General features: G+C 58.6%; 7 protein-coding genes and 1 long non-coding RNA gene across 21 annotated transcripts in view; 4 read left to right on the top strand and 4 right to left on the bottom strand.

Moving 5' to 3' along the window:
- Window positions 1-3,246: 3,246 nt before the first annotated feature.
- On the bottom strand, window positions 3,247-9,828 carry LOC124527512 (uncharacterized). Its single transcript, XR_006965911.1, has 3 exons — window positions 9,037-9,828; window positions 8,180-8,366; window positions 3,247-5,371 (listed from the first exon to the last, which is right to left on the bottom strand). It is a non-coding gene; the product is annotated as an uncharacterized LOC124527512 (long non-coding RNA).
- A 23,050-nt stretch (window positions 9,829-32,878) lies between these two features.
- RNH1 (ribonuclease/angiogenin inhibitor 1) lies at window positions 32,879-43,845 on the top strand. 8 transcript variants are annotated; one of them, XM_047100543.1, is made up of 10 exons: window positions 32,879-32,973; window positions 38,758-38,863; window positions 39,719-39,889; window positions 40,355-40,525; window positions 41,049-41,219; window positions 41,306-41,476; window positions 41,601-41,771; window positions 42,012-42,182; window positions 43,377-43,547; window positions 43,641-43,845. In XM_047100543.1, the coding sequence occupies exons 2-10, from the start codon at window positions 38,778-38,780 to the stop codon at window positions 43,726-43,728; spliced, it is 1,371 nt and encodes a 456-aa protein (XP_046956499.1). In that variant the 5' UTR covers window positions 32,879-32,973; window positions 38,758-38,777; the 3' UTR covers window positions 43,729-43,845. The 8 variants fall into 8 exon arrangements, with proteins under 8 accessions (XP_046956499.1, XP_046956500.1, XP_046956494.1 ...); XM_047100544.1 differs by lacking the exon at window positions 32,879-32,973 and adding an exon at window positions 36,434-36,529; XM_047100538.1 differs by lacking the exon at window positions 32,879-32,973 and adding an exon at window positions 36,590-36,777 and having other exon boundaries at window positions 38,761-38,863.
- On the bottom strand, window positions 43,807-65,172 carry PTDSS2 (phosphatidylserine synthase 2). 2 transcript variants are annotated; one of them, XM_047100546.1, is made up of 13 exons: window positions 64,859-65,172; window positions 57,971-58,072; window positions 53,159-53,241; window positions 48,990-49,057; window positions 48,462-48,470; window positions 47,013-47,186; window positions 46,556-46,606; window positions 46,142-46,255; window positions 45,934-46,052; window positions 45,582-45,696; window positions 45,363-45,508; window positions 45,086-45,271; window positions 43,807-44,908 (listed from the first exon to the last, which is right to left on the bottom strand). In XM_047100546.1, exons 1-13 carry the CDS (start codon window positions 65,038-65,040, stop codon window positions 44,749-44,751), a joined length of 1,509 nt encoding a protein of 502 aa, XP_046956502.1. In that variant the 5' UTR covers window positions 65,041-65,172; the 3' UTR covers window positions 43,807-44,748. The 2 variants fall into 2 exon arrangements, with proteins under 2 accessions (XP_046956502.1, XP_046956501.1); XM_047100545.1 differs by lacking the exon at window positions 48,462-48,470 and having other exon boundaries at window positions 47,013-47,147; window positions 64,859-65,171.
- Window positions 65,173-65,863: 691 nt separating this feature from the next.
- ANO9 (anoctamin 9) lies at window positions 65,864-95,940 on the top strand. The gene is made up of 25 exons (XM_047100574.1): window positions 65,864-65,933; window positions 79,311-79,414; window positions 86,689-86,772; window positions 86,855-86,982; window positions 87,163-87,306; window positions 88,139-88,185; window positions 88,313-88,371; window positions 88,455-88,528; window positions 88,781-88,915; window positions 89,024-89,120; window positions 89,310-89,370; window positions 89,480-89,562; window positions 89,683-89,787; window positions 89,861-90,022; window positions 90,111-90,147; window positions 90,365-90,476; window positions 92,974-93,031; window positions 93,146-93,243; window positions 93,396-93,535; window positions 93,677-93,829; window positions 94,584-94,731; window positions 95,301-95,402; window positions 95,484-95,577; window positions 95,694-95,806; window positions 95,913-95,940. Exons 1-25 carry the CDS (start codon window positions 65,864-65,866, stop codon window positions 95,938-95,940), a joined length of 2,436 nt encoding a protein of 811 aa, XP_046956530.1.
- Window positions 95,941-98,519: 2,579 nt separating this feature from the next.
- SIGIRR (single Ig and TIR domain containing) lies at window positions 98,520-105,446 on the top strand. Of its 6 annotated transcripts, none has more exons than XR_006965914.1 (10): window positions 98,520-99,503; window positions 101,108-101,260; window positions 102,174-102,372; window positions 102,776-102,909; window positions 103,031-103,171; window positions 103,524-103,667; window positions 104,038-104,140; window positions 104,213-104,363; window positions 104,615-105,030; window positions 105,121-105,210. XR_006965914.1 is itself a non-coding variant. In XM_047100610.1 (10 exons), the coding sequence occupies exons 2-10, from the start codon at window positions 101,254-101,256 to the stop codon at window positions 105,282-105,284; spliced, it is 1,197 nt and encodes a 398-aa protein (XP_046956566.1). In that variant the 5' UTR covers window positions 98,523-99,503; window positions 101,108-101,253; the 3' UTR covers window positions 105,285-105,446. The 6 variants fall into 6 exon arrangements, 5 of the variants coding, with proteins under 5 accessions (XP_046956566.1, XP_046956563.1, XP_046956561.1 ...); XM_047100610.1 differs by having other exon boundaries at window positions 98,523-99,503; window positions 102,812-102,909; window positions 104,615-104,804; window positions 105,121-105,446; XM_047100607.1 differs by having other exon boundaries at window positions 98,524-99,503; window positions 101,111-101,260; window positions 104,615-104,804; window positions 105,121-105,446.
- A 1,007-nt stretch (window positions 105,447-106,453) lies between these two features.
- PKP3 (plakophilin 3) lies at window positions 106,454-116,187 on the bottom strand. The gene is made up of 14 exons (XM_047100573.1): window positions 116,063-116,187; window positions 114,261-114,456; window positions 112,075-112,154; window positions 111,310-111,935; window positions 111,093-111,216; window positions 110,482-110,686; window positions 109,968-110,142; window positions 109,414-109,531; window positions 109,172-109,342; window positions 108,910-109,095; window positions 107,284-107,437; window positions 106,883-107,075; window positions 106,718-106,805; window positions 106,454-106,489 (listed from the first exon to the last, which is right to left on the bottom strand). The coding sequence occupies exons 1-14, from the start codon at window positions 116,141-116,143 to the stop codon at window positions 106,454-106,456; spliced, it is 2,433 nt and encodes an 810-aa protein (XP_046956529.1). The 5' UTR covers window positions 116,144-116,187.
- LOC124527542 (proline-rich protein 36-like) lies at window positions 107,370-109,240 on the top strand. Its single transcript, XM_047100611.1, has 2 exons — window positions 107,370-107,458; window positions 107,582-109,240. Exon 2 carries the CDS (start codon window positions 107,633-107,635, stop codon window positions 108,836-108,838), a length of 1,206 nt encoding a protein of 401 aa, XP_046956567.1. The 5' UTR covers window positions 107,370-107,458; window positions 107,582-107,632; the 3' UTR covers window positions 108,839-109,240.
- A 7,196-nt stretch (window positions 116,188-123,383) lies between the features above and the next one.
- The window catches only part of B4GALNT4 (beta-1,4-N-acetyl-galactosaminyltransferase 4), a 12,967-nt gene continuing 2,776 nt past the window's right edge, over window positions 123,384-133,574 (bottom strand). Inside the window, exons 2-20 of the mRNA XM_047100572.1 lie at window positions 133,050-133,153; window positions 132,571-132,666; window positions 132,388-132,483; window positions 132,208-132,298; window positions 132,025-132,125; window positions 131,777-131,844; window positions 131,485-131,563; window positions 130,334-130,400; window positions 130,056-130,190; window positions 129,870-129,979; window positions 129,689-129,789; window positions 129,501-129,601; window positions 128,419-129,313; window positions 125,638-125,927; window positions 125,339-125,492; window positions 125,111-125,183; window positions 124,845-124,998; window positions 124,378-124,504; window positions 123,384-123,969 (exon numbers count right to left, since the gene is read on the bottom strand). Of these exons, the coding sequence (XP_046956528.1) occupies window positions 123,846-123,969; window positions 124,378-124,504; window positions 124,845-124,998; window positions 125,111-125,183; window positions 125,339-125,492; window positions 125,638-125,927; window positions 128,419-129,313; window positions 129,501-129,601; window positions 129,689-129,789; window positions 129,870-129,979; window positions 130,056-130,190; window positions 130,334-130,400; window positions 131,485-131,563; window positions 131,777-131,844; window positions 132,025-132,125; window positions 132,208-132,298; window positions 132,388-132,483; window positions 132,571-132,666; window positions 133,050-133,153 (2,966 nt within the window). The 3' untranslated portion in view covers window positions 123,384-123,845. The remainder of the gene's footprint in view (window positions 123,970-124,377; window positions 124,505-124,844; window positions 124,999-125,110; window positions 125,184-125,338; window positions 125,493-125,637; window positions 125,928-128,418; window positions 129,314-129,500; window positions 129,602-129,688; window positions 129,790-129,869; window positions 129,980-130,055; window positions 130,191-130,333; window positions 130,401-131,484; window positions 131,564-131,776; window positions 131,845-132,024; window positions 132,126-132,207; window positions 132,299-132,387; window positions 132,484-132,570; window positions 132,667-133,049; window positions 133,154-133,574) is intronic.

The raw sequence follows: 133,574 nt of genomic DNA, 5'->3' as shown, positions 1-133,574 counted from the left end.
GCGCGTGCACGCACACGCACGCACGCACACACTGCATCCATGCGCATCTGTGTGTCTGTAGCTTCTTCGTGGAAGTGTCTGCTCAGATCTCGAGCCCATTCTGCGCCTGGTCGTTTCTCAGATCACTGAGCTGGCTGGTCTCAGTCTGCGGGGGCCCTTCTACGCGCGCGACTTGGCATCTGTCTCCTGCTCCGCCACTTTCCTTCCTGCTGTCTGAATGGTGCCTTTTGCAGAGCGAACATTTTTTAGATAAACTCCAATTTGTCAATGACTTCCTGTCCTCCCTCGGCGGACCAGCCTCTTCCTCGGCATCCACGGCCCTGCTCTCTTCTGGCGTTCTGGTTTTCTCATGCCCCAAATGAGTTACCCTCACCCTGCAACACGGCCGGGGGCTTAAAAGGCAGTCACAGATGGGAACGCAGCTGGGCCCCTGAGTTCACATACGGAACAGGCTGCTTTTGTGGATGGCGGCACATTGGCCCCGAGTCGAAAATGCCTCCCACCTGACCCTCGCAGAACGCCTCACCGATTCTGTGCCGGCGGGCAGGGTTTGCTCCCCAGATCTGGGCCCGTCTCTGCGAGGCGCACAGAGTGGTGGCCGTGGGGCGGTGGGTGTTTGGGTGGTGGCTAGGGGCTTCGGGGGTTGGTGGAGGCTGGTCACAGGTTGGCAGCGACACGGCCGCACTCCGGGGGCCACCCAGGTACAGGGGGCACGTGGCACGCCCCCCGGTGGACCAGGAGACGTATGTCCTATTACAGATTTGGCTTTTGATGTGCTATGTACCAACTCTTGGCCTAACTTCAGGTGAGTACGATTTTCTTCCTTTTTAAAAAAAGTTTATTGGCACCTGGGTGGCTCAGTCGGCTAAGCGTCCGCCCCTTGATTTCGGCTCAGGTCGTGATCTCAGGGTCGCGGGATGGAACCCTGTGTGGGGCCCCGTGCTGGGTGTGGAGCCTGCATGGGGTTCTCTCCCTCCCTCCGTCGGCTCCTCCCCTGCTCATGCTCTTTCTCTCTCTCTCCAAAATAGAAATAAGATGAAGTTTGTTTGTTTGTTTATATAGTCTCTGTACCCAACGTGGGGCTTGAACTCACAACCCTGAAATCAAGAGTCGCATATTCCTGACTGAACCAGCCAGGTGCCCCTGTTTTTATTCAAAAAGTTTATATTTTTATATATAGATCTATGACTGATTTCGAGTTAATCTTTGCGTAAGTTATGCAATTAAGACCACGATTCATTTTTTTTTTGCATATATATTTCCAGTTGTCCCAACACTATTTGTTGAAAAACTACCCTTTCTCTGGTGAACTGCCTTTCTACCTTTGTAAAAAAATCAATTACCCTTATTTGTCTGGTTCTATTCTGGGCTCTGGATTCTGTTCCATGATCTACACGTCTATCCTTCACCAACCGACACCATACTGGCTCCACTGCCACAACTTGAGAGTCAGTTTTGAAATCAGGTAACGTAGGGGCACCCGGGTGGCTCAGTCAGTTAAGCGTCCAACTTCGGCTCAAGTCACGATCTCACGGTTCGCGGGTTCGAGCCCTGCGTCAGGCTCATTCTGTGTCTCTCTCTCTCTCCGTCCCTCCCCTGCTCATGCTGTCTCTCTCTCTCAAAAGTAAACAAACATTAAAAAAAAATCAGGTAACGTAACGCTCATACCTTTATTCTTTTTCAAAATTCTTTTTTTTTTAATTTTTTTTTATTTAAAAAAAAAATTTTTTTTTCAACGTTTATTTATTTTTGGGACAGAGAGAGACAGAGCATGAACGGGGGAGGGGCAGAGAGAGAGGGAGACACAGAATCGGAAACAGGCTCCAGGCTCTGAGCCATCAGCCCAGAGACTGACATGGGGCTCGAACTCACGGACCGCGAGATCGTGACCTGGCTGAAGTCGGACGCTTAACCGACTGTGCCACCCAGGCGCCCCTTTTTCAAAATTCTTTAAACTATTCTAGGTTTTCCAACTTTGCATGTAAGAATCAGCTTGCCTATATCAGCAAATCTTGTGGGGTTTGGGGAATGCAGTTAATCCACACATCATTTAAAGAGAACTGGTGTCTTTATTCTGTCAAATCTTAAAATCCCTGAACATGGTATGTCTCTCCATTTTTTTAAGTCTTTAGAGATGTCTTTCTTTAAAACTTTGTATTTTTTAACACACAGACCCAGTGCATGTTTTCTGTGGAGTGTACCTGAGTATTTATGGGGCTTTTTTGGAGCTACCGTAGATAGTATTTTCTAAATTTATGGTTTCTAAGTTTGATTTTTCTGTTGCAATCTTCCATCCCACGACCTCACCAAACTTACATATTTGTTCTACAAGTTTTTCTTACAGGTTATTTGGGACAGTTTTATTTCTTTTTTTTCCCCCATATGTGTACATTTATTAAACTTTCCTTAGAGTGGTTACGACTTCCGGTATGGTGTTGAATGAGACTCCTAAGAGTAGGTTTCTCTGTCTTACTCCTAGTTTCAGGGAGAACATCTAGTGTTTCACCATGAAATGTGATGTAAGCTGCTGTTTTTGTAGATGCCCCTTATCTGGTTGAGGAAGTTCCCGGCTACCCCTTTTTTTGCTGGAAGGTTTGTTTGTTGGTTTTAAGAAAGCACACAAGCCGGGGGAGGGGCAGAGAGAGAAGAGAGAGAGAATCCCAAGCAGGTTCCACACTGTCAGTGCAGAGCCTGACTCGGGATTTGATCTCACAAACCCTGAGATCACAACTTGAGCTGAAATCAAGAGTTGGATGCCGAACCCACTGAGCCTCCCAGGCGCCCTTTGAGGGAAGTTTTCTCATGAGTGGGTGCTGGGTTTGGTCAAATGTTCTTTCTGCACCAACTGATACGATGTGTGATCTTTTTCCTTTAGATGATTAACATGACAAATGATAGTGATACGTCTTCAACTGATGAACCAACCTTGCATTTTCATGATAAATGCCACTTGGTTGTGGTGTATTCTTCTTTTTATATAACATTTGATTTGACTATATTTTGATTGAGGATTTTCATTTGGCTCATAGGAGTATTTGTCTGTAGTTCTCCCTTCCTCCCTCCCTCCCCCTTCCTCCCTCCTTCCCTTTCCTTCCTTCCTTCCTTCCTTCCTTCCTTCCTTCCTTCCTTCCTTCCTTCCTTCCATCTCTCCCTCTCTCCCACCCTCCCTTCCTTTTACTTTCTTTTGTACTCTTAGGTATGAATATCAGGGTAATGCTGTCCTCATAAGTTGGGACATATTCCCTCCTGTTTTATTTTTCTGGAAGAGAATGAATGTAATTGGTGTTATTTCTTTAAGTGTCTGGTGGAATTTGTCATTGAAGCCATCGGGGCCTGGAGGTTTTTCAGGAGGGGTAACTACAGATTCAATTTTTTAGATGGTTATGGGACTATGACACTGTGCTTTACAGCAAATATGTATTTTGGTCTTCATCCAGGATCCTGGCGCTCACAGCTCATAAAACTCTTGGAGTCTCTAAGAGAAAAGGGAACATCTTTTGTTACAACAGTTGGTCTCCCGTCCTCAGTTCCTGAAGTCCCTTCGGAGCCATGAGGGTGAAGTGGGTGTCTTGTTCCGCATAAACAGCCCCTTTACACCACAACTGGGTTTGTGTCCATGAGGAGACTTTTGGAAGAGCCCTAAGGATGGGCGCTGGGTGCCAGGAGGAGCCAACTATGATTAGAGGGTTTGGAGCCTCCATAAAAACGCAAAAGGAGGGGGTCCTGAGGGCTTCCAGGTTGGTGAATCACGTGCAGAAGGGTCCAGGGACCCTTGCACACCTCACCCCATGTATCTCTACATCTGGCCGTTCATTCATATCCTTTAATATTCTTTGTAATAGACCTGCAATCTAGTAAGTCAACTTGTCTTCCAAGTTCTGTGAGCTGCCCTAGCAAATTAACAGAACCAGAGGAGGGGGTCATGGAAACCAAATAATAGCTGGTGAGTCAGAAGCACAGGAGACAACCTGGATTGGCGTCTGAACTGGGGGCGGGCTTGTGGGACTGAGTCCTTCACCTGTGGTGCTTTCTTCAGGCAGGTAGAGTCAGAACTGAGTTACTTTGGTGGGACACCTGGTCACTGTCTGTGAGAATGGAGTTAATTCCTGGGTGATGTGGAAAAACACACACACATTGTGAGGACTATCCCAGTTACCTAACTCATCTTGAGTGAGTTTTGCAAGCGTGTGGTTTTGAAGAATTGCTTCATTTCATCTAAGTTGTCAAATTAATGTGTGTGCAGTCGTTTGTAGTTTCCCTTTTTATGTTTCTGTGGATGGTAGTGATATGCTCTCTTTCCTAATATTGGTGAATTATGTCTTCTTTTATTCTTTCTGTCTGCAAGAGATTTATCAACATACTGATGTTTTCAAAGAACTAGTTTTTGGTTTCACTGATTTTTCTCTGTTCTCAATTTTTCTGATACCTGTTCTTATCTTTATCATTTCCTTCCTTCTGCTTGCTTTGGGTTTATTTGTTGGGGTTTTTTGGTTTTGCTTTTGTTTGTTTTAGTAGGCTTCATGCCCAACATGGGGCTTGAACTCATGAGCTATGAGTTCCCTTCCCCGTGGAGCGTCTTAAGGTGGACACTTGGTTAATGGATTTGGGACCTGTCTTCTTCTGTAATGTCACCATTTAGTGCTATGAATTTCCCTCTAAGTACTGCTTTATATGCATCCCATAAATTGGACACTTTTAGTTCAAAATATGCTCTAATCTCCCTTGACTCTTCCTCTTTGATGTATGAACTATTTAGAAGTGGACTGGTTAACTTCTAAGTGTGGGAGAATTTCATGTTATCTTTCTGTTAACAATGCCTGGCTTAATACCATTATGTCATTCAATTACTTTCAATGACTTTAGAGTGTATCTTGGTAAATGTGTCGTGTGCACTTGAAGGGTTGTGTTCTACTGTGTTGGGTGAAGATATAAAAATATCTCATGCATATATATGCTTGTGTGTGTGTGTGTGTGTGTGTGTGTGTACACCTATATGTGTGCATGTTCTGTGCGTGTGGACACCTGTATGTGTACACGTTCATGTCGATGCTGTTCTCCTCTTCATATCCTTGCTCATTTTCTACCAGTTTGGTCAATTCCCAAGACAGGAGCATTGGAACCTCCGAGTGTAACTGGAGTTTGTCAAATTCCCCTTGAAATCCTGCCAGTGTTTTCTTTCTGTACTTTGCAGACCCTGTGTTAGGTGCCCACACATTGAGGCTTGTTGGGTCTTCTTGTCATGTCCCTCTTGGTCTCTGCATTTTCCTTGCTCTGCAGTTGACTTTGTCTGGCGCTCCTCTGTTTCCGTTTGCCAGTGTGTCCTCTGCCATTTCTTCAAGCCGTCTTGTAAGCTCACATTTGAAGCGAGTTTCTTGGGGACAGAAGATAGTTGTTATTTCTTGTAAGTGCTCTGACAGTCTCTGTCTATAGGGATTTTCTACACACACACACTGTGGTAAGAGCAGCAGACCCTTTCTGACAGCATGCTGACCGTCGGTCTTTAATGTGCTTAGGCCATTTTCAGCTCATGGAAGAACTGATGCGTTTGGACTTAAGTCTTATCATTTTTTACGTGTTTTCTATTTGTGCCTTGTTTCTCTGTTTGCCATTTTCTGCCTTCTTTTGGCTTCTGCAAACTCCTTTTGGTATTTCACTTCAATTACGTTTTTATGGTATGTCTTTGTGTAAATATCTCAGTGGTGGCCACAGGGACTATGATATTGTATCTCTACTTCAGGTCATACCTTCTTCCAATCAAATCTAGGTGGGTTTACACCCTCACTGTGAAAAGCACACCTTAAAAATGTTTAGAAGACAATATCTTTGGGGCGCCTGGGTGGCGCAGTCGGTTAAGCGTCCGACTTCAGCCAGGTCACGATCTCGCGGTCTGTGAGTTCGAGCCCCGCATCAGGCTCTGGGCTGATGGCTCAGAGCCTGGAGCCTGTTTCCGATTCTGTGTCTCCTTCTCTCTCTGCCCCTCCCCCGTTCATGCTCTGTCTCTCTCTGTCCCAAAAATAAATAAACGTTGAAAAAAAAAAAAAAAGACAATATCTTTATGACCCTGGGTGAGGAAGGATTTCCTACGTTAATAGATATGCACAGAGCATGAACAGGCAAGTCAGAGAAAATATGCACGGCCAAGGAACATATGAAAGTGCACTCAACCTCGCCAATGCTGGGGAAACGCCAATCAAAAGGGCAATGAGACACAATTTCTCACTCTTACGACTCAGGTTGGGGGACTGACATTGTCCAGGGGATTCCTGGTGGGGACCTGGAGCGACAGGGAAAGCTTCCGTTTTGCTGGTGGCAGTGCAAGTGGTCACCACCACGCTGGAGGGCAACTCCACGAGACCCGAGCAAGTACCTCTCATGGTGTACAGGTCCACAACGTGTGAATACCCCGAAGTGCATTTTCAGCGCAAGACATCAGAAACAAGAGGGTGTGAACAGATGAATCTGGGCATATTCACGCCATGGAATCCTCTGCTTCAGTTAAAATGAACAAACTACATTGTATCTACAATGTTACTGAATGGAAAAAAGCGATCTGCAGAAGGATATACGCTGTACTATTTATACACGGTTTACCACAGGCAGAACGCAGAACGGGAGTTTACATTTTTTGGAATGCACACTTACGTGACAGTAGAAATCTGTGGGAATAACTAAATTCAGGTTGGTAGTTACCTTCAGGGCAACGATGCAGGGTGGGATCAGAGAAGGTGTTCAAGGGGCTCTGATCACGTTTTTAAGATAGGGTCAGTAGAGGGTGTTCGTGTTTTGAAAATGATTGTACGTATGAAAGATTCAATAATAAAACACATAAGTAGGGGCGCCTGGGCGGCTCAGTCGGTTAAGCGTCTGTCAATTTTGGCTCAGGTCATGATCTCACGGTTAGTGAATCCCAGCCTGGTATCAGGCTCCGTGCTGACGGTGTGCAGCCTACTGGGGCTTCTCTGCCTCCCTCTTTCTGTCCCTCCCCTGCTTGCTCTCTTTCTCTCTCAAAATAAGTAAACAGTAAAAAATAAAACACATATGGGGGTGCCTGGGTGGCTCAGCGGGTTAAGTGTCCGACTTCGGCTCAGGTCATGATCTTGCCGTCCGTGAGTTCGAGCCCCGCGTCGGGCTCTGTGCTGACAGCTCGGACCCTGGAGCCTGTTTCAGATTCTGTGTCTCCCTCTCTCTCTCTGCCCCTCCCTTACACTCTCGGTCTCTCAAAAATGAATAAACGTTAAAAACAAAACAAAACACAACACACATGTCTATGTTTCACATATACACGGAAACACCAAAATCTTAGGAGTGTTTGCTACTGATCAGTAATTGGATTGTGGGTGACTTACTTTTGTTTTTTATACTTATATGTGTTTTCTAAGCATTTTTTTCTGGAAAGTGTATTATTCTTATTACCTTAGAGATGTTTTTTGGGGGCGCCTGGGTGGCTCAGTTGGTTAAGCATCTGACTTCGGCTCAGGTCACCATCTCGCGGTTCCTGAGTTCAAACCCTGCATCAGGCTCTGTGCTGACGGCAGAGGCTGCCTGGGATTCTCTCTCTCTCTCTCTCTCTCTCTCTCTCTCTCTCATTCTCTGTCCCTTCCTCACTCGCGCTCTCCCTCTCTCTGTTTCTAAGCACATTTTTTAATGTTTTTTGGTTACAGGGATGTCCTGTCCCAAGCAGACCCCACCTTTCCACTTCCCAGCACTTCACACTCTTACACCCGAAGCCCGGACACAAGTTGTCACCCAGGACGAAGCAGTGGCTGACCCAGTTTATAAAAGAGCTCTCTCCCCGCCATGCACCACTGGCCTTTGGGCCGTGGAGAATATAGTGTCACTGGCGGCTCCCGCCGTTTCCAGGATCAGAGAAACTTGGGAAAATGTTCCGTGGGTTCCCTGACTCGCTGAGCGGAGCCTGGGGCCTCCTGGGGGTGGGCACACGAGGAGGCGCCCAGCTTCTGTGCCGTGGCGAGGCCTGAGGCCGGGCCAGCGGTGCTCACCCCCTGCAGAAGAGAAGCCCAGGCTCCGCCTCACGGCTTTTGCAGCCACAACAGGGGGCGCCTCATCTCGTCTCTGGATCGCCCCCGTTACGTGTGTTTGTGGGTGTCTATTTCCCCTCAGTTATGAGACCAGAACCCTAAATTTACACACACACACACAGGAAATGTTCCCACCGTACCGTCCCCCTCGTGTGGCTTTGAGCACCTGGCGTGGCTCACGTGGCACCTCCACTGGCGGCAGCAGCCGGGCTCGGAAGAACGTGAGTAACGGTGGCCAAGGTGCCCGCGGGGCTCCCTTCACGTCGTACTGGGGCTACCAGTTTCCTTCTCTGTATTTTCAGTTACTCTGCGAGGAGCTCACACCCCCTAGAAGACAAAATTGATGGAAACCGTGTCCAACGACTCGAGAAGAGGGTTCCGCGAGCACAGCGCCGGAAGGCTGGGCCCAGGCGGCCGGGTGAGGGGGCCCCGGGCGGTGGGGCCTCCACAGCCAGTCCTCCTCCGACGCGGGGGCTGAACCGCTCACACCGCTGCCAGTTCAAGCTTCTTGAGCCTCACCACCTGCCACCGCGACGGGCTGTGACTCATGGGAGCGTCCTTGTCAAATTTCTTTCACGCCCGAGCGGTGGTCTCGGGCCTCTGGGTTTCCTCGGGGCCGGGCCCCCCCAGTCCGCACACCCGAGGTCCGCACGGCACCCCCCTCCCCCGGTGCTGCACGTTCCGCTGTCAGGGCAGGTCGGCGAGAAACGTGTCCCCGGCCCGCTCATGCCCACACGACCTGCTCCTCGTTCCCTGGGCCAGCGAACGTCGTGAGTCCACTCACTGCCGCCACTGGAGCTCGGTCTCCTCCTCTTAACACCTTCCCTTCTGATGAGAGCGGAAGGATTTTGTAACAAGTCACTTACCGATGACGGGATGACTTCTACTGATTCCGTCACTTACCTCCACTGCTTTTGTTTCATGTTTGATGGGTTTTTTAATCTGAACCTCTCACCGTTCTTAAATAAATACACGTAAATATAGCCAAGGAAGGTACCTTCATGCTTGTCCAAAGCGGGAGTGTGTGATACGTATCCTAACTCAGTGAAACACTCCAAAGACATCTTTCCGATGGCGACTGAAAGTGGGTTTTCCCAGGTCGCTTTCCCGGCTGCGCAACTGTGGCGGCTCGGATAGCACCGGGCCCTGGGGGGAGCGGATCCCGGAGGAGTAAAATGACAGCGGGCTTCACGGGTCACGTCTCTTCAAACTTGACCGAAACGTGGCCATCAGGCTTTCTGCTCCTGATCAAGACAGGGTAACAGGGACTGTATCCCTCTCCCACCAGAAACAACTACGAAAACCTGAAAGGATATATGAAGGCATGGGACACCCAGGGACAAAGGACCCTGCTGGACTGCAAGCGCACGAGGTGAGGCACAGGACGGTCCCCGCTCCTGCCTGGAGGAGGTTTCCGGCCCACGGCAGAGGTTAGAAAACCCACGCGGATCCCAGAGGCCTTCTTGGTTAAGGCGACAGAGCCTGGAGGCTGGGAGGCCAAGGAGGCTAGCATCTGTGGTGTCAGACAGCAAGCGTCTGCACAAGGGAAGGACTCGAGGCCCCCAGGGCCCCCTGAGCGTTCAGCAGCGCGCTAGTCAGCACATGCACGTGAGGAAACTGCCCGACTGGCGGAGAGAATCCAAAGGAATTGGAGGGAACGGTCCCCAGGGAACCCTCACGAGTTGCTGGGAATACTGCCTGTTCCCCACAGCTAGATGGGGCCTCGCCATTCATGGGGCATCAGCGAGAACGTTCAGAAAGGTGTTCCCCTGATGGTGGGGAAGAATGAATCCGACTAAAGAATGCCCCAGCTCTACCTAACGAAGTATAAAAGGAACACGTGAAAGAGTCAAACTGTTTTCAGGTCACTGAATTAAATCTTAGAACAAAGAAAGCTGGGACAGAATGCAGAGCCCGGAAATAAGCCTGCACACATATGGTCACGTAAATTACGGTGAAGGAGGCAAGAATACACATGGTGGAGGACAGTGTCTTCAACAAACGGTGCTGGGAACACGGCACAGCCACCGGCAAAAGAACGAAACTGGACCCTACGTCACATCATACACAAAACCAACTCAGAACGGACAACCTCAAACCATAAAACTCCTGGAAGAAAACACAGGCTTAAGCTCCTTAGCACTGGTCTTGGCGACGATTACTGGATTGGACACCAAAAGCAAAGGCAACAGAAGCAAAACTAAACAAGCGGGACCACACAAACCAGAAAGCTTCTGCGGAGCCAAGGAAACCGTCAACAAAATGAACGGACAACCTACTGAGTGGGAGAAGATGTTTGCAAATCATAGATGTGACAAGGAGCTAATATTAAAAGGTATAAAGAATTCATATAACACAATAGCAAAAAAAAAAACAAAAACAGATTAAAAATGGGCAGAAGACATGAACAGACATTTTTTCAAAGAAGACACAGGTGACCGGCAAACACATGAAAAGATGCTCAACATCTTTCATCATCAGGGAAATGCAAATTAAAGCCACAGTGAAATAGGACCTCACACCTGCCGGAAAGGCTAGGCCCAAGGACAAGCCGTATCAGGTGCTGGCGAGGATGTGGAGAAGGGAGCCTCGAGCACTGCTGGTGGAAGTAAAAGTTGGTGCAGCCGCTCTGGGAAGCAGTATGGAGCTTCCTCCAAAAATTAAAGACAGTGAGAAAACAGAGCGGAACTACCAGATGATCCAGCAATCCCATTTCTGGGAATTTATCCAAAGGAAATGAAAACACTAACTTGAGAAGATGTACGCGTTCCACGTTCACTGCAGCACTACTGGTAACAGCCTGGACGTGGAAAGAGCCCAAATGTCCGTCGAGTGAGGACCGGATAAAGAAGTGGCACATACACACGATGGGATATTACTCAGCCATAAAAACAACGAAATCCTGCCGTTTGCCATGACGTGGATGGGCCTGCAGGGCTTCACGTTTACGCGGACACACACGCACACGTCGGCCCTACTGCGCATGACTATGCGCTCAGAGACACAAGACAGCGGAGCGGTGGTCGCCGGCTGCGAGGGGGCGGGGTGTGGGCAGACGGGATGAAAGGGGTCCGTTGGGACAAACCTCAGTTCCAGAATAAACGAGTCCCGGGGAATGTGCCACGCAGCATGGTGACTCTAGCTAATAATCACATACTGTGCGTTGGAAAGTTGCAAAGGCAGATAGTAGATTAAAAGTTCTCATCAGAAGAAAACAGTTTTTGTGACCAGGGGAGGTGATGGATGTTACCTAAATCTGTTGTGGTGATCGTTTCCCCATTTCCCCATTTCCACAAATGTCGAATTGTTACGATGCACACCTGACACCCACTGTTTTATGTTAATTATATTTCTGTAAAAAATGTACATAGCATACCCATTATTTTGTTGTGTGCCTGTCACTCAATTAAAAATGTGAAATTTATGTTAATACATGCACTAATTATTTTTCACAAATCAATTCTATGAGTGTGTCACAATTTATATATTGCTTCATTAACTGATGGAAATAAATACTGTTTTTACTTTTTTATAGTTACCACAGAATTCTCCAAGAAACAGCAATGCTATTAAAAGAAAAGAAAGCAAAATGAATTCTACTGAGAGGGCAACTTGTATCATCTCCAGAAACCGTCTCTATATTGAACATAGCAAATTAAATTGCTCCACATTACAGGGGAGAAAAAAGCTGAATATACAAACATCTCCGGTTCTAGAACTGAGCCCCCATATGTACAGAAACGAACCTCGATGCAGCTCCTAACTCTTATACAACATTTAATTCAAAATAAATTATAAGCCACAGTAATATGAAAAATGTATTTTGAATTTACCTAAATGTACAACACAAAACTGTAAAACTTCTACAGTAAAACAAAAGTGACCTTGCGTGTCGACGCATCACCAAAGCACAGTCCCTGAAAGAAAAATTTTGCAAGTTAGGCTCCATTAAAATTAAACATTTTTGCTCTGGGAATGGCAACATCAAAAAACTTTTTTGATGTTTATTTATTTTTGAGAGCGACAGAGAGAGAGAGCGAGTGGGGAAAGGGGAGAGAGAGAGGGAGACACCGAATCTGAAGCAGGCTCCAGGCTCTGAGCTGGACGTGGGGCTCGAACCCACGAGCCACAAGATCATGACCTGAGCCGAAGTCGGATGTTTAACCGACAGAGCCACCCAGGCGCCCCGGGAAGGGCAGCATTTAAAGAATAGAAAATCACAATACAAAAATACACACAAGTCACATTATCAGATAAAGGACTTGTTATCCAAAATGTACAAATAACCCTTAAAGCTCAAGTATAATAAAACAAACCACCCAGTAAAAGTCAGGCAAAAGATCTGACCGTGCATCTCCCCTCAAAGACATGCACACACAAGTCAGAGCACGAAAAGATGCTCACCACCGTGTGTCATCGGGGAGTTTCAAATCAAAAGGCCACCGGAGATGCCCCGACACAACTCTCTATCAGAATGGCTGAAATGGAAGGAACCCACAACACCGGCTGCCGGGAGGACAAGAGCGGGGCCTCTCTCACGGCAGGCGGGGGTGCAGAATGGTGCGGCCGCTGGAACTGAGTTTGGCGGTTTCTTACAAAACCACACATCCTCTTACCGTACAACCCAGCAATCACCCTCTTAGTTATTTACCCAACTAACTTGAAAGCTTCTGTCCACACAAAACCTGCACTGAACGTTGATAACAGCTCATTTATAATCGCCAAGAACTGCAAGTAATCGCGGTATTTTCAACAGGCGGATCGATAAACAAACCGTGGTCCATGCGGACAATGGACTGCTATTCGGGGATAAAAAGGAATGAGCTCTGAGGCCGCACGGACACTGGAGGAAGCCCACGTGCACGTTACTAAGCGAAGAGGCAAAGCTACAGAGATGCCAAACGGACCGCGGCAGCCAGAGGTCTGGGAGGCGGCAGAGCTGAACAGGTAGGGGGATTTCTAGAGCAGTGAAACTGTTCTGCAAATACTTTCCTTCAGATATAGGGCACCGCACATTTCTCAAAACCCACAGAACTTTAACGTTCGCGGATGAAGGAAAGATAATTTCGGACGTCGGGGACCCAGGAAGGGATGCAGACGGTGGCCAGACTCTCGGGGTGTCACAAACGCGTGAAACCCCCTCACTGAAGGGGCGGGAGTCCGTAAGACTCAAGGCAGGGCACCCGCCCGCGAGCGCCGGGCTCTAGTTGACAAAGTTGTTCCCGGCGGAGTCAGGTGACCAGTTCTGATCCTGCGGCCCGCGTCCTGGAGTGAACAACTGAGTACGAGGCCGGCGGCCGGTGGGAGCCCCGTGCGGTCTCACCGCTGAGTGGGAGGTTACAGGGGATCGGGGGGAGGATGGGCCCTGGGGTAACGGGTGGTGGTCGGAGACGGAGTAAGAACTCGTGTTTAGCTTAACGTAGGTACAGCTGGTTGCGCAGAGAAACATTTCTCATTTGTGTGTTTGCACGGTTTGTACACACACATATACAGTTGCCCCTTGAGAATGCACAGGTCAAGGGGTACCGATGCCCCCCACCCCTGTGCAGTTGAAGGTCTGCATATAACCTTTGACTTCCCAGAAACTTGCTAACAGCTACCGCTGACTGGAAGTCTTGCTGGTAACATAAACAGTGCATTACCATGTACTTTGTGTGCTGTATACAGTACCTGCTAAGTCCTTACAATAAACTAAGCTAGAGAATCAAATGTCATTAGGAAAGTTAGGAGAGCGACGTTTGCAGCACTGTGCTGTGGTCACTGGAAACAACCCACGTACACGTGGCCTGTGCAGCTCACACCTGCGTTGTTCATGGGCCAACCATATCTCCTTACCCTAAAAGCAAAGAAACCCCAATAGTGAGCACACCCGGCCAGGTGGTCATGACATAAACTCACGTGTGAGTGAGAAGGACGCCCCTGTGACTCAAAACTCAAGGGTTTCGAGTCTCCACCCCAGAAAGCCGGGACAAAGACCAGTCAAGTTCTTTAGTATTCAGCGGGCACAGAGGCACGAAGGGATCAAATGCTATTGGAAAAGTGGTGCCACAGCCTTGCTCGACACAAGGTCACCATGAGCCTTCCGTTTGTAAGCACCGCAGTATCTGTGACGTGACGCAGGGTGAGGGAACGTGTGACACCGGGAGGTAATGCCTATACCACACGTGCAGTGCTGACATCCCAGAAGGAGAGGACAAAGATGGGGGAGTAAAAAATTGCTGGGGCGCCTGGGGGCTCCGTCAGTTAGGTGTCCACTTCGCCTCAGGTCATGATCTCCGGGTCCATGAGTTCAAGCCCCGCGTCGGGCTCTGTGCTGACAGCGCGGAGCCTGGAGCCTGCTTCCGATTCTGGGTCTCCCTCTCTCTCTGCCCCTCCCCCGGCCACACTCTGTCTCTCAAAAACAAATAAACGTTTAAAAAATTATTGAAGAGGGGCGCCTGGGTGGCGCAGTCGGTTAAGCGTCCGACTTCAGCCAGGTCACGATCTCCCGGTCCGTGAGTTCGAGCCCCGCGTCAGGCTCTGGGCTGATGGCTCAGAGCCTGGAGCCTGTTTCCGATTCTGTGTCTCCCTCTCTCTCTGCCCCTCCCCCATTCATGCTCTGTCTCTCTCTGTCCCAAAAATAAAATAAACGTTGAAAAAAAAATTAAAAAAAAAATTGTTGAAGAAATAAGGGCTAAATATTGTGATGAAGCCCAGTAACCTCCAGCAGCGCGAGGAGAGAGCGCCACACGGGGGCACGTCTTACCCAACCTGCCAACAGCCACGGGCACAGGAGAGTTCTGGAAGCGGCCACCGGAAAGAAGCACAGGGAGAGGAACCTGCAGGGACCTCGGGCCGCGGGCCAGCGCCACCGGCTCCCACCTCTGTCCGGGAGCAGGGCAGTGACCTGGCCTCCCACACCCCGTGGAGACACCCTTCAGCGACGAGGATGAAATGCGAACATTTTCAGAGGTCAAGGCTGAGAAGGTGTCTCCGGGAGGCCTACGTTCCAGGACATGCTTGGGGAAGATCTGCGGGAGATCGGCAGCGGACGCGGCGTGCGTGGGGTGTGCGCGGGGCATGTCCGGAGTGTGCAGAAGGACGTGAGCAGCACGTGCGTGGTGTGTGGAAGGGCGTGCACCTGCGGACGGGGAGCCCCCGAGCAGCCGGCTGTGGACCGAGGGCTTCCGCTGGGCGGCTGTGAACACGAAACCAGCCTCTGCTCCTCCAGCAACAGCCGCACTGCCCGCCTCTCCGGGACCACAGCGGAGGCTGCATCTCAGTAAGCCTATGGAACCTTCCAGAACTCGCAACGGCCTGGGGTTCTCGCTCAGCCGTCTCCCAGAAAGCCTCGGGACGACCGGGCTGTGCCTCCGCCCGCAGACCACCCGGTGACGGTGACGACAGGGCCTACTGGGCTCCAGGCTTCTCGTCCATCCCTGAGAACAGCCCCAAACCTGCTGGCGCTCTCCTGCTCGTCCCAGGCCACGGCCTTGTCCTCAGCAACACAGAAGCCGAAGGACCCAACTTCTGGGCCACCGGAGCAGTGGCCGCGGCTGGCTGGCCCTGTGACCTACCCAAGTCACAGGACGCCGGCGGTCTGCGGCCCCTCAGATGCCCACGGAGCAAGGAAACGAGAACAGAGTCACAGCATTCAGGGGTCAGGAGTGGGTGTTCCTGGCATTAGACGGATTTCTGTGACAAAGGGCACAGGACAGACCCAGGGCTGTCCTGAGGGCGACTGCTTACAACTGGACCACGACGCAGCGCTCTGTCTGAGCCTCGGGGCGCCTGGAGCCCAGACACTCTCGCCGGCAGGGGTCTGCACCCAGCTCACCCCAGAAGTCCCCAGCCCCCCAGGCCCCCCCAGCCCGCCTGCCCCCTGCCCACAGTGCAGAAAGCAGACGAGAGCCAGCCAGGGGGATTTCGGGTTTTCCTGTTGGTCCTATTTCCTGTCACTATGGACTGGAGCTCTCGGACTCTCCGCTGAGGTCCAGACGGTAATATTTGGGGCTTTTGGGACCACACGGGCCCTGCTGCGTGTTCTCCAGCTTTTTGTCTTGTTTTTCTGCAGCCTTTACAGTGTGAAACCCATCCTGGATCTTGGGTTGTGCAAAGATGGCCCACGGTGGGCTTGGCTCCCCTGCAGGAGGCCCCCACATCCCCCCTCGGGAGGGGTCCTGTGTGAGGTCCCCAGCAGCCACGGAGCTGGGGTGGGGATCACGTGGGAGGAAGGGCAGCTGGCAGCCAGAAAGGACCTTGGGGGCGCCGCACACATCGGACGCCTACGCTGACTTCAGCAAGGCGGCGCACGTCCTGACCCTCTCCTCCGTCGCTCTGTGAAACCTGTGTGAGCTGCCGACGCTTCGCGGGGCTGGGTCTCCTCCGAGGACGCGGTGGAGCCGAGTCCTTCCCGGCGAGGACAGCCCGCGGACAGGGCTGTGCAGACGGCCTTGGCCACCGCGGCCACGGGAGTACACTAGGCCATCGGAATCACAGAGGGGGACTTCCCGCCTGTGGCTGGCGCGCCTCAGTGCCAGTGCGGGTCCAGGCCGGTTGCCCCTGCAAGATCGGACGGGATGCCAGCCGTCCCTGGACTCCCAGGGTCTGCTCTGGCTGGCAGGCTGTGAGACCGGGTTTTACCCCCTGCCCGTGCCTCTCCGCCGCCGGAGTGAGCAGGTCAAGGGCCCGCCCTCGTCGGAATCCGCGGCAACGTGGGCGTGTGGAGAAAAAGGGGACGGTCGCGCACTGGTGGCGGAGCGCAAGCCCGTGCGGCTGCTGTGGACGACAGTGTGGCGGTTCCTCCGACACTAAAACGTGGACTTGCTGCAGGAGCCAGTGAGTCCGCTTGCGGGTATCGACCCAAGGAAACAAACACCCTAACTGGGAAGGACGTGCGTCCCCAAGTCTGTTGTAGCAGACCTTACAGCTGCAAGTGGTGGCAGCGGCCCAGTGCCCGTGCGCGGACGAATGGGTAAGACGAGTGGGAGACGGAGCCGACGCAAGATTACTCAGCCATAGAAAGGAAGGAAATCCGGCCATCTGCAACAACACGGATGGCCCCCGAGGGCATTATGCTAAGTGAAATAAGTCGGACCGAGAAACACACACACTGTATGCTTTCACTCGTGTGGAATCTAAAGAATCAAAACAAATGAACGAAGAAAAAAGACTTAAATGCAGAAAATAAATGGGTGGGGCCAGAGGGGAGGTTGGGGGAGGGGGATGGGCAAAACAGGGGAGGGGATGAGGCCGCGCAAATGCCCAGCTATAAAAGAAATGCAGCACAGGGGATACGGTCGACGATACTGTAAAAACTCTGTACAGGGACAGATGGTGATCACACACCTATCCTGTACACAATTGTGGAATCACTATGTTGTCCTCCTGGAACTGTGTAACATTGTGTGTCCACGTAACTTCAATAAGAGAAAGAAAGAAAGAATCCCCAACAGCGGGAAGCTTCTGTCTCTCCAGAAGAAGGAACTGAGACGCAGGGAGGGGGCAGGGGCACCAAACTGCTGGGCAAAAATGGAATCGATTTTTTTCTGATTGTAAAAACAACAAATAGCAGACAACTCACATATGGGCTCGAATGGAGACAGAGGTCAAAAGGACGGCCCAGGGAGGTCCCTTGGTGTGTCTGTCAATTGTGTGTGAGACCGGAGTAGACAAGCTGAACATGAATGAGGGTGGACACTTCGGCCTATTAAAGGAGTCGGATTTCAGGTAAGGAAAGGAAGAAATAAAACGAAAGAGGCTCAGGAAAACGAGCTTCACCATGAAGGGAGACAAAGTCAGACGAGAGAAACGGTAACCCCTGCCACAGATAACCAGGCTAGTCTGAGGCACAGGCTTCAGCGCGTCTGCACATACGTGTGACCTTGAGGCTGCGTGTGGGGGACACAGCGGATACGCAGCAACCCCTTGGAGGTTCTCTGCACAGACACACGGGCCCTGCAGAGGGAGGGGCAGCAGGCACACTGCTAACGGGCTGTAAACACACTTCGTATTTCCTGGAAATTATTCCATATCAGGACGGGCAAACCAACTTCATTCATTTTTTTTTATGTTTATTTATTTTTGAGAGATAGGAAGACAGAGAATCCCACGCAGGCTCCACACGGTCAGCACACAGCCCGATGCGGAGCTCAAACCCACAAACCACGAGATCGTGACCTGAGCCAAAATCAGAGTCAGACGCTCAACCGACTGAGCCACCCAGGCGCCCCGTGAATTGTTTCGTAAAGCCAAATGATCTTCAGATTTACTCGACTGATGTTGATGAAAGCAAATCTCCCAACAAAGAGTCCAGGGCCAGATGGCTTCCCAGGGGAATTCTACCAGACATTTAAAGAAGAATCAATATCTATTCTCAAGTTGTTCCAAAGGATAGAAATGGAAGGAGAACTTCAAACTCCTCCAAGGCCAGCACTACCTTGATTCCAAAACCAGACAGAGACCCCACTCAAAAGGAGAGTTACAGGCTAGTATCCTTGATGAGCATGCATGCAAAAATTCTCAACGAGATACTACCAAATCGAGCCCAATAGTACATTAAAAGAATCATTCACCATGATCAAATGAGATTTATTCCTGGGCTTCGGGGGTTGTTCAATATTCACAAATCAATTAATTTCTTTTATTTATAATTTGTTTTATTAATGTCATACACATTAATAAAAGAAAGGATAAGAACCATATGATCCTCTCAATAGGTGGAGAAAAAGCACGTGACAAAATACAGTATCCATTCTCAATAAAAACACTCAACGAAGTAGGATTAGATGGAACATACCTCAAGATCATAAAGGCCAGGGGCGCCTGGGTGGCGCAGTCGGTTAAGCGTCCGACTTCAGCCAGGTCACGATCTCGCGGTCCATGAGTTCGAGCCCCGCGTCAGGCTCTGGGCTGATGGCTCAGAGCCTGGAGCCTGTTTCCGATTCTGTGTCTCCCTCTCTCTCTGCCCCTCCCCCGTTCATGCTCTGTCTCTCTCTGTCCCAAAAATAAATAAACATTGAAAAAAAAAATTAAAAAAAAAAAAAGATCATAAAGGCCATATAAAGACCAACAGCTAATATCATCCTCAATGGGGAAAAACTGAAAGCTTTCCTCCTAAGGTCAGGAACAAGACGGGATGTCCACTCCTGCCACTGCTGTTCAACATAATACTGAAGTCTTAGCCTCAGCAATCAGATAGCAAAAAGAAATAAAAGTATCCAAACGGGCAAGGAAGAAGTCAAACTTTCACTATTCCCAGACAACATGACACTCTAAGTAGAAAATCCAAAAAGTTCCACCGAAAAATTGCTATAGCTAACACATGAATTCAGCAAAGTTGCAGGATATAAAAGCAAGGTAGAGAAATTGGTTGCATTTCTATACACCAATAATGAAGTGGCAGAAAAAGAAATCAAGGAATTGATCCCATTTGCAACTGCACCCAAACCCACAAGATACCTAGGAATAAATCTAACCAAAGATGTAAAAGATCTGTATGCTGAAAACTACAGAAAGCTTATGAAAGAAACTGAAGACACAAAGAAATGGAAAAACATTCCATGCTCGTGGATTGGAAGAACAAATATTGTTAAAACGTTGATACTACCCAAAGCAATCGACACATTCGGTGCAATCCCTATCAAAATAACACCAGCATTCTTCACACAGCTAGAACAAACAATCCTAAAATTTGTATGGAACCAGAAAAGACCCCGAATAGCCAAAGCAATCTTGAAAAAGAAAACCAAAGCAGGAGGCATCACAATCCCGGACTTCAAGCTGTATCACAAAGCTGTCATCATCAAGACAGTATGGCCCTGCACAAGAACAGACACCCAGATAATGGAACAGAATACAGAACCCAGAAACGGACTCACAGACGAATGGCCAACTGATCTTTGACAAAGCAGGAAAGAATATCCGATGGAATGAAGGCAGTGTCTTCAGCAAGGGGTGCTGGGAAAACTGGACAGCGACGTGCAGAAGAATGAACCTGGACCGCTTTCTCACACCGCACACAAAAATAAACTCAAAATGGATGAAAGACCTCAATGTAAGACAGGAAGCCATCAGAATCCTCGAGGAGAAAGCAGGCAAAAACCTCTTTGATCTCGGCCGCAGCAACTTCTTACTCAGCACATCTCCAGAGGCAAGGGAAACAAAAGCAAAAATGAACTACTGGGACCTCATCAAAATAAAAAGCTTCTGCACAGCAAAGGAAACAATCAGCAAAACTAAAAGGCAACCGACAGAATGGGAGAAGATATTTGCAAATGACAGATAAAGGGTTAGTATCCAAAATCTATGAAGAACTTATCAAACTCAACACCCAAAACACAAATAATCCAGTGAAGAAATGGGTAGAAGACATGAATAGACATTTTTCCAAAGAAGACATCCGGATGGCCAACAGACACATGAAAAGATGCTCAACATCACTGATCATCAGAGAAATACAAATCAAAACCACAATGAGATACCACCTCACACCTGTCAGAATGGCTAACATTAACACTTCAGGCAACAACAGATGTTGGCGAGGATGCGGAGAGAGAGGAACCTCTTACACTCTTGTTGAGAATGCAAACTGGTGCAGCCACCGTGGAGAACAGTATGGAGGTTCCTCAAAAACTAAAAATAGAACTACCCTATGACACAGCAATTGCACTACTAGGTATTTACCCAAAGAATACGAAAATACAGATTTGAAAGAACACATGCACCCCGATGTTTACAATTACTCCTGATTTATGGAAAGAGCCAAAACGTCCATTGACTGATGAATGGAGAAAGATGTGGTTTATATACAGAACAGAGCATTACTTGGCCATCAACAAGAACACAATCTTGCCATTTGCAATGATGTGCATGAAGCTAGAGGGTATTATGCTAAGTGACATAAGTCAGAGAAACACAAATACCATATGATTTCGGTCATATGTGGAATTTAAGAAGCAGAACAGATGAACATACGGGAAGGCAGGGGAAAAGAGGGAAGGAAACAAACCGGAAGAGGCTCTTAATGATAGAGAACTGAGGGCTGATGGAGGGAGGTGGGGGGGCTACATGGGTGATGGGTATCAGGAAGGCACTTGTGATGAGCACTGGGTGTTGTGTGTAAGTGATGAATCACTGAATTCTACTCCTGAAATCAATACTGCACTCTGTGTTAACTCACTACAAATTAAATAAAAAACTGAAAAGGAGAAAAGCAAAAAAACAAAAAACCCCTCAAAATAAAAGTTCCTAATCTGAAACAATGTTCTACCCACAGCAACTCATACAAATTCACTGAGTCCTTAGTATCTTTCATATCTTTTTTTTTTTACTTTTTACTTTTTAATGTTTACTTATTTAATTTTTTTAAATGTTTATTTACTTTTGAAAGAGAGAGACGGAGCTCAAGAGGGGAAGGGTCAGAGAGAGAGGGAGACACAGAATCCGAAGCAGGCTCCAGGCTCTGAAATGTCAGCACAGAGCCCGGTGTGGGGCTCAAACTCACGAACCGCAAGATCAGATCATGACCTGAGCCGAAGTCAGATGCTTGACCGACTGAGCCACCCAGGCACCCCTTTGTTTATTTATTTTTGCGAGAGAGAGAGAGCATGAGCAGGGGCAGGACAGAGAGACAGAGAGGGAGACACAGCATCTGAAGCAGGCTCCAGGCTCTGAGCTGTCAGCACAAAGCCCCACACGAGGCTCGAACACGCAGAGCGTGAGATCATGACCTGAGCTGAAGTGAGACGCTCAACCGACTGAGCCACCCAGGCACCCGTTTCATGTCTGTTTAAAAAACGTTTTCAGGGGCGCCTGGGTGGCGCAGTCGGTTAAGCGTCCGACTTCGGCTCAGGTCACGATCTCGCGGTCCGTGAGTTCGAGCCCCGCGTCAGGCTCTGGGCTGATGGCTCAGAGCCTGGAGCCTGTTTCCGATTCTGTGTCTCCCTCTCTCTCTGCCCCTCCCCCGTTCATGCTCTGTCTCTCTCTGTCCCAAAAAAAAATAAATAAACGCTGAAAAAAAAAATTAAAAAACGTTTTCATGTTTTATTTTTGTATTTTTAAAAATTGCAGTAATAAATTAACATAGTGTCATTGTTAAATATTCACACAACCCGAGTAAAATAATACCACCCTCAAAGATTGCCTCCGCGCCTGCGCTCCGTCCTTCCCCGGCCCCACACTGGTCTTGGAAGCAGGTGCCGTGGGAACGGCGGCTGCGGGCCCGGAGCGCACGCCCGCCACCAGCCCCGTGCCCCTCCCTGATGCTTACGCACGTGCGTGTGTCTACACGCACACGTGCAGGCACCGCCTTCCTGTACAGACCACGACCCCGGTCCTGTCCCGTGACGTGGCTTCTTCACTTCCCGTGTGCTGCGGGACGGTGTTCCTCATCCGTAATTGGCACCCGGGACTCCCTGTTACAGGGTTGCCTTGACCTCATCAGCGGGGCCAGCCTTCTGTTGGCTCCTGGCTCCTCTGGTGCTCACCTCGGAGTCCCAGGCAAGAAGGCGACAAACCGTGTCTCCCCGACTCCCCGACCTTCAGCTTCTGGTTGGCCTCTGCCAGGGAGGCACCAGCAGGAGCTACGAGGCGGAAGGAAGGGAGGAGCCGCGGGTCCCGCTCCTGGCCGGGCTCTCAGCCAGAGGGCAACAGGCCTGCCGGTGACGGGCCCCCAGCACGGGGCCTCCTCCTGCAGACCCGCAGCGCCCGAGGGGTGCTGGTGCTGGGTGCCGCTCAGCTCTGGGTAGCGCCTCTGCCTCCCTTTCTCTCCTCCAGCCGGTCCAGCCTCTTTGTAACCAAGGCCATCACGCGATCCTCCTGTGCTCGCTAAGTAACACCTGAAGGGGCTCTCCTTCTCAACGCCGGGTGCTGGCACACCGACCACCCTCCTGCCTCTGGGCATCAAAGCTGTTCCCAACTCTTCTCTGGTACCGGCAGTGAGGTGACGAACAGCCTTCCGTGTCCTTCCTTAGGACAGACCCCCCGCCCCCCGCCAAACCGAATTGCTTATAAAAGTACACAGGAGTTGTGGATTTTGACGGACGCTGCCGAGCTGTCCCGTTCGGGCCGGTTAAGCGTGGACTCCCACCTCATCCAGGGCCCGACAACGGCAGCTCCCCAGCCTCTCAACCCCAAACAGCGACAGCCTTTGAAATTTTAGCTGATGAGCAAAAGGTCATGTGTTACTGTGGTTTTAATTTGCATTCTGAGCACCAGTAGAGGCGAGGGCCTTGCAAAGTCTCTCGGCCAATCACATCTCTTTTGTGCACCGTGGCTTAGGTCTCGTTGTCCTTTTTACATGGTTTTGTCGTACTGCTTTATAGCTCTTGGTTGGTACTCTGGAGACCAACAGTTTGCTGTTACACATGTTGCAAGTATTTCATTCTGACTGGTCGTGGGTTTTTAATTTTTTACTAGGCGGCATCAAAGATTTTAACTTTTACTTGGGCAAATCTGTCCTCTTGCCCTCTACTGCTTCAGGCTTTGTATCTTGCTTGAGAATACCTTCCAAACCCCACAGTATAAAAACATTACCCTGTCTCGTCTTCTAACTCTTTTTAGTCTCGCTCTCCTGCTGCCGTGCTGGCGTGAGGAAGGGTACTATTTCTTCCCGAGGCGGCTCCCCCGTTGCCCGTCACTGTTCGAGTGTCCAGCCTTCCCTCGTGCGGAAGGCCTTTAGCATGACCCAAATTCCCGATACACAGAGACCTGCTAGATCCTCTGGTTCCGTGACACATTTCTTCCCAAGGTGCTCATTTTATTCTCCTGTCTCCATTAATTGAATCGTGCAACAATCCAAGGGCATATTCATTACTTCTTTTTAATATTTTTATTTCTGAGAGAGAGTGAGACAGAGCACGAGCAGGGGAGGGGCAGAGGGAGAGGGAGACACAGAATCCGAAGCAGGCTCCAGGCTCCGAGCTGTCAGCACAGAGCCCGACGCGGGGCTCGAACTCACAGACGGCGAGATCGTGACCTGAGCCGAAGTCGGATGCCCAACCGACTGAGCCACCCGGGTGCCTCTGTCCAAATGCACTTTAGACGGCATATTCCTGACTTGGCTTTCCTGGCCAGAGGGGGAGCGTAACAGAGGAGATGCCGGAGTGGAAAGAGGCCCATCAAAATGCTTTAATTCGACAAAGTTCACAACATGTGACAACAGAGCCATTCTGGGTCTATTCTGGGGCCCCGGGGGCACTAAGCGAGTGAGGGGTACCGAGCCCCACTGGCTTCAGGCCAAACCGACACTCTCGCCCGGCCTCCCTGAGCCACGAGCAACTGGCCCGGCCCCCATGATGAGCTTTCCCTTCTGGCTGACAGTGAAGGACAGGCCCGTCCAGGAGTCCGCTCTGGGCCTGCTCCCCACAGGGTTAAATACGCACCAGGTCGTGGTCAGTCTCTACCCAGCTGTCTCAAAGGCCAGTCGGCTAAATCTCTGGGTGTCTCGTGGGCATCCCCAAATCACCACGCCTGAAGTAACTCTACCCCACCTCAAGGTGGCTTTGCTTGGCCCTCCCACTCGGTAAACGGCCCGACAACGCTCTCAGCTACCACGGCTGACACCCGGAGTGCCCCTTCCTCTCGCCCTGACTGCCAGCCCTTCACCACTGCCACTCACCCGTGCCTCCAAAAGCCCACTGGACATCCCGGTCCAGACCACCATGACCTTTACTCCGGAGGGGTCCCCTGCTCTCAGACAGAGCCAAGCTGGGCTGTGTGTCAGGGGCTGAGAGGCAGTCTGTACAACTTGCAGGCCCGACTGTCCCACTTCTACCCTTACTGGACCCTGGGGGCTCCCAGGGGACAGGTTACTTTGGGGGAACTGGGGGGCTCCAGAGGGATAGGGGGTTCCTAGGGGGATGAGGTGGGGCTCCAGAAGGACAGGGGGCTCCCAGAGGGAGGAGTAGCTCCTGGGGAACAAGCAGGGCTCTGGGGGGGATAGGATGGCTCCCAGGGGATGAGGGGGGGCCCAGGGAAGTGGGGGGATTTGAAGGGATGGTAGGGGTTCCAAGAGGATGGGGCTGTGCCCCAGAAGCCCACCAGGGCACCAAGGGGAAGCCAGTGGAGAGTGCCACAGGCTCCAACCCAACCAGGCACCCAACCAGGGGGCCGCACTTGTCTCCGCCTCCATTTCCTCTTTCCCATCCTGAGTTGGGGGGATCCATGGCTTCATGAGGTCCCCTGACCGACCACCACAGTGATGCTGCACCGAAACTGGAGTGGTCCACCTGTGCAGAGCACCTGCACCCTGGCAAGTGGCAGCTCGGAGCAGATCTGATTTTAGTTGGGACAGTAAATCAATGTAATGTTTCTTACATGTCGGTGTCATTAACATCTTCAGTAACTCCTTGTGTCCTGAACGGAAAATTTAATCCCCTTTCTGGTCTCCTTTCCAACCTAAGAAGTTGGGTATGAGCCAACTCCAGCCTAGATACCTGGGGTCTACTCTGAGTTGCTAACCCTAAATCAATAACTCCCAAAGGTATAAATGATGTGAGTCATATCTATTTCTCAGAAATACCTATTTCTGGGTCTCCCAAGGACTTAGAGTACAATCCCAAGTACAGGTTGCATTTTGTAATCTTGAAATGAGGAAGGTGGTCCCATAACCTGAGATGGTGAGTAGAGGCTCAGATAAGCCCCTGAGAATTAGAGCTAGGCACTGGATTAAGACAAAATACACAAACCTATTAACCTGCTACCAAGTCAGTGAGGAACTGTGAGGGTAAGAACCAGAAGAAGGCTCAGCCCAAGAGATAAATCACCAGAAGCATCTGCTGATTCAGAAGACAACAGCCAGCAGGCTGACTGGAACTTTCTACAGAGTCCCAGGGATGTGAGAAAAGAGTGGATTTCAGGAACCGTGCTGAGGAAGATGGGCCCCACTACATTCTCCAGGCTTTGGGTTGGGTCCTGGAAGGGCTACACCCCAGATCGAGAGTAAGCAGAAAAGGGACCGGCCACGGTATGAACTGGAGCTCAACTTCCAAGTGACCCCAACTCACCACCAGGATTAGGATGACCCAGGGATCACGGGCACTCCTGGCCTAACGGTCTGCCCTGACAGAAGACAGGTTATCTGATGCATCAGCCGATCATCGGATTCTCTAGGATTTCTTAAGTAGGAAATATACAACACTCGATCAAAAGTAATTTGGCATACCAGGACATAAGATGTGATGAAAAGGAACAGGCAACAGAAATGACCCAAGAGAGACGTAGATGCTGGCATTATCAGATAAGGACTTTAAACAACTGTACTTAACGTACTCAATCAAGTACATTGTCAAAAGACAAGATTAATTTGGTTAAGGGGAGACCTGGAAACAAAACCAAAAAAGTAAGTGGAAACTCTGAAAGAGAAAAACAGAATAACTAGATTTAAGGACGCAATGGATGGGGTTGACAACAGATTTGATACAGAGAAAGAGAGAATTCGTGATTTAGAAGGCAGGTGAAAAGAAATTACCTAGACTGAAACAGAGAGTCAAAAGGATACATACTCTAGTAAAGAGTGCAAGAAACATGTGGGACAGAGTGAAAGGTTGGTCACACATGTGATCAGAAAGAGAAGGGGCATCCAAAATATCTAAAGAAATAAGAAATCTGAGAATTTCCCCACACTGATGAAGGGTATCAAGCCGTACATTCTGGAAGCACTATGAGCATCAAGATGGACAACACACACTGAGGCACAGTACAACAAAACCTCTACTGAAAATAGAGGGATTCTTCCAAACACCTGTGAAGACACACTATCTTCAAAGGAGTGACAATAAAACGGACAGAAAGTATAAAAGCCAGAAGACAATGAAGTCACATTTTGAGATCGCTGACAGAACCGCCAAGCTATAATTCTATACTCAGCAAAAATATCCTTCAAAAAGAGAGGACATACAAAGAAATTTTCAGAAAAGCAAAAACTCTGGCAGAATCCATCACCGGTAAACTCACGTCAAATGAAATACTAGGGGTTCTCCAGGCAGAAAAAAAAAAAGTAACCCCAGACGGAAGTAGGAAGATGCCAAGATTGAAGAGCAACAAAATTCTAAATGAATACTGACTGCATGAGTTAATAATAATTAATTATTATTCACACATAGAGACAAACATGCCCTAAGGTTCCTGTATTGTCCAGGAAGTGCTGAAGTATATACTTCTATTAAGCTTTAATAAGTCACAGACGTACATATAATCTCTCGGGTGACTACTAAAATAATACTAAAAGAATGCAAAACTACCGAACCAGAGAAAATAATTTAAAAAATCCAGAAAAAGGCAAAAGAAAAAAAGAGAGAGAGAAACAGAAACAGAATAGGCAGATACAACAGAAAGCCCAAAATATATCAGTGATTACATGTAAACAGTCTAAATTTTCCAATGAAAAGAGAGATCATCAGACTGGGAAACCCCACCAAATGTCAAGTACACTGTGCTTACAAGGAACACCTTAAATGAAAGAATCTAGAAATGTTAAAAGTAAGAGAATGGGAAGGAGCATACCGTGTAAGCACCATCCCAAAAAATGCTGGCATGGCTGAATTATCCAACAGAATCAACTCTGGGACAAGCCTCACAAGAGAGAAATGTCACCGCTGGATCATAGCCGCAAAGTCAGGAGATGCACAGGGGAAGCTCAGGTGCACAGCCACGGTCACAACCACCCCAGACAGCTGGCTGGAAAAATGGAAGGCACAGTCCTTCCAGGTTTGCCAATACTGTTGCCGACCACACTTGGCTAAACTCATAGCAAGAGAAGCCAGTAACTCAAGGGACGAGGGGTCAGAAAAGAGACAGGGAGGGGAGGGCGCTTGTTGGGATGAGTACTGGGTGTTGTATGGAAGCCAATCTGACAATAAATTATATTAGAAAAATAAATAAATAGGTAAAGTCAAAAAAAAAAAAAGAAAAAGAAAAGAAAAGAAAAGCGAGAGGGAGAGATTTATTTTGGGTGCTGGCCGTGAGGGGAGGGGCGGCTCAGGCCTTACCAACCAACCTCTCTGCCAGCAAGATGGACACCTCCAGTTTCACAGGGAAAGGTTCAGGGCAGGCAGGGAGCGCACCATCAGGGCAGGGTCGGTATGTGTTCAGTGTGTGGTCACGGCTTGGGGAGGGGACACGTGAGGTGTGGTCTTCTAGGCATTCCATTGACATCAGGGCTTTTCTAGCCTGGCGGTTGGAATGTTCCAGTCACTGCAGAACATCCTCATCAATGCCTCAACAGAGTGCAAAAAGAAATCAGAAAAATGGGTTTCAGTCCGAGCATGAGTTAAGTGGTTTTGCCTGTGTGTGGTTTTCACTGCTGCGGTTGGTCTGTTGTTGAGCAGGAGGGCTTGCTAACAGAGAGGGAGCATCTCCAAGGAGAAGGAATCTCTTTGCTGGGATGCTAAGATGACTTCAAACATGGCGCTCGTAACACAGTCTGGAGACAGAAGAGCACAAACCTAACAGAACTGAAAAGAGACACACGATCGTGGCCAGAGGGCCAACACTCCTCTCTTAGCAACTACTCGACGAGACAAAAGAATCCACGAAAGGTGTAGATGAACGACAACAACAACAAAAAGATTAACAAACCTGACACGGCTGACAGTTATCTTACAAAAACCATCCCAGGAAGAAACAGAAAAGTCTAGGTAGTTCTAGAACTACTAAAGAAAGAGCATCCACGATGTAAAAACTTCCTACAAAGAAATAAAAGAATTCGCTAACAGATTCTATCAAACATTTAAGGAATAATTAACACCAATATTACACAAATGCTTTGAAAAGACAGAAAAGGGGAAACATTTCCCAACTAACTTTGAGAGGCCACCACAACCTTGGTACCGAAACTACAGTCCCCTCCCACTCAACAGAAACGCTCACATACATTCAGCAAACGGCACGTACATTCACAGCAATGCGAAAACCTACTGGTTTGGAAAGAGTCGTACACCAAGAAGGAACGGGTAGGTAGAGTGTGGTTTGTCCACGCGGTAGAAAACAATACAGTGTGGACCACAGACCACTGCCGCTCACAACGAAATGATGGCGGTTACTCACACAGCTGTTCAGCAAAGAAAAGATATTATGCAATATATAATTTATTTTTATTAATTTTTTGGTATTTATTTTCGAGAGAGAGAGAGAGAGAGAGAGAGAGACAGCATGTGAGTGGGGGAGGGGCAGACAGAGAGGGAGACAGAATCCAAACCAGGTGCTGGGCTCTGAGCCATCAGCACAGAGCCTGATGTGGGGCTTGAACCCATGAACTGTGAGATCATGACCCGAGCTGAAGTCGGACGCTTAACTGACTGAGCCACCCAGGCACCCCAAATTCCATTTATATAAATCTCAAAAACAGGCAGAATGAGATCAGAAGAGAGGTTATTTGAAACCCCCGTGCCTTTGCATACGCTTTGCTCCGTACCACGTTAGGTATGGAGGCATCAAATACCTCCTGTCCGAAGCCGCCTGCCTGGCCTCACCACGGTAACTGACCAAGGCCTTTGGTGCCCACCACTGCACAGCTGTCCCACCAGCTCCTGTGGGCAGGCTCTTGTTTTTAATGTTGTTCGGTTCTCAGAGGCTGGCTCAGGGTCTGACCCTATAGGAATGTCTAATCCTTGTAGTGTTTACGTGCAGGAAGGAGGAGGTCACTCCTGCGCCCACACCACCCTGCCAGCACGGAACGCAGGACTCTCGGAGTGCGCACTGCCCCCCGTGACTGGCCTGCTTCCTTACTACAGGACTGAAATCAGCTCCCTAAAGCCCAAATCTTCTCCCTCAGGGCAAGGAGCTGACCAGGGTATGCAAAGGCTCCCCTACCCCTGCTTCAACGTGAACTTCCTCCCGCCAAATGACAGAACTCAGATCAGAGGGTACTCTACGGAAAGTGGAGAACACAACCCGGCCGGCCCTCTCTAGCGTAAGGTGAAGGCTGTCAGTTACGTAACTGCTCACACGGGAACGCAGAGCAGCCGCAGATCCAGCTCAGTTCTCAAACACCCGCTACCTCGCTCTGAATGGCTTCTGTCTCACCGGGGGCGAGGCTGGGGAAATCCAGCGTGCTCCCTGCGTCCACCACGTGCACTTTTCTGTGTCTGGTGTTTCAATAAGCAAGGTATTTCTCTAACGGAAAATGTTTACGAAAGTAGAAAAGCCACAGGGGCCCCACCCAAAGACGCGTCTGGTTAAGCGTGTCTGACTGCTTGGCTGGTGGCACTACAGTCTCTTTGGGATGGCATCTCAGAAACACACACTGGGGTCTCCCTCCTCAGCCCCTCCGCTCCTGTTTCCTGAGACCCTCTATGTCGGGACCCTGCAACGGGCTCGAGGAAGTGGCAAGAAGAATCCAAAGGCTTTCGACTTCAGGAAACATGGAGTCTGGTGGGGACAGAGGCATAAGGGTGGGAGCAGGTGGGAAGGGGCCGAGAACGCATGTCCATCGGACGCCTGTCTGGGGCTGGATCGAGAAGACAGCGCACGCTGGAAGCGGACGAGAGTGGTCACCTCCAGGAGGGACGATACGAAACTGCAGCCGGGGTGCCTCTACACAGCAAAGATCCCGAGGCAGCTGAACTCAGTTTAAGAACGAAGATAAAGACTTAGCTGGGAGAATCAGGTGAGTTCAAAAATAAAGACCTAAGTCCCGGTGAATCCCACGTGGCCCCCTTTGTCTGGGACGCACGTGCGGTGGTGACCTTCGAGTTCAGCTTCACTGGTCCTCACAGCAGCCAAGTCCTCACATCCGCATGGATGTCACAAAGGGGACCAAACAGGGCCAAACCCTTGTTTTAAACAGTTTTCTTTATCCTTACAAGAATTTCAGGAAACAAATCTAAGAGGTTATGGCACAGAAAAGAATAAAATGAAAGTAGACCATTTTAGCAGCTTTCCAAAAATGTGACTCTTGTGGTAGGCGAGGGAGCCACTCCCACAGTCAACCTGGGAGAGCCGGTCCGGTGTCCTGGGATGAAGTCGAAACCTCACACCCAGAGTCCAGCTAAAGGGCCGTTTCTGCATTGCACACTCGCATAAGCAATGTTTAGAGCCCACGCGTGTGTGCCCTGACCTGCATTATGTCACGGAACCCGCGCCACCTGGAGGGAGGTAGCTGGTGGCACTAGTGCACACGTGAAAATGACCAAGCTTAGAGGTGCACAGTGTCTGCCCGTGGTCACCACAGGGCAAGGTCACACCCAGGTCAGCTGGTTCCAGGCCCTGTGCTCAACCATCTCCTTTGAAGACAACCAGTGGAGCAGTTTAATAAAATGCCAAAGATCAACTCTGACACATAGTTCCCTTATTTGCAAACCTCATCTGCCAAAATGTCAATTCTGAGAAATGGGGACTAGTCCACAACTTATTCATGGATAAGCACCTGAAACGTAAGTTGTAACATTTATGGACTAAAGTTCGTGATGTCTATTCGTGTAAGAACATTTCTGATCCCCGCTCAGACATGTACTCACTTTAGGCCCAATTCCAACAGTCTTAGACTATTATTTCCCAATAAACACAGAAATGAACTAAAACAGAGACAACAAGACGGGTACATCTGGCACCAGCACGTAATCTTAAGATATCACGTGAGTATCACCATGTTTCGGCAAAAACAACTGTCCAGATTTCTTCTCCCTCCTCCCATCCACCCAGCTTTGTAATACCTGTAGGACATCTGTGACCCCTGAGGCCTTCACTGCTGCCCCACGTGTGGCTCCAGGTGGCAGGCCTTGGCCTTGCTTACCCCTCCTTCCTCCCAGGCCCCTGCAGAGGTGCTGGCTCACAGAAGGTCTCCCAAAGTTTGCTGAAACGAATTTTAGAAAAGTTCATCAAGGTCAGTATGCTATGTCTGTAGAACAGGAAAGTGCGTAGTATAATTAAATAATCAATTCATATTAAAACTGTTAAAATAAAATCCTGGCGCTTAAGGAGTAAGTTCTCGAGAAAAGCCAGTTTTTTCCTGAGCACCCTCTCATCCCTTTTGCTCCGGGAGCCGGAGACGGCTTCCCCTACCAGCCTGTCAAGCACAGCTGCTTTCTCTCCTGGAGGGCGGGTCCCTGTCCTCCTTGCTCCTGACTGCTGCTTCCAGACCTTTCTTCCCCTCCTCCGTAAAACTCTCAGCTTTCAATTTTATGCCCCCGGTTGAGCGCCACTTGTTTCAGTCTGTGGACACCTGGCCACGCCCCTCATCAACCCGTGGTCCCGTAGGGAACCCTCTCAGGCCGGGCCTCGGCTCCCACGGTTCCCTCCACCAGGGATTTCTGCCTGGTCTGCTCCATGTCCAACCCTCAGCACCTACAGCACAGCCGGGCACAACCGGGCACAAGGGGTTATATAATAAACATTTATTGAATGAATGCACTTGAGTGGGGCACAGAATTAGAACAGCTCTTGACAGGGTTAGACAAATGAAACACTGCGCACAGATTACAAACGTCGCCTTGTGAATAACACTCTTTCCTACAAAATCATCTTTTCTGTCTCTCTACTCGTGTATACTCTCCAGCTCTAACGCGCAGTCGATGCTCCGCAGAGCACTGCCGTACACAACCTACGAACCGAGCCCCCAGCCCCATCACGTTAATGTCACTGCCTGGACCCGGCGTCCGAGACACGCCACGGCACGCGCCTTCTGCCCCGGGCGGGGAGCCGTGAGGGTGGAGCCGGGACCACCTATTCCGCCCTGCAGCCACGTGAGACCTCGGAGACCAGGTGCTCCGCCTCGGAGAAAAGCTGCCCGGGCCCCGCCTCAGGCGAGGCCCCGCCCCCGCCGACAGGGCCCCGCCCCACACGAAGCCCCGCCCCGCCGGCCCTAGTGAGGCCGTCTAGGCCCGGCCCCCTACCGCCTAGGTCCCGCCCCTCCGCCTAGACCCCGCCCCACCATCGGTCCCGACGCGGCAGCTACGCGGCGCCCCGGCCAGGCCCCCCACCGTCGGAAGTGGGCCGCCTCCCAGTCCGTCGTCTGGAGGTCAGTCACTGCAAGGGTCCGCGCCCGAGGTCAGCTCTTACCAGCGCCGGCCTTGGGTCGACTGTGGATTCGCGCCGGGCCCTGCTGCGGCCATGCTGCCCGGGAGAGACGTGCGCTATTGAAGCGACACTGGGGGGCTGGGTGCTGGAGCCAGGGGTGCTGTGGGGGGGGGGGACGGGGTCGTGGGGGGAGCCGTCTGGACTGGGGGTCGGGGCGGGGCCCCGCGGGCGTCCGCGCGTCCCGATGACGTCAGGGCATCCGTGTGCGCCCTCCGCGCGTGCGCCCTTGCCGCCGGCCCACTTCCCGGGGCACGCTGGGAGTCCCTGCTCTGGGGCGATGGGTGTGCGCTTGTGCGGTCTGAGACTTGGTAGTTCTGTCCTTTCCTTGTTGGGGTCCGACTTGATCTCTGGTCTTTTGGCGCCCAGCAAGCTACACAAGCAGGGACTGGCTCAGCCGACATTTTCCCCGGAGTAATCCTGGACCTTGTTCCCCAAAGAACCGCCCCTCCAAGGAGGACGGCCCTGGCAGAGGGGAGTTGCCCGGGTCACCCCACAGGATACTGGGCCTGGCCAGCTCCCCGCCCGGCAACCCTGCCCGTGTCAAGTCACCCGACAACCCTGGGGAGAGCTGTTTGGAAGGCTCACGTGGGGAAGACAAAACGTAAATGGGACGGCACCTCGGAGGAGTCGGGGTTGTCAGGATTGGCTGAAATTTAAAAAGGGCATCTAGGCACTTTGCATTATTGGGCTGGCATCATTGGCACTCGGGTGTGGAGACTTGCGAGTGTGGGGAAAGCCAGTGGACTTCTGCAGCGTTTCAGGCCGCCAGGTGGGCAGTGTGTTGGAAGGACCTCACAACCAGGCAAGCCACCCTCTTGGATGGTGTGCCAGGAAGGTAACCAGGTAGGAAAATATGCTGCAAGGCCTGAAAAACCTGAAAACAGTCAATGTCAGCCTGTAGATACTGGTTGAGCGAACTGGATACATTCAGTTGCACAATGTGGTCATTAAAAGATTGTATTACATACTGATTAGTGTACCTGTATGTTTGCGTATACAGGGTATACACAAGTACTCTTAAAAATACAGGAGCTCCATAATGCTTTAATTTCCTACTGCTGCTGTAACACATTGCCACAGATTTTTTATTTTACAGCTCTTAAGATTGGAAGTGGGAAATGGGCCCTAGGGGTTAAATCGAACTATCCACCGGCCTGGTTCCTTCCAGAGGGTTACAGGGGAGAATCTGCTTCTTGGCCTTTTCCAGCTTCTAGAGGCTGCCTTCTTCCCTGTTCAAAACACAGCCACTCCAACCTCTGCTTCCATTGTCATATCTCTCATTTTTACCCTTTTGCGTCCCTCTTACACAGACCCTCATGATTACTTTGGGCCTATCCAAGTAATGCAGGACAGTCTCTCCATCTCAAAACCTTTAAATCAGTCACATCTGCAAAGACCTCTTTGCCACATAAGGTAGGGATCAGGACATGGTCATCTTTGGTTATTATCCTGCCTACCATTTCTAATATCTCGTTTTTTGTTAAGAAAACGTGTGTTGTGCATTCAGAGAAGTAGGAGCATATCCAGAGATGTCAGAGCCTTTGTGTCTGGAAGGCGGCATATTAGGGCTCTTCATTTTCTTATCTGTATCTTCTGGTTTTTCTACAAAGACCACATACTGCTCCTGTGACAAAAATCGTTTTATAGCAAAGGAAACCATCAAGAAAATGAGAAGGCAAACTACTGATTGGGAGAAGATATTTGCAAATGATATATCTGATAAGGGTTTAAAATCCAAAAAAACATAAAGAACTCTTACAACACAACACCAAAAAACAAAAAACCCGAAGCAATCTGGTTAAAAATAAGCAGAGGACCTGAACAGACATTCTCCTAAGAAGACACCAGCTATCCAGCAGACACATGAAAAGCACTCACCATCACTCGTCAGGGAAATGCAAATCAAAACCGCAACGAGATGCCACCTCATGCCTGTCAGAATGGGTAAGATTTATTGGTGAGGATGTGGGGAAAAGGGAACACTCACGCACTGTGGGTGGGGATGTAACTGGAGAACAGTAGGGAGGTTCCTCAGAGAGTTAAAAATACCAAACGATCCTTTAATTTCATTTCTGGGTATTTGCCTGAAGAAAACAAACAAAATCCTGTGGAAGTTGGCTGGAACACTGTTGCACCCAGAGGCCCCTCCACTCTCAACCGCCCTCAGTCTTCAGAAGCTTCTGCAAGAAACTCAGAAACCCAGTTCCCAGCTCCACTCACCTCCCTGCATCGAGGTGGAAGAGAGCTGCTCTGCTGCCTTCGCTTGATGACAACCTGACAACTTGCACCTGCTCTGGGGGTGGGGGCGGGGGGCTCTGCTTTGGCCCACCTCGGCGAATCTGCTTGGGACCCCTGGCGCCCCACAGTGGTGGCCCTGACCCCCTTGTCTGTTGGTGCCCAGCAAGCTGCCCAAGGAAGGACTGGCCCAGGCAAATATTCTCGCCAAATTGAATAACCCTTCGCCTTATTCCCCTCAAAGGACCGACTCCCCACCTCCCAGGTCCCTCATCCCCTACCCATACTGTGCTGTCCCCTGGTGGCCACAGAGATCATGCTAGGTCTGCAGTGGGCACTCTCCAATGTTTGTGCGACTGAACACTCCAACCCGTCTCCCTCCGGCCTGCCGCAGCCTCTGGGCCTCAGCCTCAAGAGGCCTGCTCTCACTGGGGAAGTGACCTCCGTCCTGCCCCTCCAGCACTCACTCCTGACTCGCTTTTATCCTGCATCATCCACCCTCCTCCCCACCTTTGCGCTTTCCACATTCTAAATGCTATGAATTTACTCACACTGGACTGCGAGCTCCATGAGGCCTGAGACGTTGCTCTGCTTGGCCTGCAGCCCGAGCGCCCACCATAGCGCCTGGCACTCAGTAGGTGGTCGGTAAGCAGTGGTCGAGGTGACGGATGCCGGTGTGATGAGAACGCACCCGTCATCCCTGATCTAACGAGCGTACAGGTCCGTGAGGGACGCCCTTGAACGGATCACCGCAGCCCGTCCAAGCGGGAGAGCTGACACACGAGCTCCAGGCGCGCGCGCCCCAGGAGGTGGCCTACGCGGGCCGAGAGCAAGGCGTAAAGCGCCGCCCCCCGGGCTTTTTGAAACACAGGGTGACTTGTTCCGCGTGTTTGAAAACCTTAACAAGGTCCTCCTGAAGACCTTTCCCCATCAGTGATGGTTCTCACGGGCAGAGTCGGGGTGCTGTAGAGAAGCCCTGACGGTCGGGCCTCCCCTTCTTTGTAATGCAAGTGCCCGAGTTAGGTTTTGCCTGCGGAGCACCCGCTCCCAAAACGGCTCTCGCCTAGAAACGCTGCCCGCGAGGGATGGAGGGCGGGCCCCCGTCTGGGGCTAGGGTGCCCCGGGAGACGAGGCGGGGTGGCGGGGTGGCGGCGCGCGGGTGAGTCGCGCCGCTCGGGCTGCGGCCCAGGACGTGGCCCCACCCCCAGGACAGGGCCCGGACCACGCCCCAGGCCCCCGCGGAAGCAGCGGCTCGGCCCGAGGTGAGCTGCGCGGCGAGCGGGCCGGGGGCGGGCTGGGGGCGGGAGCGGGGGCTGGGGCGACCCGCGTCCGGACCCTCCGCGGGGCCCCCGCGGGCGAGCCCCGAGAGGCCGCCGCCCCGCAGAGCAATCCCGCGCGGGCCCCGGACACATGCGCGGCCTCCGGCGTGCGGGGAGGGCGGCGGCCGCGGCTCTGGGAGGCCTCGTGCGGACCCCGGCGCACCCCTGGGCGCCCCCCGCGCCTCGCGCAGGTAACCGCGCGGTGCGGGGCCGCCGGGCTTGGGGCTCAGTGAGCCTGGGACGCGCTCCAGCCTTCCGGTCCGGTTCGGGTGGGCTCAGGCCGGGGACGCAACCCTCCGGCTCCTGTCCTCCGGGCACGGCCCTGCGCAGCGGCCATTTGTCACACGCGAAAGCACTAAGTGCCCTCTTGGGACCCTAGGGAGCAGCCGAGCTGGTGGGGGTCCTGATTCGGGGCGAAGCAGGGAGATACGGCGTCTTTGCGGGCATTACAGGTTTTCCTGGGGTTCTCAAAGGGATCCGTGGCCCACAGAGGTTAAGAAGTGTCCTTCTAGCGCCACAGCCCAACCAAGGGGTTCTCCCAGGGTCTGGTCAAGCCCTAGGAGGGTGTTGGGCGGGGGGGGGGGGGGGGGGGAGGGGACTCAGCTGCTCGCTTCGGGTTTCCTTGTTCTGCACTGCAGATCACCTCGGGAGAGCCCAGGCCCTGAATGTCAGACAGGAATCGGAGAGAGGGTCCCTCTGAAGCCCCGCCTCCCACTCCCTTTCTCCCGGGATGACTAAGGATTCTGGATTCAGGGTTTACTGACCACACCCTGGGACCCGCGGGGGCGGAGCCGGTTTGCTCACGCGGCCTGGGCAGCGGGCTGGGCGAGCTCTGGGTTCCTCCTTTGGACGGTTGTGGGAGCCAGCTTCCTCCGCGGGCTCATCCGCCAGGACGTGCACACGTAAACCTTGCCTGCTGGTTGGCGGGAGCCTTTACCTGGTCCGCGCCTCCCAGGGACTTTGGCCCTGAACCTGCCGGGGTTGGGAGGGGGGACTCCTGCCTTCGGCCAGGGACACGAATGAGGCAGTTTTTGCAGGAAGTTGGGGTGTCGTGGCACCAGGAGCCTCACATGGGGTTGAGTCATCCCGTTTGTCCTGACCTTTCTGGAAGGCAGCAGGAATTCATTGTTTCCAGGTGTGGGTCCTTCCTGGGCTTTCTGTTGCATTTGAGTGAAACCCAGCTCCCTTCCCTGCCTCCACCCCAGCAGGATGCCCTTGCTCTCGCCTGCCAGCGGCCCCCCTGCCACAGTCAGTGCTCCCCTAAAGCTCCGGCATCAGCAGGCAGTTAATCGTTTACTCAGGCTCTGTGCTGTCCCTGGTGAGCTGCTCCCATGCCAGACTGCTTTGCCAAAGTCCTGCCTGATGGCCTGATTTCTCCGTGGCCCTGGGTTGACCCAGGGTGGGGCTGAGGATGTGCCCCGGCCTGTTTGGAGTCTTCAGCCCCCAGAAAGGGACTGTGGACATGGGCACCAGAGTGACCACCCACGAGTGCACCACCCACTCGTGGGTGGGGTCCCACCCCCCACCTACTCAGCCCTTTCCGGGGCATCTGGAGCTGCTACCCCTCGGAGAACTGTTAGCTGAGCACAGGCAGCTCAGGCCCAGGGTCCCGGAATGCCAGGGTGGGGGGTTCTCTGGCCAGGTGGGGCTGTGGCACTGCCTGCCCAGCCAGTGCAGCCCTCTGGTTCTGTCTGAGAGGGGAGAAGCTGGCTGAGCTCGCAGGCACGGATCGCTGGTCCCCGTACTCTACCTGCCGGGGTCCTTAAATGTGGCGTCACCCAGGCAAGTGAGAAGCAGGGGCTGCCGATGGCCAGCACAGGTCCTGGCCCGGCTGGGCAGGAGGGGCCCATAAAGGCTGAGCGTGGGAGGCTGAGAGGTGAGGCCCCACAGCATTGTCCCCAAGCTCTGCGGTGGCCTTTGTCAGGGGAGCCCAGCAGGTGCAGCCTCCCCCCGCCCACCCCCGATCTTGCTCCTGGAGGCTGTGGCGTATAAGGGTGCTGAAGAAAGGAAACAAAGCTGGTGCTCGCTGGCCGAGGGAGGGGCCGTGGCTTCTGAACCGTCAGCCCCCACTTGGGGGTCCTACTAGGGCTTTTTTTCCCTCTGCGGGGTCCCTGGCCCATCAGGCGCTGAGGGAGTCTGGCTACAGTGTTCTCCGTCCACCTTCTGTCTAGAAGACACTTCACCTCGAACCATGAATCTCGACATTCAGTGTCAGCAGCTGAGTGACGCCCGGTGGACGGAGCTCCTGCCTCTGATCCAGCAGTACCAGGTGGTCAGGTGGGTGCACGCGGAGGCGGCAGGCGGGCCCCCACCCCCGGCCGGCCGCTGCTGCCTCCCCCGGCACCACAGTGGGCGGGGCTTCTGATGCACGGTGCACATTTTACATGGTCCCTCCTCGTCCTCGGCCACCCGACTCTTGAGCCTGCTCGGGCTCCGGGAAGTCTTTCTGACTTCCCGTCAGGGCCGAGTCACAAGTTTTTCACGAGAATATGCAGAAATGCTGTTGTGTCTGCGGGGTATGTCGTATCCTACCGACTGCCGTGGCACCCAACGGTCACCTCTGGTCACCGTGACCACCTGTGAGGGCGGCGTCTGCCGGCTGTCCCCACTGCAGAGTTCCTGTTTCCTCTTTGTAATTGGTAAATATCTTGGGTGAGATACGCAGAGACTGCTGACATCCTGCTTCTGCTCAGACTTTCACCTCCTGGTTTTGTCATCCGTCGGTGGATCTTGCCAGAACAGTTGTTACTGGGCCTTTGTCTAATGGGGATTTTTAATCCCCTCATTCCGTTCACATTTATCAGCTGTCATTCTCCTGTGAGCGACAGCTGGTTTTCCTCCCACCGGCGTTCAGTTCTCACTGGTCGGGGTGGCCCCTGCCGTTCGTGCCCGTCCTGGCGAGCCCCTCCGGTTGGCTGGCCCCTCCGAGGTGCTGTGCCCTTTCCGTGGCGCTTCTCAGAGCTGCCGCCTGGTGCCGGTCTGGTGTCTCCCGGGAGGCAGACGAGAGCTCTCACGTGCCGACTGTGCCCCCGCAGTGCGGCGTGGAGGGTGTGGGGGCCCAGACGTCACCTGTGTCCGTGCTGGGTCTTCGGCGGAAGCTTCGTGAGGTGACCCGTACGCTCCCGTCCACAGGTTGGACGACTGTGGCCTCACGGAGGTGCGGTGCAAGGACATCTGCTCTGCCCTCCAGGCCAACCCCTCGCTGACCGAGCTGAGCCTTTGCACGAATGAGCTGCACGATGCCGGGGTGCGGCTGGTGCTCCAGGGCCTGCAGAGCCCCAGCTGCAGGATCCGGAAGCTCAGGTGAGCCTGTATGATCCACACGGCCCGGGTGCTTGCCCCACCCCGAGCTCAGGTGTGGACCTACTGGGTCAGCCTGGGGAAGGGGGGCGGGAGACAGCAGCAGGTCCGGGAGCGTGGGGGCTCCTCCCGCCTTGCCTCGGGCCCCTGTCCCCCTGGGGGGTCTGCTCACGCCACGGCCCTGCCTCCTGTTCCTGGGCTCGCGACCCAGTGTCCTCTAGGCCCCGAGGTGCATCCCCTCCTGCCCTCTACTCCTTTGCCTGGAGACCCCAGAGGAGGCGGCGGCCCTCTTGCAAGGCCAGGCCCAGGGCTCTCCCAGGCGAGGGGGTCGGGGTGGGGGGCGTGGGGGGAGAGGTGCTGGTGCTGTGTCTGCTTTACCCCGGCTCCTGAGGACAGAGGGGCACTTTCCCTGGGGGCCACGGCCTGGCTGGCGGGGACCCTGCTGATGGCTGGCTGGGTGTGCTCCAGCCTCCGGAACTGCTGCCTGACCAACACCGGCTGCGAGGTCCTGCCCGACGCGCTGCGCTCCCTGCCTACCCTGCGAGAGCTGCAGCTCAGCGACAACCCGCTGGGGGACACGGGCCTGCAGCTGCTCTGCAAAGGACTCCTGGACCCCCAGTGCCACTTGGAGAAGCTTCAGTGAGTGTGGGGCCCACCGGCCAGGCCGCCCCCAGCCCTACACTTCCGGGTCACTGTGGTTTTGGCTGAGGACTGCCCTGGGCAAGCCCTTGCCTCAGCGTGTTGGCTGCAGGGAGCTTTGAAGAGGGAGCTCTGGGGGACCTGCCGATGGTCCTTCTGTGTGATGCTGGGGCTGTGGTCCAAAAGCTGAAAGGTGGCCTGTAGCCCCACATCACGTGTGGGGCGGCCTGGCCACCAGAAGTGTGCTGATGGGCTCAGCGACGGAGGAAGGCAGGCAGACCCAGATCGGGAGACTGGCATCTTTCTCCCGGGTCCAGTGACCCCCAAGCTCAGGGTGGGGCTCGTGGTTGGCGGCCGGCTTCCAAGAGGCCCTGAGCGCCCACCGTGCAAGGAGATGGCCCCTTAGCCACTGCTGTCCCTGCCCAGCAGCCCTCTAGTCTCATGCGCCCTGCAGCCCGGGGTGGGAGAGGAGACCCGGACCGAGCTCCCTTGGCCAGAGTTCCCGACACCCACCTGTCCCCAGGCTGGAGTACTGCAACCTGACGGCCGCCAGCTGTGAGCCCCTGGCCGCAGTGCTCAGGGCCTGGAGGCACGTCAAGGAGCTTGTGGTAAGCAACAACGACATCGGCGAGGCTGGCGTGCAGGCGCTGTGTCGGGGCCTGGTGGACTCTGCCTGCCAGCTGGAGACGCTCAAGTAAGTGTGGGGTCTGGCGGGGGCGGGGGGCGGGGGGCCGGGACCACGGGGGCTTCCCAGCTCTGCCGGCCCCCCTGTGCCCCCAGACTGGAGAACTGCGGCCTCACGCCGGCCAGCTGTAAGGACCTGTGCGGTGTCGTGGCCTCCAAGGCCTCGCTGCAGGAGCTGGACCTGGGTGACAACAAGCTGGGTGACCAGGGCATCGCCACACTGTGCCCCGCGCTGCTGCACCCCAGCTCCCGGCTCAGGGTCCTGTGGTGAGTTTGCGCCCGCCCTGCTTCCTCAGAGAGCCGTGGCCCCAGCGGGCAGGTGGGGAGTATCTGAGAAGATTGGCCGTGTGTCCCCTGGGGGCCCTGCAGTGACGCGTCCCCGGCTCTGCAGGCTCTGGGACTGTGACATCACCACCACGGGCTGCAGAGACCTGTGCCAAGTGCTCAGGGCCAAGGAGAGCCTGAAGGAGCTGAGCCTGGCAGGCAATGCGCTGGGGGACGAGGGTGCCCGGCTGCTGTGTGAGAGCCTGCTGGAGCCTGGATGCCAGCTGCAGTCCCTGTGGTGAGCGCAGCCCGACGGCAGCCGGGGGACGGGGGGGCCTGTGAGGAGCGTGGCGCCTGGGGACACCTCGGGGATGACAGTGGTGCTGGTGCCCCGGGGCCCAGGCCCCAGGTCAGCTTCTGTGCCTGCGGGCAGGGGAGGCGTGCGGGAGGGGGTGCCGCGTGTCCTTAGAGGGCGGGGCCTCAGCACCCCGGAGGGAGGTGTGGGCGTGGCCAGGCCCTAGTGCTGTTTCTCTCCCAGGGTGAAGTCCTGTAGCCTCACGGCCGCGTGCTGCCCCCACGTCAGCGCGATGCTGACCCACAACAAGCACCTCGTGGAGCTGCAGATGAGCGACAACAAGCTGGGCGACTCCGGCGTCCAGGAGCTCTGCCAGGGCCTGAGCCAGCCTAGCGCCACGCTGCGGGTGCTCTGGTGAGCGAGCGCGGGCGTGCCGGGCACGTCTCAGTCTGATGGGTCCAAGTCCGGGGTCCCGCGCGTCCCCCCGGGGCCCCTCCCTACTCCCGACGGCCACGTCTGGCAACTCCCGGAACCCGCGGGCTCCCGAAGGCCTGGCGGCACCTGCTTTGTGCGCTGGGACCCCTGGCCCCTGCCCTGCACGGCTGTGTTCCGGGGTCCTGGTTCCTTTGTTGTGCTGGACGCCTGTTTGTGCTCCAGTGTCGAGCCTTTGAGGATTTTCCCAGTCTTGTTTCTTCCTTCCTGGGGCTCTCAGGAACCCACTGCTGGGTCTCCCCGACCGCCCTGTAGCCCGGCACCCCGTTCTTGTTTCTGTTCTCTCTTTTGGCCCGTCAGCCGTTTGCTTCTGCTGTCGCAGGTTTTGGCTTTGTTGGCGGCCTCTGGATCTCTGCTTCTCACTGTGGCTTCTGGGGATGCCTGGCCATGCTGGGCGGGACACAGGTGAAGGGTGTGGCTGAAGAAGCCCTGGCCGCTGGCCCTGCAGGCTGAGCCCGACAGGGTCCCCTGCTTTTCTATCCAGAGGGCCTGGTCTGCTGCCAGCTCCTTGGGGTGCTCTGGGGGCAGGCGGGGCAGGGGGCGTGGCTTGGGTCCGCGTAGACTCAGGTCTACCTCAGCTGTCACACCAGGCAGGGGGCCTGGAGCTTCTGGGGCCTCAGCTCCACCCCCCACCTAGGTGTCCTTGCTCTGGAGGCTGGAAGCCTCTGTGTACTTTGTGCCTCCGGCCACCCTCCTCCCTCCCACCTTCGGCCTCTGGGTGCCTCCTTGGCAGCCCAGCCAGGCTCTAGCACCTGGCGGTGAGCAAACAAGCGGCTGTAGGAGGCCCTCTGGTGACCCGAGTTGGCCCCGGGGAGGCTGTGGCCAGGGTGTGCCAGCCTCAGGTCCGTCTGACCGCTCGGCCTGGAGGGCAGCTGTGTGCACCTTCCTTCCCTCTCTGGTCGGGGTGTCTGCCTGGGGCCGGCCACTGGGTCAGAGACAGACGTGCTCCCGAGTTCGAGGTTTGGGGAACGGCTACGACCCTGAGGTCTCGGCGCGCGGTGTGCACGCACACGTGCCTCAGGGCTCCGTGAACATCGCGGTGCGTGGACAGCCCTGCCAGCACCCCGTTCTGTGGCGGATCCTCTTGTGCTGACCTGTGCCCTGCTGTCTGCCCAGGCTGGGGGACTGCGACGTGGCCAACGGCGGCTGCAACAGCCTGGCCTCGCTCCTGGTGGTCAACCGCAGCCTGCGGGAGCTGGACCTCAGCAACAACTGCATGGACGACCGGGGCATCCTTCGGCTGATGGAGAGCCTGGAGCGGCCTGACTGTGCGCTGGAGCAGCTGGTGTGAGTGGGGCGTGGTGGGGGGAGCCGGAGGGGGGGCGGGAGCTGGGGGATGGCCCGCGAGGCCATGACCCAGCCTCCTCCCTGCGCACGCAGCCTGTACGACATCTACTGGACGCAGCAGACTGAGGACCTCCTTCAGGCCCTGGGAGAACGCAAGCCAGGCCTGCGGATTATCTCCTGAGAGGCCTCCTGCCCCTCCCCCTCCGGACCTCCTGGCTGAGAATGAAGAGAAGGGTTCAAATCGATGGACTTCTGTGGGAAAGTTTCAGACACTTTTATTAAAGCACTTTTTTTGGCAGGAGGAGTGCTTGTCCTTCTTGTGGGGTCTCCACCAGGCACGGTGTCCGCGTCGCAGCTGTTAGGGCTCCCCCGCTGGGTTCGTGCAGCGGCCCATCACCCCCACCGGCAGCAGCTCCGGGGCGGCCCATCTGCACACCTGCCCCTGTCCCCCCAGCCCTCTGGGCAGCACCAGCACTGGGCACACGATGCACAGGGCCCACAGGGCCGGGAGCTGGTAAGGACCTGCTTTACTTGTTCTGTTAGCTCTCGAAGACCCTCTGCCCCTCCTCCCAACCTCAGGCCCAGAGCCTTTGAGTTTCTGACTCCACGTTCCTCAAGGAGCCAATCCGGTGACCTCCGGCCCCGTTCACACCCCCAGGTTTGCTGGGTCAGATGAAGCCTCCCCAGGAAGTGGCTCAGGGCTGCCTGCTTAGACCTGCCCCTTCTCAGCTGTCTCAGGGTATCACTGGATGGTCGTCCTTCACATGTGCCGTCGAGGGGCTAATGGGGGTCCAGTGAGGTGCAGTCAGGGCTTCAGAGTGGCTGGGGGCCCAGGGAGCAGAGGAAGGCACCGTGATGCCTCTGCTGGGCCTGAGCCGTCCCTCTGGGTGCTGAGGGCTCGCTGTGGCCCAGAGGCCGGCGGGCTGACTGTGCAGAAAGGGGAGGGGACCAGCTGCCCGGAGCAAGCCCAGCCACAACGGTCAGGCTGAGAGAAGCCCCAGGAGCACATGTGCGCGGGCCGCGCGCGCACACACACACACACACACGCACACGCACACACACACACACACCTGGGTCAGGGGCCACCTGCACCCCACAGAGCCCAGCTATGTGCATGGGAGGAAGGGAAAATAAAACCACAAGGGCTGAGGCCTGTCGGAAGGTTCCAGCAGGCCTGGGCTCTGGGCAGTCGTGAGGTGCATCAGTTTGGGGCTGGCACCCCCTCCCTCTCAGGCTCCACAGGCCCTGGGGGGTCTTCTGGCCCAGGCAGGTGTCCGTCCATGTCGCCCCCGGCTCTGCCCTGGTCACCCCGGCTCTGCTGCTTCTGCCGTCGAGTCTCCTTGTACCTCAGGGTGATGTCCCTGGGGACAGTGGGGGCCAAGTCACCACCGGCCGGCCCCTGGCAGTCCCCTCACAGGGCGAAACCGCCCCTCGCAGGGACGCCCCCACCCAGCTACAGGCAGGGGCCGCGGGACCCAGACACCAGCCGAACACGGCCCCCGAGCTGGTGCCGAGGCCACCGGGAGCACGGCACTCACCGCAAGAAGAAGCGCCAGATGGTCCAGGTGAGCACGAGCACAGAGCCGAGCGTCCAGCACTGCGAGATGTAGAAGGGCAGCGACAGCGTGAGCGTGTGTGGGTCGTACTTCACCACGATGAGCAGCTCTGTGACCGTGATGGCCGCCACCAGCCAGGCCTGCTGGCCCAGCTTCTTGTGGAGCTTCCTGCGGGGGAAGGCACTCGGCTGAGGGCGCTGTGGCCGTGCCCCAGGGGCAGCGACGCCAAGCGTGCCCAGGCCCGCCCCCCGGCTCTCACGGGTCATCCATGAAGTCGTAGATCTCCCGCATGGCCACGCCGCCCACGTTCACAAAGAAGACCAGCCGCAGGAGGACCAGGTAGTGCTCGGGGGGCATCCACAGCACGAACTTCAGGTAGAACGTGTTCAGCTCTGCCAACAGAAACTGGGGGACAGAGGAGGGTGGGTGGCGAGCCGGGCTGCCCAGCAGGCGCGCACACGAGACTGGCCAGCCTTACCACCAGGATGATGCCGCACACGGCCAGCCAGCGGCGCAGGCTGGAGGCGGGCTTCCACTCGAAGCGGACCCAGCTGTAGGGCGTGAACTGGAAGGCGATTCTCTTCATCTTGCCCCTGGGAGCACAGGTGCCCGTCAGCCCGGGACCCCTCTGCTCCACCTGGCAGCCATGCCGGGGGCCCGTGATGGGCGGGAGACCCCACTCCCCAGCGCCCTCCCGGGTCACCTAACGGGGGCAGCTCCTAGAGAGCCTCTGAAAAATGCTGGCAGGGGATGAGGAGGACCTGATTAGACAGGCTGGGGTCGGGCTGACATCCCTCCCCCCAGGGACCAGGGCAGCTAGAGAGCCGTACTTGTAGGTCGGAATGTTCCAGAGGCCCTGCCACTTGTACGTCTTCAGAGACAGCCACTCAAGAGTCTTCATGCCGCAGTAGATGCCCAGCCCATTGCAAACGAGCACATCCATGATCCACTGGGGGCGGGAGCCAGGGAGGTGGTGGGCGCCTGTGGTCCCCAGTCCCATCCTGCCCTCGACCCCCCAGGGCAGCTGCTGGCACTTACGTGATCCCACCAGCACTCGCTGAAGTTGGGCAGCTGGTGCTCTAGGCTGTACTCGAGGAACTCGAACATCACACTCACGATCGTGCACATCCACCAGTCACGAATCATCAGGGTCTGCAGGCCGCGGCAGAGCGTCAGCCGCTCCAGGGCGACACCCCGGACCCCCTCAGGAGCGGGGCGAGGCACTGGTTGGAGGCCACGACACCAAGGACAAGTGCGGGTCGGGGCAGGACCCAGGGTGCCCAAGCAGTTGTGCCAACTCTCTGGACAGCTGCCTGGCCCGAGCCATGGCCCCCAGACCCTCGCCCACCACAGTCAACCACTCTGAACGTCAGCCTGTGGCTGGGAAGTGGCTTCAGAGCACAAGACAGACCTGAAAACCAGGGTGTCCTTCTGACGACGAGGTCACCTTACCTTCAGGTACCAGCCAAGAAAGTGCGCAGGCACAAAGCCGTCCAGCTTGTCCTGTGGGGACAGGACACTGGCCTCGTGCACGGCCCACAGCCGCTGGTCCCTCCTTCTCCATGGGCACCTGGGCCCGGTTCCTGCCTCTCTGAGCTGTGCTGACTGGATCCCAGGGACAAAGCTGGGATCCCGCACGCAGGCGGACAGCACGCCCTGACCACAGAGGAGAGCAGGTCTCCAGGCTGAGACGCAGGGACCTGCCCCACAAGGGGGCTGCACGGACCCTTCGCCAAGTGGGCTAAGCTGAAGGGAGCCCTGGGTCAGGCAGGAGGGACCCCACCCTGTCTGATCTGCAGAACGACCGGGGTTCCAGAAACATGCAGGACAGGTCAGCACCTGGGGAGCTGATTAAACACGTGACTCCTGGCCCCACCCCGAGCACGGAGCTCCTAGGGCCCGCCTGTACCCAGACGTTGTGGAAGGGGTCACTCTCGTTGTCTGCGTCGTAGATGAGGCAGTTTCCCCCGTAGTCCCTCTCCGGCAGTGGGACTCCCAGCTTGGGGTCCACATACTTCAGAAACTGGCGGCCGTCCTGGACAGTCTGCAAGGCCAGCGCCCTGGTCAGTGAGGCCACATGCTGCTGGTGGCGACGGGAGAGCTCGGCTAAAGTCCCGAAAGCGTGCGTGTGGCCTGGGGTGTGTGGATGACGCCTCTGCCGAGTGGGGACAAACACCCTGCAGCGCAGGGACGGGCAGACGTGGTGGGGGTGGGGAGGCCCCGAGTCCAAGGAGATGCGCCACGCTCCCCACGTGGAGGCTGTGTGGGTGGGGACACAGGTGGGGTCACAGGTCACGGGTCTTGCTACTGCCCCTCTCCACAGGCCCTCCCAGAAGAAACACGACATCAGGTCAGCCTTCCCAGACACGGATACCAACAGCAGCAAACCGCCCTTTCTGGCCTTAGCGCTAAGGAGACTTCTGGGGTCGACAGACGGAAGGCTGCCTGCGGCAGACACAGCCTCACCCCTCCCTCGGGCCCCCTCTGGCCACTGGCCCACAGGGAGTGGCCCCGGGAGGCCTGCGGTCGGGACACCATCCCCTCACTCCTGCCCCAAGTACCAGCCAAGGGACGAAGCAGGGCAGAGGATGAGGTCGGGTGACAGACGTCTTCTGGCCTCAGACCCGCATCACATCTGTGCCAGACAGACGCACTGCCCTGTCCTGCAACTCGACCTGTCCCCAGCTTGGGGTCTGTGGAAGTGACCCTCAGACCGTGACATCAGCCACAGGATCGGAGGCTGGGCACTGCTGTATCCAGAGAGCACGAACCCAGACGCTCGGGCACAGCTGTGCCAGGTGCAGGCCGCAGACCCCGAGCAGGACGGCCCCGCGGTGTGAGCACCGCACCACGGGACACTTGGCTGACCCAGAAACGCAAACAAGGCCAGGAGAGGCGGCCACGGTAAGGGTTCCGACAAGCGCGGGTGCCGCCCGGGGTCCGGTGGCAGGAGCTCTCTCCTGGAGGGAGCCACTGGCCAGTCGTGCCGGGAAGCAGTGCAAGCAGACCTAACACGTGCTCGGGTGCACACGGGCCTGTCACCAGCAGCCCCACTCAGGAAACGGCTCCCGCTCGAGGTCAAGGCCGCCCCACCCAGCAGGAGATGGCCCACGACCCCCACGACCCCGATGCCCCCGACGCCCTCCAAGGGCCCAGGAGGCACAAGCGAGCGCGCCCCCAGGGGGTTCTCACAGGGCAGGACTTGGTGGTGGAGGGAGAGCAGGTCGGCGCTCTGGGGGACATGAGCCACTGTTGTGTCCTAGACATGGGTTTACACATACAGGTGTCAGTACTCAGAACCATACACCGCGCTAAGAGTGAATCTCACCACGTGGCGATAAACCACGAGAGACAGAACTGACGGGAGCTGTGAGCTTGTGAATAAGAAAGTACTTTGTAAACTGAAGGTCACCGTCTAGGTGCACGTGGGGTTGAGCAGAAGGAAAAGCTTTAGTAAAGAGACACCAGTGCCAGCAAGTGGGGAGCCACGGTTTACTACGGAGAACGTTCCGGCCTCCCTCCCGACCATCCTTCTGCACAAGGTGCACTCGGAGGGAGAAGCCCCGAGGACTAAACCCCAGGACCAGCTAGTGGGGGTGCCGCCCTCCCCAGGGGTGAGACCCTGCTGCTCGGGGGACAGGCAGGCGTCCCACCAGAGCAGACCGTCCCACTGGGTGGGCCCACACGCGGCTCAGGGCAGAGACCCTGCTGAGATGCGGTGCCCGCAGCCTTCCCAGAGCGGACCCTTCTGGAGGGCCCCCCTCACAGCCTCGCTTCCTGCCAAAGCTCCCGAGGGGCTGGTGGGCAAAGCCTTCTCGGACACCTTTCGCTTACCGGGGCCGCGGCACCGCCCACATTCCCAGATTATCCAAGAAAACCCGCTCACCTGGAAGAGTATGAAGATGAGGAACAGCTCATAGACCACGCTGACGCAGAGCCAGAACCTCCAGTAAGCTACAGAGAGACACAGAACACAAGCGTCAGGGGCGCCAGCCCCGCCACTGGCTGGCAGCACGCCTGCGCGAGGCCTCACTCAGGAGCGAGCTTGGGCTGTGCCCATGCCTCCGGCCAGTGCTCCCAGCTTCCCCGCTCCCCCCTCCTCGGGGGCCAGAAGCGGGGGCAGCCAGCGCCCTTGCGCGTGTGTACCGGTGAGACCTCTGACCTTTACCGCTGAGGAAACCTGCAGTGGGTTTCTGCCGGACGCCTTTTGGCAAGTTAAGAAAACCTATGAATCCCAGCATGCTGTTTTCACCACGAATGCGTAGGAGACTTCGTTTTCCTTCAGCGCTAACGCGGTGAGTTGCACTGACAACGGTCTCCAATGCCAAGCCGGAGGCTAGACCGGCCCTGCTTCTGTCGAACTTTCAGGAGACTCCCATCTCCACCCGCACCGCGGGTCCCCGGAATACACACTTCACAGCTGCTGAGGGAGATCTTCAGTGTTCTCACCACAAAAAAGAAACTAATTCTGCGGGGGTGACGGGGGGCTGTCAATCATCTGGTCTACCTTAAACCCACACGTCGTTCTGGGCCAGTGAAATCTCAATAAAGCAGAGAAAAAAACCACTTGTCCCCCAAATTCCTTTTATCGGCCACCTGGTTTTCATCCCTCGAAAGGGGAGGCTCAGATTTTTACCAGGGGAGGAAAGAGCAGCAGAGGAAGCATCTAAAACCATCGTCTGAGGGGCACCTGGGTGGCGCAGTCGGTTAAGCGTCCGACTTCAGCCAGGTCACGATCTCGCGGTCCGTGGGTTCGAGCCCCGCGTCAGGCTCTGGGCTGATGGCTCAGAGCCTGGAGCCTGTTTCCGATTCTGTGTCTCCCTCTCTCTCTGCCCCTTCCCCGTTCATGCTCTGTCTCTCTCTGTCCCAAAAATAAATAAACGTTGAAAAAAAAAATTAAAAAAAAAATAAATAAATAAATAAAACCATCGTCTGAGACAAATGACGGGGGAGCACGTGGCTCTTGGCTTCGGCTCAGGTCGCGACCTCAGGGTTCATGAGACCAAGCCCCACAGGGGGCTCTGCGCCGGCAGCCTGGAGTCGGCTTGGGATTCTCTCTCTCTCTGCCCCGCCCCCTACTCACGTGCACACCCTCTCAAAATAAATTAAAAAAACCACAAATGGGGCGCCTGGGTGGCTTGGTCGGTTCAGCGTCCGACTTCGGCTCAGGTCATATCTCACCGTCCGTGAGTTCGAGCCCCGCGTCGGGCTCTGTGCTGACAGCTCAGAGCCTGGAGCCTGTTTCAGATTCTGTGTCTCCCTCTCTCTCTGCCCCTCCCCTGTTCATGCTCTGTCCCTGTCTCAAAAATAAATAAACGTTAAAAAAAAAAAAATTTTTAAAAACCACAAATGACAACTCTCACCTTCCAACAATCCTGACAATCATGTTTAATACCGGCCTAAACTATGTACTTTCCTGTTGCTTGTGTCTGCTTAAAGAAACACCACCAGCTTAGTTTTAAAAACGATTCTCCCTGAATAAAAACGGTGGTGCTTACAAATGTGGAAGAGACCCTGACCCGCTGGCCTTGGGGATCCCAGCCGCCGGCAGGGGGAGGGAGGGCAGCTGGTAAGGAGGCGCTTGTGTGGGGCTCCGGGGCCCAGCCAGCACCCTCGGGCTTGTGAAACCTCCGCCTGCAGCTCACGCAGGCAGGAAGCACAAAGCACGAAGGACGCTTTGCTCAAGTGCCTCTGGGCGCGGGGTAAACAGTGGACGTGACAAACTAGCCTTGCTGCCGTGGAGTCTGGGAAAAGCCTGGAAAGTTCTCTGGTCAAGGCTGCAGCAGGATCTAAAAGGGCCTGCGGTAAAGCGACTCAGGGTGCTTCCCCGGAGCGCTCGCCCCACAGCCACGCGAGGGCACCTTCCTCACGGACCCTGTGACACTGAGCTCGTCTGCTCCCCTCCCCGACCGCTGCCCCCCTCCCCCATCAGAGGGCCTCCAGCTGGCCATGCCCCACTGCCCATCCCCCTCCACCTGTAGAACCCCCAGGGCCCGGCCGGGTGCGCCCCTGGTTTCCCCGAGCACCCGCCCCACCTGCACACCCACTTTCTTCCTGCGCATCAAGTCCAGCGGCCCCCGCAGCCCTCGCAATATTCTGTTTACTCCAGATTCCAGAGGGAGCCGCGCATGAAAACAGAAATCGTGAAGAGAAGGGTGCCTTTTTCACGGGCCGGCTTCAACTGGAACTGTAGCCAATTCAAGTTTCCCAACAAAGCACCTTGTTTCTGGGCCAGAAAACCCTCCCCACCGTCCCCATGGCGTGCTGCCCAGGACTGAGGGGACCACTTCCCATGTGTTCTGACTTGACAAGTTTGAGGCGTCCTGCCCGCCACCAGGGAGCAGGTGCCCCAGAGCGGGCCCCCGCATTCGGTAAATCACAGACCGGCAGGGAAGCCGCTCACACCAAGCGACCAAACCGAAAGGCAGGCGCAGCAGAGCCCAGCACGCAAGATGGGAGCGGGTGACCGGCACCCCCGACTGGACGGGATGCAGGGCCTCCCAGGAGCCCAGAGGCCAAGCAGCTGCCCACCGCTGTCCGATCCCGGGCTGGGCCCAGCGCCCACAAGCGACCTGCTCCGCCCCCCCTCCGTCCGCTGACTCTCCAGAACTCCTCCCGGCCGATCCAACAGGCACCCGGACTTTTGTCGTGACTTTTGGTGGCTTTTAAAGTGTTCTCTCACTCTGGCTAGTTCAGACCCTTCTGAGGCCCAGAAGACTGAGCAGGTGGGGAGCTGCGGGGCCAGGCCGTGCAGCTGCGTGCACTCACCACTGCCCCTCCAGCAGGCACCAGGCGGTGTCACCCAGTGTCAGCGTCCCAACCAGGCATCGAGGGGGGCAGAGTGGCCGGTGAGACCAGCCAGCGCAGGTTCCCCAGCCAGGTGCCCCCGCACCGCTCGGAGCACCCGGGGCCCTAGCTCACAGCCACAGCGCTCACCGACCCCTTCCCCAGGGCAGTCCGGTCACCTCCAGCACGGCCTAAAATAGTCCCGCCCTTTAAGCTGCTGCTTCTCCTCCCAGGACTTTGTGCTACACGAATGATCGGACACAGGTGATGATACGACTGGGAAACAAACCGGAGTGCGTTCAGATGACCACCAAACCAATATCTAGTTGCCAGGTAAAAAATGAGTAAGGGGGTGTTTGTGTTTCCCTGAAGTGAAGAAGTCTGATATAAAACCACACAGAGTGGGATCCCATGTTTAAATGCTACGTGTGTACATGCATGTGCAGAGACACGCTAAACCTTAACAGTGGCTTCTTCCTGTGAGTGGCTTTTGTTTCTATTTTAAAATACTTTTTGTACTCTCCAAGTATTCTACAACGAATACACACCCCTATTAAAACAGAAAAGAAACAAAGGTTCTAAGATTACAAAGGTTACTAAATCGTAACATTTCAGGAAACCAACCATGCCTTGCCCTTAGAGGCGGCCCCTCAATGAGGCTGGAGCCCTAGACACACTGGGGCTGGGGCAGGGCAGGGGCAGGACCAGAGGTGGGGGGGCAGGGGGCAGGACCAGAGGTGGGGGGGCAGGGGGCAGGACCAGAGGTGGGGGGGCAGGGGCAGGACCAGAGGTGGGGGGGCAGGGGGCAGGACTAGGGGGCAGCTCCAGCATTGCTCTGCAGCTCCGAGGCCAAGGGGGTTGTTGGAACTCCCTCAACTTGGGGGTTAGAGACAGGAGAACTCACTGCAGATGGCACCCAGTGAGCAGGCCAATGGCAGGGCCACCAGCTGAAGCCCATGCCGACCCCGCTGGCCAGTCCTGGGGCACCAAGGTCTGCAGAAGCAGACCCCTGAGACACAGTGGGTGGAAGGCACACGGGGCGGGGGGGGGGGGAAGGACAGCTGTGGGACAAGGTGATGAGCAGAGAGACGGGAGAAGGGGCTGCAGGAAACCCAGCCCTCGCCCTCAGCTGTGACAGGGCGCCCTGGCTGGCGGGAGGGGCTGGGAAGAGGAGGACAGGACATTCACACCCGGCAGCACAGACACAGAGCGACTGCTCGGGACAGAACCGTCACATGGGCACACACGGAAAGAGAAAGGGCGAGTTACCTGGATGAGGTCTGGAAAATGGCCCGTCTTTAGCTTGTGTGACTCCAAAACATAAGAAAACCAAAATACTGGCCACAATACCTCTGCAAACAAAGAACAAACAGCCCCTCAGTGTGTGTCTCCCAGGCGGGAGGTTGGGGGTAGGAGGGACCCCAGGATGCCCTCTGCAGTGACAGCCCCTGTCCCCAGGGAGGGAGGAGGCCGGGCCTCGCGGGGGCGGGGGGGGGGGGGCGCGCCCAGGACAACCGCCAGAGGCAGACCCGCCCTCGGGACGAGACCCTTGGTGGAGGCTGTGCGTCGTTTAGGTTGCAAAGCGGTGCCCACTAGTGTGTGTGCTTCCCATTGAAAGAGTCCCTGAAATCCCACATGTGACCACCCAGGGCACCGAGGGCCCGCCGAAGACAGAAGGATGCTAGGGTCGAAAGGCTCTCTGCCCCCGCAAGGCAAGGGCAGCACCCCCCACGCAATCCCCACAGGGCTAATTCACAACAGGACCAAGCGGACGTGCTGCACCCACAAGTGCACAGACACACAGAGACGTGCCTGCACGGGGGGGGGGGGGGTGGACAGGAGCAAGGAGGACACGCAGACAGCGGTGCTCACGCTCCGTTCACACGGCCACCGCCCGCCCAGCGCAGGGTCTGAGGGGGGCAGTGCCGCCTGCCCTCCCCACTGCCGGCAGTCCCGTGGCAGGGACGCACATTGCTGTTTGCAGCTGGGCTGCTGCCCTCCAACACGCACGACGCGACACCACACGGGAGGCCGGAGGCGTCGGCCTGGAAGCACCTGGGCCCCCCCCCCCCCCCCACCTGCTAAGAGCGCCCAGGGTCCAGGGCAGGCACCGGTGAGGCCGGGCCCCACAGGACACCGCCTGCCAGCCCCTCCGCTCCTGCCCGCCCCTCTGTGGCCAGGGTGTGTTCCGATCACACTGGGCAACATGCTGCTGTGGGTGTGCAGAGCGGTCCTGTCCCGAATAGGACAGGCTCCCTGCTCCTGCCGGCCTCCGGACCACAGTAAGTGTGGAGGGACCGATGGACACTGGCCACTGCGCTCAGCAGGGCGGGACCCACATCCCCATCACGGGGGCTGGCACAGAGGGCCCGTGAGGTGCCCACTGCTCAGGGCAGGGTGTGGGGAGGTGGGAAGTCCGCAAGGGGCTGCCTGGAGGGGCACACGGACCCCCACTAGGCAGCGCTCCCAGTGTGACACCCTCCACCCCCAGGAGAGGCCCCTCCTGGCACGACCGAGAGATAGCTTTGGAGCCACGGGTGACCCCCAGAGAAGTCACCACCAGAACAGAACGAGGGAGGTGAAGTCTCAGGGCGCCTGTGCCCCACCTGCCCTCACCAGGTCAGAGTCTCGATTCCAACCTCGGTTGTACATCTTGAGGCAGTGTTTAGGGTCACTTGGCAAGATCTGTGAGTCAGGTGAAGGATGTACAGTATCCCCCCCACTCCCTGCACCCAGGTCTGCGTTAACACCCGACGTGAGGATGGGGTGTCTATCACAATTTACGAATCCACACCGGTACATTAACCACAGTCCACTGTGTTCAGACTTTCTCACTTTTCATCCAAAGTCCCTTTCCTGGCCCAGGACCCCACCAGGACCCCCATGACATTCGGGGTCAAAACCCCCCTGGGCTGTGACAGTGCCTCAGGCGTTGTTTTGGATGGCCTGCAGTTTGAAGACCGGTCAGGTGCTCTGGAGGACGACCCTTAGCGAATGCCATCTGCCGCTTTCTGTGATTTCGATCTTGTTTTTGGGAATAAGATCACATCACACCGACATGATCTCTGACGTCCCCTGGCTGGGACACACCTGTCAGGTGCCCTCCCTGCTCTGCTCTTGGGGGGGGAGGGGTCCCTCTACACAGCCTGCACGCAAGGGCTGGGGAGCACCTATGTTTATCCGGAATTCATCTACACGGGCTACTTGTCTCCTCCCTCACTTACTTTATCATTTATATTGGCACGGACTCACGGATATGCATTTTATACTTTGGATTATGATGTGGTAATAATTTATAGATTTTTTTTTTTTTTGCTCAAATTGTATCCATTTACCTACTTTGACCATTGGGAGCCCTTTCGATGGTCTCCTGTATCAGAGCTTTAACATAACCCCATCTGTGGGGCGTTGTGCTTTTTTCTGAGCACTTTCTTTCCGGCGCTAGACGACCCTCCCAGACCTTCCTGGCATCTCCTGCCCCAGGCCTGGGTTCAGCCATTTCTCTGGGAGCCCCGGCTCCTTCCCTGGAGGATGGTCTTGGGAGCCACGTTCTGGGGGGTGACGTGCTCCTTGCCACTGGGGCATTATAGCTTCTGGGCCTCTCGGCCGACAGTCAGAGCTGTGTGTACAAACCGTGCAAACACACAAATGAGAAATGTTTCTCTGCGCAACCAGCTGTACCTACGTTAAGCTAAACACGAGTTCTTACTATGTCTCCGACCACCACCCGTTACCCCAGGGCCCATCCTCCCCCCGATCCCCTGTAACCTCCCACTCAGCGGTGAGACCGCACGGGGCTCCCACCGGCCGCCGGCCACGTACTCAGTTGTTCACTCCAGGACGCGGGCCGCAGGATCAGAACTGGTCACCTGACCCGGCCGGGAACAACTTCGTCAACTAGAGCCCGGCGCTCGCGGGCAGGTGCCCTGCCTTGAGTCTTACGGACTCCCGCCCCTTCAGTGAGGGGGTTTCACGCGTTTGTGACACCCCGAGAGTCTGGCCACCGTCTGCATCCCTTCCTGGGTCCCCGACGTCCGAAATTATCTTTCCTTCACTTGTGAACATTAGGTTTACCCTGTGTTGTTGAGTCCTGTGTACACTGACCAACGCACAGCCACAGGTCCACCATCATAGTTATCGTACAGAACACTCAAAATACTCTCCACACTCCCCAGCACTCTACCACTGGCTCCCCTACCGCCCTAGAAACCAGTGACCTTACCACCACTGCACCTTTACCAGAGTCACACGGTTGCAGCGTGCGTGGCCTTTCCACATAGCTTCTTTCACTTAGTAAGACGTGTCTGAGTTTCACCTATGTCTTTGCAGTGTTAAAAAGGAGACAGCAGGGCCAAAACAAAGTCACTTGGGCTGAGCCCCGTGTCAGCAACCAGGAGCCAGGGACACGGCGCAGGGACAGAGCGCAGGGGCAGAGCCCCCACCCTCTGGCTGTGGCCTGGGAGACAAACTGGGGGCTCTGAAGCGCGTGCGCTCGTGGGCGGCCGGACACACCGCTGAGAGAGCACCCGGCATCCTCATGGGCTACTGATGCCTGAGAGCAAAGAACGGTGCTCAGGACGCACTTCTGGGCCGGCGCTAACACCCCTACTTTACAAGCCTGGCCCCGCCAACCAAATCTGACCTCCGGTCCTCCGGCGCTGCCCTCTGCCTCTGTCCCTGCCCTGGTGCCCGTCACACCAGGGCAAGTGGGTCAGAGTTGCAACAGGGGCTTCCTGAGCCTGGGGGAGTCCATCCAGTGCAGAAACCTCACGGGAATCTGCTCTAAAACCAGCCAATCTTCCTCACACACTTCTGAGAGTGGCCTCAGAATCCGTGGGATTCCAGCAAGGGACAAAACCGGCCAGCAAGTCTGGAAATGATACGGCAAAGGCAGTCTACCCGCTTCCCGACCTGCACAACGGCATCAAGCCCGAGAAGCCCACTTAAAATTTTCCAAAAGCAGCAGTATCAGAGCTCAGCACGGCTCTGCACACACAAACCTGTACACTCTCAGATGCCCAAACTCGCGGGCTCTGTGGTCCAGTGATTTATAATAAGAAACACTTGGCCTCCACCCCGCCCCACCCCTGGCACAGAGCCCCTAAAACCGCAGGGATTTCTGAAGGGCTAAAGGTTTCTTGTGTTATGTCACTGAGGCGAGTCTCGGACCCTCACCTGAGGGTGAGGACTGGCCGCCAGGAGAACCAGCCGCGGGACTGGAGGGCTGGAACTCTCTGTCCCACCCCCTGACCTCCGGGGATGGGAGAGGCGCTGAAGGCTGAGTCAAATCACCAAAGGCGATGGGACAGTCACTCATCCCCCACAAGACCCAGGGCACCAAGTTTTGAGAACTTCTGGGTTGGTGAACAGGTGGAGGTCGGGGGAGAGTGGCGTGCCTGGAGGGGGCACGGACGCCCCAAGCCCTCAGACCTCGCCCGGGGCACCTCTCACCCCTGGCTGTCCCTCACTTACTTCCTTTTTAATCAACCGGTGATCTAGCAACACGCTTCCCCGAGTTCTGTGAGCCGCTCTAACAAATTAATAGTACCAAGAAGGGGGTCACAGAAACCTCTGATTTGCAGCCATTTGGTCAGAAGCACCGGTGACAACTGGGGCATGTGGCTGGCACCTGCAGGGGTGATGGGGGGTGATCTTGCAGGACCGAGCTGAACCGTAGGACACTCAGGCAGGGTCCAGGGCACTGCTGGCGGGATGTGTAGGGAGACCATCCCTCCCGCCAGAACTAGTGACCAGGACCCCTCTTGGGCTCCACCCCTGGAGGTGCTGAGGCACATTCTGGTCCGTAACTCGTGCGAATCCCTCACTGGCTGCAGGTCCACGAGGGGCAGCACCCTCAGGAGTCCTGAGACAGGTGGAGGAGGGGTAGACACAGCACAGAGCTCCAGGGGGCAGCCCGGGAGGGACGCTTTGGGCACACGCAGCGGGGACACCGGGAGCCCGGCCAGCCCGCGAGTGGATACTGGCCCCGCGAGCCACAGGCCGGCCCGTGGAGAGCAGGGACCCCCCCACCCACCCAAGCACGCCAGGTGCCTGCACCCGCCAGGCCGGGGGCCGCGTTACCTCTTGGTGTTATAGGCCGTGTCCCGAGGCGTCTCCTCCAGCAGAGTCACGTAGCCGAGCACACAGGTGAGGATGAAGAGCACCGTCAGGGTGTGGGCGCGCCTGAAACCCAAACACACGGCTGGCGTCAGAGCCCGGAGCGCTCCCGCACCTGGGACGCGCGGGCCCGGCCGCAGCTCGGAAACCCTGGCTGGGAGCCGGCGGCCGGGCGGGAAGAGCGGTGGCGCGGTGGGCGCCGCGGGCTGTGGCTCAGAGGAGGCGGCGGCCCTGCTGGGTCCGGGGTGGAGGCAGCGGGCAGCAGGGAAACGCGGCGGTTTCCACTGAGCACGATACGACCAGCCTCACGATTCGTGAAGCGACCACATCCGAGAGCTCCGAAAGGACAGCCCAGGAACGCGGAGAAAGGGACCCCCGGGCCCAAAGCGAGACGGTGCGTGTCCGCCGCGGAGAGACACGGGCTCCGGCCCCGTCCGTGAGCCAGCGGACGGCCTCCCCGGGAAACAGGGCCCGCACCGGGCAGGCACCCGGACTGCGGGGCGAGTGGCCGATGCCGAGACTCCAGGCACCACCCTGGCTCTCCGCATCCAACACCTGCGAGTGCTTGGAGAGGACGCGACCCCTCCACGCCTCGTGTCCTGATCTCGGAGTGAGGATGCTTCCACATCCAGCACAAACGTCTTTCAGGAACGAACTGAACACTCTCTGGGCAGGAAAGAGGAGACAGTAAGGAGAGAAGCAGGGCTGCTCCAAGAGCGCTGCCGGAGGAAGAGAGAAACCAGGCTGCCGCGAGCGGAAAAAGGGCAAGAGAAACGACGAAACAGACTGTTCTCCGCCCCAGCTCTTCGAAACGTGTCCGCCCACGGCAAGCGGCCACTGTACCGCCGTGACGGGGTCGCCGTGGCCGAAGGAGACGCTGCACGGATCAACATGGACTCCATGTGGCAGATGTGGTCTCCCGGACGCGGAGACCGGGAAGCGGAGAAGGCTCACTGCATCCCTGCGGCAACAGCGGAGACGTAACCCAAACCGACACGGTGGGGGGGGGGGGGGGGGGCGCACATAACCCACCCGAGGCGCGGAGGGGACGGGGACGGAAGCAGAGACCGGAAACCGGCAGACCCCACTGCAGACTCATCACTAACTGACCGGACATCCCTAAAACACCTGGATGATGGAGACTGTGCCACACACAATACCGCTCAGCTGTGGGGGCCTCAGGCACGCCGGGAGGCCCGTCTCCGGGACGCACGCACCACACGACCCCACTTACGTGGCCTTCTCCAAGGCCAAGCTATGATGACAGAGACCGGGCCAGAGGCCGGAGTGAGGTCCTGTTCTGTGCCTGGCCCGTGACGGCGGTCCCAGGAAGCTACGCGCACCAAAGCTACAAACAGATTCACTGTACAGCGACTTACAACAAAACGTTACGGATCGACCGTTGTTGGTGCAAGGTCAGGATCCAGGGAAGCATGCCGGGAGAGCCAGAGTGGTCTACAGGGCACGGGGCAGAACGCCCGTCCCGTGTACCTTCGAGAAGACACCACCCAGAGACCAGCACAGGTAAGGAGCACAGAGCAAGAACCCGCTGGGCCCAATTCCTGTCCCAGGAGTTCTCAACGGGTTTCTCCAAAGGGTGCATGTTTCCGAAGTGGCAAGTTGTTTCCCCACCAGTGACAGGTCGGTCCAAGGGGGCTCCAGGCCTCCAGAACTGGGAGAAGTGCCCACAGCAGGCAGACCAACAGTGTGCGGGGTTCACGGGAGCACCTACTGGGAGCCATCTGCCTAGGAAAGGGACGGGACTGTCCCAGGGGCCTGGCCATGGGCCTGCGCGGCCACCTGGCCCAGAGGGTTCCCAGCAAGGCAAGTGTCTATGAGAAAAGGGATGGGAAGGAGCCCCAGCCTCAGGGAGGAAGGAGAGTAAACTAGATTAACAGCCCACAAACTGGCATCAGACTTGCAGAAGGAAACACAAGCTAGTCAGTTTGAGGAGAGACGACCACATGGTCTGGAAGAGACCCGAGGGGCAAAGGGAACACCTCGTTGATGCGCTGTGGCCCAGGACCCGTCCACGCGGCTTCAGGGACATCAGGATGCCAAGGTGCTGTGCAGGGGCCCGCTGGGCACCCCCCACCCCTCCACACGCAGGCACCGGGTCCTGCCAGGATCTAAGAAACACACAGCACGAGAGGCACCCTGCAGGTGCCCCACCGAAACCGCATCTCTGGAGCACAGAAGCTTTTGTCCCAGGACTTAAAAAATGACTTCAACCCTCTGGCTTCTTTCGTATTAATTTCCACAAACACGATAATCTTCCTATCGTTTCTCTGGGCTAAGACACATTCCCTGAGGAGCCCCAGACAGCTCCAGTCACAGATCTTTCCATCCTCCGAAAAAACACAAGGATTATCTGAAAATGAAAAACCACTTTTTGTCCTTTGAAATAAATGTTCCCACTGTCACTCGGTCAGTCACCTCCGGCCCTGTGGAAACAGGAATAAGGAATAAGTAGGCCTCCCTCTGTCCCATCCGAGCCAGGAAGGAGCACAAAGTCCAGGACCCAGAGGTAGAGCACAGGGCACCAAAGTCTCACAGAACAACAGACTTCAGAACTGCTAAGGTCAAGTGCTACTAGAAAGTAAAATTTTTATTACTAAATTATGATGAAATGCATCTTTACGAAGGCTCCCTCCTTCTGTACAGCAAGGGGACCTGAGCAGATGCTTTTCCAAAGACACAATGGCCAACCGACACGTGGAGAGGTGCTCGACGGCACTCATTATCGGGGAAATGCAAATCAAAACCAGTGAGCTGTCACCTGACACCTGTCGGAATGACTAGCGTCAAAAAGACAAACCACCAGTGTCGGAGAGGATGAGGAGGAGGGGACCCCATGCGCTGCCGGTGGTGCGAACTGGTGCAGCCTCTGCCAACAGCATGGAGGTTCCTCGAGGAACGAGAATAAAGTTACCATAAGACTCAGTCATCCCACCACCGGGGACTGGAGGGAACAAGACGCCAAGTTGGAAAGACACACGCTCCCCTAGGGAACTGCTGCCTTACTCAAACAGCCCAAGTGCCCACCGACTGGACGGAAAGGAATGTTACCCAGCCACACCCAGGAATGAAATCTTGCCATCGGCAACACAGGTGGCCCTCGAGGGCATCGTGCTGAGATCAGTCAGGGGGGGGGGGGGGGGAAGACAAACACCACGTGATCTCTCCTACGTGTGGAATCTAGACACAAAACCCAAACTCACAGATAGATACAGAGGCACTCTGGATGAAGGCAGAAACGTAGGTGCAGACTACCTGCTGTCAGGAAGACGAAGTGGGGTTTGCATGGTCAGGACTAGATCCCTGACACAGCAGTCGCTACAGGCAGCCGGCAGTGGTAAAGGGAAATGCCAGGTCGGCGCCCAGGAGACAGAACGCCGAGAATTCTTTCAGACCACCGCTCAATCCACGGCCTGTGCTTTCCTCCCATTTTTCCCTGTGAAGTCTACGTTTCCTGCTCTGACTGACAGTTTTCCCTGGAGAGGCAATGGGGCACAGTGGGAAAATACGGATTTTGGTCATCAGCTTTGCCACTCAGTAGACTTGCGGTCTTAAGCAGCTTTCTTCGTCTTTCAGAGCACCATTTCCACGTGTGGAACACTCGGGGAGACCTCCTGTCCCTCCCAGACGCCCCCTGTCCCACCTCCCTGGTGCTGGGAAGACCAGCACATCCTCTGGGTTAGTGGCTAATAGAGAACTCAGGGAGCTCTGAGCGGCCGTAAATCCCGTGACTCTCCAGTCACTCAGCAAGGGCGAGGGCGTGAGGACAGCTGGCTCCCTGCCACGATGAGTGGAAAATACCCAGCTGTCAGTCCCTCTCTCGAGATGACCACGCTCATTATGCCAAGTGGGCAGGAAGGCAGGCCCGCCAAACCAATTAGAGAAAACACGAAGGTGTGGCTGGCACACTGAGAGCACAAGGCAGCCTCGGCCAGGAAAGGCCAAGACCAGAGGGCCTGCCCCAGGTGTGCCGGAAGTGCCTGCAGCCATGACACTGACCCTCCCCGGCTGTTGACCAACATGACCAAAGAGGAATCCGCTGCAGAGTCAAGCTTTCCAGATCCGGGCAGAGCTGGCAAACCCCGACCCCACGATGACTGAGAAAGGCGTTTTCCAGAACCTGGGGCACCGAGATCACCCCTGCACACTCTTGCTGCTACTATCGGACGCTGTGGACAAGAGTCCTGGGGTCGCCGAGAGTGCTCACCCGAAGCCCAGTGTTACAACACACAAGCACACAGCAAGCACTTCCACAACGTCACAACCGTCCCTCCCCTCCCTGCTTTAGGACTTGGTTAGGAAGTGTGCCAATCCGGTGGCAATTCACCCACCTTCCATCCACAGGTGGCAGCGTTCAGTAGCACCTCTCCAGGACATCAAGTCTCCAAGTGGCTCCCAGATAATCTTTAGAAAACGAGGGCTAACACATCTTTGTGCCGTTCCTCTGAGTCTGCGGTCCTGCTTCCCCCTGGATGTTCTGCACCAGAGGACCACCCCAACCAGTAGAAGACTTGGTGTCCTTGCCACCACAGACCCCGGCAGTCCTCACGCCCGCCCCCTTGGGCCTGGTTTCCGGGAGGCCAGCCTCAAGCTCCAAGGCGCAGGCAAACCCTGAACCGAATTACACAGCCCCTGGCCGACAAGGGATAACAAAGACATTCCAGAGTCCTCCTACGTGGCCGTGCACAGCACCGTCACTGGGCATCTTTGGGGAAAACCCTAAAAGTAAGGTTTCGAATCCTGCAAAAGTTCCTTTGAGTAATTCTGGAACAAAAAAATCATTTCCACAAATACTAACTTTTAATCTTTACAGGAGGTTTTGTACCATTCGTTACTAAAACTCTCTCAAACACAAAATAAAAGTTTTCAAAACCGTAACACATCAAGTCAGTGAGGAGACACTAAAAAGGTGGCGAGTGGCTAAGCTCTACAGGTAAGAATGAGTAATTCTCACCAAGCAGGCATCTGGTTACCTGCCAGGAGAAATGAGAAGTTCCTTCCCCTATACAGGTGAGGGGGGGCCTGGGACGCAGCAAGGGCCTGCACGGACCACAGAGCACAGCACCCCTCACACCCGCGGTGGGGAGGCAGGAGCCATCCACCCAGGAGATCCACGAGGCAGGCCCCTGAAGCTAGCCAGCCCTGTCACACCTCCTCCTGGAAAGCCTTCCAGGCCCCCAGCAGCCCTCCTCATAGGTAAACTCGGCTATAGCAGGCACCTGTGTGTCCAGTACCCGACTGACCAAGCACCTTTGCGCACAGGACCCGAGGGCTGTCGTCGGCGTCTGCCTTTCACTGCACGAGGTGAGGCGTGTGCTCCCCGGTTCCTGCTGGTGCATCCCCTTCAGCCAGTATATCTCGTGATTCTGAGGCCCCAGGCTTACGCCAAAGTCTAAGCTTCCTGTTTGGTTCTCTGCTGCAGTCCCTAGAACAGCAACGGGCACCCAGTTGGGGCCCCCAAATATGTGCACGAGCAGGAAACAAGGACAGCCGCCGTGTCCTAGGATGAAGCCCTCCCTCCTGCAGCCCGAAGGGGCGTGCTCACAGACACAGCTGGTGGAGAGGCCTGGCCTGCAGGCCACAGGCCCAGCAGGTCCAAGAGTGCTCCGGTCTCTAGCTCAGGGGCCACAACGCCCTGGATGAGGCATGCCATCCCTGTCTCGCTCCCACGGGCTCCGAGGCCACCTGAATGCACCGTGTCCCCAAAGCAAGGCTGAAAGCCAACCCTGCACGGCAGCTGCCAGCACCCACAGGGAAGACACCAACTTCGTCCAGATGCAGGGCTGCAGCCCTATCAACACCCACCACCACCCTGTACCTCTCGTGAATCCGACAAAAACCACGACACCCATTCGGCCCCACGCGCGCCTCCTCTTGGGTTTCTGCCCCTGCGGCGGCACCCTCCCCTGAAACGTCCAATTACTCCCGTCAGACTCTCCGCATTCCCCGACCAGACCTTCCGTGACAATCCCACAGTTTGGTTCTCTGAAAAGCTGCCTCCACGTGGCATTCCCTTTGCAGCTGGAGGCCACATCTACCTCCCTCTGTCCCCCAGGGCCTACCGCAGGCCTCAAATGCAGGCACTGTATTCTTGACAGGAACTCAGCACCCACCCAGCAAAGAAAACCAAACCCCAGCCCTCAAGAAGCATGCTGTCTAGTACACGGGGTTTCTCTCTCTTACAGAGCAGCAAGGAGGCTGGGGAAGGTGAAGGGCTAGTCCAAGGTCACAGAGCCATGTGGCGTAGGAGCCACGCCTGGGACCTCACATACAGAAGTGCCCAATTCAGCATAAAGCAAGAGCGTGAACTCTTCCAACACAGGCTCCGGGCGGGGGGAGCGGTCAGGAATGCTCCCGGGGGCCTCTCCCTCCCCAACACCCGTTGAGGCAGACTGCGGGCAGCCTGACGCCGCGGCCTGGCTTGCAGACAGCGGTACGGGGGTCGAAGACAGGCTCCGCGAGAAGCCCCTGAAAAGAGACAGAACCCTCATCTGACAAACAGCCGCTCAACTCCTGGCACGTGGGAAGGTGCTCGCGCTAACGTTACTGCTACGCGCCGGGGGGAGAAGCCGATTCCGCACGACGCAGGCGCTGCGAAGAAACAAGATGACAGCGGGCACAGGTGAATTTGGGACAGGAAAAGCCTCTCCGACAGGACTCTGGAGCCTACTCCTCCCGGCATATGGGGCAGGGGTCACAGGTGCCGGGCGGGACCGCCGCGAGGGACCAGCCGCGGCCGGGCGGGTCTCGCAGGCGCCCCTCCACCCCAGCACGACGTGCCCGTCACCCTCGCGCCCCCCGGGCCCCCCCCCCCCGCCGACCGCCGCCCCTCACCAGAAAAAGGTGTTGGTGCCGTCGTCGTAGACCTCGGACTCCGTGCTGCGGCGGCCCGCGCCCGGCCCGCTCGCTCGGCCAGCGGTCGCGCCGTCGGGCGGCTCCTCCAGCGAGGCCTTGCCCGCCGGCACAGGGGACCCCTGCCGCGGTCCCCCCGCGCCTCTGCGCTCGCCCCTCCGCATGGCGCCAGCCCAGCCGCTCCGCCCCGCGCCTTGACCCCACGCACAGCGGGTCACCGCGAGGGCGCGCTGCGCACGGCGCGAGGAGCGCCGGGAAGGGGTCGCGGCGCTCCCACGGCGGGGTCTTGGGAGAGCAGGGGTTGGGGGCGGCTAGGAAAGGGTGGGCGGTGCCTTGTGGGACTTGTAGTCCCTGCGGCCGGGCCGCGGGGCACGCTGGGTCTCGTAGTCTCCGACGCCGCGGGTCAGAAGCAGTGCTTGCTGGGAAGGATGCCGCCTCGTTGCTAGGAAACCCGAGCCCGCGGGCCGGGTGAGCTGGCGTCTCCCCGCGTCCTGGCGCGTAGGGGCAACGCCAGACCCTCCTGCCCCGGCGGCGGGCCCCGAGCCTCTCGACCCCTTCGCCCTTCCGAGCGCCGGCCCTGGCCGCGCCGCAGCCTCGCCCGCGCTGCTTTGGAGCGTCTTCCCGCCGCGTGGTCGCATCCGCGTCCCTTTGGGGCGCCTCTCCACCCTCTATCCGACGTGCGAGGGGCCAGGTGCCGCCAGCCGCTCGGGGCTCTAGTCCGCAGGGTCCGCGGGCAGGCGGGTGGTTCTTTCACGGGGTCTCCGCGGTCGCAATACCGTGGATTTGCTGGTTTGTGTTGGCTCAAATTGTTAATACGATGAGGGCCCCCGCAGAAAAAAAAGGAGAAAAAAAAAAAAAAAAAGGCCCCGAAGCTCTTTGCTTTGAAGAACAGTGGCAGCTCCTTTGAAGCTTCCCGCGCAGTTACATGTGACACTAGGTGTGTGCCCAAGGGAGGATACAGAACAAGACACAGATGTCCGTGGCAACATGATTCGCAGTAGCCAGAGGGGCAAGCAGGCTGAGGTCCCAGAACTGGTGGATGGCTACCCGAAGTGTGGTCTGTCCGTACAACTATGGGAAATCACTCGGCCCTAAACGAGGAACAAGGTGAACCTGGAAAGCATTATGCTCAGTGAAAGAAGCCAGTCCCAGAAGATTACATATTATATGATCCATTTACACGAAATGTCCAGGATAGGCAAATTCATGGAGACATTAAGATTAATAGTTACCACGGGCTGGGAAAGGGAAGGGGGCTGGGGGAGGTGATTGCTAAAGGGTACTGGGTTTCTTTAAAGGGCCATGGAAATATTCTAAAATTGCGGTGATGGTTGCACACATCTGTGAATTCACTAAAATCTACTGAACTGCACACTCCAAATGGCTGAATTGTGTGATATGTGAACTACACCTCAAAACTGTGTTTAATGTATATGTATGTGTTTACCTTGTGAACCCTAAAAATGAAACCGTCAGTTACTTTGCAAGCAAAATGGGTTCATTCTGGAATAACATTGCAACCTAGGACAAACTAGCCACAAGAAAACCAGAGGCACGTCTTGGGAACAGAAGGGAGGAGAGCTCTTTTACAGAGGGAGGGAAGAGTTGGGGGAGGGAGCTGTTATAAACTAAAAGTCCATTCGAGTAAACCGAGAGTTGGAAGTATAGTGGCTTCTTATTGGCTGAGCTGTTGCCCCAGGAAGAGAAAATCTTGCTTCCTCTTGCTGGGGTTCTGAACTACTCTCCACCTGCAAGGTGTCTACCTTCCTGTTGGCTGTGTTGACAACTAGTGCTGTGCGTGAGCGCTCCCCCTGCTGGCCTCCTAACTCCATTATTTTAAAGAATTTTTTTTTTTCCTAACTCCATTATTTTAAAATATTAAAAAAAAACTTTTTTTAATGTTTATTTTTGACAGAGAGAGAGAGAGAGACAGAGACAGAGCTTGAGTGGGGGAGGGGCAGAGAGGGAGGGAGACGCAGAATCCGAAGCAGGCTCCAGGCTCTGAGCTGTCAGCACAGAGCCCGACACGGGACCCGAACCCACGAACTGCGAGATCATGACCTGAGCTGAAGTCGGTCGCTCAACCGACTGAGCCACCCAGGCGCCCCAAAAAATATTTATTTATTTTAGCGTGTGCAAGTGGGGGAGAGGCAGAGACAGGGGACGGAGGATCGGAAGCAGGCTCTGTGCTGACACGCTGATGGCAGAGAGCCTGACGTGGGGCTCAAACTCACGAACCTCGAGATCATGACCTGAGCTGAAGTCAGACGCTCAACTGACTGAGCCACCCAGGTGCCCACCCTCCTGACTCCATTCTAAACGCCATTTCCTTTTATTAATTTTCACATTTTCCCCTTTTGATCAAGATCGTTCTTTGAAAGCATCCTGATCAAGAGTCAGGTTTTCCATATTTAATGCTTTTGTCTCTCGGTGCTAGGGAGGACCTTTTCTGGTTGTCGTGTTCCGTGATGGAGGGAAAGTGCACAGCAGTTGGAAACCACTTAAGGCCACGCTGAGTAACAAGGAAGGTCAGGAGGGAGGACTCCCGGGTGCTCCCCATCTCTTGTGCGTGTTTATCAAGATCATAAGCATTGGAGACCGTGGCTTTGGTACACCATTTTTACAAAAGTTTGACAGGTGACCAAATGCAAAACTTAGACAAAACAGAAGTAACGCTACAATTCCAAATCGTGTGATGCTTCTAAACCAGGACCCTAGGTCTGAAAGTAGCCAACTGAAATATTTATTGGCACCTGTTCTGACTTAGGGGAGAAGAGTTCTCCCCGCAAAGGCAAACCTGGAGTCACATATGCCTCCTGGAGGTCCCCACTTGAAGCAGCCACAAAAGCAGAGCAGTGAACGCCATGAGAGCACACAGGATCAGGTGCGTTTGGGGGGTTACAGTGCAGGTATAAACATGATGCAATGACTGATGAACTCTTTGCAATAGCAAAACCTCAAGGATGTATTAAAACTATGTTGTTATCTTGGGGCGCCTGGGTGGCTCAGTCGGTCGAGCGTCCGACTTCGGCTCGGGTCACGATCTCACAGTCCGTGAGTTCCAGCCCCGCGTCGGGCTCTGTGCCGACAGCTCAGGGCCTGGAGCCTGCTTCGGATTCTGCGTCTCCCTCTCTCTCTCTGCCCCTCCGCCACTCTTGCTCTGTCTCTCTCTGTCTCAAAAATAAATAATAAATCATTTAGAAAAATTAAAGAAAAAACTATGTTGTTATCTCAAAAGAGCCGATTGGAAACAACCGTTACCCAGTCAGACGGACCGTGTGCTCGCTTCAGCAGCACGCGTGCCAATCAGACAGCCTGTAAGGTTGCAAATTCAGAAGCTGTGAGTCTGGGTAGGAATCCAGAGCCAGATACTCGTGCAGATGAAGGAAGGACTTGTGAATCCTGAGCCTTCTGCCCATCCAGAAAAAACAGCTGAAAAGATGAGTTTGTCACAGGTTCGTGATGAGGCTGTTCACAAAGGCCATAATCAAAATAGATTTTGTCTTTCTCAAGGTTTTGGGAAATGCAGACAAGGGCGTTGTCTTTCTGTGAAAGAGAGAAGCAGCAGCAGTGAGAAAAGGTACAGGGGCCTGTCTGGACGTCTCGGGACAGTGTCTCGTCAGATGCCCTGTGCTTCAATTCTGGGAAGTCCACTCTCAGGACACCAGCTGGTGCGCAGGGCTGGTCGGGGTTTGGTGCTGTCTTCAGATGCGTCGTGTGAGTCCAAGAGTTTATTCCCCGGAGTCTGGCAGCACGAGGGTTGGTTCAAAGTTCCTGATAAGGGCCTTTCCAGTGAGGTTGAAGAGAGCCTTTCTGGATGTGTCATCTTCCCACAAATGAAGTCTCCAGATTGCAAGCTATGATGCTTCAGGTCGTTGTCTCCAGGAGCCCACTGTGAAAAAGATTGCTCTACCAAAGCATGGTTACTTGCTTTTTAATGTTTGTTTATTTTTGAGAGAGAGAGAGAGAGAGAGAGAGAGGGGGAGCTAGTGGGGGAGGGGCACAGAGGGAGACAGAGAATCTGAAGCAGGCTCCCCGCCATCAGCACAAAGCCTGATGTGGGGCTGGAACCCACAAACCATGAGACCATGACCTGAGCTGAAGTTGGATGGATGCTCAATGGACTGAGCCACCCAGGCGCCCCAGATCACGGTTACTTTTAATGGAGGCAATTAGGCCTTTACGGTACTGACGTGTATCTCCTTTCAGCAACTGTGGGTCAGGGAGGCAGGGCCAAGTGCACTGGGCATCTTGTGACTGCCTCAAAGGGTGAGAGTCTATGAGTTTCCAAGGGAGTGGATCTGAGGTTTAGACGGACCAACGGCAGTTCTTCTGACCAAGGTATTTGGACGGTCTCTACAAGCTGTCCAATTAAGTCTTAAAAGTTATTTGTGCATCTGACAAACTCTGAGGACTGGGGATGAAATGCACGGTGACAGTGCTATAAAACCGGCTGGACAGCACAGACTTCCAAAGCCACCGGCCAGCAAAATGGATTGCCTGGTCCTATGCAGTTCCAGAGGGGTTCCCAGGTAGGGATAATCTTTTCTAACAGAATTTTAGCCACAGAAGAAGCAGTGGCCTGTCCGTAAGAGAAAACTTTGGCCCAGCGAGAAAACATACAAACCGTGACAAAAACATATTTACGTCCACGAGATGGGCCAGCTGTGTGAAATCCATTTGTGTGAATGGGATTCTGTGGATGGCACTTCGGACAGTTAGGACAGGAAGGTGGGCACTTGTCGTTGCCTCATTAATATTTCCCCACCCGTGTTGGGTCACGAGTGCTGTCACTTCGTCGGTAGGTTAAATGCTCGTCCAGGGGTAAGTAGTGGGAGTTTTAGACTTTCTGATGGGGCCAGATTATTATTTGGTCCAAACCAGAGCTCTCTTCCTTTCCAGCCAACGGTTCTTAGATTTCCCCCTCTGGGACCAATTGCTGGGCATCCACATTATCATATGAAAAAGCACCCTTCGGGCCAGATTGGCCTTGGGAGCAGCGAGCTGTGGCAAATGGTGTCCGTAGGGTGTGAGGCTGCTGAGGGATAAGGGTGCTGTTTATTGCTTGGAGGTCCCGGACAAAACTCCCACCTCAGTCACTGAGTTTTCTCAAAGTAGGTGTTCCGGGGACGAGTACGGGAGGCAGTGAAGCCCCAAGCCTGGTAGTCCTCCGTAACGGGCTTGATGCCTTGAAGGGCGTGCTTATTTACAGGGTATTCATTCGTTCTTGTTGGGAGGTGCACCGATACTGCACTCTGCCTGTATCAGCTGAAGATTTTGCCCATAGAGAGGGTGGTAGAGGACCCACCAGGGGCCAACAGCCAGTGTCCTCAGACTCAGCGATAGTGCCATCGAAGACACAGCATAAAAAAGATACTGAAGAACCATTTAATTTTCCCTGGTTGCCTATTTTGATTACTATTGTCAAATTCTAGAATTCTCTCCTCCTTTTGGGAGAAGCAAATTCTGACATGATGCTTTTCTAAGAAATCTCAGCCCAATTGGGGCGCCTGGGTGGCGCAGTCGGTCAAGCGTCCGACTTCAGCCAGGTCACGATCTCGCGGTCCGGGAGTTCGAGCCCCGCGTCGGGCTCTGGGCTGATGGCTCAGAGCCTGGAGCCTGTTTCCGATTCTGTGTCTCCCTCTCTCTCTGCCCCTCCCCCGTTCATGCTCTGTCTCTCTCTGTCCCAAAAATAAATAAACGTTGAAAAAAAAATTAAAAAAAAAAAAAAGAAATCTCAGCCCAATAAAGGAGGACTAGAGGCAGAGGAACTGAGGAGAAAAGGGCGCATACCCCTCAAAGGGCCAGACAGGAGGAGTAGGCTCAGAGACAGGAACCTGTTGGGGTTTATGAGAGAACCCCACCATTGGAACCGTGTTAATACGTTGCAGCAGGGGCTGCATCATAGCTGTGGGCTGGGCACCAGGCGCACAGTTCCAGGGCCAATAAGGACACAGAGAGGTTCTCTCCCAATCTGGAGAGAAAGGACCAGAGCCCCATCAGGAGGAATTAGGAGGACACTGGGACAGCCTCACGGGAGCACTCCGTCTTCCCCAGTGCCTTGGCTCTTTGTAGTAACAGCAGAAACAGGAGGCAGGGGTTGGGTTTGTTGAGGGGCCTTCATTTGCTGGAGCTGAAAATTGAGGATTGTAGTGGTCTTTCCTTTAGGTGACTCCTCGAGGATGCCAGCGAGCTGGTTTGCCAAATTAACTCAATCCGGAGTGGACATGGTTTCCCATTATATCTTGGTCCTTTTAACTAAAAGAGAACAACCCCAGTTCAGCCTGTCAATGGACATGGAGTTAAGAGCTACCAAGGTGGATTCAGCATCTACAGCAATCCAGAATGGCCTTCGAAGGTAATTTGGAGTAGATGGTGATAGTCATGAACAGGTTCGTCAGGCTTTTGTGTGCAAGCCTGGATCTTGTTCTGATCGACAGGCTTAGGAAAAGCTGTAAGCATTCAGTGGAGATTTCCAGTGAATGTTCTAGCATCTTGCCAAAATTTAGGCATCTGTTTCTTTAAATCCCTTCCAGGATGTTCCTATTAGGATGTTTTCATCCAGTGTTTGGCCCGACCCTCACCAACAAGCATGTGGACCCATTGATATAAATCTGAGCACTCAGATTAGTAAATTTGAATAACTATGTTAAATTCTTCAGCAAATTTATGGGGTCTCAGTCACTTTAGGAATTTCTTTCACTATGGCTCAAAACTCAGCCTTAATCCAGGCAACGTAAGCAATGTGGCGTTCTTCGGGACCCCCAGCAGAGTTTACTGTAGAGGGGTAGGTATTAATAGGCTTGGGAGAGGAGGGGTGAGGAGAAGTTTGGAGGGAAAAGGAAGCTCAGCAAAAGGGTTAGAATGAGAGATGGGTAGAGGGGGGTTGGGGACAGTGAGGAGAGAAGAGAGGGAACCGGTGCCAGAGGCGGGGCCTGAGCGCAAGGCCGCCCCACCTGTCAGGAGACAAAGAAGATGGGGAGGGGACAAGGCCTCAGAAGCCATGTGGCCATCTTTCAATTGTTTGCCTGCCTCGGTTAGTTTACAAGTAGTAATTTGCAAAAAGGCAGACTTTGAATCCAAAAACTGTTCGGAAGCCTCAAGGTATCAATGAAAATAAGCATCCAATTCAGTTTTGACAATTTTAGAGCCCATGGCTGTCCGATTGAGTTGTGAGGAAGGGAAATTTGGGGAGCTCGAAAGTTCACCATAAAGGCCATTGAAGTTGTAAATTGTTTTTTGTTAAGTTAGTCCGTATAAGAATGCACGTGAGGAGGGAGCACAGTTTTTAATCATGGAACCGGCAGGGCTCCCAGAAGAGTGGGGGCAGGGGCACCCTCAAAGCATTTTGATCACTGGGATCCCATTTCCCAGAGGCTTTTATCCAGAGTGAAGAGGAAAATTCCTGAACAGCACAGCCGCAGTAGGAATGGCTGGGCTCTAGAAAGGAGTCAGACAAAGGCCAAACGAGTACTCTCTGAAAGGATAAAGCCTTAAAGCAGGTCCCGAATAAAGCCTGGAGAGCTCAAAACAGAGAGTGAAGCACAAATCCAGGCAAAAACTCACATTCAAACCCCAGGGTTGGCTAGGAAGCAGTGAGCCCAGCTGGCGCTGAGGGTGCTGGCACCTGTTTGCTCACCAGCCTCAGTCGCTGGGTGGGGTTGGGGGGGGGGGGCGGTGTGTGTGTGCATCCTGCCTGCATCCCACTTCTGACACCTACTAATGTTTTCCTTAAAAATAGATCTGCCAGTTATTTTACCAGCGAAATGGGTTTGTTTATTCAGGAATAGAAGATTGCTATTTGGGACAAGCAAGCTGTGACCAAACCATAGAGAGTTCCCTAGAACAGAAGAGAGAAATGCTCTTTTATAGAGCAAGTGGGGGAGTTGGGAGGACCTCTTATAAACTAGAAGTCCATTGGACTAAGAGCTGGAAGTGTAGTGACTTCTCATTGGCTGGGCCGTGATGGTCCCCCGTTGGCTGGGTTGTTGAGGGAGAGGGAGGGGAGAAAACCCTCCTTCCTTCCCTGGGGCTGTGAAGCCCATTGGGAATGCAAAGGGCTGCGGGAGTGAGGGATGCACACGAGAGCTCCTCCTGTTGGTCTCCACTGAGTGTGAGTCAGGTTTCCTTTATTCTGTTTCACTGTATAGATATCTATATAGAGATGTACTCACCTGGCGCCCTTTCCCAGGCCCACCCACCAAGCATGGGGCCTGATTGTGATGTGACTCCAAGTCGCAGTCCCTGACCACTATGCTGAGCCTCCCAATAGGCCAGGCACCAGTAGATGTGCAAAGAAATGCTGGCCCCAGGAGGTGTGCTCTCTGGCTTGTGAAACCGAATAAAGGAACCCTTGTTTAGAACGGAGTTGGGAGACCAGCAGGAGGTGTGCTCACTAGTTGTCAACTGTAGAGCCAACAGGAAGAGACACACCTCGCAGGTGGATGCCACTTTACAACCCCAGGAGGAGGAAGCGAGCTTTCCTCTTAGGCAATAGCCTAGCCAGCGAGAGGCCACTACACTCCCAGCTCCCACTTTACTCCAGGGGACTTCTGGTTCACAACAGGCCCCTAACCACCCCCTTCCTCTGTTCTGGGAACTTGCCTGTGGTTTTGCTGTAACTTTCGTGTCCCAGATTTTAATTCTCTGCTATTCCCAGATAAACTCATTTTGCTGGTAATTATGGTTGACGGTGTTATTTTTAAGGTTAACGGGCCTTCCAGGATGCCCTCTGTCCAGCCCTGGGCCAACTCCACACCCCAGGCCCTGACCCCACCCACACGGGCCTGGGCTGCCAACTTCTCTGTGGCCACCGTCCAGTGCACGTGCGAGTGTGAGGCTAGGGCTGCACCTTGGTCTCCGTCCCAAAGGCCACAAGGAGTCACACAAGGTCACTTTCACCCGAACTAGGACCGTGGTCCCCACTGCACTGGCCTGCACAGACTGACACGCCGAGACTTGCTTTATCCAGGGAAGCGATGCTGGACCCGGGTGCCTAGAGCAGGTCAGCCCCCACCCCCCCTTCTTTCCAGCAAGCACCCCACGGGCTGGTTCCTCACTCTGCCCTGAGGGCCCCTCAGAGCCATCCTCAAGGCCCCTTTTCTCCACCCCAGCTCTGTTCCGCCCAAATTCCCAGTGCTGCCCTCTGCTGTAGGGATAACTTCTTGGATATGGGTATTTCTCCCAAACTGTGCTGGGAGCCACCCCCCTCCTACGTGAAGGGGGCCACTGCCTCTCCAAGGCCCAGACACTGGACAGGATAGGGCTGGGCGGGGGTGGAGCTGGATAGGGTCTGTCAGGTTTGGGGGCCGGAGTGGAACACTGGGCAGGGGCTGAGCCAGACCCCCGGGGGGTGCCCTCTGCCCTGAGTGCAGACCACATGTTAGTTAACAGTCGCCACCAGGCTCTGGCCACATGCCAGTGAGAATTCCCAAAGCTTTACAGACGCTAACTATTGTGGGGCACCTGGGGGGGCTCAGTCGGTTGAGCATCTGACCTCTGCTCAGGTCATGATCTCATGGCTTGTGGGTTCAAGCCCCACATCGGGCTCTGTGCTGACAGCTTGGAGCCTGGAGCCTCCATCGGATTCTGTGTCTCCGTCTCTCTCTGCCCTCCCCCCGTTCATGCGTGCTCTCTCTGCGTCTCAAAAATAAATAAGAACAGGGGCGCCTGGGTGGCGCAGTCGGTTAAGCGTCCGACTTCAGCCAGGTCACGATCTCGCGGTCCGTGAGTTCGAGCCCCGCGTCAGGCTCTGGGCTGATGGCTCAGAGCCTGGAGCCTGTTTCCGATTCTGTGTCTCCCTCTCTCTCTGCCCCTCCCCCGTTCATGCTCTGTCTCTCTCTGTCCCAAAAATAAATAAACGTTGAAAAAAAAAATTAAAAAAAAAAAAATAAATAAATAAGAACATTAAAAACAAAAAACAAATGCTAACTACTGTGACCTCCACACCCTCTCGGGTTCTATTTTTCGTCCCTGGCTGAGAGACGGAGATGCTGAGGCACAGAACGTTGGTGAGCCCCCTACTCTCAGCTCTTCTGTCCCCACCGGAACCTAGAGCTTCTCCCGCCCCCCCTGCTCTGCAAGGAGCGGTCCACCTGCGGCCTCGCCCCTGGGCCTGAGCTCACCTCCACCGTGTCCCCGCCTGGACCACTACCCTTCACTCTGGGTACAGCCTGGCTCAACCCTCCCTTCAGATACGCGTGGCCTGGCAGGGCCTGGTGGCAGGTCAGAGCACTTAGCAGAGCAGCTCTGACGACACGGTCCAACACCCCGTGCCTGGGGCTCGCAGGGGGCCCGAGTCAGCAGGACTCACCCCGCCTGGGGAAGGGCCCAGCGGCCCTGGGCTTCCTCAGCCACACGGGTGATTGCCTGAAGGCCCGGGCAGCAGGGGCTGTGAAGGCGGCCGATTCTGGCCTCTCGCGGGCATAGCTGGTCCTGTGAGCACAGCACATGGAGCCTCAGATCCCAAGGCTCCCGAGGCCCGAAGGCCCCACGTTCGTGGTGGTAAATACTGAAAGTATTCACGGAAATGCTCTCGTAAAACACCCTTACAGGGAAGGGAGAGAAATCTGCGGGTGTCGCCACGACGCCTGTAAGTCTGTAAAGGTGAACACACTGTGGAGAACTCCCCCACATTCTGTTTTCTGAGGGCTGACGGAGAGGTTGGGGCTACGGGACTGTCAGCCCAGGCAAGAACGACTCTCTGCTCCTTAAAACCAGGAGCTGCTGGGAATTTAAGGCCCAGAGGCCTTGGCTAGGGGAGCATCAGGGAGACAGAGCTGCCCCCGGGGCGAGGACATCAGGGCCTGGGGTCCCCACCCTGAAGGCCTGGTCTGACAGGCAAGGACCTGTGTCTGGCCGATCCCAGGAGCAGAGGCCCAGCCTGGGAGAGGAATCTTCCCTGCAGGGGCCTGAGGACGGGGGTGGGGTGGGGGGAGGTGGGGGTGTCTGCTGCCCCAGACGGGCGCTGTGAGCCAGAGAGGCCAGACGGAGGCCAGGGGCATCTGGGACCAGCCCAGAGAGGGCTTGGGAGACCCTGACTCCAGCTGACCTGGCTCTGAGCCTCTGGGAACTGTCCTCACTGAGACATCAGAGTATCTTTGGGCCACAAGACCGGCCACTGGGGCCGGGAGGGCAGATTCCCAAGGTGAGGACATGCCCGTTCCTGCTTGCGGGATTTTACCTGGGGCACTCCCGGTGGCTTTGTCATCCTGACCCCCTCCACAGCGTGGCCACCAGCCCCCAGGTAAAAGGAGTCGAGGCATGGGGCACCTGGGTGGCTCAGTCGGTTGAGCGTCCGACTTCGGATTAGGTCATGATCTCACGGTCGGTGAGTTCGAGCCCCGCGTCGGGCTCTGTGCCGACACCTCGGAGCCTGGAGCCTGCTTCGGATTCTGTGTCTCCCTCTCTCTGCCCCTCCCCCGCTCATGCTCTGCCTCTCTCTGTTTCAAAAATAAATAAAAACATTAAAAAAAAAAAAAAACCAGGGAGTCGAGGCAGCCTGGAGACAGTGGGAACGGGAGGCCCGCCTCCTGCTGTACTTTGGCCTCACGGAGGACGACGGCTGGGCAGGGCGCTCTGGAGCTTGGAGGAGGAAGGAAAAGGGAGCAGGGTCCAGGGTCCGTGGCCCACGGAGGCCTCGTGCTCTCCCCAAGACAGGGCAGCATGGAGCCCGACACGGGTTCCATCCTGCGACCCTGGGATCATGACCTGAGCTGAAATCAAGAGTCAGACGCTCAGTGAACTGAGCCCCCCAGGCGCCCCGTAATGATTCAGTTTGTAAAAATGATGTGTGTTATGGAAAACTTGAGGAAAGCAAGCTGAGGGAAGAAAAGCGTATCCCTCCATTCACAGTTATATATATTCAACCTACTCTTCAGTTATTTTAAGGCATTTTCACTCAGTTGAGACCAAAAAATGCATATGTGTTTTTAATCTGTGTTTTTTCGCTTAACTGTGTAACATAAGCATTTTCCCACATGCTCGTAGCACTTTGAAAGAATACTTTGTAACGGCTCAGCGGTTCTTTCTCAGACGTCTCCCTGCAGTTGGACACGGAGGTGGTTTATAATTTTTGCCTCAAAGGACAGATTCATATACATTGTCATTATTTTGGGGTTTTTTTTCCTTAGGATAGTTTATAAAAAGTTGAGTGAATAAAGCATAAGCAGTTTTAAGGCTTCTGATTCTTTTTGCTGAATTGCTTTCCCAAAGGGCTGTGCCAGATGGGACCGGGCGATGAGATCGGCCTTTGTCTTACATCCTTCACCGAGAGTAGGACACCTGTCCCTGTCGGGCCAGGCATTCCTCCCCCACCTGGGCTGGAGACGCCTGCGATGACGCCTGTGTCAGGGGAAATCCATTGGGTTGTTTTACCATGATGCGAACGTAAATGCAGACAGACCCCCCTGCGCCGGTGGAGTTGGAGACCAGGAGGAGACCGAGCCCAGGAGCTGGCTGGCAGCGTGGACCATGAGTTCGCATTACTCGTGCTCAAAAGCCCTTGCCTCTGTTCCCTGAACTCTAATGGGCCATTTGAAGGCTGTTGGCCTGTGCACACTGCTGTGTGACCCCTAGCGTCCTTCTACCTTCTCAGGAAAAGTGATCGTAGTTCCCAGGCTACCTTGCAGGAAGTTGTGGGCAAGTGACCAACTATGTGACAGGTGGAGCGCCCCTCCTTCACTTCCCTCTCCCTGCTGGCTTGAATGTGGCTGTGATGCCTAGTGGTTTAGCAGCCACTTTGAGCCATGTGGTGAGACCAGGAATTTACAGTGGCAGAACAACAGTTAATACCAGTCCTGGACTAACCCTGCCATGGGGACTCCGCGGCCTCAGTCTTAGTGCACGTGTCTGGGTTTGCTCCAGCACACCCGCACAGACTCTGTGCCGCTAGGTCCCTCTCTCGGTCCCTCTTTGTCACAGTTTGGTCCTGGCCCCTGCTGCTGTCACAGCCTGCCATGGGGTTCCCGAAGCAGAAACGTGGGTGAGATGGAGCCACATCGTCCCAGAACAAATGTGCGTCAACGCTGGGCCTGGACCACAGGGTCACATGGGCTGCATGATGTGCCCTGACGCTGTGGGCGCTGCCTGTCCCCCGTGACCTCAGGTGCCCACTAACGCTGTTCCGTGTTTCCACGTGCCTCGCCCTGCCGCAGGTCCGCTCCGTCCTCAGCTTCCGAGCCGGGTGCCCCACGTCCCTGTTGGGGGCACTCTGCTCTCTGGTGGCCCAGAGCCTTCCCCAACTGCTGCCCTAGGACCATAGGATCCATGCGGCCCAGGGCCAGCGTGTGCCCTCAGGGTCCCAAAGGTCCTCCCCTCTCCCAGTTGGGGTCCACAAAGCAGGGGCTCAGGGCAACAGTTTCTTCTTCATCTTCAATCCTTCCTGCCCATTTTTCCTCTAAGGGAACAAACACTGGACTTGGGGAGTGGGAGTCAAGGGCTGGATGCTCTGGGGGCGGGGGGCTGGGGGAAGTGTGTCCTGGGATCTGGAAGAGTGAAGCCTGGGATAGTGGGGAGTGCTCATGCGCTCCACTCATGCTGTACCCCAGGAGGGAGGTGCCAATCTAACTCATCTTATAGGGGAACCCCCCTGCAGGTGAGGGCAATGCCCTCAGGTCGGGGGAGGGGTCCCCACCTGACCAGGTCCTCAGGAAGGTGTCAACACCCCCCCCCCACACACACACACACACACACACAGGGAGGGGTGTGCCTTCCAGCACAGGAGTGGCAGCAGAAGGATCAGCCAGGAGAAGGAGGAAGAAGGAGGGAGGGGTGAGTCCCACGCGGAAGTCAGGTAGGACGCGCCCAGCTGCCTTGCCGCCACACTTCGGTCCAGCTCTGCGGGCACCGCGATCGATCGCCAGCCCCTCGCCAGGCTCTGGGACCAGCATGCAGGTGAGTCGGGCTGGGCGGGGTCCGTGCTTGTGGCCAGGCCACGCCCACCCCGTGGGCCCCTCCAGCCAGCCCTGCCAGCCTCGCCTGGAAGGTGCCCGTGGAGGTTCCCCGGAGCCCTCAAGGCTGAGGTGAGGGTGGCCAGAGCTCAGACGGAGCCCCTGGGTTGGCTGGGGGTTGGAGCAGGACAGAGGGCAGACTTCCTCCTGCCCAGCCAGGGATTCTGGGGACCCCAGGGCCAGGCCTTTAGTGCATATGTAGGGCCTACGAGAGGAGAGCTTGTCCGTCTCTAGACTTTGCAGCTCTGCCCTGCAGAGGGAGAGGGGGCTCTGGCCTCCAGGGTGGGCTGGCCTGGGGTCGGCGAGGCCCGGGGTGGCCGACCGGGCCCTCTGCTCCCTGGGAGTCCTGCCCCAGGCGGGTTGGTGGCCGGCTGGGGGATGTTGGACTCTGATTCTGGGAGGCAGAGTAGGAGACTGTGGGCGTCCCAGGGAGGTGGGCAGGAAAACATCCTGGAAGACATCGTTTCTCCCCTCTGCCGGGGAAGGTCATCCGGGCCTGGGCCAACGACTGGGTAGCTCTGGGAGGAGACCCGTGCCGAGGATGAGAGCGAAACCAGCCTCCCACTCAGCCTCCCTGGGGCTCTGCCAGGTGTGGGCCAAGCAGGCGGCCTCCCGCCCCACCTTTGCCCAGGGCCTCCTCGGCCCTTCCAGAATCAACTCTGGCACCCGGCTGCTCAGGCTAGCACACGGGCACACCTTAGCCTGACCCCAGCTTCCTCCGCCAGCCCTTTCCCCTCATGCCAGTCCCAAGCTGGGGTGAGGGAGACACTCGGGGCTGCCTAGGGGCGGGTGGGGAGGTGGCACGGGGTTTGGCTTAGGCTCGAGAATCAGTGCCTTGAAAGGGACGTACGCAGATGCAGACGGCAGGGAGGACTTGGCGGCCCCAGCCACGAGCGGGATCTGAACACACCCTTCCACTCCAGTCCCGTCCGTGGCTCCCCATGGCCCCAGCGGCCTGAGCGGCTTCCATAATCCCTCTTCTGCCAACCCCCAGCCTCACTTCCTGGCAGCTCCCTTCTTGCTCTTTATGCTTCTGCCAAGCTCAAGTGCTGAGTTCTGAGTCCCTGGGAGTACTAACTACCAAGTCCTTGTTGATGCTGAGCACTGAGTCTCTGGGAGGTCCTGAGTACCAAGTCCTTGGAGGTGCTGAGTACTGAGTCCCTGGGAGGTCCTGAGTACCAAGTCCTTGGAGGTGCTGAGTACCGAGTCCCTGGGAGGTGCTGAGTACTGAGTCCCTGGGAGGTGCTGAGTACCGAGTCCCTGGGAGGTCCTGAGTACCAAGTCCTTGGAGGTGCTGAGTACTGAGTCCCTGGGAGGTCCTGAGTACCAAGTCCTTGGAGGTGCTGAGTACTGAGTCCCTGGGAGGTCCTGAGTACCAAGTCCTTGGAGGTGCTGAGTACCGAGTCCCCGGGAGGTCCTGAGTACCGAGTCCTTGGAGGTGCTGAGTACCGAGTCCCCGGGAGGTCCTGAGTACCTTGGAGGTGCTGAGTACCGAGTCCCCGGGAGGTCCTGAGTACCGAGTCCTTGGAGGTGCTGAGTACCGAGTCCCCGGGAGGTCCTGAGTACCGAGTCCTTGGAGGTGCTGAGTACCGAGTCCCCGGGAGGTCCTGAGTACCGAGTCCTTGGAGGTGCTGAGTACCGAGTCCCCGGGAGGTCCTGAGTACCGAGTCCTTGGAGGTGCTGAGTACCGAGTCCCCGGGAGGTCCTGAGTACCGAGTCCTTGGAGGTGCTGAGTACCGAGTCCCCGGGAGGTCCTGAGTACCGAGTCCTTGGAGGTGCTGAGTACCGAGTCCCCGGGAGGTCCTGAGTACCGAGTCCTTGGAGGTGCTGAGTACCGAGTCCCCGGGAGGTCCTGAGTACCTTGGAGGTGCTGAGTACCGAGTCCCCGGGAGGTCCTGAGTACCGAGTCCTTGGAGGTGCTGAGTACCGAGTCCCCGGGAGGTCCTGAGTACCGAGTCCTTGGAGGTGCTGAGTACCGAGTCCCCGGGAGGTCCTGAGTACCGAGTCCTTGGAGGTGCTGAGTACCGAGTCCCCGGGAGGTCCTGAGTACCGAGTCCTTGGAGGTGCTGAGTACCGAGTCCCCGGGAGGTCCTGAGTACCGAGTCCTTGGAGGTGCTGAGTACCGAGTCCCCGGGAGGTCCTGAGTACCGAGTCCCTGGGAGGTGCTGAGTACCGAGTCCCCGGGAGGTCCTGAGTACCGAGTCCCTGGGAGGTGCTGAGTACCGAGTCCCCGGGAGGTCCTGAGTACCGAGTCCCCGGGAGGTGCTGAGTACCGAGTCCTTGGAGGTGCTGAGTACCGAGTCCCCGGGAGGTCCTGAGTACCGAGTCCTTGGAGGTGCTGAGTACTGAGTCCCTGGGAGGTCCTGAGTACCAAGTCCTTGGAGGTGCTGAGTACCGAGTCCCCGGGAGGTCCTGAGTACCGAGTCCTTGGAGGTGCTGAGTACCGAGTCCCCGGGAGGTCCTGAGTACCGAGTCCTTGGAGGTGCTGAGTACCGAGTCCCCGGGAGGTCCTGAGTACCTTGGAGGTGCTGAGTACCGAGTCCCCGGGAGGTCCTGAGTACCGAGTCCTTGGAGGTGCTGAGTACCGAGTCCCCGGGAGGTCCTGAGTACCGAGTCCTTGGAGGTGCTGAGTACCGAGTCCCCGGGAGGTCCTGAATACCGAGTCCTTGGAGGTGCTGAGTACCGAGTCCCCGGGAGGTCCTGAGTACCGAGTCCTTGGAGGTGCTGAGTACCGAGTCCCCGGGAGGTCCTGAGTACCGAGTCCTTGGAGGTGCTGAGTACCGAGTCCCCGGGAGGTCCTGAGTACCGAGTCCTTGGAGGTGCTGAGTACCGAGTCCCCGGGAGGTCCTGAGTACCGAGTCCTTGGAGGTGCTGAGTACCGAGTCCCCGGGAGGTCCTGAGTACCGAGTCCTTGGAGGTGCTGAGTACCGAGTCCCCGGGAGGTCCTGAGTACCGAGTCCTTGGAGGTGCTGAGTACCGAGTCCCCGGGAGGTCCTGAGTACCGAGTCCCTGGGAGGTCCTGAGTACCGAGTCCCCGGGAGGTCCTGAGTACCGAGTCCTTGGAGGTGCTGAGTACCGAGTCCCCGGGAGGTCCTGAGTACCGAGTCCTTGGAGGTGCTGAGTACCGAGTCCCCGGGAGGTCCTGAGTACCGAGTCCCCGGGAGGTCCTGAGTACCGAGTCCCTGGGAGGTGCTGAGTACCGAGTCCCCGGGAGGTCCTGAGTACCGAGTCCTTGGAGGTGCTGAGTACCGAGTCCCCGGGAGGTGCTGAGTACCGAGTCCCCGGGAGGTCCTGAGTACCGAGTCCTTGGAGGTGCTGAGTACCGAGTCCCTGGGAGGTGCTGAGTACTGAGTCCCTGGGAGGTGCTGAGTACTGAGTCCCTGGGAGGTCCTGAGTACCAAGTCCTTGGAGGTGCTGAGTACCGAGTCCCTGGGAGGTGCTGAGTACCGAGTCCCTGGGAGGTGCTGAGTACTGAGTCCCTGGGAGGTCCTGAGTACCAAGTCCTTGGAGGTGCTGAGTACCGAGTCCCTGGGAGGTGCTGAGTACCGAGTCCTTGGAGGTGCTGAGTACCGAGTCCCCGGGAGGTCCTGAGTACCAAGTCCTTGGAGGTGCTGAGTACTGAGTCCCTGGGAGGTCCTGAGTACCAAGCCCTTGGAGGTGCTGAGTACCGAGTCCCCGGGAGGTCCTGAGTACCAAGTCCTTGGAGGTGCTGAGTACCGAGTCCCCGGGAGGTCCTGAGTACCGAGTCCCTGGGAGGTGCTGAGTACCGAGTCCCCGGGAGGTCCTGAGTACCGAGTCCTTGGAGGTGCTGAGTACCGAGTCCCCGGGAGGTCCTGAGTACCGAGTCCTTGGAGGTCCTGAGTACCGAGTCCTTGGAGGTGCTGAGTACCGAGTCCCCGGGAGGTCCTGAGTACCGAGTCCCCGGACACTGATTGCATGCCGCCCCCCAGGGCCTGTCCCTACATGTTTCCCTCTCCCGGGAACGCTGCCCCTCCTTTTTTGCCTCCTGCCGGCCTGTTGCCCTACAAGGCCAAGCTCGGGCCGCCTCTCCAGGCCCCCGCGTCTACTTACACCGCACATCACCCTCAAGCCTGCTCTGTCGCAGGCTGCGTCATAACGGGTCTGGGGATGGGTGGATGGACACGTGCGACGAGGAACTGGCAGGAGACAGACGGACGGCTGAGGAGGTGGAGGGGGGCCGGGGGGTGCAGACGACTGGCTTCGGAAGTTGAAGAGAGAAGCAGGTGTGGGGAGACTCGCTCAGGAAGGGTGGACCCAGGGCGTCCGGGCTGGGTAAGCGAGGGTGGGCTTCTCGTGCTTGTACACTTTAGTGGGGGCAGGAGGGTCCCCTGCTGGCTGGCGAACGTCGAGGATGCCCATGGGGCCCAGGCAGGGGTGTGCTGTGACCCCAGGGTGAGATGTGCCACGGAGAGGGAGGGGCGGTCCACACGTATTCCTTGTGCAGCTGGGGTGTCACCCGTGCGTGCTCCATGTGGCCCGCCTAATCAGGAGCTGGGTGGCAGTCCCACCTGCACAGCAGTGTCCTCGGTCTCACTGGTGACCTAGAGGCCAAACTGGGAAGGACTGCCCCAGCTCTAACTGTTCGTGTCCTGCGCTGTCGGGGCGGGAACGTCTCCCAGGAGTTGTGGTGTCTCCGGAAGTTTCCTCGTTTGGAGCCACTCCGGCCCGTGTTACGCCGTGGGCCCTGGCCCAGTAGGTGCGCGGCTCGCCGGGGGTGGAAGCTGGAAGGACTGAAGGGAGAACGATATGGGTCTCCGAGCCTGCACCCCTCATCTGTGCAGGGACTTGCCTGGGGTCTGCACACGGCCGAGGCCAAGTGTGTGGGGACAGCCCCTGTCTCTGCCCTGGGGGCCCGGGGGCCTGAAGGGCACACACAGCTTCCTGGAGGTGGAGCTTGCTGGAGGTGGGGGCGACTTCACATAAGCCCAGTCCCCACGTGTGAAGGCCTGTCACCCTGGAGGACAGACGGACCGATGGACAGCCTCGTCCTGGAGGCCGTGGCTGTGGCTGTGGCCCACACAAGGGACTTGCATCCAGCGAGCGACCTCAGGGACGGTGAGCCCAGAGTACGTGGGGAGCAGATCCTCAGAACCTGGTCCCTGTCTGGCCGTGGGGAGGAGGACGGCCAAATGGGAGGGGGGACCCTGACCTGACTGCTCCCGTGGGTGCCTGCCCATTGTCGGGGGTGACCAGGCAGTGACCTGGGGGGGGGGGTCTCTGTCCAGTGGCGGGAATCAGATCCCCACTGTCACTGGGGTCAAGCACATGAGGTCCTGTCGGTGCACGGGTCATCGTCCAACACGGCACTTGCTGAGCCTGTGGTGGGCGAGTCACAGAACCCGAGGCTGATGACCTGGATGTCCCTGTTCCCATCCAGTTGAGACTTTACTCTCTTCCCCGAGACAGAGGCACGTCAGCCCAGGGGCTCTCCCCGTCCCTGCAATTCTGTGAACGGCAGGTTTCTCCTCTGGCCCAAGATGGGACAGGAGTTTCAGACACCGTAAGCCACATCCGAGCGCTAGAGGCTTGTTGTCTGTGTTAGCCCAGGCTTCTGAGATGGACACAGGGAGAGTGGGCCCGACCCGGGTCCCACCCTGGGGCTAGTAGTTCCTGGTGTGCCTGGGTGGGGTTGCAGGTTTTGAAACCAATAAAAAACAGATACCCAGTTAAATTGAATTTTACACGGAAACTTTCTTTTTAGGTATAAGTGTGTCCCATGCAATAACTGGGACATACTTACACTACAAAGCATCTGTTGTCTGTCTCGGATTCAACTGGGACCGGGCAGCCTGCATTCTTCCTGACGGCCCTTCAGGGCGGACCGGCTGGAGCAGTCCAGGGAGGCTTTCTGAAGGAGGCAGGTCTTGAGCTGGGTGGAAAGTGGTTGTGGCAGGGAAGGGGTAGGAGGTGGGCGGACCAGCAGGGGGAAGGAGGCCTGGCAGCGGGCAGGATAGAGAGGAGGGTGTGATGTGGTGCCAGACGGCCACGGCCCACACTGAGCTCGTAAGCCAGGAGAAGGGCGGCAGGGGTGGTGGGCTGGCAGGAGGCCACGGCAAGAGCCCAGCAGGAGCGAGGTGGGTGCTCTGTGGGCCCAGCCCCCAGGGCGTCCCCCGCACCCTCAGCCCTGGGACGCTGCAGGGTCCCTGCGCCTCCCCGGAGAGCTGCCGGCTGGGAAGCACGCTTAGCGCCACACTGGGGTGCAGGGCGCGTCCTGCAGCCAGGCCGGAAGAGGTGGGCAGTCTTGCCTGAGGGCGCACAGGGTTGGCAACCCAGGCCCTGGGCTCCAAGGCCAAGGTCCCCTCCACATCTCAGCCTGGAGCTCCCCCCTTGGGACCCACTGTGACTGTCCGCCCTCGTCGCCCGCCTCCCGCACCTCCACTCCCTCGGCTGCCCGGCCCCGCGGCGAAAGGGCCCAGGTCTGCCTCGCGGCCTGCTGTCCGTCTGCTCAGGAGGAGTGAGGCCTGAGCCCGCCCCCTCCCCACCTGTGCACGTTTAGCGCCTCTGTCAAGATTCCTGAGGGGTATGGAGACAGCACGAGGCTTCTCAGCGCCCCTCGCCCTGCTGCCCCGATGCCACAGCCCCGTGGCTGGGGATCTGGCCAGAACCTAGAGCCCGACACGGGCACCTGCACCCCGATGTCACCAGCTGCCCCACTTGCGTCCTTCCTGTTCCCGGGTCCTTGCAGGATCCCACGTGGCACTTATCCTCACGTCTCCTTGGGCACCTCCCGTCTGTGACGTTCCCTCTCTCCCTCCTTGTCCCTGGCCATCCGGCTTTGAGTCTGCTCAGGCTCTGGAGAAAGTCTGCTGTTTTCTCAAGCTGACCCAGGACTCCGCGTTTTGGGGAGGGGGGGTGTCCCTAACAGCTAACCCATACCACTGTGACCTAGACCTTCATCATGTAGGGTGGGGGCCGCCGCTGGGCTCCTCTCCTTCCCCTTCCCACGCGTCCTTTCTCGGCCGGGAAGGCTGGAGCACACTCACAAGGGGGAGCACCGAGGGAGGAAGAGAGAAGGCCCCGTGCTGTCCATAAATGCCGCCCCAGTAACGGGGGCCCAGGAGGGGCCCCGGGGGCTGTGCACTCGTCCGCCTCCTCCTTGAGGTTCTGCCCCTGACTTATGATCCGTCCGTCTGGACGTGCCTGCAGCACGTACCTCTGGGGCTTCTCATCGACTTTGACTGAGCTCAGGGCCGTGTCACGCTGGTCCCCAGGGCTCCGTGTGTCGCAGCCCGTTCACGTCTCTGCTGCGTGATGGTCCACCGTGTGCGGGATAACTGCATCCAGCCACCCGCTGGTGGGAACTCGGGCTATCGCCACAATTTCTGTATGCAATATGCTACCGGAAGCATCCTGTTCAGGGCTAGGTGGCCCGGCTGTACAGTCTAGGATGTTCAGCTTTGTTTCGCAATTCGTGCGCAGGGAATCTGTTCGAGGCGGTCGGGCCGCTGAAACGCCCGTAACCCAGTGGGTAGAGGGGATGCCTCCGGTGACCTGACCCGTGTTTCCCTGGCCGTCTAGAGTTCCCGCGTCTTCCTCTTCTGCGAGACCCCTCTCTGCTGCTTGTCTTTTCTCAAGGATTTGAGGAGCTGTTTGAGGAGCTGCTTCACCACCCTGCATGATGAAGGTCTACGTTTTTGAACAGACCTTTGCCGGAGGCCCCGACGCCTCTCCGGCCATCCTTGCTCCTTGTGGTCCCAGCCCCGCTTGCAGCTTCCCCCTCGTCCGCTCGTTTTCCTGCACCCCTGCTTTACGTGTTGCCCCGTGCTGCCCCCTCGGTGCCGAGGCGCCCCGGCCGGGAGGGCTCTCCCCCCAGGAACGAGCCCCACCCTCCTCTACTCCCAGGCTGAGGAGAGCCTCCGGATCCTGGTGGGGACCGAAGGAGACGGCCTCCCGCTGATGGAGATCAACGCCGCCGCCGCCGGGGAGGTGAGTCCCCTGGTGAGGGGAGACGGGTCCCACCCATCCCCGGGCCCCGGGCCGGCCCCAGCCTCGCGCCTCCTACCTCCAGACCGAGGCCTCCGAGCAGTGGGACTACGTCCTCGTGGCTGACCGCCGCACCCAGAGAAACCCCAGGCAGGCCTGCCGGCAGCGACGGTTCCTGGAGGAGCTCAGGACAAAGGGCTTCCATTACAAGGTGTGCTGGCTGAGCGCCTGGCTTGGTGTGGGGCACGGGGGACAAGTGTGTCCCGGGGGCCCGGAGACACGGCTGGGGCCTCGTGCCTGAGGTGGAAGGGACAGGCCGGTGTCAAACAAGGACGAAGGGGATGCTTTCCAAAGTGGAGCGGAGGTCCCCAAGCGCCCTCCCGCCCCCCAGAGGATGGAGGACGGCGAGAAGGTGTTCTTCGGGGTCCGAGCCGACAGCGGGATCTTTGATCCGTACCGCACGCTCCTCATGCAGCCTGAGGGTCCTGCCGCCAGAGTGCAGCCTGCCAGGCCAGCCCCCATCCCAGCCGCCACCAGGTGAGAGGCTGGCCCAGAACGCCGTGGCCCTGGTCCGGTCAGGCTTCCGGGCGTGGTCTCGTGCCAGAGGCCCCAGGGGCCGGGCTCGGTGACTCGGTGTCCGCGTCTGTCTGTGACAAGGGACAGTTCAGTTCTTGCTTCTAGGAGAGTTCTGGAGGTTACGTGTGTTCCCCGAAGGGACGGCGGGATTTGGACCGGCCGGGAGGACCCCCCCAGCCAGCCCTCCCCCCACCCCCGCCGACCCGGGATGTGGGTCCCCACCTCCCCTCTCCAGACCAGCCGCGCCCCCCCGGACCTCTCTCCTCAGCCTCCCAGGCCTCCCGGCCTCTTCTCTGCAAGCATCTCCTTCCCCTGCTAGACTCCACCTTCCACGCCACTCTACCCTCGCTCCCCATATCCCTCCTCCGTCACCTGCCTCTCCGAGCCTCAGTCTCCCCGTATGCAAAATGGCTCACGGGGCGCGAGGGGGATTTGTGCATGTAAAGGCGTAGAGTGTGCTCTGAATGTGCGGGGGCTCCAGGTGGGAGGTGTGATTGGAGGCGGGGGGGGGGGGTCCAGGCCCAGTATCTGGGAGGGAACGGTGCAGGCCTGAGCCCTGGGAGGGGTCCTGGGAGGGGAGGGCCTACCCTGAGAGAGCCCCATCCTGGAGCCGTGGGGCACAGGCCACAGGAGGACTTAAGAGGTGGGGGTCGGGCTCCCAGGTGAGTCCTAGATTCTGGGCTCCGGTCAGGCAATCAAGGCAGGCAGGCTGGAGGCTCCACTAGGGACACAGAAGGGCCTGGGACCTGGCCAGACAGAGGATGGGGTCCCCTGAGGAGCTCTTGTGTTCCAGAATCCGAATTGTCAACTTTGTACTGAACAGCAAGACAGCAGCTGGTGGTAAGGATGGGGTGGGCAGGTGGCCTGTGCAGCGCCCCACCCCCGCCCCGGGAGGGGTGTCGATGTGGGGAGAGCAGGGCAGGGTCCCCCCTCACTCCTCTGACCCGACACTCCCTGTGACCTCCAGACACGTTAGAGGATTTGGTGAAGAATGGGGTCTTTGAGACCAGATTCGCCCTGCACAAGGTGAGGGGTGGGCCAGGGCTGGGAGAAGTCCTGAGGGCGGGACCGGAGGCAGGGAGCCCTCGCTGTCTGTCACCTGTGCCCAGGGGGAGGACGACCTGAAGAAGAAATGGGCCCGGTGGAGAAACATGGTGCACAAGCAGCCGATTGATGACATCAGGTGACACTGCCTCAGACAAATCACCTGCGCCCCCACAGACACACCCGTGGCCCCACAGACACATGCATGTGCCCACCGACACGCCCAAGATCCCCAGACACACCCGTGTCCACGGCAGACAGATGTGTCTGTGCTCCTGGGTGGGACACAGCAGTCTGGTCTCCCCATGTGGCACCTGGACCCCAGCACTGGCCTGTGGGGTCACATCCGGGGGGTGGGGAGGGGCGGCCTGACGGGGCAGCCTCCCCACAGGGACTACTTTGGCGAGAAGGTGGCCCTGTACTTCGCCTGGCTGGGCTGGTACACATACATGCTGGTGCCCGCCGCGGTGGCCGGCCTCGTCATCTTCCTGAGCGGCTTCTCCCTGTTCAACGCCAGTCAGATCAGGTGGGGATGGGAGGCCTGGGGCGCGGGGGGGGGGGGACAGGACCCCTCAGGGACCCCTCCTCCCCGAGTCAGGGGAGAGCCGCCACCAGCCCGTCCCTGCGCCCTCAGCAAGGAGATCTGTGAGGCGGACGACATCCTGCTGTGTCCTCGCGGGGACCATGGCCGCAAGTACCAACGGCTCTCGGACACCTGCACGTTTGCCAAGGTATGCGGCTCCGGGGGTTCTGCTCCCCCCCACCCGGGGCTCCCCTCCGGCCTGTCCTCTCCCAGCCGGGGGTCCCCTCCGGCCATCCTCTCCCACGAGCAGGGCGGAGGGTCTGCCCCTGCAGAGCCGTGGCGTGGGGGGCGGCAGGCCACAGAAGGCTGTCCCCAGCCTGGCTGCCGATCTCCCCAGCTCACTCACCTCTTCGACAACGAGGGCACTGTGCTCTTTGCCATCTTCATGGCTCTGTGGGGTGAGTCGCTGGGGCGCTGGGAGGGAGGTGGGGGGGCGGCCTGAGCCCCGGGGCCACTCCCCGCCCCCTGCCACCACCCCAGCCCTGCCCCCTCTTCCCCCACCCTCAGCCACGGTGTTCCTGGAGATCTGGAAGCGGCAACGAGCCCGAGTGGTCCTGCACTGGGATCTGTATGGGTGGGACGAGGACCAGGTGAGCGGCCGGCCGTGCAGGGCTCTTTCCAGCGCCCCGTGCGGCCCCCACAGCGCGTGGGACGCGGGTGTCCCCGTGTGGCAGGCCGTCCCCCGACTGCGTGTTGCGTTCCCTCCACAGGAGGAAATGGCACTCGAGCTCATTAACTGCCCTGATTACAAGCTCCGGCCACACCAGCACTCCTACCTGAGAAGCACGGCCATCCTCACTCTGTGTCTCTTCATGGTACTCCTGGGGGGCCTGCCGGGGGGCTGGAGACCTGGGCCGGTGACAGCCCTCCTGAGGACCCTCCCCGCAGATCTGCCTCATGATCGGCATGGCCCACGTCCTGGTGGTCTACCGCGTCCTGGCCGCCGCCCTCTTCAACTCCGCCCTGCTCTTCCAGGAAGAGCAGGTGACCACGGCAGTGGCGGTGACCGGCGCCCTGGTCCACTACGTGGCCATCCTCATCATGACCAAGGTGGCTGCAGGGGGGGCGGACAGAGGGAGGGCGGGGCGGGGGTCTCCACTGAGGCCCCAAGTGAGCCGTCCGGTCTCCCGTCCTGCAGGTCAACAAGCGTGTGGCCCTCAAGCTCTGTGACTTCGGTGAGAGAGGAGGCGTCCGGCGCCTCTCTGGCCTTGGGGGGAGGGGTGCGCGGGGGAGGGACAGGACCCTTCGGGGCTGGGAGCCTGGGTCCCTTGGTCCTCTGTGTCTCCGCCGCCTCTCACAGCTGGCAGACAGGTGAGGGCTGGCGGTGTCTCTGAGTTGTCGGGAGAGGGGCAGGTTGGGGACGGGAGAGGGACAGCCCCCGTCTCATTCTAGAGAAGCCCAGGACGTTCTCAGAGCGCGAGAGCAAGTTCACCGTCAAGTTCTTCACTCTGCAGTTCTTTGCCCACTTCTCCTCCCTCTTCTACATCGCCTTCATCCTGGGCAGGTAGGGGCGGCGCCTCCCACCGCCTGCCTTCAACTCTTTTCCCTTTAAAGGAAATACCTGCTCATCTTAATTTTTAAAACGGTTTGTGCTCAGAGCAGTTGGAGCCCAATGTAAAACCACGTGCAAGAGCCCACGGTGAACCCCCGGCTCTCTGCTCCCTGCCCTCGAGGTGACCCTGTAACCGTTCGGTGGGTCTTTCCAGAACTTTTTGCACATTGAAGTACCCACACATATACACCTGCGGACATACACTGCTCTCTCCTGTAAATACTCCTATCTTCTCTTTACGCTGAAAACATACCATGGGCACCTCCCACATCCGCATGGATGCTGAGGCCTCATTTTTAAAACCACGCTATGAGCGCTGTTTTGTGGAACGTGCTGGAATTTGTTTTCTCAGTTCAGCTGGTGGACGTTCGGCTCATCTCCAATGTTTGAGCTTCATAAAGCTGCATCCCGTGTAAGACACATGCACCCCCCATTCCCTTTCCTTCTGGCAAAACGGACATGTTTTCGGTTCAACCAACATACACTTTTTTGTCTCTTCTGAAAAAAATAATTGCTTCACCTGTTCTGTGTGTTTAAATAGCACAAGACACAAACATATTGCCAATTGGTTCCAAACTCCAGCAGAACTTACAAAACCAACCCAAACCACACCAACTCCTCCAAGTACGTTCAAAGACATCAGGCGGTGCCTAGACCTGGGCCGTCCTTGGAGATGCCCCCGCCTAGGGGCCTGCCCCTCCCCTTGCGGCTGTGTGTGCTCACGCTGGGTCCAGGGAGCCCCTGTGGTCTGCCGTGTGGGACCCCAGGTTTCCCAGGCTTCCTGAGCAAGGGTCTGTAGGAAATCGGAGGCCCCTACTGCTGGAGGCAGACCTCTCCCTGCTCTAACCTCGGCTACGCTGGCTTCTGAAATCTCTCAGCAGACTGTCTTGGTGGGTGTTTTCACTGGACGGGCTTGAGCGGTTCGCCTCTCTCCTCTGCCTCGTCCACGGCGATCTCTGTCCAGGATCATCTCCACCTCCACACAAGTCTCCTGCCCTATTCCTTTCCAGGAGTGCTCTCAGCAGTGCGCCCGATGTCTGGGCCTCCCTGCTCCTGCCTCTCCCCTCCCCAGGCCTGCCGGCCCTTCCCTGGATGCCCACTTCTCCTCTTCTCCCGACCTCGAAACATGCCAACGCCTCGGTATCTGTCCTCATGACCTGACGTCATCTAGACGCATCAGTGAGGCCCGCGTTCCTGTCTCCAGCACAGATCTCTCCCTGAAGTCCAGACTCACGGGTCCGGCTGCCTCTCGTTCCCCCTCAGATGCCCCGGCGGCACGACGGCCTTACTGCCCGCTTGTCCACGCCGTCCCTCCTGCGCCCAGAGCCCTGGTCCCCGCACATTCCCCACCTTCCCTCTGGCCCCACGCTCTCTTTGCTGCAGTCTCTCTTACGGGACCGCAGCTCCCTGAGGGGTCTTTGCCGAGTGGGCAACCACAGCAGGCTTGGCCTGTAGAATCGACCTCAGTCAAATGGACAGAAATGACCAGGCACTTGCTGGGCCCGGAGCCTCGGGTCCTCCAGTCGCGAGTGGCTTTCATGCATCTTGTGTCTTTGGACACAGACGCCATTCCTTTTGTTTGGAAATGGGACCTTCTGAACGGACCGCCTAATTGCTTTTGCTTTTTTTCCTCCCGTTTTTGCTCCAGCTTCTGGGAGTTCTTCTCGGCACTGTTTCCCAACCCTTTGATTGAATGTTTTACTTCTGTACACGCACTTCCCCTCAGGGCCCTCCTTTGGACAGTTCCTTCACAGCCTCCTTCTCATGCCCCCTGACCCCATGGCTTTTCTTGTCTGAGGAGCTTCCTCTTTTTTCCCCTTCTGCTCTGCGATTCCTTCTATGCTTTCCACGTTTCTTTTACTCTTTTACTCTTTCCCTAATGGTCTCCGATTTGGATGTTAGCGGCCTCCTTAGATGTCCTCCTTAGATGTTCTTGGCCCCCGTCCATCAGTGAGAAAGGCGCGTGCCAGTGGCTGTGCTCTGGGCCACACCTCTCCCGCGAGGGGCTTTTGCTCTCTCAGTCCCTGCATCCTGCCTGGTGGCAGAAGGAAGCTTGTCAGTGTTGCTGGGAGCTCAGTGGGGGAGAGACAGTATGGGGGTCTCAGTATGCAGTGGTCCAGCCCCCTAGAAGCGAGACTCTGTCTTCCTGACTGTTGGCCAGGAACCTGATTTTTGGTTTAATGCAGTTTGTATTTTTTTTTATCATGTAAGGTAAAGGAGGTGATTTTAAGCACAAAGTAATCCTGTGTGCACGGTTTCAATGGGGAGAAACTGAGGCCACTCCTAACAGGTCTTGTCAAGCACCTGTCTGCGCCTGGGATGGCCGGGCTGCTTGTGTGTGTGTGTGTGAGTGCGTGTGGAGGGATGTGTGTGGATGTGGGCAGGTCCCCCACCCCCACCCCGTCAGAAGCAAGGTCTGCCCCTCCTCTAGCCTAACTGTCCTTCCTAGGATCAATGGTCACCCCGGGAAGTCTGTGCGCCTGGCGGGGCTGTGGAGGCTGGAGGAGGTCAGTCTGTCCGGTACACTTTGTCATGCTGTCCCTGAGCACCCCCCCCCCACAGCCCTGCCTCCCCATACCTGACCTCCCATCCCCACCCCTGACCCCCCCATCCCCCCACAGTGCCATCTCAGTGGCTGCATGATGGACCTGTTCCTGCAGATGGCCATTATCATGGGTCTGAAACAAACACTCAGCAACTGCATGGAGTACCTGGGCCCGTGAGGACCTCCCTCCTTCCCTAGGGCCCTCCCGCTTCCCCCCCCACCCCAGGGAGCCCCCCCATCTCCACATCTCCCAGAGCCAGCAGTCCCAAAGGGTCCTCAGCCCCCAGTTCCCCTCCCTGTTCCCCACTTGTTCTCATCACCCCCAGGTGGCTGGCCCACAAGTGTCGCTTAATACGGGTCAAGCTGGGCCACGCATCCGAGGACCCTGAGCTCAGGGACTGGCGGCGCAACTACCTCCTGAACCCAGTCAACACCTTCAGCCTGTTTGACGAGTTCATGGAGATGAGTACGTGGGTGGAGTTGGGGGCCTGACCGCGAGTCTCAGGGGCAGGTACTGGGGGACTGGCCGAGGGGGCGGGCACTGGGGGCGGGCGTTCTGGCGGGTGGCGCGCCCCACGGCACAAGGGGACATCTCCACACCCCCCAGTGATCCAGTACGGCTTCACGACCATCTTCGTGGCGGCCTTCCCGCTCGCCCCGCTGCTGGCGCTCTTCAGCAACCTCGTGGAGATCCGCCTGGACGCCATCAAGATGGTCAGGCTGCAGCGGCGCCTGGTGCCCCGCAAGGCCAAGGACATCGGTCAGGGGCCCGACTCGGTGGCGAGGAGCACGGGCGCTCCAGCCAGGGGCGGGGTGGCGAGGGGTGCCGGGACCAGGTGGTGCCCTCGAAATGATCCCAAGATAAGCCCCCTCCCCCCAGCCCTTCCCCAGGTTCTGCCTAGGCTGAGAGCCGGCCTTGGAGAGTGGTGCTCAGGCCCCGGGAAGAGGTGGGGCTGGTGTGCACCCGCAGGCCCCTGCCTCCCTCCCAGAGGAGGATCCAGCTTGGGGGGGGGGGGGGCAGGCAGAGGAGCTGGGCTCTGAGAGCCCGGAGCTGAGGGAGGGAGGGATCCAGCACCTGGGGGCAGGGGCTAAGAGGTGGGCTCCGTCACCTAGACTGTCCTTGCCGAGATGGCCAGGTATCAGGGAAGAGCAGAGGGGACTGGGTGCTGGGTGTGGGCAGAGGGAGAGGTGGGGGGGGGGGAGAGGCCCCACTCTAGGGCCCAGGTTAAGGTGTTCTGACCCGGGAGTGGGGCAAGCTTGGGGCAGCTGAGGGGTTCAGGCAGAAGATGGGGGCCAGGGGGGACCTGAGCCCCTCCTGGTCTATGTCCGCCACGGCCCAGGTTTTCCTCGTCAGTGAATGCTGCCCACTGAGCAGAGGCATGGGCAGAGGTGACAAGGCCCCATGACCATCCAAGCTCCCAGCCTTGGGGGACCATGGGTGGAGGTGGGGCGGGCAGTGACAGAGGATCAGGGTTTGAGGAAGCAGACTGCTTCACCCCACTGCCGTGGCCCAGGGACCTGGCTGCAGGTGCTGGAGACCATCGGCGTGCTGGCGGTCATTGCCAACGGAATGGTCATCGCCTTCACATCGGAGTTCATCCCCCGAGTTGTGTACAAGTACCACTACGGCCCGTGCCGAAAGGGGGCCGACCCTGCAGTCGAGTAAGGGGGCGCCAGGGGAGCCTCAAACTGTCCCGAGACGCCTGGGAAAACTGGCCCAACCACAGCCCAGCCCTAGGGGAGCGCAGGGGAAGGGCTTGATGTGGCCAGTGTTGTCTGTGGTTGTCATGAATCCAGGCCTGAGGGGGGTCCTGCCGTCCCATGACAATCTGCTAGGAACCCCCATGGGGGAATTAAGGTCCCAGCAGGAGCTGTTTTCTGAGCAGCCACCACCACAATGACTCCCTCCCAAAAGTCAGACCCTCTGGGGTCTGCTCCACAGAAGAGGGCCGAACAGGGGACCACTGCTCCTACAGATGGGGTTTGCAGGGGTCTCCCTCCAGGAGGCTCCCCTTGGTTTTTGCCACGGAAGGCAGGGGGGGCCCTCTGAGTCCCTTCAGTCACCCCCAGAGGCCCCTCTCCCACGCAGAGAAATGAAGGGGGTTCCGTGCTGTGCTCCACCCTGACAGCCCCCACCACACAGGGATTAGCTCCAGGAAAGCACCCTGGAAGCCAGCAGAGGCCACGCTCTGCAGCCCACACCTGCCTCTGCCCTTCTCTCCCTCCCCCAGCTGCCTCACAGGTTACGTCAACCACAGTCTGTCCGTGTTCCACACCAAGGACTTCCAGGACCCCATCCGGATAGAGGGCTCAGAGAACGTGACTGAGTGCAGGTCTGGATTCCCCCAGCCCCCATGAGCAACCTCTGAATTCCTGCCCTCGGCCCCCTGACCTCAGGTGCTTCCGCCCGCCAGGTACCGGGACTATCGCAACGCTCAGGACTACAACTTATCCGAGCAGTTCTGGGTCCTCCTGGCCATCCGCCTGGTCTTCCTTATCCTGTTTGAGGTGGGCCAGAACCGGGGGAGGGGCCCCACAACGGAGGCGGCTCTCTCCAGCCCTTCTCCCTGGCCCCCAGCCCCTAAAATGCCTGCTCAGCCCTTGTCCCGTCCCCCCACGTCCAGCACGTGGCCTTGTGCATCAAGCTCATTGCCGCCTGGTTCGTGCCCGATGTCCCCCAGTCGGTAAAGAACAAGGTTCTGGAAGACAAGTACCGGACACTCCGGGAAAAGATACGGTATGGGAGGCTGAGGCCAGGCGGGGGTGGGCCGGCTCGAGGTAGGGCCTCACCCTGAACCCCAACACTTCGCCCTGATCCCCAACAATCCCGGTCCTGCCGCCAGCTCCAGCCGCAAGAGCACAGATGTGTAGGAGACCCAGAGCTGGCCAAGAAGACTGGTGCCCGGAGCTGGTACTCAGAGCCACCACCACCTACCCCCCCCCCCCACCGCTTATGTGTGGGGTCCCGGGAGGCCGGTGTATATGCGGGGTCTTGGAGGGCCTGCGTGCATTTGAGGTGTTGGTGAGCAGCACTCTGTGGTCTAGGAGGCCTGTTTCACGTGTTAGGGCTCAGGCTTGGTACAGCCCTGACTTGAACTCTGACTGACCCCTGCCACCCACAGAACTGGGGTGGGGGGGGTGCTTCTCAGCGGTCAGAACACAGGAAAACCAGCCCAGTCTCCTGAGCCTCTCTCTGACTTGTGGGACCCATATCCTACCCCCCCCCCCCCATTCTGGCTGGTCAGGGGGCCCTGACCCCACCTCTCTGGCTCTCCTCAGCCTGAAGAACTTTCTATAATAAAATAAAAACTTCTTCATGTCAGTTCTGGGCCTCTTGTGGATTGCGTCTGTCCTCAGGGCTAGATGGGAAATTCTCCCAGATGGAGCAAAGTCTGGAATGTGGTAGCCTCCTGGTCCTCCTCTGGTTTTCCGTGGGTTTCCAAGCGAGCAGCGCCGCGTTGAGATCCTACCGTCCCTGCACGGGAGGGGCAGGGGCAGGCTTCCCGGAGGAAGAGCTGGGGAGGAGGGGCAGAACCAGAACGGTGCCCCTGGGGACAGTGGAAACTCTGAGGAGTCCCCCAGGTCCAAGACTCTGCCGGCTGGTTGGGCCGGTTCGCCCTCTGCCCCCAGGCTGCGTGGCTGCAGTTCCGAGGCTTCCCGGCGCCTGAGAGCAGGACGGTCTTAAGCGCCGGACTTGGGCGCAAAGCGGGACTCTCGGGTCCGCCCTCAGGCCCTGGCTGCTGGGCGGGGCTGCACCTGCCGCCGCCGCCGGGATCGTCGCCGCTGCGCACCTGGCTCAGGTGAGCTGCCCCGCCCCCGCGGTCGGCGCGATCCCCAGGTCTTGGCAGCAGGTGAGTGGCTCAGACCCACGGAGGTGAGTTGAGGTCGCCGGCTCCTGGGAGCCGGACTAGGCTTGGAGCTTGGGGGCCCCTTGTCCCGAAGAGCCTCTGGGCCGTGGCGGGCGCGGTCCCGCAGGAAGTGGCTCGGAGTCGGGCCGGCTGTCCCCGTCGCCCGGAAGCCTGAGTTTGTCGGCGTCCCGGCCCCGTGGGCCTGGCGGCGGAGCCGGGGGGGGGGCGGGGGGGAGGGGAACCGCAAGGGCCACGTTTCCCGCTCCGCCCGACGTGGGCAGTGGCTTCCTCGTGACCTTTGCCCAGGGGAGGGAGGTGGGACGCGGAGGCGCGCGGGGACCCTCGCCGCCGCCCGCAGCTCGGATCCCAGGCGCGAGGCCTCCCAGGGCCCCCGGGGCGTACCGAGGAGCCGGCTGGGGCCGTGCGCGGCGCTGGTCGCCGGGCGGAGCTACCGTCACGCGCGCGCTCCCGCCGTCCGTGTGTGGCCCCCACCTGCCGTGCTAGGCCTGCGCGCCCTCCGCGCCACCGCCGTGCGCGCCCGACCGGCCATCCACGGCCCCCTCGTGCGCGCCCCAGTCCGCCCTCGGCTCTCGGTGCGCGTTCCCATCGCGATACCCGCGTCCCCGCCCTCTGTGCCCGACCCCCACCCGCGTGCTCACCGCGCCTGGAGGGTGGGGGCGTGCTAAATCCGGATCGCCCCTGACTAAGGCGGAGCGCCGGAGGTGGGGTGTATAGTGGAGGAGAACGGGGCGTGTGGCCCGGGGGAGCGGGACAGAGCTCCTCGCCTGCGGGGCCGAGACCTTGTGTGCAGTTCTGTCCTGCGGGAGACCCGTCGGGGGGCGCAGCAAACGCGTGGCGCACAGAGGGCTGCAGGCCCGCTGAGCGGAAGATGTAACGAGACCGTGGGGTCCTAAGCAGCAAACCAGACGGCGGAGGGGTGGGGTCGCCGCCCCTCCCCACCCCCTTCCCCCGCCGTTTCCTGCGCCGCCGCCGCCGCCGCCGCCGCCGCCGCCGAGGGAGCCAGACCTCCAGCCAGAGCACAAGCAGAAGACCCGGAGCTTTCTAGGAACCCCTGGGGATGGGGGTGGGGTGGGGTGGGGAGGGGAGGGGCGGTTCTTGATGGTGCCTGAGGTGACGTGGGCTGGTGGGCGCTCACCGTGGAGCGTGAGCCTGGGGAGGAGGGTGTAGTTCAGAGGAAGAAGGCGGGGCCGTCCTGGCTGTGAGATGGTGGCACCGGGGGACGCACACTGAGCGACAGGAAGTCTGGCAGGCACTTCGAGAGGCAGCAAGGCTGCTCGGGGCTCTCTGTGTCCTCCCTGGGTACCCCTCGGCCGGTCACTGACGACTGTATGCCCGGTGCTTACACCATCCACCTCTGGGCGTCGGGCCCATTGAGGCACCTTCCAGGAGGGGCTGGTAGCAATACCCGCGCGCATCCAGGAAGCTGCAACTCGGTGGGGAGAGGGTGCGGGCAGGTCTTCCGGTAGTTCTGTGGGACCCTGAGCCCTAGATGCACCATCAGCTGAGGGTCTTGCCAGCCATGGGGTGGGGGTGGGGGTGAGCAGGGCTGGGGCAGGGTCAGAGCAAGGACAAATGAAAGCCAGTACTGAGGGTGGCCCACTGGTGGGCCTCTGCTCTGGGTAGGTGAAAGCGGGGACAGGGCCTGAAGGGGACCCTTGCCCGGTTTCTATGGGTAGTGATGCCAGCCACCGATTTCTGGGCCCTGAGTCCCACGTCAGTCTGGGAGGGAAAGTGACAAAAGGGGATGCCAGCTGCCTCGCCTCCCCCCCCTCCCCCCCCAACAGCTGGGCTCAGAGCCCAGGAACCTCTATTGAGGCCTTTTCTTGTTTCCTTATCTGGAAAAGGGGGGACTGCCTTCCCATCCCAGCCTGAAACTAAGGTCCATGTGATACCACAGCCCCTGTCTGGGCACTGTAGGGGGGAAGTGGACCGGGAGGGAGCCCAAAAGCTCTGCTCATGGCCCCACTATTGGCAGGAATATCCACAGGACTCCCGTCACCCCAGCAGGTCACAGGCCAGATGCACATTGGAGGCTCTCACCATCCTGAGTGTCACTCTGTAGGCTGTGTCTGGGAAGCGGTGACCCTATGCGATTGTGTGCGGGATGACCCTGACTGGGGGGGGTCTCCTTAGGACCCCCTCACGTCACCCGGGGCCCCAGCCTCTCCGCAACCTCCTCTCCATCGCCCAGGCTTGGCCTCGGGAAGTACACTGCCTCGGTGGGCTGGGGTGGGCCCCGGAGGAAGGAGCCGCTTGACTCGGAGTTAACAGGAAGAAGTTGAGCAGGCGGGGCAGGGGCGAGAACCACCAACTGCGCGCCTGCCTGGGTGGGGTTTGGGGTCAGGAGAGGATGTGACTGTAAAGCCAGGAAGCTGCAGGGAAAGTTCTGATTAAAACACACACACAAACAAAAGGCAGGTCCTCACTGTGCTTGGCGATGTGCTCTGGGGCTGCGGTGCTGCGGGCCGGACCTGGGGCCCAGCTGAGCACACAGTTTGCTCCCAAGCAAGCATCAATGACCTCGACGACCGCCATCCCCCCCCAGGAGGAGAGAGCCGGAACCAGGTGACTTCGCGTGCTCCCCCGACAGCCCTGCCGCTCCGCGTGGGCCTGTGTGTGCCTGTAAGAGCAGGGGGTGACAGGAGGCTGTGTGCGCGCCATGGGTGGCAAGGGCAGGTGTGAGACGCAGCGTGCGGTGTGGGGTTTGTACAGATGCTCGAGGCCACGCGCCCTGTGGGAGCCGTTGCAAGTACGTGTGTGCTGTGTGCGTGGCCACAAGAGTGCTGGAGGTGCGGGGGGGGGGGTGCATGTAGTGCAGGTGTGCATGGGGAGAGGGCTGTGTGTGCATGTGGTGTGCAAAACAGACCGTGCAGGGGAGGGTGCGCAGGGGGAGGTTGTGCAGTTTGGCCTTACCTTCCAGGAAGGCCGGAGACTGCCTCCCTGGGGGTAAAAGATCTTAAGAGTTTGAAAGGTGTGAGTGTTACTGCAGGAGTTTCCCTGGGACCCGCCGAGCTGGGGACCCCGGGGAGGGGGTGTGCGCTGCCCCGTCTCCCACAGTCTCCCAGCGGACTGGTTCTGCTTCAGGGACCTTCCCGAGACTGCCCCCCACCAGAGGGCTTCGGGAAGGAACCTCCTCACCAGTTCCCTACCTGATGCTCCAGCAATCCCCGAGGAAATTGAGCCAGCCGAGCCCAGGGCTCCTGGGGGTGTGGAGGCTGGGCCAGGCCCACGGTGGCATCACCCACGCAGAAGGAACGCAGGGGAGGCTGAGAGACTTGGGGCCCTAGGCGTGGGGAGGACAGCCGTAGGCAGGAGTGGAGTGAGGTCTCAGTAAGTACCTGCTGCATCAGCTGGGGCTTCGAGGAGGTGGCCCCAGGCCTCTGGCTCCTGCGCTGGGGGGTTTGGCCCCTCCTTTCAGCCCAGGTCGCCCTAGAGCTTTCTGTGTCAGGAGGCACCTGCGGCTGCTCCCAGTCCGGGTTCGGATGGTCCCAGCCCCACAGAGGAGAGGAGGGTCACCCGTGGTGGGGTGGGGGCCTCCCTTGGAGAACTAGACAATGTGGACAAAGGTCTTTGGTTTTGGACATGACAAACGGGGCGGGGGGGACACGGGTGTGGGACCCGGAAGGAGGGGGGACCCACAAGGCCTTCTGGAGCAGACTCAGTCCAGCCAGGCCCCCTCCCTCCTGCCTTGAGGACTGTGGCCTGGCTCAGCTCAGGTGCCCTGTCCCCACACACGCGTGCACACGGGACATGTCCAGGACAAAACGCTACAGCTGGGAGTATGGCTCCGAGTCCAGCAGCCCACACCCACCCCGTGGTGGCAGGCAGGTTGCATGTGACCCTCGGCGCTCAGGGCCTAGGTAAAGCGAGGTCTGCACCCTAGTCCTCCTTGTCTGTGGCGTCCCTATCCCGGGGAATAGTGGGGACACAGCCACGTGCCACCCTATGAGGGGTGCCAGGGGGCCCTCCCTGGGCCATCGTGGTGACACCGGAGCAGGCGAAGGTAAGTGTGAGGGCTCCCCAAGCCCCCTGGGCCGTGCCCACTCCAGCATGAGGTGCCACACATGATGCTGTGCTGGTGTGTGTGCCCGGCACCCTCCAGGCAACTGGTACGAGGTTACGTGTTAACTCATCCTGTTCTTGTTTAACTTTCTCCTTTGGGATGGCAGCAGCCTCTGACCCCTCCTGGTGTCCTGACTGACCGGCCACAGAGACAGAGAGCCCCGGAGGACCAGTCTGCTCAGCCAAGGAGCCCTGAGGAGCCGGGGGGGTGGCACCAGTGCCCAGCCTGCCCCGAGAAGGCCCCGGCCAGACCATGGCAGGTAGACGGGTCAGAGAGGGACAGGCACGGACCCCACTCCCACCCCCATCCCTCGGGCTGGCTCCATGCTGTGATGTTGACTGGCCTCCGGCCAGGGGTACAAAGGCCTCTACTCACCCCTCCCACATAGCCCAAGATCCTGACCCCACAGTTAGGGCAGGCCCTGCGCCTTCTCCTTCCCAAAGCCTCTAGACTATGGTCGTGGAAGTCAGTAAAGCCGAGAGACACTGGAAATGGCAGCTAGTGGGGGGCCCCTGGGGGCAGGATGGGTAGGTGTGGGCCACCGAGAGACCACACCACCAAGATGACGGTGGTCTCCTCTCACGTCCCCTGGGACTCTTCGCCCTGATTTAAAGATCAGAAAGCGTAGGTCTCAGGGAGGTGGGAAAGCTTGCTCGTGGCCAACAGAGGAAGGTCCTGGAATCCCATGCTGCCATCCCAAGTGGAAGGAGTGGCACGCTCAGCACCTGTGCCCCCCCAAACCCCTGGTGTTTACACTTGTTGTAGCTCCCCCAGCAGAGGGGCCGGGGGAGGGCAATGCCTGGCCGTTCACCTGGGCGGGAGTCACAGTTGCCGGCAACAGGTGCACACAGAAAATGTGGGAGCTGGGCTCATGTCCCGGGTGGGTGGGCAGTCAGGTGGGCCCCCTGAGCTGGGGTGGGTCAGCTCAGCTATGACTCTGGCCTCTGCCTTCCAATGTCCTCTGAGGACAGAGCAGCCACATCGAAGGCAGGCAGAACACCCAAGACCCTGCCAGGCCCTGTCCCCTGTGGGACCTGTGCATGGACATGGTGAGGCCACCAAGCATCACATGGCACTGACCGTCTTGTTTTCTTCCTGGCCCACAGACCATCTGTGGTTGGTGGGAGCCCAGCATTCCAGGCATGGCTAATCACTGGGTCCTCTCTCTGCAGGTGTCTGTGACACGGCCCCCAACTTCCTCTCCCCGTCTGGAAACCAGGCCCTGGAGCCTGCCCTGGGCAGTGCGGTCTCCCTGAACTGCACGGCCTGGGTGGTCTCTGGGCCCCACTGTCCCCTGCCCTCAGTCCAGTGGCTGAAAGATGGGCTGCCGCTGGGCAATGGAAGCCACTGTGGCCTCCATGAAGACTCCCGGTAAGAGACTGGGGTGTTCAGGGTCAGGTGACTACCCTGGTTATACCCGTGGCCACCTATACCCTGGTCTATAACCACCTGGACACGGGCAGAGTGCCACTTCTGACACAGACCAAGGGTCAGTGACTGCAGGGACATATGGCCCCTTGTAGACAGCCCAGGGCCAAAGGTGCTAGCACAGTCCTATGGCCTGAATTAGGCACTGACCCCCCAAAACCCAGACCCAAGATCACGTGACTGCCCCAGACAGATCCACACCCCCACCAGGTTTTGGCCACTTCTCTTAGCTTTTGGCTCAAGGGCTACTCAGGAAGCCCACACCTGCATCCTCCGTGGGTCAGTCCAGGGACATCCACTGATGCTCTCAGGCCCCAGGTAAGAGGGTTGGGCCTGGTCTCCCCAGGATCAAGGCCAACTCATCAGAGGTGCTTGTGTCCAGTGTTCTGGGGGTCAACCTGACCAGTGCTGAGGACTATGGGGTCTTCACCTGCTCCATCCAGAATGTCAGCTCCTCCTCCTTCACTCTTTGGAGAGCTGGTGAGTGGGAGTACACTGGGTGGAAGGTGGGAGGCCTGGGGGGGGGGGGGGCTGGGGAGCCTTGAGGCTTGGAGAATGCCGGGTGGGGGTGGCAGCGGTTCAGACTGCAGCTCTGTCCCAGGCCCAGCTGGCCACCTGGCGGCAGTGCTGGCCTCACTCCTGGTCCTGCTGGCCCTGCTCCTGGCGGCCCTGCTCTATGTGAAGTGTCGACTGAATGTGCTGCTCTGGTACCAAGACGCCTACGGGGAGCTGGAGATGAACGGTGCGTGGGGCCAGGATGGACGAAGAGAATGAATCAGCTATGAGACCTCCCTAGGCTCAGTTTTGGGTGGGCGGGTTGCCCCGGTAGGTGTGGAGGGGGGACCCTGGAGGTCCCTCAGGGGCTGTTGAGCACGCAGTCCAGGAAAGAGGGCAGAGGGCTGGGGTCGGCAGAAGCCAGATAGGCGGCCAGCATCCAGAGCTGGAGGCGGCGTTGTGGGCGTGCGTGCGGGATCTGCCAGGTGGGATCTGCCAGGTAGGCAGGCCTGGTCCCCCCAAGCTCGTGGGGAGGGGTTAGAGGACCCGGAATGGGCGGGGGCCTGGAAAGCCGGGCGCTGACCCTTTGCCGTCCGCAGACGGGAAACTCTACGACGCCTACGTCTCCTACAGCGACAGCCCCGAGGACCGGAAGTTCGTGAACTTCATCCTGAAGCCACAGCTAGAGCGGCGTCGGGGCTACAAGCTCTTCCTGGATGACCGCGACCTCCTGCCACGCGCGGGTACCGCGGGCCCAGCCTGGTGGCCTCGCTCCAGTCCGGAGACCTTGCCCGCCCTCCCATGGCCCCGCCCCGTTCTGGGACCGGGCCCCGCCCTCCCATAGTACCGCCCCCGTTCCGGGACCGGGCCCGCCCTACGTGGCCCCGCCCCATTCTGGGCTCAGGACCGCCCTCCCATGGTACCACCCTCGTCCCGGGACCGGGCCCGCCCTCCGTGGCCCCGCCCCATCTCCGGGCCCCGCCCCCGTCCGAGACAGGGCCTGCTCTCTGTGGCCCCGCCCCGTTCTGGGCCCGGGCCCGCCCCCCGGGGCCCCGCCCCATCTCCCTCCGGGCCCCGCCCTTCCTCGGCCCCGCCGACGCCTGGTTTTCGCAGAGCCCTCCGCCGATCTCCTGGTGAACCTGAGCCGCTGTCGACGCCTCATCGTGGTGCTGTCGGAAGCATTCCTGGGCCGGGCCTGGTGCAGCCACAGCTTCCGGTGGGTCCCGCGCAGGGTGGGGTGGGCCCCCGCCCCCGCCTCGTCCCCTCCCTGACGGTCCCTCCCGCGCAGGGAGGGCTTGTGCCGGCTACTGGAGCTCACGCGCAGGCCCATATTCATCACCTTCGAGGGCCAGAGGCGCGACCCCGTGCACCCCGCGCTCCGCCTGCTGCGCCAGCACCGCCACCTGGTGACCCTGCTGCTCTGGAGGCCCGGCTCCGTGGTGCGGAGAGGGGCGAGGGGAGGGGCGCCCTAAGGGGGATGGTGGTACCGGGCTCCAAGGAGGGGCTCCTCCGTGGGCAGCTCTGTGGTGTGGGGACTTGTGGATGGGACCCCGTGGGGGTGAGGGTTCTGTGGCCTGCTGCCCAGAAGAGGGGCCTCTTTTGAGGCCCCTGGAGCCAGGTGAACGCATGCCTCCTGGTGTGCTCTCTGGGGCCAAGGCCACCAGGCTAACAGCCCAGTCCTGGCCCCCAGGCGCCTTCTTCAGAGTTTTGGAAGGAGCTGCAGCTGGCCCTGCCACGGAAGGTGCGGCACAGAGCCATGGAGGGAGACCCCCAGACCCGGCTGCAGGGTGACAAGGACCCCATGCTGATCGTGCAAGGCCACCTGCCCGAGGGTCGCACCCTGCACCTGGAGCTGGACCCCGACCCCGAGGGGGACCTGGGTATGCCCCCCTGGTCCCACCCCGACCCCGAGAAGCTTGGCCTGGGGCGGAGGGGGTGCACGGGGCTGAGGAGCCCAGAAAGGGGTCCAGGTGGCGGGGACTTCCTCCCTGCAGCCCATCGGTGGGCTTGACCCCCAGCACACCCTCACTGCCTCTTTCCCGGAGGCACGCGGACCCAAGGCCTGCCTGGGAATCTCCAGGACCTCCGATGCCACTATGCAGGAGGGTGAGCAGGGAGTGACCCTCATTCATGGGTCCTAGCAGAAGTCAGGCTGTGGACAGCCCAGCCTCAGGCCTGCTGGTACCCTCTTCCCAGGTGTCCGAGGGCCTATCTTTGGGGAGCCATTAGCTCCACCCCATGCAAGTGGGGTCGCCCTTGGAGAGGGCCGGGGCAGCGAGGTGGATGTCTCGGACCTCGGCTCCCGCAACTACAGTGCCCGCACGGACTTCTACTGCCTGGTGTCTGAGGACGACGTGTAGCCTGCACCCGCCGGAGCGTCAGGATCACCAAGGACAGCTGGGTGCAGGGCGGGGTGGGGTTTTTCTCCTCTCAGCAGGACTACCAGCCACGAGACCTTGAGGGAAGTGGGGGGACTCTAGTGTGCCTCCTTGTGCCAGAAAATAAAGTCCTTTTAGATCCTGCCTGAGCCTCAGCCTCTCCTCTCCTGGGGCAGGAAGGGGCACGTCCATCTCAGGGTCTCCACGGCCCTCGGCCCCTCCCCTTCCTCATCCCCACGGCCACCCAGTCACAGGTCTGGCTGTCCACGCAGTCCCGCCCTCTCTCCAACCTCCATCCCGAGCCAGCTCGGACACATCTCTTAACGGTAGCCTCCTTGGGTCTCTCTGCTTGGGGGCGTGACGGTCCCCAGCCCCGCTCTGATCCACACAGGTCCTGGAGGAGGGGCAGGCCCCTTAGAGTCTGCAGGTTTTGAGCTTTGCAGAAGAAGCCTTTTGTTGTAAAAATGTGAGTGGGAGGGAGCAGTGAGTGAGTGAGAGGGAGGGGCAGAGACAGTGTTGGGTGTGGACGGCCCAGCAGGGCAGCACCTCAGCCAGGGGAGGTCACAGCTCTCCCGGGAGTGGCCACCCCTCTGCACACACGGTCCCCAACACTGCTGCGTTTGTGCCTCGGTTGGCCCCTGGGCTGCCTCTGCTGTCTGCCCTGGTCCCTCCAGTTCTCTCCCCACTGGATACTCCTGTCCTGGTCCTGGGCATTCTGACCTGGAGAAGCATCTGAGTGACTCGGGGTGAGTATCATCAGGGGCAGGCGCGGCTATGCTCAGGGACGCTGCTGAGTCCCTGGCTTGGACCCCCGGGTCGAGCCAGCCGAAGAAACTTGCAGGGCCGTGTCCATAGCTATCTTTATTCCCAGCACTGGCAGTTCACCACCTCCGCCCAATGACCCGGTCACCACCCCACACACCGAGCAGCCTCAAGCCCTGCCCTACCCCTGCCCTATAGAAGCCAAATCCCTAAAACAGCGCCCCCACGCCCTCCCTGGTGCCCGGGCCCCTGCACGGTGGCACACGGGGCTCCCGTGAGAGGCCCCGGGCCATCAGCCTTCTCCGCCAGGCTGGCCAGCGAGCAGCGCAGAGCTGAGCCCATCCCTTGGAGGCTAGGCGACGTTGCATCCTCCTCCAGGAAGGCCTCACCTATGGGCCCAGGAAGTCCTCCTTTCGATAGCCTTTCTGCAGTGGACGGGGGGGGGGGGGGGGGGGGGGGGGGGCGGAGTCAGGGTTCCTGCCCGCGGGCCCTGTGGTCCCCATGCCCCGCTCCTCCCTGGGTCTCTGGTCTCCTTTCTCATGTTCCCCACTTCCCGAGTCTCCTGTTCCACGTGAGTTGCCGGGTCTGCTCCCTGCCACCCGATGTCCCGCCCCCGGGTCCGGCCCTGCCTGCCCTGGGGCGCCAGAACGTACCGCCCGGAAGTCTCGGTGGAGCTTGCTGTATTGCCACAGGTTGGCCAGGAGGCTGGAGGCTGCTCGGGAGGACTTCTCGCTGTCGGGGCTGGGGTGGGGCGGGGAGGGCAGGCGTCAGCAGGAGGACAGGCTGGGCCGCGAGGGAGGGCGCCGGAGGGGCCTCACCTGTCCCGCTTCTTCTTGATGAAGACCAGCTTTCGGAGCCCGTCGAAGTAGAGCAAGTCTCGGGCAGCGATGGGACTGGCCACCACCAGGTTGTTGAGCACGGCTACGATGTTGACCAGCACGTCGGCGGGGGGACACTTCTCGCCCACGCTGCCCGGCAGCTTCTCGATCAGGTGACTCACCACCTTGGTGGCTGCCGGGAGGCCGGGAGGTGGGGAGGTCAGGGAGGCGGCCTCCGCTCCTGGCCGCCCGCCCACCCCCCGTTCCGCACCCCCCATCTAGCCGCTCGGCTCTAGCTTGCCAGGGGCTCGCCCAAACGGGCCGCAGGAAAGAAACCCCAGGTGTGAGCCCAGCTAGGCAGGGTGAGGGCAGAGCCCGGGCTGCGGGGTGGCCTGACTCACACATCTCGTCCTTGTTTCTGGCATTCCGAGACAGGTTTCGGATGAGGCCAGTCAGCGAGCGGAGCTGGTGGTGGTCGGCGGTCCGAACCCGGTCGAGCAGTGGGTTCAGGACGCGCTCCTGCTCCAGAGCCAGGCGGCTCAGCACGCCCGCCCACTGCGGGTAGGAGAGGAGCTGGTGAGCGCCGCGGGTTGGGGCTCTTCTCTGTCCCCGTCCCTCTCCCTCCCCAGAACCCTGAGGCAGGACCGGACCCGCCGCCGTCTCTCACCTGCTCTGCTCTTTCTGCTTCTGCCCTCGCAGCCCAGCCAGGAGCCTCATCACGTGTGACTTGGGTCAGCCCCTTCTCAGCTCATGCCTCTCCCTAAACCCTCAGGGATCCTGGGGGCCTGTCCCGTCTGGGACACTGGCCTCACACTCCTGGCTGCCCCTCCAGTCCCCTGCCTCTCGCACCCCTGGCTGCGTGTCCTGTCCCCTCCAGTGTCCCCTGCCTCTCGCACCCCTGGCTGTGCGTCCTGTCCCCCGGTGTCCTCTGCCTCTCGCACCCCTCGCTGTGCGTCCTGTCCCCCGGTGTCCCCTGCCTCTCGCACCCCTGGCTGCGCGTCCTGTCCCCTCCTGTGTCCCCTGCCTCTCGCACCCCTGGCTGCGTGTCCTGTCCCCTCCGGTGTCCCCTGCCTCTCGCACCCCTGGCTGCGTGTCCTGTCCCCTCCTGTGTCCCCTGCGTCTCACACCCCTGGCTGCGTGTCCTGTCCCCTCCGGTGTCCCCTGCCTCTCGCACCCCTGGCTGCGTGTCCTGTCCCCTCCGGTGTCCCCTGCCTCTCGCACCCCTGGCTGCGTGTCCTGTCCCCTCCTGTGTCCCCTGCGTCTCACACCCCTGGCTGCGTGTCCTGTCCCCTCCGGTGTCCCCTGCCTCTCGCACCCCTGGCTGCGTGTCCTGTCCCCTCCGGTGTCCCCTGCCTCTCGCACCCCTGGCTGCGTGTCCTGTCCCCTCCGGTGTCCCCTGCCTCTCGCACCCCTGGCTGCGTGTCCTGTCCCCTCCTGTGTCCCCTGCGTCTCACACCCCTGGCTGCGTGTCCTGTCCCCTCCGGTGTCCCCTGCCTCTCGCACCCCTGGCTGCGTGTCCTGTCCCCTCCAGTGTCCCCTGCGTCTCGCACCCCTGGCAGCATCCTGTCCCCTCCGGTGTCCCCTGCCTCTCGCACCCCTGGCTGCGTGCCCTGTCCCCTCCAGTGTCCCCTGCCTCTCGCACCCCTGGCTGCGTGTCCTGTCCCCTCCTGTGTCCCCTGCCTCTCGCACCCCTGGCTGCGTGTCCTGTCCCCTCCGGTGTCCCCTGCCTCTCGCACCCCTGGCAGCATCCTGTCCCCTCCGGTGTCCCCTGCCTCTCGCACCCCTGGCGGCGCGTCCTGTCCCCTCCGGTGTCCCCTGCCTCTCGCACCCCTGGCGGCACGTCCTGTCCCCTCCGGTGTCCCCTGCCTCTCGCACCCCTGGCGGCGCGTCCTGTCCCCTCCGTCTTGGGTTTTGGCTCATCCACCTGGCTGTGTTCATCCCGCTCCAACAGACTAAACTGGAAAGCTCCTGCACCCTCCTCATTCACCCTTCGTGTCCCCAGTGCAAGGCCACACGTGGGTCCTCACCCTGCGGTCGCCCGCGGTGATGTTCTGCAGTGCTCCCGCGGCTGCCTCGGTCGTGTGTGGGTTGAGCTCACAGCGCTGCAGCAGCCGGTTGTACAGCCCCACGATCTGGGGGCTCCACAGCCACTCAAGACCCTTGGGGTCCTTAGACACCTCGGCGAAGGTCAGCGCATCAGCCGTGAGGGGCAGCTGGGTGGGAGGTGAGGAGGGTCAGCTGGGTTCGGGCCGGGGGGCCCTGCTCCCAGCTGCCCAGGCCCGCGCCCACCTCTCGAAGCCGCCGGCTCTGAGGCGTGAAGCAGCCCACCACCTCGCCGGGTGGCGCCCCGGCCGTGTCCCTGCGGCCCCGGCCCTCGAGCCGCTGCAGGGCGGAGGGCGGCATCTCATCGTACAGGCGGTAGGACAGGTTCCTCAGCACGCACACGGCGTTCTCCACACTCTGCAGAGGGCGGACCGTGGTCAGCGTGGGCCAGGACCCCCCAGGACCTTTCGGCAGTGGCCGCCCCTCACCTTGTCCTCACACTTGCCCACGTCCAGGGCGTGGTTGATGTAGGTGACCAGGGCATCCACCAGCCCGTGGCACTCACGCATCTTCTGGCGAGTGGCCTGGGAAGCTGAGCTGAGGTTCCTGCGGACGGAGGCAGACCGGGGAGCCCCCCCCAGTGGGAACCAGTCCCAAGGGCCGAGCCCTCGAGCCCCAGTCACCTCCTTGCCCTGAGCTGGGCCCCGCCCCCTGGCACCTGCAGCCCCTCTGCATGCCCATCCTCCCCCACCCCCCGCCAAGTGTCCAGAGTGGAGGGGAGCCTGCGGACCCCAGGGCCTGCTGCCCCCTGACATATCATCGCTCTGCCTGGGACCAGCTGCCTGTCTCACTTCTGTGCCAGCACCCGTACCTTGCGTGGCCGGTCTGCTTCTGCCTGCCGCCCTGGCCAGCCCCGCCCTGCCGTTCAGACCTGGGACTCAAGCGCCCCTTCTCCAGGCCTCCCCTGCCCCCTTCCAGGCACCCAGTTCTTTCCCCACGGCCACCGTCTTAGCCTCTCTCTCTGCCCCCCGCCCCGGCGCACCTGAGGAAGCCCGTGGCATTATAGAAGATTTCAGCCTCAGAGGCATTCTGCTGGATGAGGGGTGGTCCTCCGGCCCCCGAGAGGGGGCTCAGCACCAGGTCTGTGAGCTGTTCCAGCGTGTCCCTGGCCAGGCGATCCTTCAGATGGTCGCTGGAGGACAGGTTCCACAGGATCCCTGGGGCAGGCGGGGCCGTGGCCATGGTCAGCAGTCGCCCGCTAGTCCCCGCCAGGCCCTCCGGGGAGGGTGGGGACGAGGCTCCCAACCTCTCCCAGGGCCCCTCCCGGCGTTTGGAGCCTCGCTCGAGAGCCCCGTGGAGAGAGCCTGCACACAACCTACAGGTCACGGGGCTGTGACACAGCCGAGAGACCGTGCTTGGGGACACGGGGCCTGGGGGCTGGAGGCTAGCTGCAGACCTGTGGCACAAGAACAGTCGGGACCAATGGAAGTGGCGGGGACAGAGGAACAGAGAACGGAGGGAGGGAAGGAGAGGGCTGGCGTGGGCTGGCAGGGCACCTGTGACGTTCTTGCGCAGCTCGTCGTCATGCTCACGCAGCGTGCGCAGCAGCTCGAAGATGCCGTTCTCCTCCACCAGGGCCAGCTTGTTGTCCGCGTTGTCGTAGATGAGGTTGCGCATGGCGCCCGTGGCGTGGCGTTGCACCTCCTGGTTGGCGTGGTTGAAGAGCTTCACCAGCCTGGGCACGGCCTGAAGGCTGCGGGCCTGCACGCACAGGCACGCGGGTGTGAGCAACGTGCACACAGGCGTGTGCAGACGGGTGCGAGTGCGGGAGGGCGTGTGCTGGTGACGGAGACGTGCAGGTGTACGCAGGCGTGTCAGGCGTGTGCAGGGGTGCGCAGGTGTCTTTAGATGTGTGCAGATGCGTGTAGGTGTGCGCAGAGGCACGCAGCTGTACTTGTACGTATGCACATCACTTCCTCCTGCCCCTCGTCTGCTGGGGAGGCTCTGGGCCAAAGGGGGGGTCTGCCTGCCCACTCAGCGTGGGGACCGTTGAGGGGTGGTTAGGGACCGGAGATTAATGACAAGTGGGAGGATCACCGAGGGTGGTAGGCAGGGGTGTTCACGGACCAGTGGGCCGCAAGTGGCACCAGCGGGGGCGGTCGGTCACCTGCTTCTTGGCTGCCGCGTCGCTGTAGCACTTGTGCTGGATGTAGGCTGCTCCCAGCACCTGCAGGTTGGGGTCTGAGGCCATGAGGTACTTGACTGCTGAGGGCAGATCGATGTCGTCAAATCTGTAGGGACGGGGGCCAGGAGGGGTCAGGCTGACCCTGGGGCCGGGCCAGGGCCGTGGCAGAAGTCCCCTCCCCAAGCCAGGCCCAGCTCACCCGCTGCTGAGCCTCTGCAGAGTGCGGTGGCCACCGTAGCTGTCCAGTCCACGCACATCCGGCAGGTGGCTGGAGTCGGCCAGGCTCAGGCTGAGGCTGCGCACGGATGGTGCTCGGGCCACAGGCTCCAAGACACCCCCTGGGGCCACCCCGGCCACGCCACGGCTGCGGTGGCCGCTCTGGAATCGCTGCAGGGTCCGCATGGCCGGCGCACGGATGGTCCGGCTGGGCGGCCCCTCAGCGGCTCCCGGCCAGTCCAAGCCCCCTGACCGGCCGGAGCTGGCCTGGCGCTCGTAGCCAAAGGCCCTGTAGGCGGAGGCAGCTGGGGGCTCCAGCTGCTCGGATACCACGCTGTAGCGGTCATCCAGGCCCCCGGCCCCTAGCCTCAGCGAGCGCAGGGACAACGTGTCGTAGTCCACCCGGCTCCCCGCCCCCCCACGCTCGTGGAAGGACATGGGCCGGGTAGGCATGGGCGCGGCAGGCTGGGCTCCCCCGTACCCCGCGACCCCGAAGGCGCTGCCCCCGTTGTGGGCAGAGCTCAGCCTCCGACTGGAGCTCAGATCCACAGCTGAGCGGGAGGACCAGGAGGCCGGGCTGTAGGCAGGCTTGGCAACGGGCCGGAAGGTCTGCGGGGCAGGGAGGAGAGCAGTGAGTGGGTGCTGGGGGCTCACCTGGCACCAGCCCCTCTCCCTGACCCGGCAGCTCCCAGCTTCCCCCAGAGCCTCCCCCACGAGCCTCTCCTGAGGCTGGAGAGAGTGTACTCACAGAGACGTTGTCCCCACCGAGGCTCTGGGAGCGCGAGCTGAAGCCAGACTGCAGGGTGTGGTAGTGACCGCGGGATGTGCCTGCCGACAGGGACAGCGGTGGCCTGGCTGGGCCAGATGCCTCATGGGTCTCCTCCGCTTGTGGGTCAACCCTGGTCGGACCTCTCCCACGGCCCCCTGCCCCTCCAGCTGTGCTGGGGGATGGGCACGCTCACCACCCCGCCCCCCAACCCCCACCCCCGACCCCCTGGCTGCCTGGGAAGTGTGCCGGGACTCCGTCAACTCTCTAGTCCCTGCCAGGACACACACCTGACCCCCTCCTCCAGGAAGCCACACTGACCTCTGTGAGCCCGTCCTTTGCTGTGGTCACACGGGAGTGATGCCACACTCGCCAAGGACACACAGTTCCCTGTCCCACCTGGAAAAGCCACGCCCGCCCCATCCAGCCACACAGAAACTGAGGCTGCTGGCGCCAGCCCGACTCTGTGGTGAGTGGACAGACAGGGGGGGTGGGTGAAGGGTGGAGAGATGGCAGAGGAGGAGGAGGGAGGGCTGGTCGGACCGTTGGAAGGAGGGGTGGATGGACAGATGGATGGCTGGTTTGACAGACAACAGGTGCATGAGCTGGAAACACTGAGGACGGTTGGGTGAAGGTCAGACCAAGGCAGAGCAGGGGGATGGACTGGGGTGAGGTGGCTCCGGCGTCTCTGGACAGGGAGGAGGTGCCCGGAGGGGGATCAGCCTCTGCCAGGGTCCCTGCTAGGGCCATATCTTGGGGGAGAAGAGTCACACGTCCCCAGAGAGCCTAGGCAGGGTGAGTGGCTGAAAGGACTCATGATGTGAGTGAAGGGAGGGGGCCTCACCCCTCCCCCGGCCTCTTCCAACTAGGTCTGGGGGGCTCCCCTCCCAGTACATTCCCCAGACCCGCCCTGGTTAATGAGGCTTCTGGGCAGGGGCTATTAACCCTTTGACGCTAGTGAGGCTCAGCCCGGGGGGACACACCCCCAGCCTGGGGACCTTACTCCCACCCCCAAATTATAATCCTCCCCCTAATTGGCAGGGTAGCCAGGGTGGTAATTAACCCTTCCCTGCTCCCTCCTCCACCCCATGACCCCTGGGCACCCAACTACTTAGCCCCCAGCAAGGCTGAGGCCCAGGGAGGAGAGGACCCAGGAATCCAGGCTGCTCCGGCAGGCCCCTATGCTGGCTGAGCCTCTCCCCCCCAGTCTGGCCAGCATCTGGAGACCTGTCCTGGGAAAGGGCCCTCTAAAGGTCACGCGAACCACTGTGGAACTGGTGTCTTGGCTCCTGACATCCTGGGAAGTTCACCTTACTATCTAACCTTGATCCCTGTTGCTGCAGTCTGGCCAGGGAGGAAATGGCATTTCTAGAACAACTGCTCTGAACTCACTGTGTCTGTGGGATCCTTTAACAGGCATGCGCCCACATGCACACACACACGCATGCACACTCACGCATTTGCTCTCGAACTCACACACACCCTGGTAGAGCCGGGGTTCCGACACAGGGCGGTCTGCCCGCACCGAGGGGGCACTCCCCCACCTGATGTTCTCGGGAATAATATCTGGGTCACTCCTGCGGGCCCCCACCCCCACCCCGCCGCAATTCCACAGGGAGACCCCGGTCCAGACAGGCAGGTGGCTCTGGTCCAGGCTTCCCAGACCCGCCCCCTCACGTTTCTGCCTGCTTATTCCCTTGGGGCCTGGAGGGTGGTGGGGAGGGACGCTGGAGTCTGGGTGTCTGTGTCTCAGGGTGTTTGTGTCTTAGTGGGACTGACGTGTATGTCTGCGCGCCCGAGGCCGCGTGCGAGCCTGTGTTACGTGGGACCGGACGTGTGCGCGGTCCCGTTTTGCCGACAGAGGCAGGCCCGGGTGGCCTGCCATGTGCCGATCCTGCCATGTGCCGACGGCGGCGCTCGGGGCGGAAGGGGCGGCGGGGCCCGAGCTCGGGGGTCCCTGCCGGCCGGTGGGAGGCCGCACCCATGCCTTCTCCCACACCTGGCGGGCGGGGCGGGTGACTCAGTGCGAGGCCTCGGTGAGTCAGGGCGCTGAACCCCATGCCGGCTCTACCCCGGCCTCTGGCCCTCGTACCGCCACACCCACCGAGGCCACCTCTGCCCACTGCCGTTCCCGCTGCCCGGCACCCACCCTGCAGGCGCCCGCTTACCTCTGGCCACCTCGGTGGCGCCCTCGGCCTCCGCCGCCCCGTTGTGCCGAGCCTGCCGGCCCAGCTGCAGGAGGCGGGCGCAGACCTGCTCCTGGACGCGGGCCGCCCGCAGCCGCTCAGCGTCGGGCCCCTCTGCGCCCCGGCGGTCCAGCTGCAGGTCGGAGGGCAGTGCCAGGGAGCACACGCCGGCCTCGGGCTGCAGGGCCGACAGCAGGAAGTTACCGTCCTGCATGGCGGCAGGCGCGCGGGGCTGGGTGTGCGCCCGGCCTGGGCCGCCGCCGCCGCCGCCGCCGGGGCCTCCTCGGCCTGAGCAGTCTTCACCGTCCCGTCCCCGAAGTCCCCTCCCCACTGGCCTCGCCCAGAGCCAGCCCGGAGACAGACGCCTGCCCAGCCCTGAGCTTGGCTGGGGGCGGGGACACCTGAGCCAGGTGAGAGGGAGGGGCCACCACCAGCTTAAGGTGGAATTTGGGCGGAAGAACAGGCCCCACGTCCCGGCCTGGCCTCCCCGTTCCTTCCGCCCGTTCCGGGACGGGGCGGCAGGGTCCGGGCCCATCTGGGTTCCCCGGCCACAGTGGGGCCTTTGGGGTAGGGGCGGGATAATCAGGCCCCACTGTCCTGAGTGTGAGGGAAGGGCCAGGTTAGGTCACTGGGGAAGCCACGGCCAGCCACCTCCAGGAGTCTGAAGGGAGGGATCTTCCCTCCCTGGGTGACTGGGGGCCCTGAGCCAGGCAGGGGTCAGCATCCTGGGTCACTATTAGGAATCAGGGGTCGATGCTAAGGGTGAGGACTGAGGACAAAGGGCTTGGGGTGGGGGAGCTTTGAGGTAGAAGAGGGCCCCATGGACCTCGATCTTTGGTGCCCAGGAGACCCCAGAAGCATACAGATAGACTGGCCCACACCCTAGTCTTGTGACCCTCTGGATCTCTGTCCTGTAGACCCCAGAAGTTGCCCCCATCTCCCCAACTTCTGCGGAGGCCTCCAAAGGGCTGGCTTGGCCCTCTCTCTCACCCCTCCCTGGCTTCTGCCCCCCAGGCTGTGAGGTAGAAGGCCATTCCCTACATGTGAGTCAGGGCTCAGCTCAACAGAGCTCTGATGGGGCAGGGTAGGCAGGACTACCACAAGGCACTGACTCAGAGCCCCCCCCTCAGCCCCCCTCTCCCCCCCCCCCCCCGTCCAGGCTGGGGGTGCAGGAGCAGAGGCTGTGTCAGGGGAGGAAGAACCCAGGAGCCTGGCAGAACAGTGATTAGGAGGGGTCGGCATCAGGGGTGGGGAGGGGGGCCCGGGCCTATCAGGGCTTGCCCCCAGAAAGTCTCCCTGGGGTGCCCCCATCCAGCTGGACCAGCATGCTGCAAGGCCTCCTGGGTAGGCCTGGAGTGAATCCAGGATAGGCCCCTGGTGGATGGAGTAGGGGCAAGGGGTGAGCTGGGCAGGGCTGGAGGGGTGGGAGGGTTGAGTGGCTTCAGGTACCTCCTGGGGCCCCCTCGAGGAGTCACTGTGGGGCCCACCCTAACAGCCTCCTCTCTCCGGCGGGAGTCCCTTACCCTGGCCCCTGAAGACAACTGCCTTAATCTGCAATCAGTCTTTTCAGGGGATGTGGCCCCAGGTGGGGATGGCGGATGGGGGCCTGGGGGTGAGGAGGGAGGTCAGGGTCAGAAGGCAGGCCTAGGAGTGAGGTCAGTGCTGGAGAGGAAGGGGCAGGGTGGGGACAGGCTCAAAGGGGAGGGGAGGGTCCTCGGAAAGGTCAAGGTGAAGCCTGGGGTGGGACTGCTGGGCCGAGGTGGGCGCTTGGGCGGGAGACCTACCGTGCTGGGGGCCCGGATCCTGCAGGCTCCGTGGCCCAACCCGGAGGCCACTGCTACAGGCAGAGGGGTCCTGGACTCCATCCCAGGCCCAGCGCGTCCGTCTGGGGCGGCCTCTCACTGCAGGACGGGACTGTGGGGGCACCAGGAGGGCGGGGTGGGAACGCCCGCACGCCTAGCTCATCAGACCGGTTGCTTCCCTGGGAGACGTGTTTTGTGTGGAAAAATCCTGGGAGACAAGTTTGTGCGGCGCTGAGCTCACCTGAAGGCACACGCCTGGCACGGGCCTCGGGCCCGCCCTCCATCTGGGGTCTACCTGGGCCCACCTGGGGCCCTGCCTGGGGAACCAGCCTCGAGGCTGCAGGTAGGGGTTCAAAGGGCTTGTGGGGTAGCCCCAGGGGTAAGCCGGGTCAGCCGGGGCTGCAGAGGAGTGGAGGGGGCTTTGCTGGGGTGGCACGGCTGGCTCCCACTGCCCCAAAGCTGTGCTGAGCATCCCTGAGGACATGTGGACCCCTTCCCCACCACGGACCTCTTACCTCTGTGGCCCAGCGTTCCTAGGAAGTCTGGGATTCTGGGCGCTGTAACCACCGCAGGGCCAGGGGGCTGGCCGTGGCCCAGACCTGTTACCAGCACTCTGAAGCCCAGGCTGGGAGCCACATCTGGCCTCTGCGACCAGCCTTCTGCTCTGTCCTCCTCAGAGTTCCCCTTTCCCTGTAGTGCAACGAAGATTCAAGCCTAGGCTTGATAGTAGGCTTCCTGGAGGAGGTGGGTTTGTGGCAAATGGAAGATCCACCTAGGGAGCTTAGAAAACGGATAGGGCCGTTTGCGGGGCAGGGCCTGGGAACCCGCGTCTAACCCTCCAGATGGCTATGGTGCATCATCAGTGTTGAGAACCTGAGGCCTGGGGCCCCCACGGGGGAGTAAGTTAGGCTCTCACTTGGGAGGTGGGCAGCTCCTGGGGGGAGCCTGGACTCTGCTCTGGGGAGTTCGAAGGAAAGGCTGTGGCAGCCTGAGTGGGGTGACTTAGCATTTATACTCCTCCATTGCACTGGGCATAGAGGATGTGCCAGGTGGTCGACTGGAGGTGGGGACCCCCAGGCGGCTGTTAGAAAAACCTCTGGAAGAGGAGCGGGGGACAAAAATCGGGGCAAGGGATGGGGAGGCCTCCAGGGCTCAGTGCCAGAGTGGAGGGAGGGGGTGGAAGGAGGACCCCCTAGTGCTGGCTTCAGTGACCTGGAACTGGAGGAGGGGCCCAGAGGGCACCCCAGCCCTACCCCACCATCGGGAGCGGGGTGTGGAGTGGTGGTTATTAGGGAGCAGAAGATGGGGAAAGTTTGCGGCAAAAGAATACCGACAACAAATGTGGGCGCTGGTGCACAGAGCGGTTAAGCGGATCGCCTGGGACCACACAGCCCGCAAGGGTGGGGGTGGATCGGCGAACCTGGCGGGAGCTGACGGCTGGAGGGGAGGGCGCAGCAGCTCACTGGCGGCGGGAGGGCCAAGGCTCGCATCTTGTTTCCTTCCCGCTCCAGCCCCCCCCCCCCCCCCCCCCGGCGCAGACCCCCAGGCTTCCTGTGAGCCTGTGCCCACGCTCGCAAAGCTTCCAACGTTCCACGGGCTGGGATCCCGCCAAATGCAGCCTGCGCCCGCTTCATCCACAGAGCCCACCTGGGTTAGCGCGATGGCCACCCAGCCCGTGGCCCTGTGGGCAGGCTGGCCTCTGCGTCTAATTCCCGGGGACCCTGGTTGGGACGTTTGGGACCTGGCATCCTCTGTGCCCCCACCTCTTGCCTTGCGCCTTTGGTGTGGAAGGTAGGTGAAGGATACGGGCGCCAGGTGGCCCAGGGAGCGGGGTGGCACTTTGCATCTCCACACCCATCCACCCAGCTGTTCCCCCGCATCTGTCCGTCCGTCCGTCCGTCCGTCCATCCCTTGTGTGTTGGTCAGATGTGTCCTGAACTCTTCTAGGCACCTGGGGCTGTTCTGGGGAAGGCAGGTGTGACCCAGATGTGTGCAGCTTTCCCCGGGAGCTCTCCTGCCCCGCAGGAGAAACCGGCGCTGACCTGCCCTGCCCCGACCCGCCCCGACCCGGGCCCGTGTTCTCCGGGATCTTCACCTCTGAAGCCCGCTGACCTCCTGTGCCTGTGCATTGGCTAAATTTCTGGCATCAGTTGGTTCAGACTTTTGATCCTGGCATGTATTTATTTCAGAAAAGTTTTCTCCTGCTACATCACTCACGTACTTTTCTTCTCTTGTCTCCTCAGAAATCGCTTTTAGCTCTGTTCTTTTCCATTTCATTTTGTGCACTTTTCTTGGACTTGTCTTCTGTGTCCCTGGTTTTTATCATTGATTTTTAAAGAAGACTGAATTTTTTAGAGCAGTTTTAGGTTCACAGCAAAATTAAGAGGAAGGTACGGAGATTTCCCCGCCCCCCCCATGCATAGACTCCCCCCTTTCCCAGCATGCCCCCCCAGAGTGATACATTCGTTACAATTCACAAGCCTACATGGACACATCATTACCACCAAAGTCCACAGTCCACACTGGTGGTGTATACTCCGTGGGCTTGGACAAATACGTAATGACATGTGCCCATCATTGTGTCAGCCAGAGTGGTTTCACTGCCCTAAAACCCTCGGCCTACTCATCCCTTCCCCCACCCTTACAACCCCTGATAACCACTGGTCTTTTCAGCTGTGTAAGAAACTGGCAAGTGTCTTCCAGGGTGACCACACCAGTGTGCATTCCCACCAGCAATGACAGAGTTCCTGGTGCCCAATGTCCTCATCAGCGTTTGCTGTCAGTGTTCCAGATTTGGGCCATTCTAACAGGTGTGTAGAAGGATCTCGTCGTTTTAATTTTCATTTCCTGATGACGCAGGACACACAGCGGCCATTCGTGTGCTCACTTGCCATCCGTGTATCTTCTTTGGTGAAGTGCCTGTTAAGGTCTCTGGACCACTTTCTACTGTTTATTTAAAAATGTTTTGTTTTGGGGTACCTGGGTGGCTCAGTCAGTTAAGCGTCTGGTTTCGGCCCAGGTCATGATCTCCCCGTTTGCGGGTTCAAGCCCCGAATCGGGCTCTGTGCTGACGGCTCGGAGCCTGGAGCCTGCTTCAGATTCTGTGTCTCCCTCTCTCCTTGCCCCTCCCACATTCACGCTCTGTCTCTCTCTGCCTCAAAAATAATTAAACGAACAACAAAAAGACATTTTAAAAATGTTTTGTTTTGTTGTTTATTTTGTTATTATTGAGTCTGAAGAGTTCTTTCCATATTTTGGATAACAGTCCTTTATCAGATGTGTCTTTTGCAAGAATTTTCTCCCTGGCTGTGACTTGTCTTCTCATTCTCTCGATACTGTCTTTCACGGAAGTTCATGAAGTCCTGCTTACCAATTACTACTCTCATGGACCATGCCTTTCGTGTCATGTCTAAAAAGTCATCATCATGCCCCAGGTCATCCAGGTTTTCTCCTATGTTGTCTTCTAAGGGTTTTATAGATTCGTGTTTTACATTAAGGCCTAGGATCCATTTCGAGTTAACCTTTGCGAAGGTTTAAGGTCTGTGTCTGTTGCACGTGGACGTCCAGCTGGCCCAGCAATGTCATTGAAGAAACGGTCTTTGTTCCTTTGTCAAGGACCGTGTTTATGTGGGTCTGTTTCTGAGCTCTCCGTTCTGTTCCATTCACCTATTTGTCTACTTTCCATCAACATCACAGTCTCGATCACTAGCTTTTCAGTCAGGTGGCATCCACCGAAGTTTGTTCTTCTCCTTCAGTGTGGTGTTGGCCATTCTGGGCCATTTGCCTCTTCGTATAAACTTTAGAATCAATTGTTGATATCCACAGAATAACCTGCTATGATTTTAAGTGGGATTGCATTGAATCTACAGATCAAGTTGGGAAAGAACAGACATCATGGTAATATTGAGTCTTCCTGTTCATGAACACGGATATTCCTCCATTTATTTGATTTTTCTTTGATTTTGTTCATTACAGTCTTGTAGTTTTCCTCATATAGATCTTGTGCATATTTTGTTAGATTTATACTGAAGTAACTAATTTTTTTGGTATTAATGTGAATGGTATTGTGTTTTAAATTTCAAATTCCAGGGGCTCCTGGGTGGCTCAGTCGGTTAAGTGGCCGACTTCGGCTCAGGTCATGATCTTGCAGTTCGTGAGTTCGAGCCCCGCGTCGGGCTCTGGGCTGACGGCTCAGAGCCTGGAGCCTGTTTCAGATTCTGTGTCTCCCTCTCTCTGACCCTCCCCCGTTCATGCTCTGTCTCTCTCTGTCTCAAAAATAAATAAACGTTAAAAAAAATTTTTTTTTTAAATTTCAAATTCCAATTGTTCATTGCTGGTGTATAGGAAAACAATTGACTTTTGTGTATTAACCTTATTATATCCTGCAACATTGCTACAATTGCTTATTAATTCCAGGAGGGTTTTTTCTTTTTGTTTGTTTTTCTTTTTTTTTGCTGATTCTTTTAGATTTTCTACGTAGATGATCATCAGCAAACAAAGCCATTCATGTACGTAACCCTTTTATTTCCCATATGTATACTTTTTATTTCTTTTTCTTGTCTTATTGCATTAGCTAGTACAGTTGACCCTTGAACAACATGGGTTTGTGCTGTGCGGGTCCACTTATTGGTGGATTTTTTAAAAAATAAATACAGTACTGTGCTGTATTTTCTTTTCTTTATGATTCTCTTAATAACATTTTTTTCTAGCTTATTTCAAGAATACAATATATAATACACATATTTAAAATACATGTGTCAATTGGCTGTTATCGGTAAGGCTGCCCGTCAACAGTAGGCTGTAAGTAGTTAAATTTTGGGGGCGTCAAAAGTTATGCACAGATGTTTGACTGTGCAGGGATTTTGCCCCTAACCTGGAAGTCAGCTGTACTTCCAATGTTGTTGAAACGGAGTGGTGAGAGGCATTTACTGCTAATTAAAAAAAAAAAAAAGTCCTCAAGTGTCACCTCTGAGCCCTTGTACCCCCAGTGGCATCCTTGGTAGCTTTACAGCCTTCAGATCTTTTCTGGGATGTCACCTTCTCAGACTTGCTTTTTCTGACCACTGTTTACAACTGCAGTCTCACTCAGACTTACTATTCCCTTTCCTGGCTTAATTTTTTCTACAACAGTTGCCATCATCTAATATGCTAGACGTTTTCTTATTCTGTCTCTCATCCGCCAAGTTCTACAAGGACAGACTCTTGTCTCTTTTGTTCACCTTTCCTCAGCACCTAACACAGTGGGTGTTCAATGAACAGTTGTTAAGATAGATTAATAAATTATGGTTTATGTATAGTCCAGATTATATGATTTTGAGATTTTCTTCTGCTTCTGGAAGTAATCTTTTTTTTTTTTTTTTTTGGTGTGAGCCTTCATCTGCCTGTTGCTTGCATGCCCCCTGCCCTTTAGAGGATGTATTCCTTTTTTTAATGTTTATTTATTTTTGAAAGAGAGAGACAAGGTGTGAACCAGGGAGGGGCAGAGAAAGAGAGGGAGACACAGAATCCTAAACGGGCTCCAGGCTCTGAACCCTCAGCACAGAGCCTGACACAGGGCTCGAACTCATGAACTGCAAGATCATGACCTGAGCTGAAGCGGGATTAACGGAGTCACCCAGGCGCCCTGAGAATGTATTTCTAAATCCAGCACTCGTTTTTTTCTTGTTATGAAATATCTGTGAGTGGAGAAAATTCCCACTCACTAGATACTTGAACTAGATACTTGGGGAGAAGTGGGCAGTGTGAGCTAAAGGCATCTGGTAGCTTCTGAGCAGGTATGTGGCAGCGTGGTGGTGTCCTCTGCCCCGTAGGCACTTGTGCTCCGTGGACCCGCAGGACTTGTGAGGCCCACGTTGTTACGTGGGACTTGGTGTCTACACACATCTGCTGGCTACTCTGGTCAGCAGTGGCAGTGGTCAATGTCCCTTCCGGCAGGGTCATTTCTAGAGTCTTCTCAGGGCCAGATGGCGGTATCCATCTGGTTCTTCTTTCATTGGAATCTTTCCTGCTGCCCCACGTTCATGGTGAGGTATGACCTAAGGAGACAACTTGGGTCAATCTCACAAGAGTTATTTGGGCTGCTGGGTGCATGTACCGCCTTCCCACGGAATGTCAGTGAGGAGGTACAGAGAATCATGGCCCCAAAGAATCCAGGCCCTAACCCTGGAACCTGTGGCTGTCAACTGACATGGCAAAAAGAACTTTGCAGATGTGATTACGTAAAGAATGTTGGTGGAGATGGGGAGATTATCCGGGAATAATGGAGGGGAGCAGTGTAACCACACATGTCCTTACAAGAGGGAGGCAGGAGGGCCAGAGAGATGTGATGATGCAAGCAGAGGTGACAGACACAGGAAGGGAGGGCTCTGAAGATGCTAAGCTGCTGGCTTTGACATAAGCAGCAGCCCTGAGCCAAGGAACTCAAGTGGCCTCTAAAAGTGGGGACAGGACAAGGCAGAGTCATTTCTAAAGCCTCCAGGGGCGCCTGGGTGGCTCAGTCGGTTAAGCGGCCGACTTCGGCTCAGGTCATGATCTCGCGGTCCGTGGGTTCAAGCCCCGCGCCGGGCTCTGGGCTGACAGCTCAGCCGGGAGCCTGTTTCAGATTCTGTGTCTCCCTCTCTCTGACCCTCCCCTGTTCATGCTCTCTCTGTCTCAAAAATAAATAAATGTTAAAAATTTTTAAAGCCTCCAGATCGGGCCACAGAAACCTTGTTTTTGGGCTTCTGACCTACAGAACACGGAGGTCATACATTCTGTGTTTCTGGAAATCTGTCACGGCAGCCACAAGGACCTCATATAGGGAGCTGCTTAGTACCAGGCAGAGCACTGGGACCCCCAGGGAGGGGCTGGGCCTTGACAGCGTCATCCAGCCTCTGGGTCAGCACTCTCCTAGTGTGCTCCCGACCCTGAACTTCCACTGACACGAACAGAAGTAAAATAATCACCCCCCCACCCCCATTATGGCGTAAACCAGCTTGAGTTGGGTTTTCTGCCTCTGGCAGCTCAGCCGAGTGCCACTCCCAACGTGGCCACAGAACGGGTGCCGAGTTCACCTTGACCTTCTAGGAAGACCGGGTAGGGCTAACATCCAAGTTCTGTTTTCAAAAGGAGTGAAATGACCGAACGTTCTTTTCTCAAAGCTGTGCAGGCCCTGCCCTGTGTCTGTCACTGGTGGCCACATGACTCCACGGGCACCGAGCAGCAGGGAAGAGGCCCGAAGCCCTTTCACCTCCAGGTCCCACCTCTGAAGGTCAAGAGGAGAGGGCAGGAAGAGAGTGGTCTCGGGAGAGGGTGGGGTCGGTAGCCGCTGCTGCTGTGGGACAGGAAGGGGCCTCAGGGGCAGAGAGAGTGTCCGTGAGGGCAGGGCTCCTGGCAGTCACTGAGGCTTATCTCTGCCCTCCCAAGAGAACCAGGCAGAGGACAAGTCAGAACTAAAAAAAATATTTCATTTCATTCTGAATAAAAAACGGAACAGACAGAACTCTCGGAAATCCTGAAAACAACGTCATCGCTACAGCAAAATTTCACAGAAATCATCTCGCGGAGTGTGGAGACCAAGCCCGGGCCCCAACCAGCTGTGAAGGCTGCCTCTCTGGGGAGGGGCACAAAGGGGGCGGTGGCCACGCTGGGCCAGGCACAGGTGGTGGCCATTCCCCTGTGATAAGCCTTGCCGGGGTTTCCAGGGACCAGGCTCAGGGCCCGGCCTCCAGCCCCCACCAGGGGACGGGGGCCAGGGGCCAGGGGCCAGGAGGGGGTGGCCTGGTCTTCAGGATCCCTCGGTGCGGGAGCCCTTCCGGCCACGTGCGCCCCACATTCCCCGCTTGGAGTGGTAGTGGTGGTAGAAATTCCGCACTCGGAGTCGCTCCACCTCCAGCCCTGCCTGCAGGACCCTGGGTGGAAAGGGGGTGTCAGGACCCTGGAGAGGGTTGCCTATAGGATCTGGGTGGTAGGGGGACAGTTGTGGCTGCCCTGGCTCTTCCGGAGCCTGGGGGCAGGGCAGCATGGAAGTGCTCAGGACCCTGGCCCAAGGGCATTGGTGTCAGGCCTTCCACTACTGTGGGACCCCGGTGGGAGATGGGGACTCAGGGACACCACTGGGCCTATAGGATCTGGGGACAGAATTTGTTGCAAGGCTGTTCCCGAGTCTGCAGAACCCTAGAGATAGGAAAAGGTGTGGGGTGGGGTGGGGTCACAGATCCTGGGATACGAAGCGGAAGTCCCTGCAGCACGTGAGGACCCTGGGGTACCCTCCCCGCTCAGAGGAGGTATCCTCAGTCCCCGAGATGGGGGGCAGTCACCTGTCCAGGAGCTCCCAGTCCTCGCCCCCCCACTGGTCCCGGAACTCCTCAGTGTTCATGCCCCCGACGCGGTCGAAGTCTGACTTGTAGATCCCGAAGAGGCCGAAGCCATTCACCTCCCAGTAGCCTGGGTAGGGAGGTGCCCTTCAGACACCAGAACCTGCAAGCCTTCCTCCCCAGCCTCCAGAGGGGATCTGCTGCAGGGTCCCATCCTTAGAGGGGCGTCAAGGGTCACTCTTCTGTGTGGGGTCATAACCTGCGGCCCTGCACACGACTGGGGTGCTGGAGGAGGTTCCCAGGCATGACCCTGGAGGCTCTGGGGTCCTAGGCAATAGGCGGGGCATTGATGGATCCCCAGGCCCACCTCCGGGGTTAGGAGAGGCCCCCAGGGGCCTGGGCCTCACCCTGCCGTTGGTGGAACTCCCAGTGTTATTGGGGCATGGGGGGGGGGGCATCCAGGGCATTACCGTGCGGGTCCCCCGGCGAGCTCCCACAGCCCAGGCGCATGACCACGGGCGCAAAGGCCAGTTTGCCCTCCACACAGTGTTTGCGGATGCCGTCCAGGATGTTGGGCGGGAAGTGGATGTGCAGATCACAGAGGAAAACGATGCTGCTGGCATCCTGGAGGCCGAGGTCACGGGGAGGCCTGAGCACGCCCCTCCGCTCCCCCAGCGGAGTTCCTTCCTTGGTGGTCTGGACGGGCTCTCCCTGCTCTCCCAACCCTCCCACGCACCTCCACTGCGTCCACTCCAGCCTGCAAGCCCGCCGAGCGCTCAAAGTTTCCAGTTCGCCTCAAGTACTGGTACCTGCGGAAGGTGGGGAGGAGAGCGGGGGGGGGGGGGGAGGGGGGGCGGGAGGTCACAGGCCCTGACCCCTGCGGGCCGGGGCTAGAAAACCCGCGTCCCGGAAGGGGCGGGGGAGGCAAGACGCGCTCGGCCGTCCCTGGCGGGGGCGCTGTTACCGGGGCAGCCGGGCAGAGCGCAGCGCCTGCTCGACGTCCATGTCCTCGCTCTCAAAGTCCACCAGGGTGATGCTGAAGTGCGAGTCCCCCGTGCGGGCGTGCAGCGCGGCCATGTCCGCCAGGAACTGGGCCACCCAGCGCGCCTGGTTCTTCACTGGAGGAAGGTGGTGCCGCTGAGCCCACCCCGACCTGACTCCGCGGGACCCGGTGCACGGCCAGCGGCGCTCCCACTGGCCGCGGGGGCTCGGGGAAGCCCAGCCCACGTCCCAGGTGCCCGGGCCCGAGGCGGTCCCGCGCACCTGGCACGATGAAGTGTACCATCACATCCTGGCGCCAGGCCAGGCGCAGCGGCCGGCAGAGCTCGGGGCGGCCGTCGGGGCGCGTGGGGGCGGCGGGAGCGGGCTCCGGGCTCTCTCCGTCGGCGTCGGCGCCTCCCGCGTGGGCTCCGGGCAGTCGCAGGAAGACGTACTCTGACAGGCGCAGGCGGCCGCCCCCGCGCTCCTGCAGCTCCAACTCCAGCAGGAAGCGGCTTCCGCGCGCGGAGTCCCGGCGCTTCTCCACGTTCACGATGCGCAGAAGCGCGTAGCGCCTGGGAAGCGGGGGCTGGGTCGGCACGCTTGGGCTCCGCGCTTGCGGCCCTCCCTCCTCCCTGCCCCCCTCGCCCCCCGAGTGTCCCTGCGGGTCGCCCCCAGCCCCAGAAACCAGGCGGCCACTCAGAAGAGGGGCTGGGGCAGCTGCCGTGAGTTCCCTCGTGTCCCAGGCTGCCGTACCCCGCCCACGCCGCGTCCTGGCGGGGAGCTCCGAGAGGGCGGGCGCCCATTTCGTGCCTCCCCTCCCTAGGGCAGCCTCCTCTGTGGTCTTCGCGTCACCGCTCACGCATGCGCAGTGACCTTTATGACGGCGCCACCCACTGTCCACAGGGCGAGGTTCGCTGGTCTTACACTGCCATTCTAGGGCCTTAAGCCGGCTCGGCTTGCCTTCAATGTCCCCGCGTGCTGCGTGAGCCCACTTCCTCCCGCACTGGCTCTTTTCTCCGGGGTATCCAGTCTGCAAGCTTGCCCCAATCCTCCCCGGCTCTTTCCGAGGCCCCTCAGATAAGCCTCCCTTTGCCTCTTCCGGCACCAGCCCCGGGGCGGTCCTGACCCAGGGGAAGATGCCGCTGGCCCGCCCTGAGCCTCTTCTGCCCCTTCCCTCCTGGCCCTGCTGAGCGCCTTCGTCCTCCACTCTGCTACCAAGCAGAGGCTTCTCATCCCGGGAAAACGGGACCCTGCCCTTGACTACAGTGGCTTCTTCCTTTCTCCAAATGGCCTCCCTTTGCAGCCCCCTGACCATGGGAGCCTACCTGTGTGACCCCCAAGGAGTGCCCACTCCTCCCTGCAAACCCCGCCATTCCCACTGTGCTCTCCCCGAGCGTCAGGGACTTTCTGCCCCAAACACTCTGGGTCTTTCTGAACTCTCAGTCCCTAGGCCCACCCACACCCTACTCTCACGAAGCTTTGAGCCAAGAACTCAGCCACCTAGAATCAAATCCCTGCCCTTCCCACACCATCTCGTCACTGCCCTGGCACAAGCCTGGCACTCATGGCCCCTGTGGGCTTCCCATCCCGTCCACGCCCCTCCAAGGCAGCAACAGGCCTGTCTGCAACCCCAACAGGTCGGCCCCTGTCTTGCTCAAAACCTGGTACGGTCTGCAAGAAAAATGAGTCCTGAGCAGGTTGCTCGAGGCCCACGATGGCCCCTTCTCCGTCCTCTGCACACCGGGCCCCTGGCCTCCTGCCCCAGTGCCTTTGCCTACCAGTGCTGTCTGCACTGGTTCTACTCCTCTTTTAAGGCTCACAGAACCCACCAGTGTCTCCTTTGGGGCCAACTTTGGGGCCTCCCATTCTCTGCCCCGCTAGCCTACATATGGGGGTGGTGACAGGCCTGGATTCCTGGGGGGTGGGGGCGGGGATCAGAGGCAGCAATGGGGCAGGAGCCCTGTGCTCCCCTGAGCTGGAGAAAGACCCTCTGGGAAGACCCAGGAGCCCTGTACCAGAAGACGAGGAGGGGTCCAGGCACTCTCAGCCTGACCTTTGGGTCTCTACTTGGAGGAGAGCCCTGGCTGGTTCAGATTCATTCTTGGGTTCAGGCCCAAGGTGACAGGGTGGGTTTGGAGGTTCAGGACAAGGGAGCCCACCCTGGGTGCCTGTGAGGAGGTGAGGCTTCTAACACTGAACAGGAACCCTGGACACTAAGAAGCCCCAGGAGACAGGGAAGAGACAGGGAGAGACAGCTCTTCCCTTGGAGGTCCGTGTGCCATGCCCAGACCAGCACCCTGTTAAACCCTGGGAAGGTCTGAAGGTTCCACAGAGGCCAGGACTTCCCCTTCCCAGGCACACACTTCCCAGGGCCTCCCTCCCACGCACCCCCCCAGGGCCTCCCCTCCCACACTCACCTCCTCCAGGGCCTCCCCTCCTACATGACCCCCCCACACCCTCCCACACTCACCCCCCAGGTCCTCTCCCTCCAGGTACCCCCCTCCTCCCCTCCGCCCCTTCCCAGGTGCATTTCCTCCCAAGGCCTCCCCTCCCACAAGCACCTCCCAGGGCTTCCCCTTCCCAGGCGCCCCCCCCCCAGGTCCTCCCCTTCCCAGGCGCACCCCCCCACCCAGGGCCTCCCCTCCCACATTCACCTCCTCCAGGGCCTCCCCTCCTACATGACCCCTCGACCCTCCCATACTCACCCCCCAGGTCCTCTCCTTCCCAGGAACGCCCCCTTCCCCCCTCCTCTCCTCCTATACGCATTCCCCAGGGCCTCCCCTCCCACTCCCCCCCCCCACCAGCGCCTCCCCTCCCACACGCACCCTCCCCAGGGCCTCCCCTCCCACACTCACCGCCCCAGGGCCTCCCCTTCCCAGGCGCACATCCTCCCAGGGCCTCCCCTCCCACACGCACCTCCCAGGGCTTCCCCTTCACAGGCACCCCCTCCAGGGCCTCCCCTCCCATATGCCCCCCCCCAACATTCACCATCCCCCAGGTCCTCCCCTTCCCAGGCGCACGCCCTGTAGGGCCTCCCCTCCCACGCGCACACTCCGGACGCACCCGCCGTGGCGCGCGTTGAGCCGCTCCATGTACTGGGCCACCACGTCCACGGCCTCGGCCTCGGGCAGCTGCAGGTTCCCCGACACGTTGCAGCGCAGGTCGTTCCAGTCGGAGCGTAGCTGCTCGAAATCCACGGCGCCCACGCTGAACGTGCGCTGCCAGTCAATGGCGTCCTCGCGCCAGCGGCCTCGGGGGGCTCCCGCGGCCTCCTCGCTGTCCTCATCTTCGCCCCGCGCCCCGTCGTCGTCATCGTCTGCCTCCTCCTCGTCGCCCGCTGCAGGCAGCTGCGCCCTGGACACTTGGGACAAGCTCAGGAAGGAGGTCACGGGCTGAGCTTCCGACGACAGGTTCGCGGCCGCGGTCGGAGCTGGGAGTCCCAGCAAGCGCGGCTGGCCCTCCAGGCTCCCCTGGGTGGCCTGCGCCCGGGCCGGGGGCCTCAGCTCTGCGCCCGGGGAACCACCGGTCCTGCGGCCTCGAGACCGCGGCGGCCGTGGGGGCGCCCGCAGCTGCACCCGGGGAAGAGGTCTGGGGCGGAGGAAGACTCCGGGGAAGGGCGGCCAGGGTGGGCCGCGTGGGCCGAGAGGCGCCCGCAGTCCCGGCCGCACCCGCGTCACATACACCTTCGGGGGCTGCTGCTGAGCCGCAGCTCGGGGGCGCAGGGCGCGGCCCAAGAAGAGGGGCAGGGGGCGCGCGGCCCGGGCGGCCCAGCTCAGCGCCCGGGAGCGCCGGGTGGTGGGCAGGTCTCCGGGGCTGGGAGGCACCGGCGGGGCGGGCGTGGCTCCGGGCGCTGTGGGGGCCGCGGGCAGGGGGAGGTGGCGGCGGCTCTGCAGGGGGGACGCCTCCGTGGGCTCCAGGCTGTCTAGCAGCTCCCCCTCTTCCTCATCGTCCAGGAAGTCTGCGGGAAGCAGCCCAGGTGGGCACAGGCTGGGGGGGCGCACTCCACGCCCAGGTGGGCACATGCTGGGGGGCGCGCGGGGGTCACTCCACGCCCAGGTGGGCACAGGCTGGGGGGCGCGCGGGGGTCACTCCACGCCCACGTGGGCACAGGCTGGGGGGGCGCGCGCGCGGGGGGCGGTACTCACCATCCGGGTTGAGAAAGAGGAAGGCTCGGCGCTGCACCTCTTCCTCCTCGTCTTCCTCTCCCTCCTCCCTGTCCATCTTCATGTATTTATAGAACCCAAACCTGGGGCGGTGAGGGGCATCAGAGAGGACCCCCCCTACGGGCCGCTGGCCCCCCACCCCCACCCCATCCCTTGCCTGCCCCACCCACCTCTCCAAGTACAGCGGCGACTCTCGGTAGAAGCACTTGTTTTCCGTCTCCATGTGCGTGAGGCGCGTGTGGTCATTGGGGTAGACAAAGGACAGGTACACCTGTGGGCAGGGCAGAGGGCTCAGGGGACCCTGGGCGGGAGGCCGGGGCCTCAGGGAAGGTCTTGGTGAGGGGCACTTACAAACTGCAGCCCCTGGTATCTCGCGATTGGAAAGTCCTTGACAACATAGGTGGGGGCGTAGGCGCAGGGCTCCAGCACGTTCTCCAGACTCGAAGGCTCCACCCGAGGTGCTGTGGGAGGAGTGGTCACAGAGTGGCAGGCTGGGTATCCCTGCCCCCCCTCCCCCCCTCTACGGTCCCCTCTCACTGAGGAAGAAGGTGTCTCGGGGGTCTGGGCGCAGCATGTCAGCTCTGGGCTCCTCCTGTGGCAGGCGCCCCCCCACGTGGCTGGCTGGAGACTGGGGGACATGGGCCACGTGGTCCATCTTCAGGGACGATTCATCTGGGGACAGAGGAATGTGTGGGGTCCTCAGGAGTACCCAAGGACCACTCCTCACCCCTCCCCACCCACATCCAGAGACCACCCCAAAGAGACCGCAGATCAGGAGCCCACCCCCCTCCCCAAAGAGGCACTGGGCTCCACACCTGTGTACAGGGAGATGTGAGCAGAGCCTATGACCTCAAACTTCAGGCCTGGCAGGAAGGCTCGCCACTAGGGAAGGGAGAGAGCGGTCAGGACCAAAGCTCTGTGGTCCTGGAGCTGGAGAGGAACGGGTCTTTTCTGAACGTGGGCACGGGGAGCAGGTGGGGACAGCCCCTTCGAGGGCACAGGAAGCTTGGAGGTTGGATGGCAGAGGGGTTCTTGGTGGATGGGACACCCCCCTCCCATGCTCCCTCCAGGCCTTTCCTGACACCCTAAGCGCTTCCTTGCCCGCTGGTTATGGCTTTGCCACCGCCTCCTTCCCCATGCTGCAGCCATCGCCTTCCTGGCGGTCACAGCTAGCCTTCTAGAGGCCCCTACCCCTCGCCTCACTGGACCTCACCCTCCCCGTTTCCCCATTCCTGTGGCAGCTCCTTCTCAGTCTCCTCCTTTGCAGACTCGGTTCCTCCCTCCCTCAAGCTGGGGTTCCTGGGAGCTGTTCCAGGCCCTCTCCCTTCCTAGCTCATTCTGGGTCTCCTGGGCACCCCCTTGGCTTCCACGAGATCACCCCAAGCCTGCGTTTCCAGCCTGGAGTCCCTGCCAGCTGAGCTGGGTTGATGCCTAGCACACACAGTCGACAAACGCCCCATCTCCCCTAGCCAGGCTCAGGCCCCACCTCCCTGCTTCAGGGACCATGTCTAAACGATCCGCCCCCCGCCCAGGCTCTCTGCAGCAGTGGCCAAAGGGTTTTTCCTGAAATGCAAACCCAATTGCTTTGGGCTGTCCGGGGTTCGCGTTGCAGGCCCTGCCTGGCCACTGGATCCTCTGGAGTTCTGGAAGAACTCTGCTGTTCCTCTGCTGTTCTTGAGATCTGGAGTTCACCTGAGGCACCCCAATTCTCTCCTCACTGGATCTCCCTACGAATGTCTCATCTCTCAAGACTCTACTCAAGCACCACTTCTCCATGTAGCCTCCCTGGGCAGAGTTGATCTTGGACCCCCCCGTCCCTGAGTGTCTGCTTTGCTAACTAGATGGGAACTCCTGGGGTGAGGGGGCAGGACCCACACCATTGTCCTGCAGGGAGTGTTGGGAGCAGAGAGAGCAGGGGAAGGGACGTGGCTTCTCCAGAAGCCCACGGATGGCAGGCCACACTCACGCCCACTTCCACGTGGTCTGAGCCTCGGTCGTCCTGCTTGTGCAGCAGCTCAAAGTAGTACCTCCGGGAGGCCATGAGCCTGGGGACATAAGCGGTCAGGGGGACATGCTCCTACCATGCTCCAGGAGCCCCAAACAGAAACCCCAGAAAAGGTGGGGTGCTCAGGGGCGGTCCCTCGGGGCGATGGCAGTGTGGCCACGACAGTACAGGTGCAGTGGTTTTCTGTGTGCTGGTGCATGTTCCCCCCCGCCCCCCAATACACCCCGGTGCACACACGCTCCCAGTCACTCACCGCTTGGGCTTGGACACCTGCGAGCTGAACTTGGTGAATTCCCCAGGTGCTGTCCACTCTGAGCCAGTCTGGGAAGCGATACAGAAGGGTGGGGGGGTTCACCCTCTCCTTGGGGGCACCAGCCTCATCCAGTCCCCGTCCCTCAGAAGCTGGAGGAGACAGGTGACGGAGGCGGAGGAGGCCCAGTGAAGACAGATAGGGGTGTGGGTGGAGGGGCTGGGGTGGGAGGGCTGTGGGGTTAAGGGTACCTTGCCCACAAAGGCCACCAGCTGGGCACCCGCCGGGCTCTCATTTGGGCTCAGCCAGAACTCAGAGTTGTCATCCGAAGCCACAGAGAACTGGACGTCTCCTAGGCCACAGGACAGGGGCTCAGGGGGGTGGTGTGGGGCCCTTCCTGCTGCCCCCTCCCTGGCACATCCCCACCCCCGCACCATCTCTCGCCGGGTGGATGAAGCCGAAAATCCGTAGTCCGTAGTTCTTCCACTTGGGGGACACAGCCAACTTCTTCACGGTGGTGCGAGTCTGGGGGGACAGTGGCCTCTGACGTCAAAGCCTTTCCCTGTCCTGCCCTGCCCCCCACCCCCTGCCAGCTCCCTACCACTGGCACTCACGTGCGGAAACAGCGGGAAGTGCAGGTTCCTCCTCAGATGGCCCACGGCGCCTCCGCACCAGTCCTCAAACACATGCAGGTTCACCTGCCCCTTGTACTGGGGGGCGGGAGGTGGGCCTTACCTTCTGCACAGCCCCCCCCCCCGCCCTCCCCTGAAGCTCATCACAAGCCAAGCAGAGCTCACCTCTTCCCACCAAGGGGGAACCTGATGGGTGAGGTTCAGAGGGGGTGGCTTTCCAGCCCCCACAGGAAACAGCATGTTTGGGTCCCGTCCTTCCGGCTACAGGACAGAAAAGGCACCAGGGTCAAAACAGCAATGGGAAGACAGGGAGGGGTCACCCCCCACCCCCACCCCACACACACACCGGGACACACCTCACAAGGACTCCCCTGCACACATCCAGCCATAAAATCCCGAACCCGTGGTACCCCAACCACACACACCCAGAGGACCCTCACCACACCTGCCCAGGCAAGCACCGGCCAGCACGCTCGCGCACACCCATGCCCGCCGGACGTGAACTGCAGGCTGGGCCGTGCTCCGTGCCTGCACCCGCGTCCTCCATCCACCCAGCCCACAGGTCCCGAGGCCACTGGCACACTAGTGGCCTCAGGGATGTGTGTGTGCCGCACACACGTGTTCTTCCCCACAGCCCTGCTCACCACCTGCTCCTCCTCCCGACTCTCGCTGGAGTCCTCCGCCCTCTGTGTGGACAGCGCAGCCCGGACGCCCCTGCCCTCCGTCACACCGCTCAGCTTCTCGCCATCTGTGGGCGGCACGTGGGGCATGACTGGGGCCCAGGCTCTCTCCGAGGCGGCCCCTGCCGCTGGGGGTCAGGTGGGGACAGCAGTGTCTCCTGCTGAAGCCTTCGCACTTCAGTCTGCTCCCCGTGCTGCCCAGGGCCCCACCTGTGGCTGTGCAATTGCTCTCTGGGTCCTTCTTCCACATTCCGCCTCTGGGGTGGGCGGCCCCCTCTCAAGCCCTCCACCTGGCTTTTCCTAGACCGCTGACTGGTGCCAGGGAGCAGAGTCATGTGTGTGCGTGTGCTAATGCATATACATACACACTTATCTGGCCATCCTCACCGCGGCCCTGCCTCCGGGAAGGCCCCCAGGACTACTGCACCGTGCCCTCAGCACTTTTCCCTCGTCCTGAGGGTTCCGTGTCTCCCTCCCTCATCAGAACTG

Source organism: Lynx rufus, unplaced genomic scaffold (genome assembly GCF_022079265.1).
Source record: "Lynx rufus isolate CCGP_SWC_20201006 ecotype Redwood Valley unplaced genomic scaffold, mLynRuf1.p SCAF_50, whole genome shotgun sequence".
In the NCBI taxonomy this organism is placed as follows: domain Eukaryota; kingdom Metazoa; phylum Chordata; class Mammalia; order Carnivora; family Felidae; genus Lynx; species Lynx rufus.
The sequence above is the reverse complement of the archived record's forward strand: the minus strand, read 5'-3'. Positions and strand labels throughout refer to the sequence as shown.

Excerpts from the sequence above, each read along its gene's own strand:
- RNH1 (XM_047100536.1), top strand. The coding sequence starts at position 36,678 with ATGCGCGGCCTCCGGCGTGCGGGGAGGGCGGCGGCCGCGGCTCTGGGA. Across the intron at positions 36,778-38,709 it reads GCCCCCCGCGCCTCGCGCAG|GCGCTGAGGGAGTCTGGCTA; the intron begins GTAACCGCGCGG and ends CTGGCCCATCAG. Across the intron at positions 41,220-41,305 it reads TGCCAGCTGGAGACGCTCAA|ACTGGAGAACTGCGGCCTCA; the intron begins GTAAGTGTGGGG and ends CTGTGCCCCCAG.
- PTDSS2 (XM_047100546.1), bottom strand. The coding sequence starts at position 65,040 with ATGCGGAGGGGCGAGCGCAGAGGCGCGGGGGGACCGCGGCAGGGGTCC. Across the intron at positions 45,697-45,933 it reads TGGAACATTCCGACCTACAA|GGGCAAGATGAAGAGAATCG; the intron begins GTACGGCTCTCT and ends CTGTGCTCCCAG. Across the intron at positions 45,272-45,362 it reads TACGACTTCATGGATGACCC|GAAGCTCCACAAGAAGCTGG; the intron begins GTGAGAGCCGGG and ends CTTCCCCCGCAG.
- ANO9 (XM_047100574.1), top strand. The coding sequence starts at position 65,864 with ATGATTCGCAGTAGCCAGAGGGGCAAGCAGGCTGAGGTCCCAGAACTG. Across the intron at positions 65,934-79,310 it reads GGATGGCTACCCGAAGTGTG|GTCATCCGGGCCTGGGCCAA; the intron begins GTCTGTCCGTAC and ends CTGCCGGGGAAG. Across the intron at positions 95,578-95,693 it reads TCTTCCTTATCCTGTTTGAG|CACGTGGCCTTGTGCATCAA; the intron begins GTGGGCCAGAAC and ends CCCCACGTCCAG.
- SIGIRR (XM_047100607.1), top strand. Across the intron at positions 102,373-102,775 it reads GGCCTCCATGAAGACTCCCG|GATCAAGGCCAACTCATCAG; the intron begins GTAAGAGACTGG and ends TGGTCTCCCCAG. Across the intron at positions 103,668-104,037 it reads CGACCTCCTGCCACGCGCGG|AGCCCTCCGCCGATCTCCTG; the intron begins GTACCGCGGGCC and ends TGGTTTTCGCAG.
- LOC124527542 (XM_047100611.1), top strand. The coding sequence starts at position 107,633 with ATGCCTCTCCCTAAACCCTCAGGGATCCTGGGGGCCTGTCCCGTCTGG.
- PKP3 (XM_047100573.1), bottom strand. The coding sequence starts at position 116,143 with ATGGAGTCCAGGACCCCTCTGCCTGTAGCAGTGGCCTCCGGGTTGGGC. Across the intron at positions 110,143-110,481 it reads GCTGCGCAAGAACGTCACAG|GGATCCTGTGGAACCTGTCC; the intron begins GTGCCCTGCCAG and ends CGCCTGCCCCAG. Across the intron at positions 106,490-106,717 it reads TCCACCGAGACTTCCGGGCG|AAAGGCTATCGAAAGGAGGA; the intron begins GTACGTTCTGGC and ends CGTCCACTGCAG.